Genomic DNA, 144,179 nt, shown 5'->3' on the forward strand with positions numbered 1-144,179 from the left:
TTTCCTTATTCTTACATCTTGCAAAATCTATTCCAAAGGATGTTTGTTTCCATTTCTTAGTATTTTCACAGAAATTATGACTGCCACACAATGAAACATTGTACATCCTAATAGTGTTGGAAATCTTCCCTTGCAAAACAGAGAATTTTGAGCCAGAGAGTAGTAAGATGGCATATTGCATAGTTTTGCTATATTCATGCAAATAAATGGTACACAACTTTTGACTGTGTGCAAGAGTTTCTGTCTGGTCCTCTGTGATAGGGCCCTCAATGACCCTAGAAGTAAATGCTGTCTGATACCAGGAACTTTGTATCTGTCTTGCATGTCCTTATTGGGGTGGGGTGGGGGCAATTTTCCTTCTTAGGAAGGGTAAACACTGATGGAACCACTTGGTGAGAATAATGTTCATGAACGTAAGGGCCACACCAATGGCTGCCCTGGGTTGGTTCAGATCCCCGTTAGACACAGATGGCTGTTTCCTAATTCCTATGCTGCAGAGTCTCTATCTGATGTTTCCAGGCACTGCTGCACCTGTGCAGGTAGGTACACTATGTCTGCTCAGCTTCCCAGGGGGTCTTGTCACTCTCCTTGACCTCAGCAGTTTGTCTTCTGAGGAGCTTCTTTCAATGCCAGGCGGTGCTAACCTTGCCAGGCCAGGTGTTGACACCTGGGGAAGGTCAGGCTAACAGGAAGCTTCATGTTCCAGTCCGAGGGATCAGACCACGTGGTGGACTGCCTTGTGTGTTTGCTTAGGCGTGACCAACTCTTCCCTCTGGTCCCGGGGCAGAAGGTTACAGGCCTAGAGCAGAAGCAGTTGCCACTTCTCTACTCCGGATGGTTTTGGCTTTACCACAGGAGCTTTGGGAAAAGAGGTCACAAAGTGGCTGGAGGATTAACTAAAATAATGTGTGAGCAGGTAGCACACATGCAATGTGGTCAATATACTTGTAGTTGAATTGGAATTGGAGTCAGGCCCTTAAGGTCTTCTACAACTTTATACAGCCTTGCATTTTAGAACATCTTTGTTTCTACAGAATCAAGGACCCAAACTGTACATTGACAACTGCTTGGGGGTCTGGTTTACGTTCGAAAATGTGTAGAACTTAGTGGAGCTCCGCCCTTCAACTTCACATTGTTAAGTTGACCAAATTGGTAGCCTGATTCTACTTTTTCTTACATAAATTAGGTGTATTTTTAGAGAAATCTTGAGTCTTTGTTGAAACCAGTAGTGCTTCTTTTTTAGATTGAGGTGCACATTATCCGAGGGGGATACTCATGAATTCATTTGGCAGTTAAATTTTCTGCCTAGTTAATTAACTCACTTGAAGACAAAGATCTAAGATGGGATGTAGGCCAGAGGAGTCTTCAAGATGGGAGCACTGAGTAACAAGGAGTCAGTGGACCATGTCTGCCGTGTGAGGCTCCGGGCAGCCAGCAGATTCATGTGGAACTTGGCCTATTGCAGGGACCCCAGTGAAAGAAGCCAGAGCTGGCAGGAGTAGATGGAAAATGCTGGAAACTCCAAACCACATTCCCTTCCCCCTCCTGTGCAAGACCCATACTAACGTCAAAAAAAAGTGATCTACCTTGTTTAATAAAAGATTTCTGGAGAAAGGATGGCTTTCCTGAAAAATGGCCAACACAAGAGTAAGTTATAAATTAAAACAGAAATTGAGACAGAAAATAAATAAATGGGAAAACTGGGCCAGGACCAGGAGTAGGGACTGGGGGACTGGATCACAGAATTCAGACCATAAGGAAATCGATCCATAGTTACTGTGATGGAGCTGACAGATCTGAATAGAGAAAATGGAAATCCAGGCAAATCCTATTCCTTCGACTCTAAGGAGAAAATACGTCAGTTCTTCAGAGGAAGATGAACTTTTCCTGTTCCTTAACTCTGGAGAAATACCTCACCTAGGCTACATGCCCTGGGCACAGAGAGGTACAGGGGATTGTGTTCTCCATGTGTCTGAACGTTAAAAGGCTGTGCATTTACTAAGGCTATTAGAGGGTCCCTCCTGGAGGCCACACCCTAATGTATCCCTCAGGCAGAGACATTCTGTGGGGAGCCATGGCAATGTAGTCCCAGGATGTAGGTTGCTGATGCTTTATCCAGTACTAAAGTGAGTACTAATGACACACTTCGGCAGAGCCCCTGAAAGATTAACACCACCCATAGTCTTGGAAATATTTACCTCCAAGTTCAAATCCCACCTCTACCGTTTCCTAGCTACGTATTTTTGGGCCTCTCTACCAATGTCTAGCCTCTCTGAGCCTCAGTTTCCTCACCTGAAAAATGGGATGATTACCGCATGGTTTTATTTTGAAGGTTAAGAGAATAATGGTTATAAAGGACTATGCACAGTACCTGTTAGATAATATGTAATACATCACTGTTATAGCCTCTCATCCGACAGATAGTCTGCTATAGAAAAAAATGCAAGATGGTGATTCTCAACCTTTTGGAGTACAAAGAATCTTCTTATCATTAAATATTTCACAGACTCACACATAAAAGTAGTTCTACTTTTAGTACCCACTGATGGAGAAAATATATAATGATAGAAATACTTCAAAACAAATTTGCAATTTACTAACCCTAATGGCATCTACACACACTTACAAAAGTATAATGCATTATCTGAGTGAGATGCAATGTAGGCACACATGTGATTGTCAGGTTTCTCACATCACCAGCAGCTCTGCCAGGGCTCAGTGGCCTGGGGGTGTGACTGGTCCCAGATTTGTCCTATTGGACTGTGTTGTGGGTCCACACCTCTTGCTTTGGCTCTGGCCCTACTCCTTAGCCCAGAGACTGAGGGAGAGAGAGGCCATGTAATTCTGGTAGCCAAAGCCCCACTTCTCAGGAATTAAGGCTTATTAGGGTCAATGGTGACCTGAATCTCTTCAGGGGGGATTAATCCAGTTCACTGCCTTGTATACTAGGTTGAAGAGTGTTCCCCTAAAATTCATGTCCACCCGGAATATCAGAATTTCAAATAAGGTCTTTGCAGATGGAATTAGTAAAAATTAGGGTGGATGAGGGAGTCCCTAACCCCAAAGACTCGTTTGCTCATGGGAAGGCCATGTGAAGACACAGATGAGAGGGAGAACGCCCTCCCACAGATGAGAGGGAGAACGCCCTGTGCAGACAGAGGCAGAGATTGGAGTGATGTGTCTATAGGTCAAGAAACACCACGAATCAATAGCAACCACAAGAAGCTGGGAGAACAGAACAGATTCTCCCCCAGAGGCTCCAAAAGGAGCCAACCTCCCCGACACCTTGATTTCAAACTTACGGCCTCCAGGAATGTAAGAGAATAATTTTTTTCTGGTTTAAGTCACCCAGTTTGTTGCACTTTTTTATAGCAACCTTGGCAAACCAATATATCATGTGTGCCCATTTTGTCCGAGTTTGCATTGATTGATTTTTTTCTTATGACCAAAGTAATAAATATTCATAATAGAACATCTGAGTTATACAAAACTGAGTTACACAAAAAGAAAAATAAATTATCCTTTATTCTACCACTTGAAGATAACTATTGTAAACGTTCTGATGTTTATTCACCTGGTCTTTCTCTTTGCATGTGTGTGTGTGAATTTATTTTTTAAAACAAATTTCAGATGATCAATATCTACGCTTCTGCACTTTACTTCTGCTGGGTAAAAGCAGAGAAATCAAAACCTGTGTAACCTAGGCTGTTTTAATATTCTCAGAAAACATTCCAGACAATTTTTATTCTTTCCCTCAACCAGAGAGCGGCTCAATTGGCAGGGAGGCCCTCCCGTTTGCTGCTTGTGACAGACAGATGCTGACATGTGTCTAATAAATTCAGCACTTAGCTCTAGCTTATGTTCAACTCCACAGTGCCCAGGAGATAAGACAAAATTGGTATTATGTAAAACACTTGACAGCCTCTGGGCTCCAGGACTTAGCATGTCTTTATCGTCAGGTCTGTTTACAAAGAAGTCTTTGGAAGGTTTTCCCTATGGAACAGGGTTATTTCAAAACGGCATATGGTGAAAATGTTACATGAGCTGTGTGCAGCTTGTCTGCTCCTGACAGGTTACGGAGGGGAAATTGCTCTTGGCAGCCCACAGTGGCCCTTTGAACTTGACCTGTTAGCTCCCTGGCTGGGCTGCGCTGTAAGCTCTGTCTGCAGCTGGTGGTGAGAGGGTAGGAGCAGAAGCAGAAAGCAGAGCACTGCCCATGGATGGCAAGCTTCTCCCTGGACAGGAAGGGGGTCCGTCTCGTTTCCCCACGTGGAGCCAAAGGGCCAGAGTTGGCCTGAAGGGGCTCCAAATATTCACAGCGGCGGTGGTGGTGGAGGGGTGCAGGGTCCTCATCCCTCTAGTACCCAAGGAGAATTCACCACAAGTAAAGACTAATTAAACTGCCTGTAAGAGGAAAGGCCAACCTGGAACTCTTTAACGTGGGTGCTGAGGACAAAGCCTCTATTTGCTTAACTATCAGCACAGAGGCTGATAGCGGGCAGTGCCCTGTCAGCCCTGCGTGCAGGGTTGGCAGGTTTTAGAGGCTTGCTTTCTCTCTCTTCCCTTCCTCCTCTCCTTGCTTCCTTTCTTCCTTCCATCTTCCCTCCCTCTCTTTTGTCCTTCCGTTTTGCTTTCCTTCAAGTAATTTGGATTAGTTGCCAAAATATAAAAAGCAAGAGATTTTATGCCACAGGGAAGCGGGGCATTCTCTGGCTTTTCTAGGAAAAGCAGGCTTGGCCGTGCTTGCCAGTGTTCCTGCGTGGCAACGCCTGGCTGAAGCTAAGTTTCTACCTGCTTGCAGGTGGGAGCTGTGCTGTCTACTTCTCCACATCCCCTCCACCGCCCAGACTCCCCGTTTCCATCATTGCCTGGTCCCAGGGGACATTCCAAGGTGCGCTGCTCACGTAAGCAGGATGTGCTGCACTTCAAATCATGTCCTCCTGAAACTCTGCTGCTTGCAGCCCAACAAGCGAGGCCTGGAGACCCTTGCTCTCAATCCCCTCCACCAAGGTTTCTCTTACCTGTGGAAGTCGCACGCCCACCTGACCTCAGCTTCCTCACCTGGACCATGAGGGGACTGGGCTAGATGGAGGCTCCCTGACTCTCCGTGCCCCGGGGAAATGCAAACGCAACATTATTGGAACTGGTGGCATATTCAGGGCTGAACAAGCAGTGGGAGACTTCTACCTTCGATTCAATAAGAGGATGCACTGTCTGTAGAAAATGTAAAGCTACTAGAAGTCTGCCTGTTTCTTTTTACCAGTCAGTGTTAAAATATTCCTCCACCAAAAAAATAAAATGTCTTCTTGGTCTAATTTCCAAGAAACTGCAGTTGCTGCTGAGTTTTCATAATATGTAAACTTAAATAGCATAGCGCATTAATTATCCTGTAATAAACATTGTAATTTACATGGTGGTTTATTCTAAAAGCTCACAGTTATACACTTGCCCCTCACACATGGAGACTCAGCTGACTGTCCGTCTGGAGGGTGAATTCGTCATTGTTTAACATCTTTTGAGGGCTCTGGGTGCATTTTGTGTCACCAGTCCCCATGAGACTGACTGCATTTTCCTGCCTTTAAACAGTGGTTTCAAAATAAACAGTGACAGCACAGCGAGTACAGAGAAGGAAACAGGAATCAAAATTACGTTGACTCCGTCATTCTTTGCGTCCACTTGGAGTTTTCATTTGTTTAAACATTTAAAATGTTGAGACGGTATAAACTATAAACATAAATGTGTAATAAACTATAAATGTGTAATGTGTGTGTGTCTGTATCTCTCTGTATTTATAGAAATACAAATTTAATTCATACATGAAATAGTTTACTGAAATGGAATAATATCTATAAGATTTAAATTTATTCTTTTCTAAAACAACTGTTAATTGTTTTACTAAAATTAATAGTGGTGGTATCACTGTAACTTTTTTCTTGATTAGTTCTTCAGTTAAAACCAAAGTTAAAACCTAGTTAAAACTGAAAAACAAAGCAAGGAAAAAACATTACATCAGTAGTACGATTTCGTAGTTGCCTAAATTGTGCCCTTTGCAGACACTTCAGTTTTATTACAATTTGCTTATTAGTTAATGGAGAGTCATTTACATAACATATTATTACAACACTATAACCAAAGAATTACATTTCAAAGCTGTTGGGTAAGTATAAAGCTATTGAGAAAATAGTTGTGCTTTTCCTCCCTTTTTGTACCATAATATTTATTTTCTCTCATATCTTCCGTTTACTTTTGTGTTTAATGGTGTGATTACACATGCATATGAAATTTAATGAAAGCAAATTTACACTGTTTCTTTTCTGGTCATTATTGGTGTTCTTTTCATTCATGATTATTACCGCAAATGTTGTGATACAGGAGGAGGGGGTAATCACAAATGACTTGCTCTGGGAGTCAGATCCGTCTCAGGTGGGCGGGCGGCTGCTCAGAACCGGACTTGTGAAGCAGGTAAAGCTAAGCAGTTGCGGTGGAGACCAGCAGGGGGTGCTGGAGACGCTTAACTCCCCTGCCCACCTTCCTCACCGCCCCCCGCCCCGCCGCCCCCCCCCCTCCCCGCCACCCCCGGCTCTTCCCAGATGCCCCGCGGTTACTGGAACTCAGGTGAGCACCACTGCACTGGAGCCTTAGTGCAAATTAACTTAGTGCTTCCTTCAAACTGCAACAGAGTGTCACCTCCACGGCCTCTGCCCATGTCCAAGCCACCATCACCCCTCATCCCCGAAGTCTCCTGACTGGTTTTCTGCTTCCACACTTACTTCTCTCCTGTGAATTTTCTGCACGACTAAAGTAATACTGTTAAAAATGAGTCAGACCTGCGCCAACTCCTGCTTCAGAATGCCCCTCGGCATCCTCCAGTTGCAAGAATCAACTCCAACTCCTGCTCCTAACTTCGACCTGTGAAATCACAGTGAGGCTCACTCCTCACCCCACACTCGAATCACTCCTCAGATTCCACACAAATGTTCCCTCCTCAGAGGCTCCCTGAACCATGCCTTCTTTCCCCCATCCTCTAACCATTGACCTGCTGCACTTCACTTCATAGCACTTAGCATTACCTGATGCCTCATTTATTTATGTTCTTATTTGTTAACTTACTGTTTTCAACTGAATATCTATGTCCCCCCGCCAAATTCATATGTAGAAGCCCTAACCCCCAATGTGCTGGTATTTGGAGGTGGGGGCCTATGGAAGGTAACTAGGTTTAGATGAGGTCAGGAGGGCTGGGCCCTGCTGTTGGGATTAGTGCCCTTATGACAAGAGGAATAAAAACCAAAGTGGGTGTCTTTAACCCCTCCCACAGCCTCCCCTCCTCCCCTCTCCCTCCCTCCTGACCTTACCCCTCCATCTCCTTCCCCCCACCCATTCTCACCAAGGAAATGCCATGTGAGAACAAAGCAAGCCAGGAATCAGCCTCTCACCAGGGAACCAAGTCTGAGGCACTTTGATCTTGGACTTCCAGCCTCCAGAGCTGTGAGAACTCAATGTCTGTTGTTTAAGCCACCCAGTCTGTGGTATTTTGTTATAGCAGCCTGAGCTAAGACACTTATTTATAGATTTACTCTTACCTAATAGAAATTGAGCATCAAAAGGGCAAGGATACTTTTTTTCTTGCTCACTGCTGTAACCCTAGAGCTTAGAAGAGTGACTGGCATATCATGGGCACTCAATAAATATTGTTAAATGGTTGAATGAATGGACCTCTGAGGCTTCCTCCAGTCCCGTGTTTCTAGGATCACCTATTAATCATCCATCTCTTGTGGGATACTATGTGAGGTGCTGGTAGTTTTCTCAAGAATTGAGAAAGTGATCTTTATTTCAGGGAGGCTCACAACATGAGTGGGAGAGTCTTGGGTGTATATGTAATTATAGCAGCTTCAATTGTCATGAAAATTTTAAACTACATCACAGCAAACTAAAGTAGTCTGAAGGTAGGCATGAGAGAGGGCAAAAGAAAATTATTATCAGCTAAAGGGCAAATTTAGTTGGTCCAAGGCCCAGTCCCATCCAAAGCTTATTTTAATCATCACCTAAAGCTCTGCTTCCGTTGCATCTTGAGAAGGTTGAATATTTTAAAGGTTCTTGCCCACTAATAGACAGGTTTTTCTTCTCTCTTCTCTTTCTTAGTTTCCTATATAATTTGTGTAAACAGATAGTTTCACAGTATAAATAATGAGTCCTATCTGCTAGGTATTCTGCTTTTTACAGTTTCAAAGCTCTTCCTAATCTTTTCTTAAAATCCTCATTTGGCAGTTCTTATCCTTCTTCTACAGATGAGGAGATGAGGTTCAGAGAAGTGAAACTCCTGGTCAAACAGTAGAGTTGGCAGCCTTTTGAAGGTGAGATGCCAAGGCAAGAGAAGCAACCAGAAGGCAAGCCAGGGTCGGGGATACAGAACAGGAAGAACACTGAACACGCCATGTGGACACACTTGTCAGTAACCACTCGGTGATCCCCAGCAAGGAATTCATTTTCCTGAATCTTATCACCTTAAACTCTGAAATGAAGCCTTTTCATGAGAATCACTGATTTCCAAATGTTAGTACACATCAGAATCACAGGATCCTGGCCCCGCACTGCAGGCTCTGATTCAGTAGGCCTGGGAACAGACACAGGAGCAAGTATTTTTAGAGAGATCCCAGCTGATTGGCCTGGTTCATCCAGGTTTACATCTGTGGTCCTGGTGCCATCTCTGAAGAGCTCTCCTTTCCATCTGAAATGTGCCCAAGTTCATCTTTCCCAAGGTCCCTCCCCAGTCTGACCTTCCAAGAGTCTATGACTTCTGAGAATGTCTCCAAGGCATCATGAGAAATAGGAGGTGCGTCTCTTTCCTCCCCACAGGATGTGGTGGAATCTTTAATGAGTGGAAGGCAGCCAGCAGGGCTTTTAAATAGAAATTCACCCTTTCACAGATGGGCCCCTCTGAGTGGGAGTTGTACTGTAAGGAGAACCCTAAAGGCTATGGGATCCTTCCCAAACCTTTGGGATCCTTCACTTTCACTTGAGCTCAGCAGGATAAACTACTCCTTCCCCAAGTAATAACTCTTTCAGCCACTTCCCTATATCATGAAAGCAAGATTTTCAAGTATCCTCTTATTTAATTCATTCTTTATGCTTCTTAACTTGTCCAGCAGTAATGTTATGTTTTCATGAAAAGTAGTCGCCTTTGAAGAAAACATGTGAGTAATTTTGGTAGGGCCACATGGCCATCCAGTATTGGCACAATTTAAAAAATAAAGGTCTCAAGTAAAATACACAGGTATATTCACAGCATACAGACAAACACCATTTGGCTTCATTTCTTCTCCTGCCTTTTAATATACTGTTTTTAAAAATTGAACAACAAGTACATTTTGTCTTTCAGCAATGTCCACTAAGGTCACCACCATAGTACTTTCTTCAGAGGGAAAAAAATCTCTTCACTTCGAGGGGCCCATAGTTCGTTAGGATGAGTCAGGGAAACCACATGATGAGTTTTCAATGGAAATGCTGCTTCTCTGTTTATAATTATAACCTTCTCTCAATGCAGACAGTCAGGCAGGAGGACTACAGCAAATAGCCCCAATTAGAAAATGACATGTTGGGTGAAAATTCCCCCAAACAAAGGCCTTCAGCAGCAACCTGACTTCCTAGCACCCCTCATTCTCTCAGGGAAACAACTGACAAGACAAAAATGTGGGAAGAAACAACAAAAGCTGGATTTGCTTTCCAGAGGCCCATCCAGGGACCAAAGATCTCAAGGCCCACATCGTCCAGCAATGGCTTGTATGCCCCACTCACACATGAGGACATACACACATCCTGAATGGATGCCCTCTGGCCCAGGCTGGTCTCTCTAGAGTGGAGGAATGAGATTATTTTGTGTGTGCTCCCTTGGGAAGCTGGGAGGGCAGGGGGAGGCAGGGAGGGAAGAAACCTGGAAAAATGTCCTCTTTTTTTTCTTTCCTCTCTTTCCCCACAACAATCAAAGAGATAAAAATCTGGTTCTTTTCTATTTTTATTATGAAAAACTACCCTCCTTCTCCCTGTGATAATAGGAATTGAAGTTGGATTTTTGAGATCAGTTTGAGATTGATGACATTTGTTATAAACTCAGGTTCCACATAGGTCAAGATCCCAGGTTTCATCAAGACAGCAAAACTAATCTGTGCCATTGGAAGACTGCTGTAGTGTTACCCTTGTGGTGGAAATAGGAGGGAAGTGAGGGAAGTGACTGAAAGGGAGCCTCTGGGCAGCTGGTGATTTTGTTTCTTGATCTTGGGGACTGTTACACTTGTGCGTTCTGTGAAAACTCATTGAGCTGTAGGCTTGTGATAGGCCTTTTCTATATGGATGTCATATTGCAATGAAACATTGAAAAGTGTTCAGTCCTATGCAGTAATCAAAACCTTCAATTTCACTCAAAGTTACGACTTCTTCCCCACCTCTAGACAGGTCCTATTACAGGTGAGTCTTTTGACTTTTGGAAAGGAACTGTGTGTGTGTGTGTGTGTGGTGTGTGTGGTGTATTTGTGTGTATGGTATGTGTGTGTTGTGTGTGTGTGTGGTGTGGTGTATGTGTGTGTAGTGTGTGTGTATGTGGTGTGTGTGTGTGTGGTGTGTGTGGTGTATTTGTGTATATGGTATGTGTGTGTTGTGTGTGTGTGTGGTGTGGTGTATGTGTGTGTAGTGTGTGTGTATGTGGTGTGTGTGTGGTGTGGTGTATGTGTGTGTAGTATGTGATGTGTGTATGTGGTATGTGTGTGGTGTGTGTGGTGTCTTTGTGTGTATGGTATGTGTGTGCTGTATGTGATGTATGTGTATGGTATGTGTGAGTAGTGTGTGTGTATGTGATGTGTGTGTGTGGTATGTGTGTGGTGTGTGTATGTGATATGTGTGTATGGTATGTGTGTGGTGTGTGTGTGTGGTGTGTGTGTGTGGTGTGTGGAGAAGATCAGCTCCCTTCTGTCTTCCTACCCATCTCTCACTTTCTGACCCCTGGGGTAGGAGGACATGTAAAGAGAGCCCAAAAGCTCTTATTAGGCAGGCATGAAGCTGGCAGAGTGAATCTTGCTGATGCCCCTCCCTGAGCCCCATCCGCAGGTGCTATGAGTATTGGCTGCTAATGGCCCACAGTTTCCCCCTTTGGGAGAAGTTGTCCTTGACCAGATAGAAGCCACCTCTGCTGGGTGATGACACAGTCTTGCCCCACCCTCCCCAAGTGTTCCCCTTTCCCCCACATTACAAGCAAGAGCCAATGGCCAACTGACCTGGTGTTCAAAGCCTGACCCCCTTTCCACGGGACAGAGCAGAGCTCCGCGGGGCCAGTCAGAAGCTAGCTACTCAAGAGACCGAATCCTTGTTTTGTGCTTCCCCCCTCTGTCTTATGTGATTCCCTAACTCCTTCCCCTGAGAGCACGCCCTCAGTAAACCACAAGAATCCCCACGTTAGGCTCTGCTCCAAGGCAGCCAAACCAAAGACAGCTGGCTCTGAGCTCTCCAAGCCTGGGAAAAGTTGAAGGCTGATGTTTTCCCTGGGTTATTTGTGGGTCTTCTCCACTCACTGGGGGTCTTTTGCCTGCAGATCCTCTCACCCTACTAAGGTTTTCCATTCTAGCGGCCATGTAGCCCCTCCTAGCCCTTTGGAAATCAGATGGTCCTCTAGCAACTTCTCTGTGGACCACCCCATGCCAGCTCCATCACATGGTCCACGTCTGGTCCTTGGAAACTCAGGGCACTTTGCCTTGCAAACTCCAGGAGACAGGCTGCCTAGAGCTGTCACCTCTCCTTTACCCCCAGTGCTCACATTTGAAGGGTTGGTGTCTGAGAATAAGCCACTAGTCTACATTATCCCCCTAATTATGTGACAAACTCTCTAAGGGCCTTTGAGAGTTGGGTGATATTCATAGTGCAGCCTTCTCCAGAGAGGGCCATAGAAATATGAAATTGTTTTTGAGTGGCCTTGTTGATATTTTTATATCCGATATTTATGTCTTGATACCTCAATTAAAACTTCCAATTTAACATTCCATGACACTCAAATATTTGAAGACTGCTTTAGGGTTTCCAGAAAGGGTCCTTTTCCCATACATTATTGCTATCCTGGCATTTTTCCTCTGTAGTTTTCTTCTGGGGCCCATCAGAGACTTTGAATTCTCCACGTGGTTTATGGGTGAAAGAAAATCTGGATGCCACTTCCCAGCTTCAAGAGGACCCATGCAGATACAAGGACCCAGAAAGCTGCTCTCCCCATAGGGGACAGCCTGGTTTTCCTCTCCCACATGGTTACGCATTTATATGGTTAGATGTGAAGTTTCTGAACCAGGCTCTATCTCAAGATGCCACACTTCCTGGGGAGTGTGAAAAACTAGAAAGAACCCGATAATTCTGCCTTCACGTTCTAGGTCCCTCCAACAATCTCTTTAGTTCTCTGTTTCTTCAACAGACGATGAGGGAATTGTACTGTGTAATCCCCCGAGATCCCCATCAACTCGAATATTCTGATTTTAATGATCTCAAACTCAATTGTTAGGCTAATCAACTAGTCATCTTAGAAAAAGCAGTCGGTGTGACATCCAGCTTCAGAGGGGACCTCAGTCTGTCCATCCAGTATTTGTCACAGCAACGTGATGGTATCGGGGGGGAACAAGACCTGCAAGCAAATGTCACCCTTGGTGGTGGGGCCGCGAGTCTTCTTTTAGACCCTTGGAACAGTCTTGGGAAAAACAAGTTTAGCAACAACCAAGGTCAGACAAGTAGGGCCCCCCTACAAATAGCAACCCTGTGGGTTCCTGTAAACAGATGTGAGCCAGCTCCTATTTTAACTGAATCACCCACTTGGCAACAGGACAACAACAGTAAACCGATTGTTGCTGGCTTCTGTCTCTGTCAAAGAGAAAAAAAACAAAGCTTACTCCCCAAGGCTTCTGAGCTTTCTGCTTTATTAAGAAACTGATAAATATAGTTCAGTAAGTGTGTGGTCCATCTCAGATTTATAGCCAGCTTTCTAACCTTACCAGAAGGGGTCACGGTAAAAACGTCTGCCTCATTTTTGCTTTGATTAGAGAAAACCCAAGACAATGGGAAGCCCACGGTTTCCTGACTTGGTCTCTCAGGTCTGGGGTGGCTGCCATTCCCACCTCGCCTGTGGCTCCTTCTGTCCTTCTCCGAGCCTCCCAGGCCTCTGCTCATGTGTGTAACCTTTTCAGAGGCCTGTTGACAGGTTTGAAAATAAAGCAGGCGATGTAAAGAACAACACGCAAGTCATAGCTATATGAAAGGCGACCAGGCTTGCTTGCCCTACTGGGTGGGGATTAACAAGGATCAGCTGTCCAGCCAGGCTGCTCCCAGGAGGCAGGCCTCGTCCTGGCGGAGAGGGGCCCTGGAGCAACTCAGCTGCCCGGCTGCTGTGTGGGGCGCTCTTTGTTCTTCTCACATGCTCCCGGGCCGTCCCAGGATGCCAGATGAACCAAGAAGTAGGTGTGTGATGTGGTTCTTAGGGAGAGTCTTTCCCTGAAGCCAGGTTCACTGCCCCTCACAGTGAGTGGCCAGGGGCAGAGCCCGGCGCTGGAAGCCAACGTAGGAGGGGCAGACTGGGGTCTAAGGAGACCCACCAGGGAGAGTCAACTCCCAGGAGGCATTGATGGTTTCACTTGGGCTCAGGTCTTGTGCTTCTAGATATTGGGCGATAGAGGAAAACTATGGTCTGAAAGCAACGGTCAGGGAGTCTGAGGTACACACCAGGTGACAATGCTCACAGCCTGGGAGGGGAGCCAGTATGTCTCCTCTTCCTCTCATTTTCTTCTTTCTTTCTCTTCTTTATCCACACCAGTGTGTAAAATAATTGTTCACACTGGTGTGCAAATTAATTGTTCTTCCTCCTAAAGTCAATGAGATGGGGACTCATTTCTATGTGCAAATATGTCAAGAACTCTCTGGAAGAAAAAGGGAATATCAATGGTTCCTGGTATTGGGAACAAGTGTACGCCCTGCAAAGATCCCCAATAATGATAGGAACAGAGAGTAACTTACAACGGTGGATCATATATAAAGAGTACTCACGGTGATCTCATTTTTAAAATGTGTTGGCCCTTTCAGGAACCCTGTGTCTCCATGGCTGGCCTGTGACGTGGCATCCCTCCACCCCATCCCTACCCTCATGCTATAGAACATGGCTGTTAGATCCAGTCTGAAAAAAACCCCTTCTAGGCTGTGCACTGATATTCAAGAGGTAACACAAATGAGATGAGGGCCTCTGGACTTCTCCTCAAAGAGGAATTTTACAAACATGTTTTTCCTTCTAGCCAGACTGAGTGATCTCATGACATCATGTGTGAGGTTCATCACAAGGTCAAGAATTGTCCAGTGATCTTGAAGAACTGCCCAAACCAGAAATCTGAAAACAGGAGTGGAAAATGATTCCTCTCGAGAACAGAAGGCTCTCTGCTGAGTGGTTACAACGGAACTTCCTGTCTTTAGAAGACGTATTAACTAGGTAGAGAGTTTCAATGTATACTGATGATAATCTAGAAAACGTCACAAATGAATGCAAAGACCAACTCAGTGAGGACACGTGAGAGCCTGCTTTTCTCTCCTAACATACACTATGAGTCAGTCAAACTAGGACACCAGATACTCCTTTAGTTGTCCTGCACATTCCTCTCTTTGTTCAAACCGTTCCCTCTTCCAGTAACGTACTTTTCACAGTACCTGTAATAGCCATCATTTCTTGAGTGATTCCTTTGTGACAATGTGCTAAACACATGTGTGTCACATTACCTATCTCATCTAATCCTCGCAACCACGTTATGAAGCAGGTCTTATCACATCTCCATACTACAGCTTTGGAAATTAAGGCATTAAAAACTCGATGAACTTGTGCAAGGTTACGCTGGTAGTAAGAGGTAGAAAGGGGGTTCCATGTGGGGCAGGCTAGTTCCTTAACCCTTAAGTGGACCAGTAGGGAGAGGAATCCTTCAAAGACCAGTTTGAATTCAGGAGACTTTCTTTCTTCAGGATGAAGTGCTCCCTTGCTAGTGGCCCCTGAGTCCAGACTGGTGCCTCTAGCCCAATGTGACCTTCCACGCTGCCCTGCTCCAGGCCATATGTGCCCCTGTGTGCAGGGTCTGACATCGCCATATCACATGTCCCCTGTGTGGCCTTAGGGCTCAACAAATGTCCCTACTGATTTGACTAGTATATCAGCAAGTTAAATTTTTTAAAAGTGGTAATTTATTAGGGTTCTGCTTTGCACATATTTCATTTTATTGATACAACGTCTATTATTCTCATTTTTCAGTGAGGGATCAGACTCAGGAAGATTAATAACTTGCCTGAATTCACGGAGGTAGAGGGACAGAGTAAGATCCAGCTGCCACTTTGTCAGACCCCAAAGCTCTTCTACTGCATGACCTTTCCTTCCAAACCCTGGGACTGTGGAGAGGGAAGGATGTGTCAGTGTTGGATGTGAACCTAGAGGTGAACTTCTTATGAACAGGGCTTCCTGGGACCAGTGATTCTGTGTAGTCACACCAGAGGATGTGAAACCAAAGCATCACTGGTGGCAACAACTCCAGCCCAGAAAATGCTAATGGAGCCCAACAGCCTGAAAGCCAGTCTTGTTGCTGCTCATGAAAAATGAAATTTAGCAATTCCTCCCTTGATCCTAAAGCAGATATCAAATGCATGAAACATCATATGTAATCAGAGTACAGGAGCCCTTGGGTCACTCCACACAATTAAAACTAGGTTCTGCTATTCCTGGGAAACGTATTTTTAGTTTAAGCTGGGGTGTAATGAGATCTCTAAAAATAACACTGTGAAAGGTGAGGCTAAGTGTAGGGGCCGAGTTCACCCCAGTGCCGAGGCAATAAAACATTATTCATGGTCCATTTAAAGCCATGCAGCCCTGGGCCAACTTTTTTGCTTAAACAGAAATTTGGTTCATGGAACCAAATGGAAACTAACTCAGTTTCCATCTAAATGGTGGTGGTCTGAGCGAGAGGAACTTAGAATATAGGCCATTAGAGGAATGTTACAGCTGCTGAAGCACCTCAGGCTGATTTGTCTCTGAGGGGTTCTGGTTACACTCAGGAAAGAGGCTGGAATATTGAGTGCTGAGACCACCCCATACATAGCGTGGCTGGCTCACTGCCCTGCTGCGTGCTGGCTCTTCTCAGAATCATGCACCCTGGGTTTTTTGGCTGCAGTTATAACAAAATTTTCCCAGCTTGGCTGTGGAAGGGTTTGGGCATGACTGTAACTTCACACACAGAATACGGCACCCAATAGCATTCAGAAATTGTGATACGAGGCTTGTGGCAGATGTGAGAAACGTCAAGATTTTAATAATTCAGGGCTTTGGAGGGGATATAGTTTTCCTGGACAGAAAAGCACCGTATTAATTGTACCACCCACAAGGACTTTGAACACACGCGCACAAGCGCACGCTCACACCACCCAAAACACATCCACGTGTGCCCATTGCCAAGGCTCCTGCTTCCTGACTTAAGGTAGACCTGACAGCACCAGATGGTCATTCTCAAATTTCTTATCTCACCTTGGTTATCCGAAAACATCATTTCTCCTGTCCTTGGGGCTGTGCACATGAAGCTAAAGTTACAGGCTGGATTCTGTTGACGATCCAGTTGATTTCACTCTCTTTCATGGTCAGAAATGTTGTTTGCTTGCCTGTTGACCTGTTTATTTATACTCAACCTCCACCAAATACAGATTTGGGATGAGGTCATAGAGTCTACCCTATACACTGGCGCACAAATAATCTTGCCATAGGTGTTGTACGTGTACATAAACATGGTCCAGTATAAGCCAGTCCACTGCTGGAAAAATTCCCATAGCCCAGTCCTTATTATTGATGCTAAAAGGGTTATTAAAGGGAGGTCAGCACCATGGGGACTAAATTAACCCTGATTCTATATACAAGGTCTCAGCCAAAGGCAATGCTAAGAGTGGATTCTGTAACCTTTAATGCATACAGTGCATACGACCATACTTATAAGGCATGGCCACAGGCAGGGAAGAGCCATTTATAATTTTTGTTAGAACTTGAATAAATTTAAGAAATTATTATTATTATTATTGCTGTGTTAAGAGGCTTAGATAGCGTTTCCTGGGGCTGACGTGACCAACCACATGTTTGCAAATGTGGGACCATTTGCTGGATCTCTCATTATAAGGCTGAATGGATTTTCTACCCTGAAGTCCTCCCTAGTCAGAGAAGCCCTGACTTTAAAGGCAGCGGGGCATTTTTAGATGATCAGGTCCAACTCCACTATTCTTATCATTGATATCAAATCCCAAGCTGGAGAAATGATTTAGTCAACATCACTGGGCTTTCTGTTAGAATTTACAGTTGCTTAGAGATACACCTTAACCTTTGTTGAAACCTTACTGTTCACTCCTATAACATGAGACCTGCCCTACACTGATTTTCAAGTAGCTCATCCGTTTCCCCAATCCTTTTGGAACCCCTTTCCTGCTTCGGCAGCGACACTTTCTGAGCACACGCTATTCTCATTCTTTTTCAAGTTCTTATCTAAAACTGTCATCAGGAAAAGACCAGCAAAAATGTACTCACACTCTGGCAAAAATGGCTGATAATAGCTGCTTCCTCATTCATGTATCTAGTAGAGATCAAACTGAATTCAAAAGTGTTAAAATCCAGTGATAGATTTCAGGCCAGTGGGAGACATTTTTGGGGAGGCGATGACACCACGGTAGGGAAATGAGGGGGCCGGACTTAGACCTGTCATGGAACAGTGAGCTGATAGAGCTGGCAGGGGCAATTAACTTATGTACTTTGCTAAAAGATAAAGAAACTGAAATTCAGAGGGGAGAAGTGAGTTTTCCCCAAGCTCAAGGAGCTAGTTAATGACAGCAGAGATGGACCTCTAGGGTTTAAAGAACCGTGAAATGGGCATGACTTGACAAAAAGGTTTGCCATTTATCTGTTCATTTCTTCATTCTTTTATGAATTTTTTGTTTGTTTGCCTAGTCTGTGTCCAGCAGGGTTTGGCACTGAGTGGTGAATCAAGGTGGACTGTTTCTTCCCTCTTGGGGTTTATAGTCAATGAGCAGGGGCATCGAAGAGAAAAGATGGACATACAACATATTGTTACAAATTGTGAGAAGAGCCTCAGAGCAATAGGGAAGAGGAGGGAGTAGTTCATTGAGGTTGGTGCTCTGAGGAAATAACACTGACCTGTTTGCCAATGACCTCCAGTTTGCTAAGTCCAGTGGTCAACTTTCAGTCCTGTCTTGCTTGGTTTATCACCAACATTCGACAGTTGATCAGTCCCTCCCTCTTGAATTGCTCTTTTCTCTTAGCCTCTAAGACACCACACTCTCTTTTGGTTTTCCTCCTACATAACAGGCTTTTCCTTTTCCTTCTCCTTAGCTGGTTCATTCTCACATCCATGTCTTCTGAAGATTGGAGCGTCCCTGCAATCATCTCCATCTTCCCTCCTGAACTCCCAATTCGTATATCAAGCTGTGCACTTGACTCCTCCACGTGGCTGTCTAACAGACATCTGTACCTGATCGTCTCCCAAACAAACTCATTTCCTACCTCATCCCCTAAAATTCTCCGCCCTCAGTCTGCCCGTCTTAGTAAACAGCACATGCATATGTCCTGTGGCTCAGGTCAAAACCTCGGTGTCACCTTTGCGTCCTTTTTTTCTCTTATCCTTCATTTCCAATACATCTGTAAATCCTGTAGATTTTACTTTCCACCTCTATCCAGAACCCAATCATTTGTTAACCCTTTTATAATCTCGACCATCCTGGTCCAAGCGAATATCATTTCTTACCTGGATTATTGGGAAAACCTCCTCACTAGTCTCTATCTGAAATTGTCCCTCCACAATTTAATCTCAACACACCAACCCAAGTGACCCTTTCCAAATGGAAATTGGATCATTTTGCTTGAATCATACATCTCGTGCAGGAGAAAAGCCAAAGTCTTCCCAATGACCTAAAGGTCCTGTATGACCTGGACCCCTGCTATCTCTGCCACCGTCTCCCACCCCTCTCCCTCTTACTGACCTCCTTGCTCTTCCTCAACCCTCTCAGGTCTGCCTACACTCAGGGCCTTTGCACTTACTGCTCCTTCCATGAACACACATGCAGCTTGCCTCTGTGTTCCTATCAGGTCTTGCTCATCCATTAACCTCTGTGGGGCCTTTCTGACCTCCTCATATAGAGTGACACCTGTCCCAGGACTCCCTCTTTCATCTTGCTTTATTCTTCTCCTTAGCAACTATCACCATTGGACACAGTCTGCATTTATTGATTTATTTGTTCATTGTCCCCAATTAGAATGCAGATACTAGGTGGGCAGTGATTCTTGTCTAGTGCCTAGAACAGTGCTCAAGAAATAATTTTAACTAAATGAATGCATGGGCTGAAGCTAAGATCTGAAAAGGACCCAGTAAAGGGCTGGGGGGAGCTGTGTGTAGAAAACTTCCCCGGCAGAGGGAACTAGATGTATATAAAGAAAATGAGGGGATGGGTCTTGGCCCAGAGAACCTAAAAGAAGGGTTCAGATGGCTTGCAATGAAGCTGGAGAAATTGGCAGAGGCTAACTTGTACAGAACCTTGAAGCCAGGATCAGAACTTTGGGTTTGAGTGTGAATGAGATGAGAAACTATAGACGGGCTTAAGCAGGGAGTTTTTTTCATGTGGATGTCCTCACCATGCTTGACCTTGAGAAAGTCATCGTCTATGGAAGGAGTCCACACACACAGTTAACAGTGCAAACTGCCCAGGGGACCTGGGGACACACACCTCTTCCTTGAGGGTGAGGAGAGGGACGAGGAACCTTAATGTTCTGATCTGATTGTGGAAAGGTGTTCTAGGTGGAGAAAGAGTGTGTGCAACAGCATGACAGCCTGCCATCCCAGAGGCAGGTGTGCAGCTCGAACCACTAATAAAAATGTGCTTTTCAAGGTTGGACCTAAGCCTGGCTGGCGGACTCTAGTTCACATCTTTTCACTATACCAGGCTGAGACACGGTTTGGATACCAGGTAGAGCGAGGTGGCTGGGGTAGGAAGGAGGACACTTAGGGCCCACAGGCATGTTGGCTTCTGTTTGGAAAAGAGCATCCATTCTACAGCCACATTTCACCAAACAACGCGGGGCTCAGAGAGGTGAATTCACTTGCTTAAGATCACACAGCTTGTAAGAGGCAGGCTCACAGTCCAGTTTTGCAGGGGTGGCATAAAAAAGCAAAAGGGAATGTCATTTTACACTGAACTGAATTGGGAATATACTCATGAACTTCTTAAATTTTTTTTTTTTTTTTGGCTGTGCTGTGTGACATGCGGGATCTTAGTTCCCCGACCAGGGATCAAAGCCACTCCCCCTTCAGTGGAAGCATGGAGTCTTAACCACTGGACTGCCAGGGAAGTCCCCTCATGAACTTCTTAGGGATGGAAAATGTTTTCAGCTAGTACATACTTTTCCCAGGATGTGTGTGTGTGTGTGTGTGTGTGTGTGTGTGTGTGTGTGCATGCGTATATAGTATTTTTCCAAAAAAAGTCATAAGTGCCTCAGTTCTGCTTCGCTGGTTTGATACATAAGAATTCTTTAGCAATTAACGCTTTATGTTCCTAACAACCAGTTTTTCTTTCACCCAAAGTAAAATTAAATATGATATATCCTTATTACTAATAATAGAGATCATGGCAATGATATTAATCACTGGGATAGCAGAAGTCTGTCATCCCTTCATGCCCAATCCAAATGGCAACTGAAGCAGAATTAAGTCAATGCAAATACCACTCTAAATTCCTTGGTGGGTAGAATTTATTACCACTGCCCCCTTAATCCCAACTACAGTTAAACTGTGCTTACTGGTAGTCTGCAAAGTAATTTGGGAAACCTCTGTTGGCTATGCACATTTTAAATATAATGTAGAGACACAGCCAAATCAGAGCTGAGAGAAAGCTGGGAGAAGTGGGTAGGAGAGTTCCATCAATTAGGTGGAACACATCTTTATTCCTAGAGCTGAAAGGGATATTAAAGTTTCAGTTAGACCATTCCTTGAATTTGGAGAGAAACATACTCAAGCCAACCCAGGAAAAACCCATCAAAGGTCAGCAAACATTTTCTATAAAGGGCAAGATAGCAAATCTTTTAGGATTTGTGGGCCATATGGTCTTTGTCACAACTACTCAACTCTATCCTTACAACATGAAAGCAGCCATAGACAGTACATAAATGAAGAAGTGTGGCTGTGTCTCAGTGAAACTTTATTTATGAAAACAAGTAGCTGGATTTCATCCATGGGCAGTAGTATGCTGACCTCTGTTCTAATCTCTAGCAGGAGAAAAATTTCCTAAACTTCTCTAGGAAGTTTTTAGCTGGATATTCTTTACCATGCCTAGTTCATATCCCTTGGCTCTAATACAAATCTTTCTTCTATCCTTTGGGGAGATGGAGGACATCTGTTTGGTGCCTCCTTTTGTTGGAAGGACTAATTCTGCCACTGGGTGAATGCTGACAGATTAGCTTTGCCAGGACCTCTGTAATCAGAGGACATGCATTCCTATCCTGGCTTCACTACTTACTTGCTGTATGACTATAGGCAAGTTGCTGAACTATTCTCAGACTTGGATTTCTCATCTGCAAAATGGTTATATTCCTGATACTAAACTCATGGTGCTATTGTTAGGATTAAGTGAGATGATGCATTGTAAAGCACTTTAACCCATGCTTCAATAAATGTGAGCTAGAAAGAAAAGGATGGAGATGGCAGAGAGAGAGAAAATGTTCTCCTGACATTGAGAGAAATGAAATTTATTTGAGGACAAACTTGGGGAGCTCATTTGGAGATTTGAGCAAAGGGAGCAAAGACAGTCATATGTGTTGGGTTGAATAATGAGCTATCTATCACACTACCCTTCACAATATATATCCTTCTGAAATGATCTTTCCCATTGGTTTTCTCCCTATTACCCATCTCTCTCCACTAGAACATAAGCTCCTGGAGAGAAAGGAGCACAAACTCCTGGAGCTTGTATCCTTGGTGCCTAGAAGAGTTCCTGGCACATAGTAGGAATGATAAATAATTGTTCAATGGAAGAACAAACAAATAGGAAGATTGTCTCTTCCATGGAGTGCCCAGCTTCAAGAAGAATCCACCCTAGTGAGGGAAGAAGATCCTGCATCCAGCCAGCCATCGTGATCTGCATGAATTAATGTGGGTAATCACTCTCGTGGCAGACATCATTGCCAGATCACCCTCGTGTGGTTTCTGGACTGACCAAGCTTTTCTGGTGTTATGGATTCATATATTGAAGCCTTAATCCCCAATATGAAGGCATTAGGAGGTGGGACCTTTGGGAGATAATTAGGTTTAGATGAGGTCAAGGAGGTAGGGCCCCCATGATGGAATTAGTGTCCTTATAAGAAGAGGAAGAGACTGGACCTCTCTCTCCACCATGTGAGGATAGAGTAAAAAAAAAAAAGGCAGCTGTCTGCAAGCCAAGAAGACTTGAAGAAGAATTGAATCTACTGGCATCTTCACCTTGGACTTTCAGCCTCCAGAACTAAGACAGGTGATCACTGTTATCCCGAGTTTTAACCCCAACTCCCTTACTTGTTGACTCAGTCTTTACTCTCAGATGCATATCAAGGAGGTAATAAAGTAGATTTTCTTTACAAAAACAAATGATAACTTGCCAAATATAAAAAAAATCTAGAAGGTTAACACCTTGGTGAAGTCCCTATATCTACCTAAGTGTTAGACTGAATGAAGAGACAAACAACACTCACTTCTTTCTCTGTGGTTCATGGTTTCTCTGGGTTTTTCACACTTCTGTTTGTATCACGTTATTCATCTAATCTGGCCATGACTGCTGCATCTACAGAGCAGTGCATGTTAGGTGTGGAATACTCTCTACTCTACATTTTTCTTACTTTCTTTGCTCTTTCTTTTTCCTGCTCTGTATTCCATTTTTAATGCATATTTTTTATGCAAATGATAAAATACCTAGCATACTTCCAAGCATTCATCCCTCTTTAACTGGAAAGAAATAGATATTATAAAAAAAGGCAATTTGAGAACATGTGTAAAGCAATCCATAAACAGTCTAAACACTTAGGGGCTGAAGAAATGCCAAATGTCGGGGGAGGGATCATAGAGGTTATGACTAATCTAAGAGAGCTTTCTGCAGAAATGAGTTTGAGCCAGGTCTTGGAAGGATGCCTTAGTCATCTTTCAGTGAAGGGAGGAGGTAAATGGTAGATGAAGAATGGAAGGTTAGGTGGGAGGCAGATGCCAAAGGACACCAATGCAAACTGAGTTTAGAGAGAAGAATAACATTCAAGAAATTTTTATTCATTCGTGGCACATATATACAATGGAATATTACTCAGCCATAAAAAGAAACGAAATTGAGCTATTTGTAATGAGGTGGATAGACCTAGAATCTGTCATACAGAGTGAAGTAAGTCAGAAAGAAAAAGACAAATACCATATGCTAACACATATATATGGAATTTAAGAAAAAAAAATGTCATGAAGAACCTAGGGGTAAGACAGGAATAAAGACACAGACCTACTAGAGAACGGACTTGAGGATATGGGGAGGGGGGAGGGTGAGCTGTGACAGGGCAAGAGAGAGGCATGGACATATATACACTAACAAACGTAAGGTAGATAGCTAGTGGGAAGCAGCCGCATGGCACAGGGAGATAAGCTCGGTGCTTTGTGACCGCCTGGAGGGGTGGGATAGGGAGGGTGGGAGGGAGGGAGACGCAAGAGGGAAGAGATATGGTAGCATATGTATATGTATAACTGATTCACTTTGTTATAAAGCAGAAACTAACACACCATTGTAAAGCAATTATACCCCAATAAAGATGTTAAAAAAAAAAAAGAAATTTTTATTGAGCAGCGACTCTGTATGTCAGCACCACCACAGGAATTATAAGTAAATGAGGAGACTTGGTCCTGTCCTTGAATTGCTGATAATATAGTGCAGGGAATTAGCAGACTTTGGCTAAGAAACTTGAAACCCCACATTTTCTTTATAGGAGATTTAACTAAAATGTCAGAAACTGATAACATTTCTCCAGTGAACCATCATCATCTCCAAATTACTCACTTGAGTTCCTTGAAGACCAGTTTCTGATTTTAACACCTCAGCACCAAGCTTCTGATGCAGTTTTTTTCTTCTTCTAAAAAACACATCCATCACGTCACATATTTATTTATTGATGAGAACACTTAAGTTCTACTCTCTTAGCAAATTTCAATTATACAAAGCAGTATAGTCAATTATAGTTACCATGTTATGCATTAGATCCTCAGATCTTATTCATCTTATAACTTTACCAACCTCTCTTAATTCCACCCCCAATCCCTCCAGCCCCTGGCAACCACTATTCTACTCTGCTTCTATGAGAGTTTGCCTTTTTTTTTTTGGTTTAAGATTTCACAAATAAGTGATTCCATGCAGTATTTGTCTTTCTCTGGCTTATTTTGCTTAGCATAATGCCCTCCATTTTCATCCATGTTGTTGCAAATGGCAGGATTTCCATTTTTTAAAGGCTGAATGGTATTCCATTGTATGTATATACCACATTTTCTTCTCGATTCATCCATTGATGGACACTTAGGTTGTCTTCATACCTTCACTATTGTGAATAATGCTGCAATAAATGAGCGAATACAGATAATTTTTCAAGATAATGATTTTATTTCATTTAAGTATATACTCAGAGGTAGAATTGCTGAATCATATGGTAGTTCTATTTTTAATTTTTTGAGAAACCTCCATACTGTTTTCCATAGTGGCTATAACAGTTTACATGCCCACCAACAGTGCACAAAATTTCCCTTCTTCACATCCTTGCCAACATTTTTTTATCTCTTGTCTTTTTGATAATACAGTAGACATCCTAACATGTGTGAGATGATTTGCATTTTCCTGATCATTAATGATATTAAGCACTTTTTCAAGTACCTGTTGGCCATTTGTTTGTGTTTTTTTGAAAACTGTCCACTCAGGACTTTTGTCCATTTTTAAATTGGGTTATTTGGTTTTTTGCTATTGAGTCGTATGAGTTCCTGGTATGTTTTAGATATTAACCTAGAGGGGAGGGAAACTTTTCCTTTCATTTCTTCTAGGTTTGTTGGCTGGCCTAACAATTAAATTGACATAAGACAGATTACAAGAGAAAACCAAATTTAATTTGTAGGCACAGGAGCTCATAGTAATATGAGACTCAAAGAAATGACCAAAGCAGGTGGTTTTTATACATTTTAGACAAAGAAACAATACATTTGTGAAGAATTGACAAGACAAAGAAGTTTGGGCTTGGGGTAGTAAATTAGTAACAAGATTTTTTCATATAGCCTTCTTAACCTTGAATTCCCTATCGCTGATGATAAGGATGTCTCTCTCTCCTGGTACAGGGAGAGTACCTTTCATATGGATGATTTATATCCTGCTTTCAGGGGACAAAGGAGGGTCAGAGTGCCCTACTTGCACTGGCTCTTTCTTAAGTCACTTTAATTAAAAACAATCAATATGCTAAAGCAACATATTTTGGGGTGGCCTGCCCTGAACCCCATCAAATGCCTTATCAGATATGTGGTTTGCAAATATTTTCTCTCATTTCATAAGTTGCCTCTTCATTTTGTTAATGGTTTTCTTTGCTGTGTAGAAGCTTTTCAGTTTGGTGTAGGTCCACTTGTTTAGTTTTGCTTTTGTTGCCTTTGTTTTTGGTATTAACCCCCCAAAATCATTGCCAAGATGGATGCCAAGGAGTTTACCCACTATGTTTTCTTGTAGGAGTTTTATGGTTTCATGTCTTATGTTTAAGTCTTTAATGCATTTTGGGTTGATTTTTAGTTTTCGTGTAAGATGGGTGTCCAGTTTTTTTCTTTTGCATGTGGATATCCTGTTTTCCCAACACCATTTGCTGAAGATACTATCCTTTCCCCATTATATGTTCTTGGTTCCTTTGTTATAAATTAATTGATCATATATGTGTGAGTTTATTTCTGGGTTCTCTATTATGTTCCATTGATCTATGTGTCTGTTTTTATGCCAATACCATACTGTTTTGATCACTATAGCTTTGTAATATAGTTTAAAGTTGAAACTGAGCAGGACCCTGTAGGGGGTCTTGGGTATGGGTAGCCTTTCTGTTCAGCATCCATGACCATCTCTGAGTTCCAAAGGGCAGATTCAAACATCGTTAATCCAGGAAGGGAAGGGATGCAGAGTCAAGGGAGGAATAGCCAAGAAACAATAGTACAGCCTTGGGGCAGGGTCCTGGTTCCACCTCAAGGGACACACATAGCAATATATTTAAACCCTTTTATAGAATTAAAACCAAACAAATGGAAGATGTCACTATTCTCCATGCCAGAGAAGATCACCTGAGATTAGACTAAAGGAATCATAGAAGCTCATCAAGAAGATTACCTGAGATGAGATTAAAGGAGTGCAGGCCCTGCACACACCCTAATCTTATCAGCAACCTACCCTTGAGCTATTGCTATAAAACTCTTCATCAAATCCTCCCGAGTTGGAACAGAGTTTTAGAGGGCAGGAGACCACTGTGTCCCCCTTTGCCTGGCAAAACGATAAAGCTATTCTTTTCTACTTCACCCAAAACTCTGTCTCTGAGATTTGATTTGGCACTGGTGTACAGAAGCTGAGATTTTGGCATCAAAATCAGGACATATGATACCTCCAGTTAGGTTCTTCCTTGTCAAGATGCTTCCAGCTAAGTTCTTCTTTCTCAGGATGCTTTTACTATCAGGGTCTTTTGTGGTTCCATACAATTTTAGGATTGCTTTTTCTATTTTTGTGAAAAATGCTATTGGATAAAATCTAACATCTAGAAAAGTCCACACCAGGTCACTGCTACCAGGGAGCAATAATAAGACTCCTGTTTCTCTTCCTGCGTCCACATGAATCTCAGTGCATCTTATTGGTAAATTTTCTAGCACATTTTAAAGAAAGGTGAGCATAAAAGGGATCAGGTGATATTGCTGAGTTGCTAACTGAAAATTTGTTACAAATGCCTCAAGGAAAATATACAAAAATAAAGAAAGTTAAACACACTAGTAGTAGGTAGTCCAAAGTGAATTTTTTTAAAAACATGCTTTACAGTAGGAAACTGTGAGACACCTAGGAATAAGTCAATTAAAATTTGTGCACAATTCATATGTAAAATGGAATAAATTTTATTTAAAGACCTTAAAGTATACTTGTATAGATGGAGAACTATGCTATATTAATAGACAAGATGTCTTAACACTGTATGTATGTCAATTTTTCCAAAACCAATTCATTGATTTGATGCAATTTTTTATAAAAGGAAAAAAAAAAACACTTTAAAAAGTGCCACCTGACAAACTGATTCTAAAATGTATATTGAAGAGTAAGGAAAAATAGTAAACAAGATATTAACAAAGAAGGAATAATGTTGGAGGGAACTTGCCCTACTCAATAGCAATATTTATTATTATTCCTAGTTTTATTGAGATATAATTGGCATATATCAGTGTAGAAGTTTAAGGTATACAGCATGATGATTTGATTTACATATATCATGACATGAGTACCAGGTTCAGCTAACATCCATCTTCTCATATAGAGAAAGAAAGGAAAAAGGAGAAAAATTTTCTCCTTATGATGAGAACTCTTAGGATTTACTCTTTTAACAGCTTTCCTGTATATCATACAGCAGTGTTAGCTATAGTCATGTTGTACATTACATCTATAGTACTTACTTATCTTATAACTAGAAGTTTGTACCTTTTGACCATCTGCCTCCGATTCCTTCTCCCTTCACCCTCTGCCTCTGGTTAGCAGGAATCTGATCTCTTTTTCTATGAGTTTGTTTTTTTGTTTTCTTTTCTTCTAGATTCCACATACAGATGACATCACACAGTATTTGTCTTCTCTGTGTGATTTATTTTACTTAACATGATGCCCTCAAGGTCCATCCATGTGGTTGCAGTTTTTTTCTTCTTCGATGTGGATGGCTAATAGCAGAGAGAGGCTACAAGAGTTAGCTTCTATCTAACAGCCCCATTAAGCGAACTTGAAAGTTGACCGTGGAAGGTATTTTAGTATTTTAGTTTTGGACATAGTTTCCTTAATTGCCACCTGAACACCACTTCTGGGGCGTGGCCCAAGTGATAGGTTATCTTCATTCAGGTTTCAGACCCCGAGGTGTGTCTAATCTTGGATGAGATAAACTTATGTAAGCAGCTGAGATCTGGCTCAGAGATAGAGCAAAGACCTAACACGTAGAATTCAAGTATGAATCCAGCGAGGTCAACTTTTCTCACCCATACATTCTTAGAACTCCATAGACATGTGTCTTCCTTCCTTCCAACAGGCTAATATTTTTCAAAAGTGGATCACCTTGAAACCAATGATATAGAACAAGTAAAAAATAAATATAAGTTTATTTTTCTTTAACCAAATTCATAGTGGTGGTAGTCGGGGGGAGGGGGGCAAAATAACATTTATTAAATGCTTACTGTCTGCCAGAACTTTATGTATACTACATTTCCTTTTCAAAGCATATATTTTTCACTAAAAAAAAAGGAAAAGGACAAGGGAAAAACCCCTCCATTTTTATATAGGAAAACTGAGGATCAGAAAGGGTACCTTGATCAAGATCACATGTCTAAAAAGAAACATTAAGTATTTGAAACCCCCATTTCTTTTTATAAGTTTCAGTCTCTTCCCACTGCACCATCCTGCTTTTCATCCATATTATTGGAATATCTTAGAAAAAACATTTATTTTATATTGTGCATCACAGTTTTAAACATGTGTACAAACATTATCTCCTTTAGTCTTTATATTACACTGCAAAGGAGGTGAGAATCCTTAATGTTATTCAACTGTGAGGGAGATGATTTCATCCTCATTTTACAAGGGAGGAGGCTCATAATAGTTATGTGAGTCTAGTCACAGTCCCATGACTGGAAACTAGCAGAGTTGGAGTTACATCTGGTAGGTCTCCTAACTAGAAATTCCAAACTCCTCCTCCTCTAGCACTGCTGTCCGGTAAACCCAAGACCACAAGGAATATGCCCTCAGCGATGTGAGTCACCAGTAAACATGTGGGCACCGTGTCTGAACTTGCATCATCTGTCTGGCTGTTTGAAGTACACTATATACTGGAAGCAACAATTAGTAAAGAAAAGCTAAGGTGGACATCATGCCAGTGGTTATGTTTAGTGAGGCATTGATGGGGTGTGCGACCCCTTTGGAATGTGAACTATAAACCCTAAGATGGAATGAAAGGAGACTTGGTTCACTCATGCATTCATGTGCATTTAGTAATTTTCCATAGTTTTATTCCACAATGCAGTGTGTGTATTATCACCTTACATCTTAACCCTGACACCATGAAGTAGACAGGTTACCAGGATTATTAGCCTCAATTTCCAATTAAAAAATTTGAGTGCTGAGTTGAAGACTCATAAGGAGCCACTGACCAAGGCAGGCCTTAGACCTCACCATGCCCTCTTCAGGATTCATTGGCATGGCCCTTGAGAAACCCATGAGTTAGCATGTCTTGGAAAGTGACATCAGGTGACTGATCATTTTGTGTGTCTGATTCATCCCATTTTATTTTAGCATGTTTATTCAGTTGGTGTTGGCTCTTGATGCAGGAGATACAAAGATAGATGTATCTTCAGCCCAGATCTCTCCCCTGATAGACAAATTCCTATAAAATATAAATTACCAAAATTACTACAGGAAGACACAGAATCCTGAGTAGTCCTATACCCTTTAAACTTATTGAATGTATTACTATTAAAAATCTTCCCCCCAATAAAATACAAGGCCTTAATGATTTTTCAGGGTGGTTTTAGTAACACTCAAAGTAATGTCAGTATTATTCAAATGTCGATATTATTCAAATTCAAGTTATTCAATTATTCAAATTATCTTCCAGATAATAGCAAGACAGGAAACTCCCCAACTCACTTTATAATTCCCAAACCAGACAATGACTGTACAAAAAGAAAAATATTATCAGTCAATCTAAATAATAAATATAGATGTGGAGATCCTTGGCAAATTATTTCAGCAAACAATGTGTAGAAACTATAATTCTACAAGTATCATAATGTCATAGTCATACTGAATTATCCAAGGAATGTAAATTTGCTGTAACGTTAAAACTATATGATGATCTTATTAGATGAAGAAAAGCCATACAATAAACTTCATCAACATTCATAGAAAGAAATTCTTGGCAAACTAAGAAGACAAAGAAAATTCCTTAACCTCATAAGAGGTAGTCCAGAAAACTTCAGCAAACATCATATTTAATGGTTAAAGATTAAAAGAATTCCTCTTAAAATCGGAAAGAAGATAAGGATACTTAGGGAACATAATCGTCATTAGTTAAAGACAACATTTTTGTTCTGTTTGAAAAAAACCCTCAGATGATCTAAAGACAAACTATTAGAATTAATAAAAGAGTTTAGCAGGGTTGCTGGACTTAACCTCACTATTTAAAACTTGAATTCTATATCCCAGCAATAAGCATTTAGAAAATGTAATTAAAAAAAAAGGATACCATTCACAATCAAGAGTAGATGACTAAGAATAGTCCAAACATTCTTGAAGAAGAACAGGGTGGGGAAACATGCCTTACATGATGTTTTTGAAGGTATATTAATGAAGACAGTGTACCAGCAGCACAGCACTAGAAAAATAGACCACTAGAACAGTCTCAAGAGCTGGGAAACCTATCTTTGCACATATGAAAAGTTGGTGTCAGATCAAGTTTGCATATTGGGGGCGAAATGGAATATGGTGCTGACAAAATTTATTTTTCATATAAAAAAACAAAATTACATACCTACATTATACCATACCTAAAAATAACTTCAAGGAAGATTAAAGATTTAAGTGTGAGAAACCAAGTCTTAAATATCTTGAGGGAAATTTTGTCCTATATATTTATAGATTCAGGGTAAGGAGACCATTAAACTAAACAAAACTTATAAAACATAAATAAAAAATGTGATAAATATAGCTATACTAACATGAAAAATTTCCAGTAAAACACACTATTCATAAAGTAAAAGAAAAAAAAAAACCTGCAAATGCATAGTGTATTTTATACATAAAGAATTCTTGCAAGTCAATATAAAGAAGAAAAGTATCCCAATAGAATATATGTGAATAAGAATTTCACAAAGAAGCAGAATTTAGAATTAACATAGGGGAAAAAAAATGCTCAACCTTACTCGTAATCAAAGAAATACAAATTCAAAGTTCAATGTAGTATTGCTTTATACCCCCAGAGAGGTACACACTAAAATGTCTAATAATACTAAGTGCTGACCAGCACTACAGCAGTAGGTGTTTACAGACACTGCCGCTGGGATGTAAACTGCTTTGCAAAGCAATTTAGCCATACTTGAAATATTTGAAGATGAGCATGCTCTAAAGATATTTCCTTTTTAGGCATATGTTCTAAAGAAACCGCTGCACTCATGCACATGTAGAAGAATGTTCATAATAATATTGTTTGTTATAGCCCCAAAATACAGAAAAAAAATCTCAGTCTCCATCTATATGACCTGACTATATATGTTGTAATATATCATACCTTAGACTGCTTGAGACAGTAAGAAAAAGGAATGAATAGTGTGTATAGGCTTCAAAAATGGATGGATTTCACAATTATAACCTTAAACAAAGAAATCAAGTCACAGATACATATGGAATATTTCCATTTATGTAAATTCTGAAATTTGCAAAACTAAACATGTTGTTTCAAGACGCACATAGATGAGATGTGGAAAAAATAATGGAAGGACAATTACAAAATCTGAGACCTTGTTACTTCTGAAGGGTTCAGGGAGAGACAGACAGGAAAAATGGGTTATTCATAATGTTCTGTTTCTATGCTGTGTGGTGGGTGTGTGCATGTTTTATTATATCATTCTTTATATCTTACATGTAGTAGATATTTTTTATAGGCAAAAAATATTTTGCAAGATTTTAAAATAAGAAATTTTTATTGTTATTGTAAATCAGCGGTTTGACGTGCTGGTAGTATTTTTTCCTAATGTACATTGAAATAGAAACAAGCTTATTAAAATAAAAATTCATTTTTATATCTTTAAAACTCTCTCTCATACCTTTTGTGATATGCGTGCCTCACTTATAAAATCTCTGCCCTAGAGAATGGTGTAAGGAATTATAAATGACCCTAGAAACTGATGTGACCACTTTAGCTGGTTCAGCCATCGTTCCAAAAGCTGGCTTTGGTGACAGTGAAAGACATGGACAAGGTTTTAAGGTTTTATCCATGTTCCTGTGAGTGTGAACGGCAGTCTGAAATCCCCGAGGGGGCAGACAAGGAACATTACTGAGAGAAATGAAGGGTCGTGGACAGGGAGATCTGACTGGTAGGTCCCCTCTCTGCCTGAGGGGGCGCTGGCACCTCAAGCTGGGTGTGGTCCTAGGGCAATTCCAGCCACGTGCTGACAAGATTAGTTTTTCCAGTAAAGTTGAAAACTCAGATTTTATGTGAAAACCTCCGACGTTTAAATCTTAACAATTAATTCAAATATTTAAGAATAAACGCTGCAGACCCGTCAACCATGTCTGGCAGCTGCCCTAGTGTGTGACCCACTAGTTTGCAGTGTTATCCCAGAAGCCAGAATGGCATCCTGCCCTCAATAGTGGGCACCCAGTTAAGTATTTGCTCAGGTGAAGAAGGACATGATGCCTTGTTTTCTCTGCCAATATCTGAGGAGATGCTCTGGGAGGGACATTGAAAACTGGCTGCAGACTCTTTTCTGTTCTTTCCATTGAGAGGTCAGGTCTACATCCTCTCCTTGTACTGAGGCTGCTTGACCAATTGACAATGGTAGAAGTGACCCTGTGTTGCTTTTAGTGACAGTAAACTTCCACTGCCTGTCTTTCTGAGCACTTGCTCTGAGGGAAGCCAGCCATAGAAGACATCTGACTTCCCTGAGACGGCCATCCTGGAAAGACCATGTGTAGATTCTCTAGTTAGCCATCCCAGCTGAACTTAGCAGACATCCCTGACATGATGTCAGCCATGTGAATGAAGCTGCCTTCCACGCTCCAGACCAGCCCATCTGACAAAGAAGGACCCCCAAGTGTACTTACTTCATGCCATAAAGAACACAGTGATTACGTAACTGAGCCTGTGTGAATTCCTGACCCACAAAATTGTGAGATATAATAAGATGATTGTTGTATTAAGCTACTAAGTGTTGAGGTAGTGTGTTAGGCATTAATAAACAGCTAAAACCTCTAAACTTCTTAATTTAGTTTCTAATTAATCCAAAAACATAAATCCCTACCTGTGGTGAACTTCATTGTGGTTTGCTTTGAAGGTGGAGACAGAAGATTTCTTTTCTTTTTTAAAAAATTTTATTGGATTATAGTTGATTTACAATGTTGTGTTAGTTTCAGGTGCACAGCAAAGTGATTCAGCTATACATATGCATATATTCATTCTTTTTCAGATTCTTTTCTTATATATGTTATCACAGAATATTGAGTAGAGTTCCTGCTATACAGTAGGTCCTTGTTGGTTAGAAGATTTCTTATAAATATCATATGTATTATCTCCAGGGAAAAGAGGACTGGACAAATGTGTAAGAAGGAAACAGTTACCAAAGAATAAAATCTTTGAGACTGAGTTGGGAAACCAAAGCCCAAATCTTATATAAGATTGCTACATTAATCATTTCACCATGAATTATATATTTAAGGGTTTGTGGGTTATTTAGTGAATTTTAAAGCTCTGCTCTCTAGAGCAATCAGGGAGCTTGTTTGAACAGCTATGCTTTGCTGTGAAATATAAGGTATTCAGACACATGCATGGTCAGTGAGTGAGGAAAATCCAGATTTTGTTCAATAGGTCTAAAGTCATTCTATAACCCCACAGTCATCGATCAAGAATATTGATGCCCTCTGTCAGCAGAGCTGGCAATAATGCTTTAGGAGCTTCACAGTTCAGGAGAGGTTCTGATCCCCGCTGAGAGGGGCAACTGCTTTATTCAAGTAGCAGAGGTCATTTCCAAGAAAAAATGTGAGAGGTTAGGAAATGCAGCAAATACCCTCGAAAGAAGAATGGGATGCCCAAGAGAGGAGTCCAGAGGAATCTTATTTGCAAGAAAATTAGTGGAGCTCTGAGAGAAAAACCAGGGTTGGCATTGTAAGTGTCCTGGTATCGAGGGACCCAGAACAGTGATGTGTAAACTTTATACATGATGTATGAGTGTTGCCAGAAGTTAAGATGACAAAACTGAGCTCTATCATCTTAATACTCTTCCTGATGGGCAGGATGGGCACCCACCTAGAAAGTGAGGGAGTGACTGCTGGACTCCATGAAGGACAAGGTTGATCAGTGGTGAGCAGGGCTGTCTGTAGGCAATGGAGGATGTCATTTACATTGTTCTTCAAGTTACTCCTCAGGGAGCACTCCCCAGTTTGTACTGTAGGGAGCTGGGATGATGAGTTTGACAAAAAAAAAATTGATTATATGATGAATAGGGACTATGAGAAACAGAACTGTAAAGCCTCTGCGTTTGGGAGCATTGGACAATGGAATACCATGGAGGAATGGAGCCTTCATCTATCTAGCAGAAGCACCCACTACAGCATCACCAGTAGCTGGCATTGCCATGATCTATGATTATCTACATCAGCAGGGACAGCAGCCTCTACGGAATAGGGCTGCCTGGAGGCGAGCAGAGATCCACGTGGAGAATGGAGGAGAGGAACTCAAGGACTTTCAAGAGCATGTTCCAGTTTCCTTGGGTGGATCCACTGACATACAACTTCTCCTGTGTAAAAGGGGCCATCCCTTAGTACGTAAGGCAGACAGAATGAGCAATAACACCCTTACCCTCAAGAGGCTGGGAGTCTAGTTCAAGGAAAGTTCACACGGTTGATTTTGAGCTTATGCAGTAAGTGTTGTAAGAAGGAGAGATCCTGGATGTCATGGGGACATAAAAAGGAAGCACTTAACCCAGCTTGAGGTTTATGTCAAGAGGGGATAGAGCTGAGAATGACTGAACTGACTTTTGAAAGACATTCGCAGAAGCTGGAGAAGCAATAGAGTTGCTAAGAGTGTTTCTGGCAGAGGACACAATATTAGCAAAGCTAGTGGGGTGTGAAATAGTGCTGCATGGGAAATGAAATACAAACTGTTTCTGGAGAGTGTAAAGTTCAAGGTCGGTTGAAGAAGACTAGAGAGATGAGGCTCATGAGTTTGGGAGTGTCTGGCTGTCCCGGGGTCAGTGGAGAGCTGCAGGCAGGGCAGTGACATAGGTAGATTTGTATTTTAGGTAGAATATTCTGATGACAGTGTGGGCAATCGATCTGTGGGGTCAGAGGACACAAGATTGAAAGCGGGAGATAAATAGAAAGCTATTTCCATAGTCCCAGCAGATTTACAAAGACCCAATCAGGGACAGGTTAGTTGATGGAAAGAAGGAGAAGATTAATAATGTAATCAGAAGACAAAATTGGCCAGACTCATGACTTATTCATTTTAAGGGAGAAGAGGAAGTCAAGTGGGACCCTCAGGTTTCTGGCTTGGACAACTGTGTGTGATGGTGGTGCCGTTGAGCGAACTGGGGGTGGTTACAAGAGGAGGAGAGGCCTGGGGGGAGCTTGGCAAGGTGCAGTTTTAAGGGGTCAGCAATTACACTGGTGGAAGCTCAGAAATTTTTAGAAAATTATGGTTTTAATTGGTACCTTTAACTCTGGTCATCTTTTCCCACTCCAGAAGAGCTTGGGAAATTAAGGATTACAAAATGTTATAAGATTTTAGAAAATAGAGTAATAGACCACTCCTATTAGGAATTTAGCTATCTCTCATATATAAAATAGATAACCAACAAGGTCCTACTGTACAGCACAGAAAACTATACTCAATATTTTGTAATAACCTATAAGGGAAAAGAATCTGAAAAAGAATATATATATATATATATATACACAAATATATATGTATATATATTTATAACTGAATCACTTTGCTGTATACCTGAAAATAATACAACATTGTAAATCAACTATACTTCAATTAAAAAAAATTTCAAAAGGAATTTAAGCATCTCTCAATGTCATGTGTCTGAAGCACACTGGTAAGTTATGTGTCACATATAGCAGAGAATCTGGAACACTACTCAGTGACAGTAAATAAATGCATTTTCTCCTTTCTCTAAATACAACAATAGTTCTGAACAGCCAATGCCATAAAATCCAAGTATTAGAACTCACAAGTTTTTTTTGTTTGTTTTTTTGTGGTACGCGGGCCTCTAACTGCTGTGGCCTCTCCCGTTGCAGAGCACAGGCTCCGGACGCTCAGGCTCAGCGGCCTTGAGCTCAGGGGCCCAGCCGCTCCGCGGTATGTGGGATCCTCCCGCACCAGGGCATGAACCCGTGTCCCCTGCATCGGCAGGCGGACTCTCAACCACTACACCACCCGGGAAGCCCTAGAACTCACAAGTTTTGAAATTGTGAAGTGCTATATTAACGTGCAGTCTCATAAAATTCATTAATGCCCTTCCTCAGAGGCTCTATTTACTTTTGTTCTAGCTGATGGTTGGTACCAGAATAACTTTATACACTTGAAAGCAAGAGGCAAGCATATGACCAGCAGCAAGATGTGACAACTGACAGAGAGGAGATAGCTTAAATCTGGAAAAAGCAGCCAAGAAATGAAAATTCCAGTGCAGGGGCTAAGAGTTGTGTGTAACAATAAGCTTTGAACGCAGAACCAAAATTGACAGGGTCAATTAATTGTGCTTCATGTCTTTTGTCTGTTAAAACAGTGATCACACGTGTATTTCAGACAGATTTCCAGTAAAGGCTGGGGCTGGGCACATCTCTGAGGTTACCTGGTCATCTCATCTTTGTGAAGCTGCTTCACTCAGGCTGCTTGAGTGGGGAGCATTGTTGCCAGATAAAATATAGGATACCTGGTTACATGTGTATTTCAGATAAACAATAAGTGATGTGTAGTGTAAGTCTCAAATATTGCATCCTGTATTTTTATTTGCTAAATCTTGCGACCTTAGAAGGGATCAGTGTAATGTAGAGAAGTTCTGAAGCACAGGATCTTGCTTCTTCTCCCACCATCAGGAAACAAGACAAAACAAACAAACAAGTTGACTGCACTAGGGTGACTTGGTATGAAAAAAATTCTGCTTTAGCAGTGACAATGGTGGTTTGCTAGGTCAATTGTTTTCTCTCCCTTGGGCTCTGGAATTCAACTTGGGAAATTAAATGGAGGTAGGACGTAGCAAGAACTGAAGCAAAACACACACACACACACACACACACACACACACGTCACAAAGCAGCAGTGGTAAGATGGGCTCTGAGTAAGTTGAAGCTATGAATAAGGTAATATTTTAAAGGAATAGAAAGAATGAACATTTTATTTATTTATCTATTTATTTATTTACTCACTCAAAAACATTTATTGAGGTAGAGAAAGGATGCACAGGGTAACAGGGTAAAGCCTGAGATGGGTGATGAATAGAGGCAGGAATGGGAGGAATAGCTGTGAAGGGCTAAATGCTCTTAATGAAAGATCAGTAGAAGTTACAGTCAAGGGAGGGAGTGGGGTCCATTCTCCTTTTTCAGTCAGTTTCTTGTCTTCATTAATGCCCTTCATGCCTTATGGTCAACTCCATTACCTGGAGTGGCCTGTGCAGCTCTCTGTTTCTGGCAATGAAAGAGAATCATGAATGCTTACAGATAAAACCATTTTTAGTGCTCCAGGGAGTATACACTCCACAGTAGGAAAAAAATTCCCGGGAAACAAAAACAAGTCCTTGCTGCAGATAGCTAGGCCTTCAATATGTTAGCTTTCATTATGTTTGCTTTTCTTTACATTTAAAAGGTCACCTTTCTCCAGAGGCTAGACAAGGAATTGAAGTGCCACCTTCCAAATCAGTTTCCTTGAATCTGCTCTGAGCACAGTTCTCCAGATGGACAGGGTTTCGGGGTCCAGGATGTGCTGGAGCCTAACACGTGGCCCCAAGAAATTCAGTGTACTTAGGCTTTCTTTTTATCTTCAGCCACCCCCTGATTCTTTGAAGACATTTTATGATTAGAAAATTGGGGCTATATTTACATGAAGTGATGATTTCTATTTCCTGTCTTAGTCTGCTTGGTCTGCCATAACAAAATGCCACAGACTGGGTAGTTTCAACAATGGAAATTTATTTCTCACAGTTCTGGAGACTAGAAGTCTAAGATCAAGGTACCAGCATGGTAGGTTTCTGGTGAGGTCTCTCTTCCTGGCATGTAGGCAGCCACTTTCTCACTTTGTTCTCATATAACAGAGAGAGAGAGAGAGCTCTGGCATCTCTTCCTTTTCTTATGAGGGCACTAATCCCATCATGGAGGCCCCACCCTTATGATCTCATCTAAACCTAGTTATCTCCCAAAGACCCCCACCTCCAAATATGAATGCATTGGGGGTTAGGGCTTGGACATATGAATTTTGAGGGGACACAATTTAGTCCATAGAAGCTTCCATCAGAAACATTTTTAGACTCAATTTTTCTTTTGGTAAAAGCACAACTATGAGGAAGGAGGTTGAACTTTACTGTTTGGGACCTAAAACTATCTGAGTGGCTCCCCTCATCTCCTATATCCCCCGTCCCTACTCCATGAACTTGGCCGTTCCAACCCAGATAAGGGACATAATAGTGAAAAAAGACCAAGAGGTCTTGGTGAAGGGAAAAGCCCATCACCTATGTGCTGAGCAGATGTAAAGTATGCTCCCAGCAAAACCAAGAGTAGAGACTGATACCATATACTGGTTTCTAAACATATCCTCCAATTGCTCTGCATGTGAAAAGTAACCTCTTGAAAGTATGCAGAGTACAAGGTCACTCAGAAAAAAAACCAAATCAGAAAGAAAATTTGGATTCACTTCACTTATGAAAATAATGTACATCCTCAGCAGGAGCCTTACCCTCCTCACTGCTGTTATAGTGTTTATCTGTCTTATTTGTTTCAATGCATGCTATCAGGGGCCCCCCAAAATTTGCTCATGAGGCCTTGTGAACCAGCTATCTCTTGTATCTGCAGCGGTGATGGGGGCTGTACCAGGAGCAAGGCTGGCAGGTTTGAGTCGAGGGAGTGTTGAGGTGGGAGGAGGGCACACTCTGGCTGCATCATTTCTGATCCCCTTAGAAAGGTGGAGAGAAAGGCAGCAACTCTTGGAAAAGAACACAATGGGAATTGCACCTGGGGACATTCGTAAGAAACTCTTGTCCTAGGAAAGGAAAGCAAGAGAGCCTATTGTTTACATGCTTACTTTGGATCAGAAGAGCTAGTTTGCTAAAGAAGGGATACAGTGTTCAGTAGACTAGGGGAAAGCAGGGGACATCTGGAGACCTTGGTTCTGTCATGGTCCCCTCACTTGGGAACCCGTAAGGCATCATGAGATCCTTCATGGGCATGTGGGTGTTTATCATGGTAGATTTTGAAGTGGGGATCCATCAGTCAAAAGAGTTCCTTATCATTGGGTTATCTTGCTAATGAAAAAGCCTGCCAGGAATCATAGATGAGGTGGATTTGGTTTAAACATTATTAGGTTACTTTCTTTTTATTTGGTAAAGTGACATTTTCCCATACAAAGTGTTGGAAATTTGAGTGCCAAGAGTCAAGATCCCACAATTACTCAATGCCGCCTCTTCCCAGGCATTCTAATCCCTGTCAGTGGTCCTGGAACCTACTGCTGCAGTGACAACCACCCAGCTTCCAAAAGTGATGGGGCCAACATCATGATTTTGGGAGGTGGATGAACCAACTCTGTCCAATCAACTTTTAATGACCGAATGCTGCGAATCCAAAATCCAAAGTAACCCCAAATCTGATTAAAAGATAGAGAAACTCTGAAATAGAAATCAGACTAAGAAATTTGTTTGCATAGTCTTGAAATACAAATGAGAAATAAAACCTCACAGACCTTAATTAATAAAATCAAACCTCTCAATCCTGGCTATAGGAGGCTAAAGGAGGTCCCAAATGATCGCACAAGTTTGGCTGTAGAGCTTGGAGGCATCTTCTTTGCCCAAGGAAGAAATGATGTCTCCTGAATCCTAGACATAGAGTTCGGTGTTACTAAGCCTCTAGAGAGGCAAAGAAATTGAAATATGAGTGTCCAATTCCCCTAGATAACTAAAGTGAAGCTTCTCAGAAAACAAAAAAACAAACAAATGCCCTAATCCAAACTATAAGATAGCTCCACTAGCAATCAAGGCTAATCTCTAACTCCCCTCAAAAATGACTCCATGAGTTTGAGGTAAAATGTTGCGAGAATCCCAGGACTCAGCTAGTCAGAATAGCTGGGTGTGAATCCTGTCTCCTTCATTAACAAAACTGTGCCCTTGGGCAAACCACTTAACCCCTTTGATATCTCTCCTCTAACCTGTAAAATGAGGATAGTAATGAAAGGATTCACTTTATATGTTGTCAGAATTACATGGTCACTAGATGTTCTAGTGGATAAGAAAAACAAAAGTGAAAAACATACTGTATGTAAAACAATATGCTAAAATCTTCATTGTTATTCCTATTGGCTAAGAATGAAATTGAAGCCCAGAGAAGGTAAGTAATAGCCCCAAGGTCCCACAGCTAGAGAAGCATATCAGGGATCAAAGTCTAGGTCTGTGTGATGTCAAATTCATGTTCTAACAAACCTTGCTCAGAACCAAGTACATAATAGGTGCTCACATCAGACTAGTTCACTCATCCTATTATTCATTTATTCATTCAACAAATGTTTTATTCTAGTTTGTGCTAGATTCTCGTATGAGCTAATGATACAATAATAAATAAAGCATAGTTTATACCTTAAAATAATAGTCTGAGTGGGCTTCAGGCAACATGCTATAGTGCAGAGAACATTGGATTGGGGGTTTGAGTCAAGGTTATTGATGTTAGTCCATGAGAGATGAAAATGTCTCCATGAAATCTGAAGACATAGGTGGCTCATGGAGATATCAGGGAATGACTGATCAAATCCTTTGTGCCAGTGGAAGACTTGGCCAGTTCTTTGGCGGGGTAGTTGTCTCTGTTCTTGCTGTCCCTGTGGCATGGTGTGACAACAGCTGGCCAGACCTGGATAGTGATGGCGGTTTGGTTGCTTCTGTTCATTAGTGAATATACCCTACCTGAGCCCTTGGTTTTACAAAGTGAGTCTGGCTCTAGAGCCCCACCATTTGTAATGTGTGTTTAAGTTTACTTTAGTGGTTCTCATGTGGGGGTAATTTTGGCTAGGTCTGGAGACATTTTTGGTTATGACAACTGGTAGGGGCTAGAGAGAGAGGATGCTACTTGCATCTAGTGGGTAGAGAGCAGGGATGCTGCTAAACATCTTCTGATATACAGGGCACCCCCGACTGAGAATTATCCAGCCCCATATGTCCATAGTGCTGAGGTTGAGAAACCCCGTTTTACACTGGAAGTGATGAACTCCCAGCTGCCTCTTCCTGTCTCTGGGCCTGGAGATCTGTAAGTGGCTCCCACTTCTACTTATCTCTGGGTTTTCTCTTCTACTTTTGGTCCATGGATATGGTCATCTTGCTTTTTTCGAGCATGACTATGTCTTTCAGAAAGATATTTCAGTATTCTAACAATCGTACTGTGTGGTTGGCAGAGGAGGGATAGGGTATTCCTTGGTATAAATGAATCCACACTCTGATTTATGGTACTCCAATCTGTGAGTTTGGTTAATTAGATTCCACCTCTTAGAGGTAGATCCCCTAATCTATGTTAAAAATAAATACAAGCTTCAGAGTTTGAGAAGCTGGGGGCCATGCCCTGGATGATGGTGAATTCAGCAAGATGAGTGCCATTCTGAGTGTGAACCTTGCGGGGGATCAAGCCAACCTTCTCCAAGGGAAAGCCATACGGCTGTGTACTGTGTGCTTTAATGTGTAAACTGTAACTGGTTCTAAACCAGTTTACCAGTGACCCTGGTGTGACCTTGAACTAGTCACTTTTTTCCTCCTAAGCTTTAATCTCATTACATGCAAAATGAAGGAATTGGACCCGATGATCTCTAAACTCTAAGATTCTAGGATTCATGCCTCAACTGTGATTTATATAATGTAGGGTTAATTATTGATATTTGCAGTTTATTTCAGAATAGCATTGTTAATATGTAAGTATTTATGGTAGAAGAACTTTTCATGGATGACTTTGTCCTTTCATGATCTGTTCTTTAAGGGACTGAGACCAAGCATAGGTGGCAGGATGACATGGTTAATTTTTTAACCTCCTTCTCATATATCTGATCTGCAAAATAGAGCTAATAGCTCTACTTCTTATGATTGTTTTAAGAATTAAATGAGCAAATACACATAGTAAACAGTCAATTGATGTCAGTGTATAAGACTTCCAAAGTAATCTGATGAATGTACGAAAATATACTTGGACTGTTAACCATCACAGAGATCAAAGAACACATTGCTTTGAATACCTCTTTGACTTTTCACCCAGTTGTTATTCACCATCCCCCTCCACCCAGCCCCAAAGTACACAGGTTTAGTGCTAATAAGGCTCTAGGAAGGCAGAGAAATTGCAAATATGAGTCACCAATTCCCCTTCAGCTAAGAGATATCAACCCAGATCCTTTATCTAGACTTGAAAGAGTTTGTCATTTTTGCTATGTGTATGTTCCTACACGTAAGAGACAGTGTACCATTTTGGCTGGGTTTAAGAAAAAGAACATTAAGTTAATGTGCAAAGGAAAGCTTTAGTTCAATCTAAATCCAAATCCAAATCCAAACACACAAACCCCATTCACAAATTGGAACCCAAGTGAAATCCCTTTGAGGCTGGCCTATCTCTAATTAGCAATATTTAGCCCCTGTGCCTAGCTAGGAACAGCCAGAGCGGCTTGTGCCATTGAGAAGATGAGGATTTGTCCAGAAAAAAAATGCATTTCCTCTTGCAAGAAATGTATGCCCCCCTGCCTTGCTGTTCAATTACTTTGGAGTATATGGGAGGAAAAGAAGATATTTTAGGTGATGGAATATGAATCCAAAAGAGGGGATATGCCTTTAATTAAGAGGACAATAAAAATGGGAAATAAGCTTAGTCAACTGTAGCTTCTCCTAAAAATTCTTGATGCGAAATTAAGTAAGTTCCCAGTAAAGGAGGCTAAGGGAGTTAGGGAAGGAAAAGGCAGTGTCTGATAAAAGAGGAAGTCTGTGGTACATGTACAGGTTTAAAGGCAAAGATATAGGACTTTCATGTTCAGTGGTGGGACAAATTCTGGAGAAAGCCTTTATATCCACAAAGAAACACACTGCTCATACAGTTAGCCTTTACAGTGTTACAAAACATCCCCAAATATAATGACTTAAAACAGTGATTTATACAAACTACTGGATGTAAGATAGGCTCAAGGATGTATGGTACAACATGAGGAATATAGCCAATATTTTGTGATAACTGTAAATGGAAAATAACCTTTAAAATTGTATAATAATAATAAATTTAAAAATTAAAAAATAAAATCAGTAAAGAAAATGATAGATTATTTCTCATGATTCTTTGGGTTGTTGAACTCAGCTCAGTGGTTATTCTACTGGTCTTATCTAGGGTTACCCGTGTGGCTGTAATCACCTAGCAGCTTAACTGAGTCTGAAGGGCTTAAGATGACCTCACTCATGGGCCTGGACCCTTGATACTGGTTGTCAGCTTCACTCTCTTTCTAGATGATTCTCATCATGCAATAGTCTATCTTGGGCTTCCTTATATAGTGATGGGAAATCCAAGAGGCTAAAATAGAAGGTGCAAGTCCCCTTAAGTCTTATTGGCTACTGTCATGCAATATCACTTCTGGAGCATTCTACTGGTCAAAGCAAGTCACAACGTTAGATGCAAAGGGTGAGGAAATGACTCCATCTCTAGGAGGAAGGAGTGACAGATTCATAATGCAAAGAGGCATGGACACAGGGAGACATGATTTATTTGGGGTGGTTATTAAGACAATCTACACACTTTTACCCCCATGTATGAAGCTGGGGGAAGTTGTATGCCTACTATGGCATTCCCACAGTAGAAAATGTCAGCTCAGTGTCTCCAGCCAAGAGGGTTGGACTCAGCCTTGGGCAGTAGCTGACCTTCAAGGTGTTTTATCTCTATTCCTTCTGCTAAGCAGTGCAGCTCTGGATTGAGTGATGGAGTTTTCCTTTAAGATTTGTGGTTCTTTCAGATTTACGGCTAGTCCCACTCATGGTTCTCTGGAGTAAACAGTTTCATGCTGCTTTTTGGTGGGAAAGTACATGACACTAAAATGCATAAAGGAGCTCTTTCTTATTCCCCCAGTGACTTTTATTTCTGTATCGCATATAATCTAATATACAACTTATTTCCTTGTTTCATTTTCCTGAGGGATATAGTCTAGTGTAAGGATCAAAGAGTCCTATTGATTGGCAGTCAGCCTAGGTGGGGCAGGCTTCACCAAGAAAAAACTTGCACAGAGAAAAACATATGGAATAGGCATGCTGAGAACTCCTCCTCCCAAAGGGAAAATGGGAAGAAATGAGCTATGTATGTCGTCTAATTTACTCTTTGCAAATTTGACAATCACATAATTTAGTCCTACTTTCCTGGGGCAGAAGAAATAAAACTGACTAGAAGTTTCACATGAGTGGGTTTCCCTCCACTTGGAAGGAAACATTAAAAATGGAGAAGTTTTCCTCCAAACTTTGGCCTATTTAAGCCATCTTGGAATATTATTGAAATAAGTCAGTTTGAGAGATAGATTAGCTCAAAACAAGGATACCTGAAGAATATGCTCTGGATCAAGGTCAGATGGAAAACACCTTGTGTACCATTTTAGATGGACTGGGAGTGATTGGGGAAACTCTACTGATAAGGGTTCTGAGATCATGTCTTGGTTGAAGAGGAAGGAGAGCTATAGTAAATTCTGCACTGACCAAAGGAATGGGAATGGTGTCAGGTTTTTCCATGTTTGTCAGTCCTGGTATAGATCTTAGAATATTCTCCCCACACCTGGGCCTGGTGCCCTTTTACTAACTTTTCGGCTATGATGGCTTTTCAAATATTTGTTATTATGAGTGTTTGCTAGTTTCTGATGTGAGCATATAATGTGACTCTGCTTCTGATTAAGTCCAAATGGAGCCTTTTGGTTTGGGGATGCAGTATCTATGCCTTTTTGCCTTTTAGTAGGGCAACACTGGCCCTTTGTACATACATTTATAAGTTGTCATCCTGTTTGTGTACAAATCAATGGAGAGACAAGAAGTTGAGTGAGCTCAGAAAAGCTGACAGAACTAAAAATGTTTGAATTGTTTCTCCTTTTCCATAACCTGGATGAATGCTATGGCCTTGTGCCTTTCCTTTCAGCCAGGATTAGTCTGTCTGAAGGTTTTTATTTGTAAACTTCTGCTAGGAGCTCTTAGCTGAAACACGGGTCTGGCTAGTCTTGATGGCCTGGTCAGGTAGCCCAAGTCCCTGCCACACGTGGAGGTAAGTCACAAGGATGTGAACATTTGACATCCAGCAATTTTTTTTCTACAATCTGAGTCTAGGTTGAGATTCCCCGCATAACCTGATAAGGGGGAAACAACTGATGGCTTAGCCCCTGTGAAAGCTTTCTCGTTTATCCAGAATGTAAATGTTTTTGGTTTGAGTTCTACAGCTCTCCAAACTTAAATACACATAGGAGTCACCTGGGGATCTTCTTAACAATCCTTGATTCTGATTCCTAGGTCTGTAGTGATGCCTGAGATTTCTGCATTACTAACAATCTTTAGTTCTTGGATCTCACTTGGAAAAGCAAGGCTACATAGACAACAGGAGAGAACTGGCTTTTTGAAAGAGCCTCTTCCATTCACAAAATTCTCTACAATCTACAATCACACAACTTTAGACACTGCAGACTTTCTCTTGGATGGTGGGTGCTGTCCAAAGCAAAAGATACATTTATGTCTGAAAGACATTTGAATAGGAAGCAAATAGATACAGATGGGAGAAGTGTCACTCACTGAGGAAATACAGGGTTCTTAGCTAGACAGCTCCAGAGGGGGTAAATGAATGGTCCCCATCAAGAGATAAATGCCAGGAAGCATGGAGACTCCTTACCTTTTCTTGTTTATTATTTAATCCATCACAGCCAGCTAAGAAGTAGCAATATTTATTTGAGAAGTTTGTAGATAAATCTCTCTTTCTCTATCAGTGGAACTTAAAAATAGTTTGTTTCAAGAGTATAAATGTCTTTGGCTCTGCCAAAAAAAGGGATTTATTTATTTATTTATTACTGGGGGATGCAGAGGAGGTTTTATATTTGTGTGTTGCTGAAACAACACTTGGAAAATGAAAAAAAATATATATATAAACAAGTTGATTGTTTGCCTCTACGTCAGAAAACCTAATCTGACTGCTTTTTATTTACTAACTTTTTGCAACAATTAACTTTTGGTTCTGGTATGCTAATATTAAGCTTTGCTTTCTCCCTCCCACCCCTGACACACGCAATAAAAATGGCACAATATTTGTCACTTCTTTTCTTCTACGGGCTATTATGAAATTTGGGAAAATCATGAAAATAATTTCAAAGAAGAAATGACTGCAGTCACTTAAGCATTCATTTCAATTTCTTCTTCTTCTTCATTACCAGTTATGTTAGAAGCATTAACATTTTCATTAGCATCTTGAGTTATCACTAACACCTTTGTTTTGACTTCCCTGCATTGTCATAGCAGAGAAGTGTTAAGGTGTATTTCTTGTAGATTTCAGGTGTGTTCATGAAAAGCTCCATGAATTAAATAATTTCCCCATTCTTTTACAGCATCATTACAGAGATATCTGAAATTCCTTCTACTTCCTAACATTTATGTTAAAGATCCCCTGTTTCCCAATCTCAATCTCGTTGTCAAGTAATTAATGATCTATATACCAATACTTAATGTGTAGTATGTCACTGTGGGCTAACAAAATCCTGCAAGGAATTCTTTTGTCATTTGAATTGCTACTCTTGCAGTAATTTGTTTTCAGAGTTTCCTTTTTCATATTCTAGGTTAGCCTAAAGAGAGGTTGGAGGTTTCAAAATACATCCACACATACCTTGATATCCTGACTTAAACAGATGGAGTCTGATCCCTCCCCTTCACCCCCTTGAGCATGGGTTCAGCTTTAGTGACTCATTTCTAATGAATAGAATATTCTAGAAGTGATGGAGTGTGTCTTCTGGGACCAGATTATAAAAGGCATTGTGGCCTCCTTCTTGCTGTCTGTCTTTTGGTCACTCACTCCAGGGGAAAACAGCTGCCATGTTGTAAAGACACTCAAGAAGCCCTATTGAAAGATTGATATGGTGAGGAGCTAGGACCTCCTGTCAACAGCAATGAGGAATGTAGGCAACCTGCCAACAGCTCTGTGAGTGAGCCATTTCATAAGTGGATCCTCCAGCCCCAGACGTGCCTTCAGATGACTGTAACCTTGGCCAACATCTTGACTGCAACCTTATGAGAGACCTCAAGCCAAAATTACCCAGCTCCTAAATTCCTGACCCACAGAAACTCTGTGGAACAATATGTATTTATTGTTTAAGCCACTAAGTTTTGGAGTGATTTGTTGTGCAACAGTAGACAACTAATACAGGGAAAATACCTACTATACAAAAGACGTATCCACTGAGGATTGACAGTATCCCTGAGTATTTGTGGAAACTGGGCATGTCAAGGATAAATATGCAAACAGTTACATGTCAAGCTAAAGAAAACAAAGGAATGGAACCAGGATTGTTGAAGATAAGACTTCAATAAAAATTCCAAACCTGGGCTTCCCTGGTGGCGCAGTGGTTGAGAGTCCGCCTGCCGATGCAGGGGACACGGGTTCGTGCCCTGGGAGGATCCCACATGCCGCGGAGCGGCTGGGCCCGTGAGCTATGGCCGCTGAGCCTGTGCGTCCGGAGCCTGTGCTCCGCAACGGGAGAGGCCACAACGGTGAGAGGCCCGCATACCGCAAAAATAAAAAAGTCCAAACCCCTTAATAATCATAAGCCATTAACTGTTGACATCATACAATTTCCGGCATCACCCCAGGACTGGATGTGTGATGAGAAGGATAAGAAGTTGGGAGGCTGAGTTTAGGGAAGTAAGTGGAGAGGAGGGCTCTGGACACTCATCATGTGAATTACAGTGCTCTGATGATCTGCTGATTTCATGAAATAGGAACAAAGCTGCGTACTTACTCCCCATTTCTTCCTCAATTATACTATCAAGTCTAGTGTGGTTTGAGTGCATTGCTCTATTCAATTTACATTAGTTCACAAAGCAATAAACAAGACAAACCTGCTGTGAGGACAAAGGGTTCATACTAGAGCATTTTTTCTCTCCAGTGTCAGAAATATCTCATAGCACAAGTTGATTCTGCCCAGGTCAAGTGGAAGAACATTTGTATTAGCAAGTCCTCCTGTGTATTTCATCTCTTTTCAATACTAGAAGGGGCTTGGTGCCCTGTACGTACAATTCTTCAGAGGGGAGGCTGGAGCTCTGGCAAAAATCCAAAAATACTAATCACCTGTTTGACTCTGAGTTAGAGCAAACCAGTTTTTTCTTTTTTTTCTTTTCTTTTTCTCGTCTTTGGAATGACAAAACTTGGACCAGTTTTCACAGTGCTGAACCTCATGGATGTATTATATAGATGGAGACATGGAGCACTGGGTTTGGTTGTTTTTAACATGTTTCATTTAGAGTCACAGAATGTTAGTGCTGGAAGATGTCTAAGAAATCATTTGGTCTAGTGGTTTGCAAACTGAGTCCCACAGAGCCCTAGGGTTCCTCAGGAATGCTATAGAGTCTCTCCAGTTTTATTTATTTCCATATACTTGTGTTCTGGTCACATTTATTTAAACATGTGGTTCTGAGCCTCTGATGCAATCTGTTGCCCTCACATTTAAGATGCTTAAACTGAGGTTCAGAGAGATAAATGGATTTGTGCAAAGTCATGTAGTTCTAGATGGTGGGTTTGAGGTGAGACTCCAATCCTGCACCATCTTCTGAAGACCAGGGTAAATTTTACACACAGGGGTCTTACAGGTAGAGCCGATTCTGAATGTGAACCACAAGGATGTGGCCCATTTTAGATATCCTTCATCTCCTCCTTCTCTCCAGCTGCTGACTTACATCATCATTGGAAACATACTTTTCTTTATCTTGGCTAGATTTTTCACTACTAGTTCCCTCTGGCATTTTACACATCTAGTCAAATACTTTTCTTTGAGAATTGTTGCACTTCAGATAGAAAGTCACGGATAGATTTTATATTCTATAAACGAAAGTCGTGGATTTTAAAGTCACGGATAGGTTTTATATTCAATAAATGAAAAAAAGCCACTAAAACAATTTTGAATTATTGAAAATGTAATTCCACCCCCAAATGTCTTATTTTGCCTAGGTTGCACATGGACAGTGTAAAAGCAACACAGTAGGTGGCTCCCTTGAGCAGAAGTGAAACAACTTTGATCTGCTGGGCTTTCTATAGCTCCTGAGTTTGGGATGACACCTGTGGTTTTAGGATGGGGACCTCAGGCTGTCCCTAGAGGCTGCTTAACCAAAGGGAAACAGTATAAGGCATTCCATCCCCTCTACTCCTGTCCATCAGTGATTCAGAACCCAGTGACTATGGAAAACCCTTGAATGTGTTTTTTTAATATAAAACCTTCCCATGAAGTTTTAACAGAATCAATTTAATTATATAGCAGGCAGTTATTAAAATTACTGGATTCCTTGTTTTTCTACGTGAAGAAGCATATTCAACTTTGGTTGTATTTTGGATCAAGGTTATGTTTGAGGGCTAGCTGGACAAAAAGAGGTGGTGCTTTCTGAACTTCTTAGCCCCTCAAGTTCTCCATTTTCCTCCCTCCCAGTCCATTTTGATATCTGTAGCCAACTGAAAACATTCCTTCTGTGAACTTAAGTGAAAGCATTTTCACCTGATAAAAATGAAATCAAATGATGGATCATATTTTAGTCTTTCTCAGTCTGTGAAAAGACTTACTCATGAAACTCTTGATATTCTTATTATCAGTGCAGAATACTGAGTCAAAATTGAACTGTAGTCTGGTTGAGTACATCCTACAGTTCTTGGAATGGTTTGTATTCTTGTTAACTTGATCAGTGGGCCTGAAATCATGTATTTTTATGTGAATAAAGCTAATTAAATTATTTTTTCAAGTGTCATTGTGTTTATTTAAGAATTTGATTACTAGGCACTCCAAATAAATTAGTACAGATGGCTTAATAAACAGAAAAAAAGGGAAAATAACAGATCTTCCAAAATACTGTGCAACTAACAAAATATAGTTGCTACTATATACTGAATGCATGTCATGTATTAATTTCTGTATTAACAATGCCCAACCTACTTTAATAATATGATGCATATACCAAAAGTACACTGTTTAATTCTCCCAATAGCCCTGTGAGATAGAATTTAGCACCATTTTACATATGAGAAAACTCTCAGATGTGGGTCTCCTGAGGTCACAGTGTAAGGAGTTATAAGAGGCAGAAACTCAAGTTGCCTCCAAACTTGTACTTTTAACTACTCTTCTATATCACTTGCTTATTGCATATTAAGTATCGTGTACTGGTAGTCAAACTTACTAGCTTATTTTTAAATCACTTTCAAGTGAAAATAAATATTTTATGGTCTGTCATTCATAGTCCATGAAACATGGGGTTTCGTTTTTAGTAAATGGCAGGATTTCTGGTAAGGTGGCAGATACCTGATTCACCTCATTCCACTTTTCCATTGAAGCAGTTATGATCATTCAGATGTCAAGTTTCAACACCCAGAAACTAAGGCTATCAGTTAAATATTTGCTTATCTCTGGAAAGAATAACCCATTAAGAAATACTCAGTGACAGAATAAATCCTCAACTTCCAGTATTCAAGGATGAATGAACAGAAAGATATTGTGAAACCAATGAGAACTAGTCTGGTAGTTCAAAGGCTATACTGTCTGAGAAAACTGCCATGTGAGAAAAAGCATATGCAGGAAAAAAAGAAGAAAATAAACTAGATGATGTTCTCTTTGTGTTCTCAATAAATATGAGGAATCATGGGCTTGTGAAACAAGGGTTGAGAGTTGAGATAAAAGTGGCCCTCTGGAGTGCCAGAAGACATGAAAAAGGATCTGACAGAGGTGAGAAGAGAATTTTGGGAACTGAAAAATGCAATACAGAATTAAAATATGCTCTGAACATAAGAAATGGAATTGATACTGCAGAAAATCAACTAAATGATGCAGAGGACAAACTGTATCTCTCTATAAACGCTGATAAAACAGACTTAAAAAAATGAGGGAAAGGAAGTTGATATGGAGAACAGAAACCAATTTTAGGCAAACAACACTCAGAAGAAAGAGACCAAAACAAAAGAAGGAATAAAGGAATATACAGAGAAAAAAACCTTCCTGAGCTAAAATCATCACAACCAGCATCATCATCATATGAGTTGTGAATCAAGGAGCTTAACATTTTTCAGGGTAAATTATTGATAGACTATCACATTCTTACACCTTTTTCTTAAGAATTAAAAAATCTAATCCAGCAAGGAAAAAATAATTGTGCCCTTAGACTATACTTAATGTACTTTATAAAACTTCATAAGACTGTTTTAAAAATGTGGAGTTTTGATGAAAATTTTTAACCCAAGAATTACACAGTTAGACAAGAGGTTGTTGTTTAATACGTTGTTTGTGCTTAAAGGCAAAAAGAAAGTCATTTTTAATTATGGAAGGATTTAAAAGAAAAATAACACTCTTGTAACCACTAGAAAACTGTGCCTGAAGACATATGACAGCTGACCAAAAGATGAGTCAAACACTTTTACCCAAGAACAGACAAATTCAATCATTAAAGAACCACAGTGTAAACTGATCATACAGAGCACAGATGTTAATTCTCAATAATTGTTATAACCACGATTACAAAATTAAACACAAAAGTAACATGATATAAAATTCAATAAAAATAAAAATTTGATTTCACAAATCATACTTACAAGGAATGGAAAATGAAGAGAATTAGAACTATTCTAATTTCTTGTATTACATAAAAAGTCATTGCAGGGTACTCACTTTTATAATTAAAAATTATAGTTTAAAATACATTTTTGAAAAATTTGAAGTAGATGGAGCAGTATATTAATTAGAAATGTATTCAGTTGCAAGTACACAATAGCCAACTAACAGTAGCTTAAACGACTGTTATTTTTTATTTTTCTCCTGTAACAAGACTTCTGGAGGTATATAGTTGTTGGTGTTGTTTTAGTAAGTAAATAATGTTGGGAGATATATCTACAAGTCTTGGGCCTTCCCTCATGCTCACAAGGTGACTGCTGTGGCTCCAGCCTGCTGACTGCATCCAAGCAGGATGAAGGGAAAGGGGAAAGTCAGTCAACTCTAGTAGGCTTCTGCTTACATCTCACTGGCCAGAACTCTATCAAATGTCTTCATCAACTTTTGCTGAAGCACAGTGAGTGTTAAATAAATGTTTGCTAAATGACTACATGAATAAAACATAGTAGCTGAAGTTAGGTCAAGCATATATTTTAATAAATTAAAGACTGTAAAATTGAGCTGAAAAACAAAAGATATATCTAAAATAAAAGGACACAGAGAAGGCACAGAGATAAATAGAAGTAAAATTTGTGGAGGAAAATTTAACATGCCCCACTCATACTTTGAAAGATTAGGGAACCAAATATCAAGGGTAAAAATAGATAGACAATATAATTTAACAGGATTAAATAATAAATATTATTTAAAAAGTATGAATTAACACATATCTATTGAAAAGAGAATATACATTTAAAATGTTCACAAAGCATATACGATTCAAGAATACAATGAAACCACAATAGATTTCAAAATACAAATATAGCATAATTAGATTTTCTAACTACTTTGTCTTTTCATCAGATATAAATAATTAAAACTTAAACAAAGAGAAAGGGAAATCTCTCCCAGCAGCCTCAGAAGCAGCGGATTAAAGCTCCACAATCAACTTGATATACCCTGCATCTGTGGAATACCTGAATAGACAACGAATCATCCCAAATTAAGGAGCCCTGTGGATGAAAGGCGCTTGGTGCTGCAGCCAGGAGTCAGTGCTGTGCCTCTGAGGTGGGAGAGCCAACTTCAGGACACTGATCCACAAGAGACCTCCCAGCTGCACATAATATCAAACAGCAAAAATCTCCGAGAGATCTCCATCTCAAGGCCAGCACCCAGCTTCACTCAACGACCAGCAAGCTACAGTGCTGGACATCCTATGCCAAACAACTAGCAAGACAGGAACACAACCCCACCCATTAGCAGAGAGGCGGCCCAAAATCATAATAAGTCTACAGACACCCCAAAACACACCACCAGACGTGGACCTGCCCACCAGAAAGACAAGATCTAGCCTCATCCACCAGAACACAGGCACTAGTACCCTCCACCAGGAAGCCTACACAACCCACTGAACCAACCTTAGCCACTGGGGACAGACGCAAAAAACAACAGGAACTACGAACCTTCAGCCTGCAAAAAAGGAGACCCCAAACACAGTAAGATAAGCAAAATGAAAAGACAGAAAAACACACCACAGATGAAGGAGCAAGATAAAAACCCATCAGACCTAACAGATGAAGAGGAAATAGGCAGTCTACCTGAAAAAGAATTCAGAATAATGATAGTAAGGTTGATCCGAAATCTTGGAGATAGAATGGACAATAGAATGGACAAAATGCAAGAATCAGTTAACAAGGACCTAGAAGAACTAAAGATGAAACAAGCAACGATGAACAACACAATAAATGAAATTAAAAGTACTCTAGATGGGATCAATAGCAGAATAACTGAGGCAGAAGAACGGATAAGTGACCTGGAAGATAAAATAGTGGAAATAACTACTGCAGAGCAGAATAAAGAAAAAAGAATGAAAAGAACTGAGGACAGTCTCAGAGACCTCTGGGACAACATTAAACGCACCAACATTCGAATTATAGGGGTTCCAGAAGAAGAAGAGAAAAAGAAAGGGACTGAGAAAATATTTGAAGAGATTATAGTTGAAAACTTCCCTAATATGGGAAAGGAAATAGTTAATCAAGTCCAGGAAGCACAGAGAGTCCCATACAGGATAAATCCAAGGAGAAATACGCCAAGACACATATTAATCAAACTGTCAAAAATTAAATACAAAGAAAACATATTAAAAGCAGCAAGGGAAAAACAACAAATAACACACAAGGGAATCCCCATAAGGTTAACAGCTGATCTTTCAGCAGAAACTCTGCAAGCCAGAAGGGAGTGGCAGGACATATTGAAAGTGTTGAAGGAGAAAAACCTGCAACCAAGATTACTCTACCCAGCAAGGATCTCATTCAGATTTGATGGAGAAATTAAAACCTTTACAGACAAGCAAAAGCTGAGAGAGTTCAGCACCACAAAACCAGCTCTACAACAACTGCTAAAGGAACTTCTCTAGGCAAGAAACACAAAAGAAGGAAAAGACCTACAATAACAAACCCAAAACAATTAAGAAAATGGGAATGGGAACACACATATCGATAATTACCTTAAATGTAAATGGACTAAATGCTCCCACCAAAAGACACAGATTGGCTGAATGGATACAAAAACAAGACCCATATATTTGCTGTCTACAAGAGACCCACTTCAGACCTAGAGACACATACAGACTGAAAGTAAGGGGATGGAAAAAGATATTTCATGCAAATGGAAACCAAAAGAAAGCTGGAGTAGCAATTCTCATATCAGACAAAATAGACTTTAAAACAAAGACTATTAGAAGAGACAAAGAAGGACACTACATAATGATCAAGGGATCGATCCAAGAGGAAGATATAACAATTGTAAATATTTATGCACCCAACATAGGTGCACCTCAATACATAAGGCAAATACTGACAACCATAAAAGGGGAAATCGACAGTAACACATTCATAGTAGGGGACTTTAACACCCCACTTTCACCAATGGACAGATCATCCAAAATGAAAATAAATAAGGAAACACAAGCTTTAAATGATACATTAAATGAGATGGAGTTAATTGATATTTATAGGACATTCCATCCAAAAACAACAGAATACACATTTTTCTCAAGTGCTCATGGAACATTCTCCAGGATAGATCATATCTTGGGTCACAAATCAAGCCTTGGTAAATTTAAGAAAATTGAAATTGTATCAAGTATCTTTTCTGACCACAACGCTATGAGACTCGATATCAATCACAGGAGAAGATCTGTAAAAAATACAAACACATGGAGGCTAAACAATACACTACTTAATAATGAAGTGATCACTGAAGAAATCAAAGGGGAAATCAAAAAATACCTAGAAACAAATGACAATGGAGACACGACAACTCAAAATCTATGGGATGCAGCAAAAGCAGTTCTAAGAGGGAAGTTTATAGCAATACAATCTTACCTTAAGAAACAGGAAACATCTCGAATAAACAACCTAACCTTGCACCTAAAGCAATTAGAGAAAGAAGAACAAAAAAACCCCAAAGTTAGCAGGAGGAAAGAAATCATAAAAATCAGATCAGAAATAAATGAAAAAGAAATGAAGGAAACGATAGCAAAGATCAATAAAAAAAAAAAAAAAACTTAAACAAAAACATTCAACAACATGATAATTTCTTAACTACTGAACTAAAGAAAAAACATTCAACTGCATGATAATTTAGCTACTGAAGAAAAAATAAAGTTATTTCTACAGAACATGAAATAATACTGAGAAAGTATTAAACTGTGATATAAGGCTAGGATTATACTTACAGTCAAATTCAGTACTTTTTGTGTTTTCATGATTAAGCAGAGAAGGATGAGAGTGACTTTTATATTTCAAGAATAATTAAAATTTTTTAAGTAAAATAGGGGAAATAATAAAGATAAAAGCAAATACTAAAGAATTAGAGAACAGAAACATAATAATTATTATTGGTTAAAAAGTTCAAGGGTCAACCTATTTAAAAATACTTATAAAATAGATGAAGAATAATAAAGGAAAAATGAGAGAGTACTCATAAATAAAACCGAGAAATAAGAAAGGGGCTATAAAATTGACATGGTAAAGAAGAAAATTATTAGCGTTTTATTTGCACAACTCTATGGCAATAAGTTTGAATATCTGGATAATTTGGACTGAAAATATAATTGACTCAATGTGATTCAAAAAAAAATAGAAGACTAGATGGAAAAATAGCTTTGAAAGAAAGTAAATAAGGTATCAAAGAATTATTTCCACAAAGACTCTTGCTTTATTGGTAAATTTTTTAAAATTGTCAAGACATTGATAATTCTGATGCTGCATAGAAAATCATACAAATCATGGATCATACATTGCTTTCAGAAATAGAAAATCATAGCATGCAAATCATTTATTCTACTAGCTTAACCTTGGTGTAATATCTGAATGAGGTAAAACAAAATAGCATAGGTACAGAACTGAGATTTTCAATGTGTTTCTCAGCTACCTTTACTAAATTTATTGGGACTATTTGTAACATTTTCAAATTCCTGGGTCCCGCTCCTCACAGATCAGAGTCATTAGGGAAGGGGCCCAGGAATATAGATTTATATCCTTACTATCAATTTAATAAAGAAAAGTATAGTATACAGAAGAAAACAAACTTTGAAACTCTTAGAAAAATTTGCTGCTATTACATTTTAATAGAAGTAACAAGGAAGATTCAAACAGTGCAGAGATTACACAATGAAAAGTGCCCTTGTTACTATCCCTCTCTACCATTTTATTTAAGTTCTATCCCTAAAGGTAATGTTCTGGTATGAAAAACAAAAATGACATACATAACAGTGTCTATCTTTATCTATCCATCTTTCAATAGGTCTACAAAAGGGTCCAGACTATGCTCAATCTGTTGCAATTTGCTTTCTTTCATTTAATAACTTATATTGGAAATTTTCCATATCAGTATGCACAGATCAATCTATTTTTTTAATGGCAATATACTATTCCATCAAAAGGACATATACACACTACTATATATAAAGTAGATAGCCAACAAGGACCTACTGTATAGCACAGGGAACTATACTTAATATTCTGTAGTAACCTATAAGGGAAAAGAATCTTAAAAATAATGTGTATATATATATATATATATATATATATATCTGAATCACTTTTCTGTACATCTGAAACTAACACAACATTGTAAGTCAACTGTACTTCAATTAAGAAAAAAAGACATGTCTTAATTTGTTCAGCTAGTCTCCTGTTGGTTAATACATTGATTGTTTTGATTTAGTTTTACACTTTCTACATATATTTTGTGAATATAGCCATATGGTAAATTCTTAGCAGCAGAATTACGGGATCTAATACATATTAGATCTAATACATCTAATATGGATTTTTAATTTGATAACTATTGCCAAGCCCTTCTCTAGAAACAATAAGGAATATTAAGTGCCTATTTTCCCATATCCTTGCCAGGACTGGGTGTCATTATCCAATGTTTGGAATTTTGCTATTTTAACAGACTTAAAATAATATCTATTATAGCTTTGAATTGTATTTTTTTAATTATCAAAGAGGTTGGGTATGATTTCAAATTATATTGTCCATTTATAGTTTTTTTCCCCTGTAAACTACTTGTTTGTAACCATTGTTTACTATTTGGATTTCTTCTCTTTTTGTAATTGATTGCTTGAGCACTTTGTAAAATATAGAATTGATTTGTCTATTTGCTATTTTTAAACAAATTTCCATTTGTTTTTTGGCTATGAAGATTTTTTTTCTATTAGAGAATTAAAATTATTTGATAATCAAATTTATCTTTCTCTTCTGCTATGGCTTCTGCATTGTGTAATCTTTGTTTTTCAAATTGTTCCCCAGCTGATACGTCTGCTCTATCACATATGAGAACCTTTGCTATAGACTGATTCCAATTATAAACATGTATGTGAAAATCCATATTTCTGTAAACAACCAGTGCAACTCACTCACTATATTGGAATGGAGTCTTTCCTAAGATTTGAGAATGGTTTACTATTAGGAAATCTATTAATATATTACAAAACAGCAGTATTCCAAAAGACACAAAATATGGTAATTTCAACAGATGTAAAAAAATATAGGATACAAAACAACATATTTCTTACAGATGAAAAGGAAACTCTTAGAAAACTAAGACCATAATATTTGTGTAGATGATTAAGGATAAGTGTAATAAAATATTAGCCAGCATAATGCTTAATTGTGAAGCGCTAGGGACAATTCCAATTAAAATTGGGAGGCTGGCAGGATTCCTGTCACTGCCATCATTATTTCATATTGTTATGAACATACTGTCTGGCACAATGTGGTAGAAAATGGAAAGAGAAAATGCATGAATACTTTATGAGAGAACAAAATTATCATTATTTGCAGATGACATAAGTAAATACAAGTGAAATTCAAGGAAATCCAACTGAAAAGCTGTTAAAATTAGTGTAATTTCAGAAAAGGACTATCTCAGTCTATTGCGGCTGCTATAACAAAATATCATAGACTGGGTGGCTTGAACAACAAACATTTACTTCTCACAGTTCTGGAGGCTGGGAAGTCTAAGATCAAGGTGTTGGCAGATTCAGTGTCTGTTGAGTCCCACTTCCTGGACATAGATGGCTGTCTTCTCCCTGTGACCTCACATGGTGAAAAGGGGCAAGAGAGCTCTCTGGGGTCCATTTTATAAGGGCACTAATTCTATTCATGAGGACTCCACCCTCATGACCTAATCACTTCCCAAAGGCCTTACCTTCAAATACCATCACACTAGGGGTTAGGTTTCAACATATGAATCTGGGGGTGGGGGGCATTCAGTCTATAGCAGACAGTCAGTTAAAAGCACAGCTATGAAAAGATTATTTTTTCTACAAACAAATAAAAATCAGGAGAATTAGTGGAAAAAAATTTCTTAGCTTCTTTCAGAATAACAACCCAAAGCAAAGTCATTGCAAAATGTTTGGAGCTTATCTGAAGAAATTTCAAAACCCAGTTAATATATAAAAGTAAATATGAGCAAAAGGATAGGCTTGTCATGTTCTTAGATGGGATGGTTAAATACTTTAAAGATATTAACTCTTCTCAGGTTAATTTTTATCCTTAATATTATTTCAGTGAAAATCTCAATTCAGGGGATAATTTGGTAAAATGGTTCTGAAGTTTATTTCAAAGAGTAAATGGGTAAGAATAGCAAAAGTTTTTTTGTAAAGGGATAGCAGTGCTGAGGGAGAGAGAATCTATTAGATTTCAATATGCTTCATGATGATACTGCCCTTAAAACAACACATACCTGAAGGTAAGTTTCAAAATGAGCTCAAGTGTAAGTCCACAGTGCCTCATCTGAGACTCTTGGGGCTAGATGTGTTTTGGAATTTAAAATTTGGATTCTCAAACTTTAAAAATTGTGAATCACTATGTTATATACCTGTAACTGATATACTATTGTACATCAAATATACTTCAATTAAAAAAATAAATAAAAATTGGATTTGAGTAAGGTAATTTGGTTATATCCTAAAAAATACTTAATTCTTCCAGTTGGGTCTGGACCAGAGCCCCATAATCAAATACACTGATATTTCTGCAATGAAACTGAATAAGATACATCAAAGTGGTCATAGCCTCTTATTGATTCAGGTCATGGTTTGCTCCCATGAATGTTCGCACCAAACTCATGATAAAAACACTTTCGGTTTCCAGAACTTTTGGAATCGTGGGTTACAGATTGTGGGACTGTAAGTATGTCAAAGGCCGTGTTCCCCGGAGCTGACTCTGAAATGGAGATTAGGTTGCAGGCCATTCGTTAGGGAGTGCTGTTCGGATCAGCCAGCGTGGAAGAAGAAGATGGAAGTGAAATTGGGCAAAGGGAGCAGCTTAGGTGTGATTCGGTCCCAACAAGGGCTTCAGCCTTAAAGGGAACTGCGGGGCTGGGACAGCCCTCAGAGTTATCCTGAACTGGGGGGAGGGGACTGGACCTTTACTCTCCCATATCAACCCGTCGCTGGACGAGGGCTGTCTCTGGAAGAAGATGTGACCTAGGACAAGACTTTTTTTTTTCTGCTGAGGTGACCCCCAGAAGACATCTGGCAGCTGAGGGCTTTCTTCCTGAAGCTGAAGAACGAGTCCGTTATTCCTAAAGGGTCGCCTGAGTGATGAATCAGCATTACAGCCATGTATGGGAATTTAACATATGATAATGGAAACATCACAAACAAATGGATTAGTCAACAAATAGTTTGGAGGACGATCTCCAGTAAAATACTCACCTCATATGCAAAATAAGCACAAGATGAATTATAAAGTTAAATATAGAAAATAAACAACTAGAAAATTCAGATAAATATTCTCCAGTCTTTATAGTGGAGAAGGAATTGTAAAATGTGGAAGAAATAACAAAGTAAAAGCACAGATTTGAATAATTAAATTAAAATTTATAATGTTAAAATCATGAATAAAATTAAAAGACCAAAACTAAATGGGGAAACATATTTGCAGCATAGGTAGTAAAAAGTTAATATACATATATATGTACTTATATATAAGTATGTAGCTCATATAAAGTTCATATGAATAGCTCATATGAATAAATAAGACTACCCCAATAGAAAATGAGCAAAGATTATAAATTGAGAGTTCTGTAAACACACGAAAAATATTCACCAAATAAATTTAAGGAAATCCTAATTAAAACATTGAATTGTCACTTTTTTGCCTATATGAAGTTCTAATCGTTATAAAGCATAACTTTTCATATCAGCAAGGTTATGCTATTTATACTGTCAATAGAAGTATAAATTATTGCCACTTGTCTAGAAAACTTTTTGTTAATTTATTCAAGAGCCTTAAAAATCTTTCTGCCCCTTTGCCCTGAAATTCATTTTTAAAGGAATATCTGCTGAGGAAAAACTCAGCAATTCAAAGAAATATTCATGCAAGAAAATTTTCATTGCCAGATTATAAAAAAATAAGTGGAGAATTGGAAACAAAATCTCAATAATGTAGAAATGCCTAATAAATTTTTATACTTGCATGAAATTAAATATCAGAGACATTAGAAAAAATAAATGATATGAAAATGCTTATAAGATTGTTACAAAGAGAAGGTAAATTATAAAGCTATGTGCAAAACATACATCATTTACCTATTTCTTTGTCTATCTGTATCTCTATCATACTTATCTATCCACTTAGAAAAGAGAGTAAAAATAATAAACCAAAATGTTAATGGTGCTTATAACTGGGTATTAGGGTATAAGGGTATAGTTAACTTACATTTTCTTCTTTATACATTTACTTCAATTTCCAAATGTATAGTGAATATATTACCTTGGTAATAAAAGAGAAGTAAAAATTTATTGTAAAGTAAAACAACATGCAGAACTTTGTGCCCTGCGATCTTATGTAAAAATTTTCAACGTTTAATGAGTAGAGGAAATTTCATACAATATCTTGACTCAGCCAGATCAAAATTACCTTTAAGCTCACTTGAGCTGCCTTCACTGATCTGGGGTGATTGAGGATGAGGAACCTGTCTGAGACCAGATCACTAGAGGAGCAGGGAAGGAGCAGAGCAGAACCTGAGTCCTAAGACAGTGGTTACAAATAGTCTTGAAACATCGTCTCCTTCCCTTTTTCATTCCAGAAAAGATGGCAGGGCTGCAGAATCAGGAAAACACAAGGGCACTGTGTTCCTATGGGACTTTCCTTTTTATGGGGTCCAGCCTCGTCTTGTAAATGTCCAAGAGGTTTTTCTTAGTGCAGTGCCACCCCAGGGTGAAGCAAAGGGACAGCAGGACCTGGAGAGGAGGCTTTGCCTAGCCCCTGTGGGCTAAGCCACTCTGGAACTGAGATACTGACCCTATGTGGTCCTAAGGCTCTCAGTTTCCTAAACCTCTGGTCAGTGATGACCTTTTCTAAGTACAGCCTCCACCCTGTCCCCAGGCATGCTGTACACACTGACCACTACAGTGTTAATAGCACCATCCAAAAAAGTCTAAGTACAAAGAGGCCGTTGCTGGCGGAGGAGACTTGGCCAATGTGTGTACCCACTCTCGGGTCCTACTCCTACCCAAGGCTTCCCAGTTAAGCTCTCTGTGCCCATCCTGCTAACCAGCTAAGGATAATCCACGAGTGCAGCCCAAACCAAATATTAGACTATTAGTCACACTGGAACATTCCTCAGTCGCGTACATGAATAGTGTTTGTAGTTTGGGGTTATCCACATGACCCCTCGCTCATTATCACAGATGACAAAGAACCAACTGTATTCATAACCATATGAATATTACTCACACAAGCTAGATTTTATAAGCAAGAAAAAACAGAGAAAGACCAAAAACAAGATTAAAATACATGGAACGAGCAGTGGGAGGCTGAGACAAGGGAGAGATTGTTGGGACTGGAAGAGACCATAAAGGGCAGCCTGCACTTCCAATCCCATCATTTCATGGTTTCCAGGTCTTCGTAATAAAGAGACAAAGCAGATGGTACTTGGGGCAGGGAGCTCAAAGTGGCAGAGCCAGGACAAGAACTCACTCAGGTCCTCCAGCTCTCTGTGGGCTATGCATGCTCCCTGCTGCACTTCTAAGCAGTGGGAGGAAAAGAAGGTGTTGGGTGAGAGTTGAAGGAAAGAAGTGAATTCTTCTTTTTTTCCTTTTTAAAATTAATTTTTTTGGGGTACAGTTGATTTACAATGATGTGTTAGTTTCTGCTCTACAGCAAAATGAATCAGTTATACATATACACATAGCCACTCTTTTTTAAGATGCTATTCCCATATAGGTCAATACAGAATATTGAGTAGAGTTCCCTGTGCTGTACGGTAGGTCCTTATTAGTTATCTATTTTATATATAGTAGTGTGTATATGTCAATTCCAGTGTGTATATGTCAATTCCAATCTCCCAATTTCTCCCTCCCTCCCCCTTCCCCCTTAGTAACCATAAGTTTGCTTTCTACATCTGTGACTCTATTTCTGTTTTGTAAATAGATTAATTTGTACCATTTTTTTAGATTCCACATATAAGTGATATCATTTGATATTTCTCTTTCTCTGAATTACTTCACTCAGTATGACAATCTCTAGGTCCGTCTATGTTGCTGCAAATGGCATTGTTTCGTTGTATCTTATGGCTGAGTAATAGTCCATTGAATATATGTACCACATCTTCTTTGTCCATTCCTTGGTCGATGGACATTTAGGTTGCTTCCACGTCCTGGCTATTGTAAATAGTGCTGCAATGAACATTGGGGTACATGTATCTTTTCGAATTTTGCTTTTCTCCAGATATATGCGCAGGAGTGGGATTGCTGGTGGGATCATATGGTAGCTCTATTTTCAGTTTTTTAAGGAAACTCTATACTGTTCTCCATAGTGGCTGTACCAATTTACATTCCCACCAACAGTGTGGGAGGGTTTCCTTTAATTCTTTGATGGAGGTGGATGAAGAATGTAGCCTGCCATATCAGTAAACAAAGTATGTTGCCGCTACCAAGCCCTCAGCCACTGCAGCTCCCCTAAGTGTGCACGCTGATGGGATGCAGGATGGGAAAGCACAGGATGCTGGCCCTAGATAGTCAAGGTGCATATCAAAGGAATGATTTCAAAGATTCCTGGCTCTTGCATCATCTCATACATAGAAAAGTGCTAAATTCAGTAACTTGAGATATCTGGTTTTCTGTAATTAAGAGTAGTCTTTTGATGTTTCGATTACCTGGGTTTTTGTTGCAAAAACTCCCATATATCCTGGCTCCTCCCTTACCTCCTCGGAGAAGTCCCTCAGAGCTATCTGAGAGGCTGCCTACAAGGCTTAAGTCCCTAGAAAGTCCACCAAATAAAACATAATTCCCAACTTTTAGGTTGTGCTTTTTTTTTTCCAGTTGACAGAGGTAAAGATGAAGCCAGTCACTGGTTTTCAAAATAAACAGGAAATGTCATCATTTCTATTTTCTGATCACTTTTGGAGTCAGTGCAGCTGCTTACATTACAAGTGGATGCACACATATTTAACTTTTTCTACATCCTCTTGCCTCTGTCTTGTTTCCTTGGGGTCTCAGGATGGCCCCGTATTTATCTGTGCTGTGATGGCTCAGTGATCCCACTTCTCTGTTAGCATCCTCTCAGTCACCCCTCCTGCTTTCCTCTGGCTCCACTGGGCAACCTGGGCTTAGGCCCTTTCTTCTTGAAGGACTGTTGTGGCCTAAACTCTCTTGAGCCCCTTGTCTCAGACCATACAGTCTAAAAGGACTGGCATCTGAGGTACCTGGTTTTCTTTCCATGTCAGGCGAGTGCAGTTGGTGTCTGAGAACGCTGCTCTTTTTCCTGACATTACCAGGAAGAGCTCTTCCTTCTATTCAGAAGTTGTAGATTTGGAAGAATCCAGAGAAATTTGCATCGGGTTTCCCCTAGGTCCTTCCCAAAGGAGATCAGAATCCCCAATGGGCCTTGAAACTTTAAGGACAAGTTCTGTTTCTGAAACATCCTCCTAAGAATTTGCAAACCTTCAGGGCTTGATCTCGTTTAAATTCATACCTGTTATGTGGTTCCAAGGATCTTGGCCAAGTGGTCAGGGCAGGTCTCCTGACAACGCTTAGAATTCTAAGAACATGTGGGCTTTCCTGGGGTCCTCTAGTCCCTGAAATGTTACAGACAGCAGAGCAAGGGCTTGGCCCAAGTTTTCACCATCTCTCTTCTGTGCTACCGTCATCTCCTTACTGCTCCCCTCCCTAATATTATTTCATCAGTGCCTGAAAAATCGCTTTTCCAACCCTCCCTTCGTGACACTGTCAAAGCAGAAGCTTTACAGAGCAAAAATGGGATGGAGTTGTTCTCATTTCCATGACTCCTCATGGCCTGGAGGGACACACATGATCTTTGCTTGTGGCCCCTCCCCCAACACCATCTCACCTCATCTTCTGACACTGCCTGCATCTGTCCTTAAATCCTGGCCGCTAATCCAAGCTGACCTCTGTGACTTTGTTGATTTAGCTCCCTCTATAGACCTGGGAACCCACCCATTCTCTGCTGGAGGAAATTTTAATGATTGCTTATTTTTTATTTTATTAGAAAATTTTTTGTTATTTAAACACATTTTTTAATTTTTAAAATATATTAAAAAACATTTATTTATTGGCCACACCACACGACTTGTGAGATCTTCATTCCCTGACCAGGGATTGAACCTGTGCCCTTGGAGTGAAAACATGGAGTTCTAACCAGTGGACTGCCAGGGAATTCCCTGTTTTTTAAAATTTTTAAAAATTAATTAATTAATCAGTATTTTTCATTGAAGTATAGTTGATTTACAATGTTCTGTTAATTTCTGCTGTACAGCAAAGTGATTCAGTTATGAGGCCAGATCAGATGTCTTGTCTTTGGGAGAGGGTCCTTTAGAGTCCAGACCACATCGACTTGAACCCTGGTCCTCCCATGGACTAGCTCTGGGAACATAAGGAAATTTGTTATGCTGAACTTTGCTTAACTTTAACTTGTGAAAAAAAATCTACCTCATAAATTTGATAAAGGATAAACAGATGTATGTGAAGCAACCCACTTGGTACCTGTCGAGATGAATCAATAAACCTCCCCACCCCAGCCCCCTGCTGCCATTTTTCTTTTCTGTTGCCTTATTAGTCATAGTTTCCTTTTTTTTCCCTTCCGTTCTTCAAAGTTCTTTCCAAACTCTCAGAAGGGTACACTGTGCTCTTGTGTGGCCATTTGTCAGGACCAGATGCTCTTGCTAAAGGTAAGAGCTTTGAAGGCAGAACCTTGTCTTACCCCAATTTCTAGGTCTAACTCAATCTCTAGATCAAGGCAAGTAAGGACTCAAAAAAACTGGATGAACTAGTGAAAGGACAATGCAGGGAACCTCTCCAGGGGAAGGCAGAAAGGATTGAGTGCAGGCCATGTGCCTCTTAGTGGGAACCAAGTTATTCTCTATTTATTTCCCGAATTTTTGGCCACATTGGAAAGGACTTCATGGCTCAGAGTTATAGAACCTTGGGATGTCAAAGAGCTGAAGAGGGTGTCGGAGATCTTTAGAGTTTTAAGCTTGCAGTTGGGCAGGCTCCGGCCCCAAGTCCAAGAGGGAGACAGACCGAGCCAGGCCCAGTCACCTTACATTCAGTCACCTGGGCCAGGGCTCTCCTGCTCTCCCATTCTGCCTCTCCCAAACCTCAGGGAGGAGGGTGAATGCTGACACAGCAGGAGGGCTTGCAAAATTCTCATCATCTCCACTGTTTTCCAAAGGCAGAGCTTCTGTTGGACTGAGATGGAGTCTTGACATTCCTGACTGACTGGATGTAGGCGTTTTGTAATGCTTAGGAGAAGGTGGAGAAAGAATGTCCCTCTCCAGATTCCATATTTGCTGTGACCACATAACTCCCCACCTCCAAGTGCTTCTCACACTAACTTCTCTGTCTGCAGACATACCCTGCTGAGGGGCTAGCTCTCCAGCCTTTAATGAGAGCAAACCCAAGGCCTAGAGAAATGAAGCCATTTCCTTAGGATGCCTCAGTGAGTTAGTGTGGAGGCTTTAAATAGAACCCAGCTCCCTGCCACTCCCACTTCTTACCCATTAGACCACACTCTCTTCTGAGCACAGGAATGCAAGCCCTGTACATTCCTTCTAAGGACAAACTGTGCCTCTTGGAATTAGCCACTGAATTCCAGATTGAGTGGCATCAGTAAGGGAGGGAGGGGAATGAGAACCAGGAAGGTGAAAGTGACTTTCTTTCCTTCTCTATTTAGGCTGCACATTGTAGAGAGCCTAAGTGTCAGGGGGAAGTGAGCTAATCCTGCCACTTTGTGCATTTAGATGGTTACCAACGCGAGTCAGGCCCACTCATCCATGATTGCCATATGACAATGGCACTGGTGGCCAGTATTCCCTGCACGGATAGTAATGACTGGCAAGGAGAGTTCAGTCTTCTGATCCCGTTTAACAGATTCTGTTTCTCAACCTAAATGTCCATTGACAGATGAAGGGATAAAGAAGATACGGTACGTATACACAACGGATACTATTTAGCCATAAAAAGAATGAGATAGTGCCATTTGTAGCAACATGAATGGACCTAGAGTTTATCATACAAAGTGAAGTAAGTCAGAAAGAGAAAGACAAATACCATATGGTATCGCTTATATGTGGAATCTAAAATATGACACAAATGAAGTTATTTACAAAACAGAAAGAGACTCACAGAAATGATAATTATGTGAAGTGATGGGGGTGTTAACTAACCCCATACTGGTAATCATTTCACAATATACAAGTGTATCAAATCAATACACTGTAATCTTAAACTTACACAATGCTATATGTCGATTATATCTCAATAAAGCTGGGAGAAAAACTACGTATTTCATCAAATAAGATGCAGCTATCCTAACAAATAAAGTTCCCAACTTCTCCCCACAAGGAGGAGATGCATAATTCTAATTGTCATTGTATCTGTCACTGGCTACATTAAAAATTTCTCAAATTCTGTCATAGTCTCTACCTAAAGTTAAAATTATAAAATTAACTTCTAACAACTTGTATATAAAACAAAAATGAAAAGAAAATGATTAGCTTATATAAATATATGTACAACAAGAGAAATATGTAAAGTTACCACAGTCCTCATTTCTATAATTGGTCACAATACCACCCATAATTGACTGATATCTATGACTTTCTTCTTCCACAATCCTTTCCGTATTTCCCCTTCCTTCAGCCAGCCAGAACTTCAGCTGTTTAGGATGATTTACCTGCAAGAGGGACCCAAATCTTCATTCTCAAAAGTCTTAGTCTTCAATTGTCCTGTCCCTCCACCCTGCTTTTTTTTTCTTTTAAAGATTCTGTAGCTTTCCATTAAACTTTACTATTGAAAATAGTACTAAGATGTGCCCAAGGGAAGCCCCTGGGTTCCAGACCTAAACCTTCTTGTCCCCACTGTGAGCAGTAACCCAGTTTCCCTCTTGGAATCAGGATCATTCACTCCAGCCCATAAAGTAACCCCTCTCTCTGTCTGTTGGTTCAGTGGCATAAAGAGATCCAAACAGCCAGGTGACAGCCTCATCTTCAGTTCAGTGGAGCTCCTGTTTTAGCCCCTGGTGGAAGCATTTCTTCTCTGAGCGCTGAGACCTCCAAGCCAGCAGAACGCAAGGTTGTCAGGACGAGAAGCAAAAAGTCTACAAGTGGGTTCTTTGTTATAATAGTGGACACAAAATGTACTAACCAAAATAAATAAGTAGGAAAGTAAATAATTAAGTAAATAAGTAAATAAACATAACTTCATCAAAATTCAGAACTTTTTCTCTGTTAAGAACCTGTTGAAAGAATGAAGAGACAACCCACCTACTGTGGGAAATATTTGAATTTCCGTGATTGTTGAAGATGTAGCTTAGTGCCCATGTACTTATGAATCATTTATATTTTTCCTTTTGTGAGTGTCTGTTCAAGTGTTTTAATTGGATTCTTTGTCTTTTTGTTACTGAGCTGTAAGAATTCTTTATATATTTTGAATTCACATCCTTTGTCAGATACATGTGTTATGAATATATTTTCTAAATCTGTAGCTTGCCTATTTTTTAAGTGTTTTGATGAGCAGAAGTTTTTAATTTTGATAAAATACTATTTATAATTATTTTCTCTTTGTTAGTTTGTGCCTTTGGTGTTTTCTCTAAATAATTTTTGCCTGTACCAACGTCATAAAGATATTTTCCTATATTTTATTCTAGAGGCAATGTAGTTTTAGTTTTAATATTCAGTGTTCAGGTCTATCTATTGGAGACTTTTAAGTAAAAAAAGTGACATGAACTGATTTGCATTTTAAAAGAAACACTCAACAAGTTGCTTGCATGCTGTAAGGGACAATGATAGCAACAGAATGATCAGTTACAAGATTCCTGCAATAATCTAGATGAGAAATTTATTGGCTTTGACCAACAAATTTATTGTTAGTGGGAGATTTGGTGAAAAGTGGTTGAATCTGGGCTATAGTTTGAAAGATAAGATTCCTGATGACATAGAGGATGGGGGTGTGAGAGAAAGAGAAGAATCAAGATGATGACAATTTTCTGACCTGTGCGGCAACCGGAAAGACAAATTGCTATTTAATTGTGCTGAGAAAGATTGGTGGGTGGAGGTGGAAAGGAATCAAGAGTTAGATTCTGGATGTATTAGGTTAGAGGTGTTTATTAGACACCCAACTGGCAATGTGGAATAAGCAGTTGTGTATTAACAGCCTGGAGTTCAGTACTGAGATCCAGGCTAGAGCTATGCTTGAGGGTTTCTCAGAATGTGGATGATGATTAAAGCCATGAGATTATTTTTTTTAATTTATTTTATTTAAGTATAGTTGTTTTACAACATTGTATTAATTTCTGGTGTACAGCAAAGTGACTCAGTTATACACATATATACATCCTTTTTCATATTCTTTTCCATTATGGTTTATCACAAGATATTGAATATAGTTCCCTGTGCTATACAGTAGAACCTTATTGTTTATCCAGTCTATACATAATAGTTTGCATCTAAAGCCATCAGATTAGATGCCGTTACCTAGGGAGTGGGTATAGATAATATCAAGTAGGACCAGCTCTGAGCTCTAGAACACTCCAATATTAAGAGGTCAGGAGAAGAAAATCCAGCAAAGGAGACTGAAGACTGAGAATAAGTGATATTAGGGCTCAAATCAAGAAAGTGTGGTGTCTTAAAAGTGAGATACAGAAAATATTTCCAAAAAGAGTGGTCATGGTGACAAATGGTAAAAGTTTCAGTAAGGTCATGACTGAGAACTGACTTGGTTACATGGGGGTCATAGATGCCTTGACAAGAGCAGTTTTTGTGGAATAATAGGGCATAGCATCTAACATGGAGGGAGAAACCAGAAAAGGGCTGGTAGACTGTGAGAAGAGGGACATCTCAATACAATCAAAAAATAATTGTAGGAAATAAGGGAATACAAGAGCTGTATGGACAGAATATCATCAGAGACTTTAAGCCTTCAGAAGGGAAGCCATTCTGTATCATGACAACTGTTAGAGTGTAGCCATGGGTTTGCTCATCTGGCTTAAGCAGAGAGGAAGAACTTTGGAGCTAAGGAGTTAAATCACTGTGAAGGCCAGTCTTGGATGGGTTACATGCACGGACATTGATGTTGCCCAGGGAAAGACAGGCACTGAGGAGGAACAAGCACTGAACCCAACAAAGCAAGTCAAGTTCTCAGCATGGGCTGAGGGCTAATAGGAACACCCTTTATCATGAAGGAAACTCCATTGTACTATTCAACCACAGCCAAAATACACACCAGCCACCCTTTCTTCCCCCATTATCAAGATGGAACATGTAAGGAACAAACAGCTGCTCGGAATTTTAGGGATTTACCAAAAAGAACAAATGTGTTCTGCCATGTGGGCTGCGTCATGCCATTCCTCAAAGAGCTAAGTGATTCATGGCTATGAATCACCCGTGACATCTGTCACACTGGGTCTCAGAAGCTGCTGTGGATTTGCATTGAGGCTGACCTTGCTTTTTAGGTCCCTGTGTGTAGGGTGTGTGTGTGTGTGTGTGTGTGTGTGCATGTACATGCTCATTGTCATATCATTATAAATTGAGGAATTTGACACTTTTTAATTTAAAATCGTTGGAGATGAAAAAAACATCAAATGAGGCTGAATGCTCAGATTTGGCTTTCCTTCCTATCTTTATAGAAAAGAGCTATTAATAAAATCTGACTCCTAAGCCATCCTCTGGTCCTCTAGGTAGTATTTCAGGTGGATATATGGCTGATTCCTTACAGTTTAAAACAAGAATAAAATATACTACTTCATTCACTTTGACTAGGGCATGTATTTCAGTTCCCCTGGGCTTGGAATTAATGTCATATAGAATCCCATAGAAGCAGCTGGGATCCTCTGAGACCACAGGAGATGTCACATCAAAGCCATAAACAACCAACGTCAGGTTCTTACATAAAAATCACAAAACTGAACTGCTGTGGGGTATTGGCATGAAACAGATCAGGGTTTCAGTGTCAACTCAGGCCCAGGTATGTCCTGAAAACAGCCTAAGTCTGCCTCCCCTGAGATTCTATATCATCTTTTGTAAAAATAGAGATAATACTACCCAAGTTAGAGGATCATTGCATTAATTAAATAACTAGACATAAGTGAAAGCCTCTGACACCAGGCTAAGTAAGTACTGGCTTCTTTTCCTTCTTCCCATCATCTTGCTTTCATCAATAGGAGTAAAACCTATTCTTTCTGCTACAAAACCCAAAAAGACATGCATTAGAAAATCCTCTGAAAATTATGAACTCTGTCATTGTATCATCCTAGTCCAAAGCAGCTGTGCTCTCTTTAGGTCCAAGCTGGGTTCAAATTTCAGTTTTACAACTTGGCTTTGGGCAACCAATGTACATAGCTTCAGTTTTCTCCTCTGTACAATGGGATAATAATAGCCTCTAACTCAGGTGGTTGTCAAAGAAAAGTTTTAATGAAAGAAGGCACACAAAGTGCTTGGCATAGTTCCTATCACATAGTCGTGTACACTCAGGAGCTGCCTTTTAATAATTTTCTGTATCATCCTGATTCTACCCATTAGCACAGAAGTGAGAGAGAGAGAGAGAGAGAGAGAGAGAGAGAGAGAGAGAGAGAGAGAAGGAGAAACCAGAACTGTTTTGGAGGCCTTGCTCTTGTCTTGGTAATGGAAGAGCTGGTCCTTAATACCATTCTAAACACCCGTGGCCTCTTTGGTTCCTACACCTGACCCCCTACCTCACCTGGAGGTTTTTTATGGGGTTGTATGTAACACAACCCCAGAGAGCACAAATGTCACCATCACTGTGACAGTGAATGGTTGGAGAGGAGAGGAGCTCTCTGAGAGATGTACTTCACACACACACACACACACACACACACACACACACACACACACACACACACAGTCCAGCTTGGAAACCCAGAGCAGAGGGCTTAGAAGCCCTACAAAAATGAATTTTTTTTTTCTAAGTTTGACCCAGCCAATTCTAATTAAGAAAAACAAAAAACAGAAAACCTCTGAGTTCCAGAACAATGGTATGAAGGAGCCAGGGTGGCCACAAAACACCAGGCAGCACCTCCTGACCCAGGCGGGAAGATAGAGCCCTGCGCCTGCCACAGAGAGCCAGTTCTGGAGGCGCTCAGCACCGGGTGGTGGCGGGAGCCCACATTTCTGAGATTCTGCAGAAGTATCATTTGAAGGGTGACAGGTTTACTTGTGTTGTGTTTTGTTTAGTTTTTAAAATCAAATAGTAGTTACTCATGTGTCTGTGTTGATATGTGTTTTTGTGGGGAGTAGTGAAAGATGTATCAGAGTTACTCAGAAAGCTCTGATAAGGTAAACAGCTAACCTTTCCCCTACCGGTCCCTAAAATGCCAGGATTCTGATTCAGTCATTCTGAGGTGACATCTGGACGTAAGTCTTTTGATAAAGGAGCCAGGCTAATTCTGACACCACCCCCTCCAGTTGAGAGAATCAGTGATAAAATATCCATGGGGCCATATCTATCTATTCACAAGCAGTTTGTTTAAAGTAGAAAGTTAAAGAACACAGAACTCTTCCAGGCACGGCAGGGGCATTCAATCTACAAGAGGCATCCATGTCACCTGTTAATATTTTTCTACCAAAGCCTACACAACACCTTCTTGAATCTACCTTTTCTTTCCCTGCATTGCTTTAATCCTCTTTCTGTTTTTATTCATTGCCTTTCTCCCCTTCTTTTCCTCCTATTAGCCCCTGTGGGGCTCATCGGGGGAGCATTAAGGAAGCCTGCATTTGCTGCTGCCTTATTTTAATGCCCCACCATCACATGCCTCCCTGGAACATTTAGCCCCTTCACTGTGATGCTCTCTGGCTGTTTCCCACAGCCCTGCAGGGAAGAGGCTCAGCTGAGCCCGCCCTCTCCTTATTGGCGACACACTGACCTGCCTGGGCTGTTCCCTGCTCTTCCCTGCTGCCCTCACCCACTGCTCTGAGGAGAGCAATGGTTTTCAAACTTAAATTTCATCAGAATTCCCTGGACGAATTGTTAGACCCCTAGGTCCCTTCTCCAGACTTTCTGATTTGTAAGTCTGGGGTGGAGCCCGAGAATTTACTTTCCTAACCATTTCCCAGATGATACAAATGCCACTGGTCCAGGGACCACACTTTGAGAACCACTGATGAAGAGGCAAGGACAGACTTGGGGAGCAAACTCACTTGGCTTCCATTACAAGTATAGCCACTGGCCAGCTGAGTGACCGGGACAACCTATGAGCCCTCTGAGAGACTCAGTTTTCTCAGCTGTAAAAATATGATGATAATAACCTCGCAGAACTGTTTTAGGGATTAAATAAGATATTGTCTTCCTGGCCTCTGTGAGAAGCAGAATTTTTAGTTTAATTTTATTTTTTTACATATATATTCTTTTTCATATTCTTTTCCATTCTAGTTTATCCCAGGGTATTGAATCTAGTTCCCTGTGCTCTACAGTAGGACCTTGTTGTTTATCCATTCTCTGTATAATAGTTTGCATCTGCTAATCCCAAACCCCAGTCCTTCCCTCCCCCACCCACTCCCCTAGCAACCCCAAGTCTGTTCTCTGTCTGTGAGTCTCAGAAATGATAATTGTCTGTGAGTCTCTTCTTCTGTGGGGAGAACATTGAAGATCTACTCTCTCAGCAAATTTCAAGTAAATAATACAGTCATGTTAACTATAATCACATTAGACCCCCAACGTACTTATCTTATATCAAAGTTTGTATTCTTTGACCAACATTTCCCCATGTACCCCACCCTTCAGCCCCTGGAAACCACCGTTCTACTCTCTGTTCTATGAGTTTGGCTCTTTTAGATTCCATGTAAAAGTGAGATGATACAGTATTTATCTTTTTCTGACTTATTTCACTTAGCATAGTGCCCTAAATGTTCATCCACATTGTCACAAATGGCAGGATTTCCTTCTTTCTCATGGCCAAATAGTATTTTGTTATGAGGAAGAAGGTTATTCTGCATATATAATCTCATATATATTACATATGTATATATATTATATAGTACATAGATAATACACACACACACACACATACACACACATATATACATCAAATCTTCTTTATTCATTCATCTGTGGACAGCCACTTAGATAGTTAGATTGTTTCTATATCTTAGCTAATAAAGAATAATGCTGCATTAAGCATGGGAGTGCAGATATCTCCTCTATATCTTGTTCTCATTTCCTTTGGATATATACCCGGAAGTGACATTACTGGATCGTGTGGTTGTTCCATATGGTAGTTCTATTTTTAATTTTTTGAAGAACCTCCATACTGTTTTCCAAAGTGGCTGCACCAATTTACATTCCCACCAACAGGGCACAAGTGTTCCCTTTTCTCCACATCCTTTCTAGCACTTGATATCCCTTGTCCTTTGACAATAGCCATTCTAACAGGTGTGAGATTATAGCTAGCGTGGTTCTGTTTTGCATTTCCCTGATGATTAGTGCTACTGAGCACTTTTTCATGTACTAGTTGGTCATTTGTATGTCTTCTTTAGAAAAATGTTTATTTAGTTTCTCTGCTCACTTTTAATTGAATTATCTGGGTTTTGTTATTATTGAGTTGTATGGGCTCCTTATATTTTTTGATATTAATCTCTTATCAGGTATATAATTTGCAAATATTTTCTCCCAGTTAGTAGGTTGTCTTTTCATTGTGTTGTTTCTTTGCCTGTGCAGAAGCTTGTTAGTTTTGCTTGTGTTGCTTATGCTTTTGGTGTTATATGCAAAAAAGTAGTATTGCCAAGACCAGTATCAAGGAAGTTTTCCCCTATGTTTTCTTCTAGGAATTTTATGGTTTCAGGTATTAGGTCTAAGTCTTTAGTCAATTTTAAGTTAATTGTTGTGGGTAGTGTAAGATAGGGGTCTGATTTCATTCTTTTGCATGTGATTATCCAGTTTTCTCAGCATCATTTATTGAAGATGCTATCCTTTCCCTACTGTGTGTCCTTGACTCCTTTGTCATAAGTTAATTTACCATATATGTGTGGGTTTTTTTCTGGGCCCATGATTCTGTTCTATTGGTCTATATGTCTGTTTATATGCTAGTAGCATTCTGTTTTGATTACTATAGCCTTGTAATAAAGTTTGAAATCAGAAGGTGTGATGTCTCTGGCTTTGTTTTTCTTTCTCATTATTTCTTTGGCTATGTAGAGTCTTTTGTGGTCCATACAAATTTTAGGACTGCTTTTTCTACTTTTGTGAAAAACTGTCATTGGAATTTTGATAGAGATTATATCAAATCTATAGATGATTCTCTGTAGTATAGACATTTTAACAATATTAATTCTGATTCATGAACACAGAATCTTTTCCAATTTGTATCTTCTTTAATTTCTTTCATCAATGTCTTACAGTTTTTAATACACAGTTTTTCACTTTCTTGATTAAATTTAATCCTATGTGCTGCTGTTGCATGGAATGTTGTGTATATGTCTGTTAGGTTCAAGTCAAATATTTCATTATTGATTTTCTGTCTGAATTATCCATCCATTGTTGAAAGTGGAGTATGAATCCCACACTATTATTATACTGTTGTCTATTTCTCTCTTCAAATCTGCTAGTACTTCTTTAATAAATTTAGGTGTTCTGATGTTGGATGCATATATATTTATGATTGTTAGATTCTCTTGATTATTTGACCCCTTTATCATTATATAATGACATTTTTTGTCTCCTGTTACAGTTTTTGGCTTTAAGTATATTTTTTCTGATATAAGTGTAGTTACCTCTGCTCTATTTTCATTTCCACTTGCATGAAGTATCTTTTTCCATCCCTTCACTTTGAGCTTCTATGTGTCATTAAAGCTGAAATGAGTCTTTTGTAGACAACTTATTATTGGGTCTTTTTTAAAATACATTCAGCCACTCTGGGTCTTTTGTTTGGAGAATTAAATCCATTTATTGTTATGTTAATTACTGATGGGTAAGGACTTACTCATGCCATCTTATTAATGTTTTATGGCTGTTTTGTAGTTCCCTTGATCCTTTCTCTCTTTTTTGCTACTTTCCTTTGTGAATTGATGATTTTCCATAGTGGTAGGCTTTGATTCCTTCGCTTTATCTTCCGTGAATCTACTGTAGGTTTTCGCCTTGTGGTTGCCATGAAGCTTACATAAAATATCTTATAGATATAACAGTCTATTTTACACTGATAACAGCTCAACTCTGATCTCATACAGAAACTCTACCCTTTTATTCCTCCTTTTATATATATATATATATATATATATATATATATATTTTTTTTTTTTTTTTTTTTGCGGTACGTGGGCCTCTCACTGTTGCGCCCTCTCCCGTTTCGGAGTAGAGGCTCTGGATGCGCAGGCTCAGCGGCCATGGCTCAAGGGCCCAGCCGCTCCGCGGCATGTGGGATCCTCCTGGACCGGGGCACGAACCCGCGTCCCCTGCATCGGCAGGTGGACTCTCAACCACTGTGCCACCAGGGAAGCCCCTCCTTTTATATTTTTGATGTCACAGTTTACCTCTTTCTATATTGTGTATTTATTAAACAATTATTGTGGCTATAGTTATTTTTAATATTCATGTGTCCTTTAACATTTTATACCGGAGTTAAGTGGTTACCACACCACCATATTACAGAGTTAGAATATTCTGAATTTGACTATATACTCACTTTTACCACGGCGTTTAATGTTTCAACATGCTTTTGTTACTAATTGTTGTCCTTTCATTTCAGCTTGAAGAACTTCTTTGAACATTTCTTGTAAGCCAGCTCTAACGGTAATGAACTCCCTCAGCTTTTGTTTGTTTAGGAAAGTCTTTATTTTTCCTTTATTTCTGAAGGATGGCTTTGCTGGATAGAGTATTCTTGGCTGGTATTTTTTCTCCAGAACTTTGAATATATCAATCCACTCTCTCCTGGTCCATAAGATCTCTGCTGAGAAACCCTATCCTGATAGCCTTATTGGGGTTCCCTTGTGACTTACAAGCTTTGTTTCTCTTGCTGCTTCTAAGATTCTCTTTTTGCCTTTGCTTTTTATTTTTTTTTGAAATTCCTTTATTACCAACATGAACAACACCACAAATCCTACACGCCAGCATTATTTTTCAGCAAGTATACCACACCGCTAAAATCGGCTGACCACTACCCACGGGAAAAAAGCACAGTAAAAATTAAGATCATCAGACCTTGATTTTTAACAGTTTTATTTATTTATTTATTTAGCGGTACATGGACCTCTCACTGTTGTGGTCTCTCCCGTTGCGGAGCACAGGCTCCGGACGTGCAGGCTCAGCAGCCATGGCTCACGGGCCCAGCCGCTCCGCGGCATGTGGGATCCTCCCGGGCCGGAGCACGAACCCGTGTCCCCTGCATCGGCAGGCGGACTCTCAACCACTGCGCCACCAGGGAAGCCCCCTAACAGTTTTATCTTTATGTGTCTTAGAGAGAATCTCTTTGAGTTTGTTGGCTGACCTACAAACTTTGTGAACTTGAAAATCTAAATCTCTCCCAGATTTGGGAAGTTCTCCACCATCATTTCTTCAATAAGCTTTCTGCCTTCTGGAAATCTTTTGATAGTATCCCATAGATCATGTAGTCTTTCTTCACTCCTTATCATTCTTTTTGCTTTGTTGTCCTCTGACTGGATAATTTCAAAGTTTCTGTCCTCTAACTCACTGATTCTTTCTTCTGCATTATCCATGTTACTGTTGATGTTCTATATTGTGCTTTCCATTTCATGTTTTATTCATAGTATTCTTCAGCCCAGAATTTTTGTTTGCTTCCTTTTTATGATTTATGATTTCTCTTTGTTAAAATTTTCATTTTGTTCATGTATCATTTTCCCTATTTTATTTTTCCTGTTTTTCCACCACCGAGTCATGCAGCTCATGATTCTGTGTTTTCTTGTAGGTCATTGAACTTCCTTAAAACAGTCATTTTGAATTCTTTATCAGGAAAAAAACACAGACCTCCATGTCTTTGGTATTGGTTACTGGAGGATTATTGTGATACTTTGGTGGTGTCATGTTTTCTTGGATTTTCATATTCCTTGGAATTTTGCATTGCTGTCTTTGCATTTGAAGTCACCTTCACCAGTCTTCACTAACTACCTTCAGGAGAGAAACACCTTCCATCAGCCCAGCTAGGAATTCTGAGACCTTCTATGAATACACCTGCTCCGTGCTTTTGCTCCCTCTTGTGGTAGAATTCTTAAGCTTACATGTTTTCTCTCAATTCTGCAATGCACCTGGTTGGTTGCTGACAGCCTCCCTGTTACTTTACCAAGAGTGGTACTAAAATTCAAGTTTGTTGTCCTTCCCTGGCCCACAGATTTGGCTGGCTTTCTGTGTGTGCTTACTAGCTGTCTGTCAAAGTTCACTCTCACTGCTGCTTTCAGGAACATACACAGGGGGCTAGGTGGGGGTGTGTTGGGGTGACATGGGTCATTTGTCAGGATACATGGGCAATGCAACCCCAGTGGCTTGTGGTTGAGCTTCTTGACAGAGTTTGTGATACAGTTAGTAGGGTCTGCATCCCTTTAATGCCCTCTGAGAGTTCTATCTACCACTCTCTCAGGTTTTTTCCATCATCCAGTCATGTAGCTCATGATTCAGTAATCTGGGTAGAGTGGGAGAAATATGCTTCTTTTGCAGTGCCTCACACAGCTGGAGAAGCTGGGTGCTCACTCACCTGCTCTCCATTTCTCCTATGAGAAAAATGACGGGCTGAGAAGACCTTTCTTATCCCTGAGCTGTGCCTCCTTGGTAGGGGGTGTGGTGTGGGTAAAGTCAAACTGTTCCTCTTACCCTCTCCATTTTATGCAAACATATTTTTTGCTCCAGTGTTGTGCTGGTACATCTCCACTGGAAACTTGATTTCCACAAAGGCTTTCTCTTCCATAGGTGGTGTTTTTCAGGGACCCCTAGACTATAGCCATGAAGGGCTGGGACTGGTTCACAAACCCTTGCAGGGTTCATAGGCACGACTATGGTCTTTCTGGGTCCCTTTGTGTATGGTGCTAGATCCCACAGCTCCCACAAAGGCAGTTTTGTCTGTGGATGGATGCCAAGTTTTTGTTGGGGGGGAGGGGAATGATGAGGGTTGTCTTATTCATGAGGGTGTGTCTTATTCAGCCATGTTGCTGACTTCTCTCTCTTCCTGTTTCTCTGCCTAGCTATCTTGTTGTTTTCTTGCTGTACGGAAGTTCAAATGTGTATAGAAAGGTGCATGTAGAGACTGTGCAGCCAAAGGAGTTAACTATGCCAATTCTCAACTTACTGCCTCTCAGCACCAAGTCTGTCCTTCATTCCCTGCTCTGCAATAATGGAGATGAGCCCTGTAAATATTTTTTCTCCTGTGTCAACTGACATGATGTTAAGCTTTGTCAGTAGAAGGAATTGGAAAAATACTTCAGGAAGAAGGGGTTTCTCCTTCTGGTTCCAGTGTGTTTGTTTCATCAGCCACCTTCAACACACATGTTTTCTCTAGTGCCCAGCTCCTGCAGCCCAGGCAGGTTTCCTAGCAGCTAGCTTCCATTGCACATGGTGACCCTCAGTAATTAGCAGGCAGCAGTTTTTCCTGGTACCTCCTGAGGCCGCTTTGCAGTAGAGTACCACCAGTGAGATACCTCTCTATAAACAGTTTCCCGTGTTTAGAATTCCCTATTCTTTACTTCCAGAAATAATTTTTTTTTTTTTTTTTTTTGCGGTACGCGGGCCTCTCACTGTTGTGGCTTCTCCCGTTGCAGAGTACAAGCTCCGGACGCGCAGGCTCAGCGGCCATGGCTCATGGGCCCAGCCGCTCTGCGGCATGTGGGATCTTCCCGGACCGGGGCACGAACCCGTGTCCCCTGCATCGGCAGGCGGACTCTCAACCACTGAGCCACCAGGGAAGCCCCAGAAATACAAATTCTTGAAGTCCCAATGCAAAAGCTGCCTCCACGAAGTCTTCCCTGATCCTTCTAGTCAAAATGGATTATCTTTTTTTTTTTCCCAAATGGCCACTTTATGGCACTTTTTTGTATGTTCTCTTTCTATTTTATGTTGTACTTATTTGTGTATTTATCTACCAGAGTACAATATAAACCGAGAGCTTAAGAGAATGATTTGAAAATGGCAGGCACCCAGGAAATATGAATGAGTCAATTAATATGGCATAATGCTGTATTATACAATAGGGAAATAGTCCTAGGTACAGTAGGATTTTGTGGAATACTGAGATGTTTGTAGACTGGAATAATCCAAGAAGTTTTCATGGGGAAGAAATAGCTGTTTCTTGAACGATGTATGGGACTAAGAGAGGCAGAAGGGTGGGAGGTAGGGCTAGGAGAGACTCCATGTTGTAGAAAGCAGCATGATCAAGTGCTCTGTGTTATCATTTGTCTGAAGAACAAGGAGAAGACTGACCTACCTGGAGTGGAGGACCTTTGCTGGGAACAGTGAAAGCTTGCATATGGAGGCACGTATGGGCCTTGGAAGGTGTTACAAAATGTTCTATGAGCTGAATCATACAAACCTTTCTTACACACTCACATATTTTAACTGAATTGTGCATTTTTTACATCATTCACAAATAAGGGGAAAGGAAAAATAAGGGGCTACCACTACTTTACCCACCATTCTCTCACTGTTGCAGAGTAGGAAAATCTCATTAAATAGATAATCCAGATTTTTCCAGATATATGTGGTTGAAGGTGGATGCTGTGTTTATGGCTGCCCCTGGACCATGATGTAAATGCTTTGGACCCTTTCACAAAGATCTTTATTCAGGGAGAAAGTTGAAGTAGATTGATTGAGGTCTTCATGTAAACAATGTGACTGGAAGGCCATCCGAAGCAGTGACCAAGGTTACTCCATCCTTAGTGGGCATCACATCTTCTCCTGTGCACCCATCCAGAGCTGAATTGAGACTAGCCCACCTCCTTTCAGGCTGTGACATCGGGAGAATGGGGTCAGCAGTTACCTAATTTACCCCGTGATCAGCAGATGAATGAGACGTGGGATGTGATAACTATTGTCTAAACTGCTTTATCTTATTTGCAATACAAATTCACTAAATCAGTACAGACTTCTCCCAGGATCTTGCTAGCCAGTGCAAAATCTCTTCTAATTCTTTGTACATCTTTTAGAAAATCATATTCAGTATATAACCCTGAACATAAAATCTGCGACTTTGTGGGGGTGGGGGTCTAAGTTAAGTTTCTGTACCAAGAAGATAGAAAGTTACAATAATTTTAATACAACAGAATTTTGTTCCTCTCCCACTTAATAGTCCAAAGGGGAGTTGTCCTGAGCTGGTAGGATATTTCTTTGCCACAAAGTTATTGAAAGACTCAGTATGAAATGTGGTTCTGGGTCCAAATTGGCTGCTACATGTGTTATCATTTCTATACCAGCAAGAAAGGCGAAAAAGGAAAGGATAAGAAATTATCCTTTTAAACACAGTCTAGAAGTTGTAAACATCATTTCCAGTTATATTCAACAGACTGGAATGTTATCATGTGACCACTCCTAGTTGCAAGGGAAGCTAGGAAACATAGTATCTATTTGGACAGACTTGTACCCTGCTAAAATTCAGGTGGTTCTATTAAGGGGAAGAAACTTTGAACAGATCCTGGGAGATAATTAGCAATTTTTTGTACCTAATGCCTTTTATTTTTATTTTTTATTTGTATTTATTTATTTATTTATTTATTTGCGGTACACGGGCCTCTCACTGTTGTGGCCTTTCCTGTTGCGGAGCACAGGCTCCGGGCACGCAGGCTCAGCGGCCATGGCTCAGGGGCCCAGCTGCTCCGCGGCATGTGGGATCTTCCCGGACCGGGACACGAACCCGTGTCCCCTGCATCGGCAGGCAGACTCTCAACCACTGCGCCACCAGGGAAGCCCTGTATTTATTTTTATTGAGGTATAATTGACACACAACATATTCGTTTCAGATATATAATACAATGATTTGTATATATTGCAGAATGATCACCACGATAAGTCTAGTTAACATCTGTTACCATGCATAGTTACAGAATTTTTTTTCCTGTAATGAAGACTTTTAAGATTAATCTCTTAGCAACTTTCAAATATGCAGTAAAGTATTATTAACTTTAGTTGCCATGCTATACATTGTATCTCCATGACATTTATTTTGTAACTGTAAGTTTGTTCCTTTTGGCTACCTTCACCCATTTTGCCCACCCCAGCCCCGCCTCTGGCAACCACCAATCTGTTCTTCTCTGTATGTGTGAGTTTGCTTTTCTTTTCTTTCAAGATTTAACGTAAAAGCGAGATCATATGATATTTGTCTTTCTCTGTCTGACTTATTTAACACAATACCCTCAAGGTCCATCCATGTTGCTGCAAATGGCAAGATTTCATTCTTTTTTATGGCTGAATAATATTCCATTATATATGTATTCCACATCTACTTTATCTATTCATTCATCCATAGACATGTATTGTTTCCATATCTTGGCTCTTATAAATAATGTTGTAATGAACATGAGGGTGCATATATCTTTTCCAGTTAATGTTTTTGTTTTTCTTCAAATAAATACCCAGAAGTGGAATTGCTGGATCATATGGTAGTTCTATTTTTAATTTTTTGATGAACATAAATTCTGTTTTCCATAGTGGCTGCACCGGTTTACATTCTTGCCAACAGTGCACAAAAGTTTCCTTTTCTCCACATTCTTGCCAACACTTAGTATTTCTTGTCTTTTTGATACTAGTCATTCTAACAGGTGTGAAATGATATCTCATTATGGTTTTGATCTGCATTTCTCTGATGATGAGTAATATTGAGCATCTTTTCATGTACCTGTTGGCCATCTGTATACCTTTGTTGGAAAAATGTCTATTCAGGCTCTCTGCCCATTTTTTAAGTAGAAGTGTTTGGTTTTTTTGCTATTGAGTTGAATGAGTTCTTATGTATTTTGGATATTAATCCCTTATCAGATATATTTTTAAATGTATTTTTCTATTTAGTAAGTCTTTTAATTTTGTTGATGGTTTCTTTTGCTGTACAGTAGCTTTCTAGTTTGATGTAATGCCACTTGCTTATTTTTGCTTTTGTTGCCTCTGCTTTTGGTGTCAAATCCAAAAAATCATCACCAAGACTGATGTAAAGGAGCTTACCACCTATGTGTTATGTTAGGAGTTTTATGGCTCAGGTCTTACGTTCAAGTTTTTAATCCATCTTGAGATAATTTTTGTGTGTGGTGTAAGATAGTGTTCCAATTTCTGTCCAGTTTTCCCAACATCATCTATTAAAGAGACCATCTATTAAATATCCCCATTGTATATTTTTTTGCTGCCTTTTCATAAATTAATTGGCCATATATGCATGGGTTTATTTCTGGGCTGTCTATTCTGTTCTATTGATCTATGTGTTTGTTTTTTTGCCAATACCATACTGTTTTGATTCTACTATTTCCTATTTCCCAAAGGGAGATCCTTAAAGGAAAATTCTGTGGAAAATTCTCTCCCAATAGGAGCTAACACCTGCTTCCCCTTTCCCTCAACCTCCCACAGTGAGATGATAATTATAAAAGTCTTTAGGCATCTCTTTAAAGAGGCTCTTTTTACAAGTTGAGGTGTCCAGAATTAATTATTGGGTCATTGATTTTCAAATTTGTCAGATGAAAGTGTTGGGGCTCAGGGAAAGCCACCCCAAATATGCCACAATGGAATATTGATTATTTTGCAGTGAAGTTACTTGAGAAACAGCCCGTGCAAGAAGGGTACTCTGAGTTTCCCCTCTGTCTCCCTAAAAACAGGAAATAACTCTATGTGAAAGCTACCCTCCTAGTACGAGGAGGAAGGGGGACATCCTTAAACCACCAGAGATAGGAAACTCAGAGCCCAAAAGGCTGTATGAACAACTCTTTACCCTTTTTACTTCTTTACTAAATTACTACCCCAATCCCAAACTCTGTTCAGAGTCTTCACTAATTAAGCACCCAAGCCTAAGTTTCTTTGTCTTGTCAGTTCTTCACAGGTTTATTATTTCTTTGTCTAAAAAGCATAAAAGCTTCCTGCCTTGGCCACCTCTTAGGTCCTACTTCTATGAGACCTCGGTACATACAAATTAATTTTTTTCTCCTGTTAATATGTCTTGAGTCAATTTAATTATTAGACCAGCCAAACAAACTCAAGAGGGTAGGAGGGAAATTTCCTCCCCACCAGCAACAGAGAAATGGAAAGTCATGTAAGTGATGGAAATTAAAAATGTAGATGCATTTAACTCCCCTATAAAGTGTAAGACTTTTATCAGTCCCCAAAATGGTTATACTATGACTATACCATATTTTTCTAGTAGGAAACTACACACGTATACTTATTAATAAAACAAGTAGCTACAATGAAAATGATGAAAAACCTGAGCTGCCCAAATAAGTATGGTTCATGATTTCTGAGCTTTTCTATTAATTTTAATTGTGTATAATTTTTTCATTATTCGGTCATCTGTCAGGACCTGCCACGAGTCAAACAGTGGCAAGTGTAGAAGACTATATAATACAAACAGGAGAAAAGTCTAAAATTGCAAAGAAAGTCTTAGTTATCAACTTAACATTTCTGTGATTTGAAAAAAGACTGGCATTATTTAATTTTATCAACAGAGTACTTCTGCCAAATGAGGAAAAAAACACATTCCATGGGAGACAAATTCCAAGAACCTCTGGAGTGAGCGGTAGACAGTAATTACTAATACTTGATCAAAGTAATTATAAAATAAATGTGATGTTTTAAAGGTGGATTAATTTGGCAACAATGTTGAAGATGGATAGGAATAGATGAAGAAAAATAAGGCATGGTGTGCAGACACTGCTGCATTGCCTCAGTGTGGCAGGTTCTTGATGAGGGGAGTGATGGAAGAAGTGGAGGGAAAAGTGTGAGAGTGAGAGTCATCACAAGGAAAGGAACGTGAGGACTTGAAGAGTCATTCACGATAGTAAATGATGAAGATGACACTTCTAGTTTGGGTAAATGAGAAATTCACTAAAAATAGGAAGTTTGGAAAAGAAAGTTTGAGGAGTAAAAGTGAATGTGTTTTTATACATTTTATTGGAAATGATGGTATAAAACTTAATAAAAATGAGAATATAAAAAAAGATGGTAATGGCCGACAACCATATGAAATGATGCTCAACATCGCTAATCATTAGGGAAACGCAGATCAAAACCACAGTGAGATATCACCTTACACCAATTAGGATGGCTACTCCCCCCCAAAAAGAAAATAACAAGAGCTGGTGAGGAAGTGGACAAATCGGAACCCTGGTACACAATTGGTGAGAATGGAAAGGGTGCAGCCACTATGGAAAACAGTATGGCAGTTCCTCGAAAAATTAAAAATAAAATTACCATAGAATTTAGCAATACCACTTCTGGGTATATACTCCTCAAAATTGAAAGCAGGGTCTCACAGATATATTTGTGCACACATGTACATAGCAGCATTATTCTCAACAGCTGGGAGACGTAAGCAGCCCAAATACCCATCAAGGAATGAATGGATAAACAAAATGTGGTATATACTACAATGGATTATCATTCAGCCTTTACAAGAAAGGACATTCTGACACATACTCCAACCTGGACAAACCTAAGGGACATTGTGCTAAGCGAAATAAGCTAGTCACAAAAAGACAAAATACTGTATCATTTGACTTATGAGGTATATAGGGTAGTCAAATTCATAGAGAAAGGAAATAGAATGGTGGTTACTGGGGGCTAAGGGCACTGTGAAATGAGGATTTGTTTAATAAGTATACAGTTTCAGTTTTACAAGATGGAAAGAGTTCTGGAGATTAGTTGCCCAACAATGTGAGTATATTTAACACTACCAAAATGTGCACTTAAAAATGATTAAGATGGTAAGTTTCATTTTACGTGCATTTTGCCACAATAAAAATAAAAATATGGTACTGTAGTGTGGTGAGAAGTGGAGAACATAAAAAAATATATTTGAAGTTAGCAGAGTTTTTGATGAAGTAATAGAATGTTCTATTTTGTGATGTACCCACACAGTGGTGGGAATTTTAGAAGCCATCTTTCTATGTAATCATTATTAATGTTTTATAAAGTTGGCATTATTTTTAAAGATGAGACTAGTAAGATTTAGAGAGATTAAGTAACCTGGAAAGGACCCCCAGCTGGCCTGTGGTAATGCCAGGCTTTGGGCTCTCCAAGGTAGGCTGTTTCAAGATGCCATGTCATCTCTGTTGCAGAAAGGAGTTGAAGCCAGAGCTCAGGGAGAACAACAGATAGGTCCAGGAGGGAAGAGGGAAGTCAAGGAAGATTCAGCAGAATTGCAGTTAGAGAGGGAAAGATGCCTAGAATCAGAAAATTGCAGTGTTGGAGTCCAAGAGAGAATTCCAAGGAGACAATGAAAGGTCCAGAAGTGTTTCTGCCTATTTTTATGTAATTGCTTATCACACTACCTTTGTACTTAATTACCTCAATTTTGTGCAGAAAAGAAAGCTAGATGGGCCTCATTTGCTTTAATTCTGCTTCTATTATGTTTACTATTGTAAAGTTCCATTTTAAAAAGTCACTCTGGGGACTTCCCTGGTGGCGCGGTGGTTGAGAATCTGCCTGCCAATGCAGGGGCCACGGGTTCGATCCGTGGTCTGGGAAGATCCCACCTGCCGCGGAGCAACTAGCCCCGTGCGCCACAACTACTGAGCCTGTGCTCTAGAGCCCGCGTGCCTAGAGCCCGTGCTCCTCAACAAGAGAAGCCACTGCAATGAGAAGCCTGCGCACCGCAGGGAAGAGTAGCCCCCCGCTCGCCGCGACAAAGCCTTCATGTAGCAACGAAGACCCAATGCAGCCAAAAATAAATAAATAAATAAATTAATTTTAAAAAAAAGTCAGTATGTGCTGCTATTTAATTCTTTATTGTATTGTTTGATCCTACTGAAAATACTCACTATTGGTGTCACTTAAAATATGTTTTCACTTAACTACCTGATGCATTACCCTGGGAAAACAGATTTACCCAAGTTGGATTCCCATACCACCCTTCCCTATTACTGCCCCTTCCATCACTCCCTATGCATGCGCGCGCGCACACACACACACACACACACACACACACACACCATGATGTACTAGCTGTCTCCAGGCGGTCTTATTACTCAATGTTTTTGAAGGGTAGCAGAATATGCTACCCAAAATACATCCTTTAGCATAAGGATTCTTTTAAGAAAATGTAGATCCAGGAATGCTCTGAAAACAGAGTAAAAGTTGCCCTTTTGTAAGAGAAATGTACATCTATAAAGGAAATCCCCATTTGTAAGGGCTTCTCCCTCCCTGTACCAGGAAGAGAAGGACTCTAAATCACAAGAAACTCACATTAATAGAGAAGCCGCAGAATTAAATCTGCATAACAAACCTTGTCTTTTTTTTTTTTTTTTTTTTTTTTTACTGCTCTTCTCCTGGTTCCCTCCTCTAACATCTTTGTTTTGTCCTTAGATGAAGGTGTATATAAGGTGGTAGCTTGGGCCATCTCAGGGAGTTACTGAGGTATACTTATTAATAAACATCTCTTGGTTTCCTCTCATTAATCTATCTTTTATTATAGGAGGTCTCAGCCAGGCACTCAGAACGGTAGAGGGGAAATTACTTTTCCTCTCCTACATTTTCAAACCCTTGTCCTATCTAATTGTCTAAAATAGGAAAAAACTCTGCTCTGTGTTCATGGATTATGAGACTTTTAAAATAAAGTGGCTATGGCAGAAGCAGTGTGCCTGTACTACAGTGCTCTCTTACAGAGGATGAGCTCCTTGTTAGGAAACCCCACGCATCTTTTGAGTTTCTAGAATAACTCCCTATATCCACATGGTCTTGCTTATTTTGAGCCACTGCAATTCAGCTCATTTCCCACTTATTTTTAGTGCTTCCTCCACCTACTCTGGCTCCTGCCAACTTCCCCCCTCCCTCCAAATCAGGCTGCAAAACAGTCACTTGCACCCCGTTCCCATCAGTGTCCAGGGCCAAGCCCTCAGACCATTATTATGCTAAAAGCTGTTCTGCAAATCACCTTAGGAAGCAAATCCAGGAGCACAGAACATGGCCTTCTTGGATTCTTATCCTGTACTTTTGTTCCTGGGACTGATGATTTCACTCCAGGACAGATTAAATATGTCAACTCCAGTCAAATCACCCCACACTATTCCCACCATATGACAGAGTGGAACACGGGAAGGCAAGAGCACTGGGGCAGGGGTCAGGATGCTAGGTTTAGGTTCTTATGAGGTCACTAAGTAGCTGTGTGGTCCAAGCTCGTACTTTTCTCCTGGCTGAGTGAGTCTCAGGTTTCTCATCTTAAAAAATGAGTTAAGGGTTTCCCTGGTGGCGCAGTGGTTGAGAGTCCGCCTGCCGATGCAGGGGACATGGGTTCGTGCCCCAGTCCGGGAGGATCCCACATGCCGCAGAGCGGCTGGACCCGTGAGCCATGGCCGCTGAGCCTGCGCATCCGGAGCCTGTGCTCCACTACGGGAGAAGCCACAACAGTGAGAGGCCTGCATACTGCAAAAAAAAAAAAAAAAAAAAAAAAGTTAATTCAGCAAATACTCTCCTGTATGCAAAATATAAGGGTATTGAGTGAAATAGAATATATTTAATTCAATGAAAACTTATTGAGTGGTTACTGTGTGCAAGGCACATTTCAAATAATATTAATTGAGTACCTATTATGGGCCAAGTACTGTTCTAAATGATATGGGAAGCAAGGGATACAAAGATAGAAAAGGTTAAATAACAAATCAGAGCAAAAGCTAAAGAACTGACACATGGAAAGGAATAATTAATAACAAATTAATGGTTAAATAATAAAGAGATGCAGGACATAGGGAGAGAAGGAGATACACTAATGACCAATGGAGCTATCACCTAAAAAGACAAAATGAATAGAAGAGTGCTGTGGAAGGTATAAAATGCTATAAAATCTCAAGAATAGGATTATTACTTTAGACGCTCGAAGTCTGCAATTCTTAATGCTGAAATAAAACCACACTAAATGTTCATCCCAATAAAATGCTTTCTAAGATGATCACACTGATGGAATGCAGTGCATACATTGGTTGTGTGTGGATTTTGACATTGGGCAGATCTGGGTTCAAATTCCTTCCTAATAGTTCTGCCATTTGGGGGCCATCACTTATATTCTCTACCTCAGTTTCCTCATCTCTAAAATCAGTTTAGCGATATTATCAACCTCATCAGCTTGTTGAGGATCAAATGAGATAATGCTTACCAGGTGCTGAGCTAGGTGGCTGAAAGCATGTTGGCTATTTTTCATAGCATATATCTTTGTCACATTCTTAATGCCACTTTCAATATTGCTGGCTTTTACACAAGATACTCTGTTAGGTAACATGGGGGCTGAATAAAGAAAATAGAGCCCCTGTCATTGACATGCACCTGAAGAGGGATTCAGAACATGAGGAAGCCTTTGATAACTAATAGCACAAAGTGTTGGGGTAAAAGACAGTTTCCTCTACCCTTCTAGGCTCTTCTCACTGATCTAAGAATTAAATTGACATGAGACAGATTCACAGGAGAAAATAAAACAAAATTTAATAACATGTATATATGGCAGAGACCCAGGAAAACCGAGTAACTCACCAATGGGCCAAACCCTCACTTTCAAATACCATCTTTAGCTGAAGACAAGAAGAGGCTGTTGAAGGTAGTGGTTTGGAGCTTCCAAGGGGAGGAAGGCAATTCAGGTGCAGATGGAAAAGCAAACGTTTGGTAAACAAATGTGCAGAGGTAGTGGGACACAGAGAGGAATTTTAACAAACAGATTTTTTAGGTTCCTCCCTGTCTACACACCTAGTTCAGACTAGTGGTCTAGCGGGATAGCTCCTTCCTGGAACAGGTTCTCTACCTACATTGTTTTAGGCAGTTAGTGGGAGATCAGCGTTTCTTCCCGTATCTTTCAGGCCTTGATTGTTCTCAGCTCGAAATAATCCACATGCCAAAGAGACATTTTGGGGTGGCAAATTTTATTCCCCTACAAAAGCAACTAAGTGACTACAGAATGTCACCCTGTCCCTGCCTGCACAGTAAAGCCAATCTACTGACACCGGGCTGTGGTGAAGGAAAGTGCAGCATGTATTGTAAGGAGCCATACAAGGAATCCAGAACGGTTGGTGCTGAAAAAGCCTTCATGGACCGATGGGTTTCAGCACAGCATTTTTAAGGGCCAGGTAAGGGACGGGGGCGGGTCGCAGGGTATGTGATCAGATCATGCACAGTTCTCTGATTGGATGATGGCGAGGTAACAGGGCAGGGTCACAGGGGTTAACATTATCATTCCTTAGGCTCTAGTAGGCATGGGGGCTACGTGTTCAAGGTCATCAAGTAGTTAACATCTTCCATTTGGTGGGGGGTTTAGAATCTGTAAAACAACTCCGGAAATGTGCATCAGATACTATTATCTAGGTACTTCAGAGAAGAGCTAAAGCAGAGGATATGGGGGAGGGGTCTGCCCCAGAAGGCCTCATAGGGTCTTGCTTGGTGACCGTAGTAAATATCTGGGAAAAGAAATCATCGCAGGGGACTGGTCAGCAGACGCTGGGTGGAGAGGGCTGGGAGCTGGGCAGGAGCTCAGGGTCAGGCCTGGCCAACAGCAGAGGTGAAGAGTCTGATGCGACAAACTAGCTCTCTGGGTAGTTTATGTCAATAGTGACCGGCAGCCAGTGCTGCCAGGTGGCACAGAACCAGGAACCCCAGCAGGTGAATTGAGCTAATGATGAGACGCAGGTAGGAGACGCTGGGAAGTTCAGACCGATGGGTTGGCAACATCTGGACCTGCCCTTGGGTAGCAAGGCCTGGCCACCGGGCTGAGGTGCAGAACAAGTTTCGAAGAAAGAATGAATCTCTAAAACTGGAGCACGTGGGAGCATGTTGGTTTAAGAAGTGCTATTTGTGAAGAAGTTAACCCACAGCTAGAAGCCCAGCATGGGAGCCCCGAGGCCCTTGGTCTGAGGTCCGCGGTCACTTGCTTAGAGGTGAACTGCCGTTGTTTCAGCCTTGGTCCTTCAGAGAATCATTCTTGCTTACTAGGGAGGGCTTTGCTGTTGGAAGGCTGAGGAAGGCAGCTGTGGGGGAAGAGAGGTGGGGCTGGCAGAGAGCATGGTGGACATCTCTCTTCACCACTAAATGGAGACTGGGATTCGTGAATTAAAGAAGAGTTATGCAGTAACTGCCACACCAGGTCTGCGTGGTCGTTGCGTTCAGGTAGTTTTGGAACTAATTTGAGGCACCAAGACTTAGAAAAAGATTAAAGGAAGTGTCAAGAGCGGAGCATGGTAGACTGGCTTCTATTATCAGCACCACTGATTCTCTCCAAGAGGCAGTTTCATCACCTATAAAAGTTTATCTTCCTTGCTGTCCTCAATTCCACAAACGTTCATTGTGGCTCTCCTGTGCCACATGTGGTGCTAGGGAAACTCACAGAAGAGGGAGGTGCGGCCCTGTCTGGTGGTGGGTGTGGGGAGTACGGGGCACAGTCTATCAGGAAAGAGCAGGAGAGAAGGAAGAGGATGAGATGCGTAGGTTCAGTGGGTACCAACTTGGTACTTCCTACATGTGATCTCATTTAAAGAGCTCAGCAAAGTGATGGGGTAGGTGTTACTATTTGCCCTCTCAAAGATGGAGTGATGAAAGCCTGGAGGGGAGTTAGACAACCTGTCCAAGGCCATAGCACTGGTAAATGGTGAAGCTATGGTTTGAACCCAGCTCTGTCTTATCCCAAACCTATGATCTTCCCAACATCTCATCGGGGGAGAGAGCTGGGCAAGCAACTCATCTTCAGTGCATGTTTGAAGCCCAGAGTCATCAGAGCACAGGGAGGAATAAGGGAGAGTTTCATCTGGGTTTTAAAAAAGGTGACATATGGAGAAGCACAAAAAGGGCGTTTAGGGAAATCAGGCAGTATGATTTGTGTAAAAGTGCATTTTTTTTAGGCTGTGGACAGAATCTGAGGGTGTGAAATTGCAAAGATAACCTTCTTTCTCTACAGCCTTTTCCACTAAGGAGTCTGGGGATGAACAAAATATGAGCATGGGCATCATCTATCCCTCAGATGTGGCCTTAATGGGACAGGATGAAAATCAATATTGTTATCACTTTGGAGCACGAAGGTGGTTGACGGAGCCCAAAATGTCAGCAGCCTGACAAGGCAAAGGCAGCCTTGGTCCAGGGCAACTGATATTGATTATAATGATTTCAAAGCAATTAGCACATGGATCTGCCTCCCATTCATTTTACCTTCCTTCTCAAAATCTGTACATTCAGGGCCAGGAGGAACCATTGCTATTTGGGGTGCTGGCTCTGCTATTTGGAAGGACATCAAGAGCCACAGGGTTCTGCCATCAGCTTCTCATCACACAGGGCTCAGCAGGGGTAAGAGGGAGTTTTAGAATGTTTGGGGCACCCAGGACCACAGGCAGGATTATACAACAGGCAAACCATATCACATTGGTGCTGCATTGAAGCTCTGGGGTCCTGAGTGCTGGTCTTAAGACAGTTGTTCATTTGCTGTGACTTTGGACAAGTCACTATCTCTCTGGGCCTCAGTTTCCTTGTCTTTAAAGGGAAGAAATGTTCTTTCTCTGCTTTGGTTTGGTGGATGCATATATGTGTGTGTGTATGTATTTGTGTGTGTGTGTGCATGTGTGCATATGTGTCTCCATATATGTTTACGTGTATATGTGTGTATGTTTGTGTATGCATGTGTGTGTGTGTGTGTGTGTGTGTGTGTGTGTGTGTTCTCTCTGAAGAACTAATAACCCTTGACTCTTGGTCCCTCATTGATTTGTAGTTTATCTTCAGGTACTTAGCTCTTCCTCATCTTCCTCTCTGCTTCCTTCCTTTGAAACATGCATACAATTTGAGAGCTGAGAACACTTGATTTTTTTCCAATGGCCTTTATTCAACAAGAATGGACCTGGCATGAATTATATGCCAAGGAATGTGCTCAAAGCATGGGGTACAATATAAATGCGACAGTTAATTTTATGTGTCAAATTGACTAAGCCACTGGGTGCCCAGACATTTGACCAAACATTATTTTGAGTGTGTCTATGAGGGTGTTTACAGGTGAGATAACTTTTGAATCTGTAAATTAAGTAAAGCAGATTGCTCTTCCTAATATTGGTGGGCCTCATCCAATCAGTTGAAGGCCTGAACAGAACAAAAAGGCTGACCCTCAATGAGTAAGAGGGAACTCCTCCTGCTGACTGCCTTCAAGCTGGGACATTGTCTTTATCTGGCCTTCGGGCTAGAACTATAGCATCTGCTCTCCTGGGTCTCTAGCTTGTTGACTGCAGATCTTGGGACTTAGCCTCTGTAATCACCAAGTCCTTAAAATAAATCAATCTCTATCTGTCTATCTATCTATCCATCTATCTATCTATCATCTATCTATCTATTATCTATCTATTATCTATCTATCTGTCTATCTATCTATATCTATCTATCTGTCTACCTACCTATCTATCTATCATCTCTGTCTCCATTGGTCCAGTTTCTCTGGAGAGCTCTAATGCAATGAATAAGGCACCCATGTTGAGAAGTGCTTTCCATGTCTGATTCTTGCTCGGCTGCTCTAATAAACTTCTGTGGGACAGGAGGTAGTGTTTTGCCATAAAATAGTGTCCCAAACTTTGCTACACATGAGCATCACCTAACCTGGAGAGTTTTGAACAATCTCAGTACCCAGATTGCACCTCAGACCAACTCAACCAGAATGTCTGTCATGGGACCCAGGCATCAGTATAATTTAAAGATCCCCAGGTGATTCCACTATGGAGCAAAGCTTGGGAATTACTGCCTTAAAAATAAGATTTGGAGGTCTTTGGTAACTTTTGATGATTTCAGGTGTATAATTAAACTTTGACTAAAATAGCATAGAATAACTTTATCCTTCATCATAGGGAAGTAACTTTGGATAATGATAACTACCATGGACTGAGCACCTGTTATGTGTCAGGCACTGATGTGGGACTTTGCACACATTAGCTCTTCAGTCATCCATTTCATGGATGATGTAAGTAGGACTCAGAGAGATTAAATGACTTTGCTGAATCTGCAAACATATGCAGAATTAAGATTCGAACCAGGTCTGTCAGGCACAAAAGTTGTGCCCACATCCATGCACTCCACCACTGTATGCTGCCCCTCCAGGTGGCACCTGGGTGTGGTGCCCACCCAGGCTCCAGCTCACAGTTTTAGGAGTAAGAACGAGGTATTAGGGACCCACTCAGTCCCATTCCTCCATGAAGCATTCCGTGCCTTCTCTAATACTTCCAGATGTCCTCCTTCTCTTTCTGAATATACAACTTAGATCTGATTCACATGTTTTACAATATTGGCTAATTGTGTGATGTTTTTCAGCAAGCTTAGGCATTCCTTGGGATCAGAGATTCTCTCCTTTTTTTTTTTTTTTTTGTTCTTGATACCTGGAACAGTGAGGGGGAGTACATAGTAGGTGCTTACTAAGTATTTCTGAATTAATTTATGTCTAGGCACAGAGCAGAGTCTTCCCAAATGCTTGGCGGTAGAGTGCTGTAAAGCAGACTCCTAGAATCGGAAGAGGCAGTGTGTAATGCAGTTGGGAAGAACAGTAACACTTGTGGACATGTGAGACGCCATCACTGGGTTCCATTTTGCCCTGGCCCTCCCACTTGGGCTTTTGCTATCCTAATAAGGTCTCCATCCTCATGTTCTCCTGCAACTGATGTATCTGGGTCCAGTTGATCCTTTTTAATACTTAGGGCAAATGATGTTTATGTTTGGTACCAGAAGGGTTTTCATACTTGAAGAACTGGTAAGATCTAGGAATGAGTCATTGGGATGACAGGTAGTCCATCAATTTTTCTCACACGAATACATCTGAGTGTGTGGTGTGAATATTTATGTGTGTGACTGACAGTGTGAGTATGTCTGTTTAGGGGAGTCTGTGTGTGTGTTGGTGACCTTGTACCAAAGCATATGCTTCTTTCCCTTTTTCTCACTTGCTTCATGCAGGATGAGTTATTTAACGTGTTTGCTTCTTTTACTTTGTTGCTTATGAGTTTATTGGATTACACATCAGCTCCCAGGGGTTCGGACTCCATGCGATCTAGTCATTAGCACCATTCCTGCATTTTAACTCTCTTAACTGGAATCAGCATAGTCATGGCAGTCAACTTTAACTGAAGATTCCTTTCACTCTGCTCTTTGAGAGGAAAAGAGAGGTAAAGACCCATGAGAGAGAGGGTAGGATTCAATAATCCTGCCCTGCCTGTGCACTGTAGAATATCCATTATGGTAGTAATAGTACCTGCTGTTGTATTTGTCTCAATGCTGATGGACCCTAAGGAAACAGGAACTCAGTGCCATTGACTGGGTCAGGCTTAGCTGGCACATGATACTCAGTAAATGTTTGCTGAATGAATGAGGTGGGGTGAAACAGAAGGCCTCCTTCAAAAAGAAGTTTTATAAGTCACATAAAAAATTGGCTTCCGGAACCAGTGTTTCATTTAATAAAAATGAAGATGTTAAAACTAAAGTATGGTCTTTGTTTTTTTTTCTGAAACTCAATTTTCTTTATATAGTCCAAACTTCTATAATGATAAGATAGCTTTGCAATAATATCATCATCTCATAAATTAAACATGAGTTAGCAAAATGGCAGTTTTTTTTTACACTTTGAGCAAAACAAATGTCTGGACTTTCATGTGTGGGTAGCTGAGTGGGGTCCACACTCTGGGGTAATGCTTACTTTGTGGGTTCTGGAAACTTTGGAAGAGATGTGCTGTGTGCATCTTTGGCTGCAGAGACTGGGTTTTCTAAGCCTTACATTCTCTGAAGTCTCAGCACTAAAGAAAGGGCTCAATAAATGCTTGGGATGAGATTAGAAATAAAAAGCATGCTTGAGTGAAGCAGACCTATTTGCCTAAAATCAATTCATTGGATGATTAATTTATAGGATTATTGATAATTGATTTACCAATTAATTGTTGTTTCTGTTAATTACTTAGAGTTTATAGTAAGTTTTTTTTTTTTTTTACATCATATGGTATAATTTATGTATTCCTGTTCTTTGGGTTTATGCTTGCTGGGAATAACAGTTTCAATCCCACAGCTAACATCATACTTGATAGTGAAAAGCTGAAAGCATTTCCTCTAAGATCAGGAATAAGACAAGGATGCCCATTCTTGCCACTTTTATTCAACATAATTTTAGAAGTCCTAGTCACAGCAATCAGAGAAGAAAAAAAAATAAAAGTAATCCAAATGAGAAAGGAAGAAATAAAACTGTCACTGTTTGCAGATGACGTGATACTATACACAGAAAATCCTAAAGATGCCGCCAGAAAACTACTAGAGCTCAAAAATGAATTTTGTAAAGTTGCAGGATACAAAATTAATATACAGAAATCTGTTACATTTCTATAAACTAACAATGAAAGATCAGAAAGAGAAATTAAGGAAACAATCCCATTTACCATCCATAAAAACAAAACAAAACAAAACAACTAGAAATAAACCTACCAAAGGAGGCAAAAGACCTGTACTCTGAAAACTATAAGACACTGATGAAAGAAATTGAAGATGACACAAACAGATGGAAAGATATATTGTGTTCTTGGATTGGAAAAAATAGTATTGTTAAAATGACCATATTACCCAAGGCAATCTACAGATTCGATGCAATCCGTATCAAATTACCAAAGGCATTTTTCACAGAGCTGGAACAAAAAATTTAAAAATTTTTATGGGCACACAAAAGACCCTGAATAGCCAAAACAATCTTGAAAAAGAACAGAGCTGGAGGAATCACGCTCCCTGACTTCAGATTATATTACAAAGCTATAGTAATCAAAACAGCATGTCCCTTTTGTATTTTGAATTGAATTCTGTCATGGTACAACTAAGGGTTTTGCAGGTGGTAGAATAGGTTGATTTCTTCCATTGCACTTTCAACTCAACTGCGCTTTTCATTTCTCTTAATTCACAGAACTGCTTTCTTGAGTGGGAGAGAATGGGAGGGAGTCACAGCAGGTTTACAGGGAACTGTATTTGAGTTTGAGCTACATGTAGGTGCCTGTCACCAAGGCATCTGTTGTGGGTCTCTACACACCTTCACACCTCACCACACTCATGTGTGCACACAGACACAGATACTTATGTCTATTTCTACATCTGTCTTCTCCCTAGTCATATGTAAGCCCTTTCTGAGAGGCACATGCTTTTTCTTGGTTAGTCCAGGAAATAAAAAGCCCAGTTTCTGGTTAATTTTCACATGTCCATGAAAACTTAAATTTCTTTAAAAATAAAACTTGTGTATCTGCTTATAAAACATTGAGATTTCAAAAAGAGCTCAGATTCTGAAATAGAAAGTATATATAAAATTGGCCTTCAACTGGGCTAGGCTGGCAAAGTATAAATTTAAAAAGAAGTAGAATAATGAGTTAACTGGGCTGAGAATGGTAAACACACATCAGATTCTGTGTAAGAGCCCTGTGATTCTTTATATATAATACCTTCTGGATACCACCATTCCCATTCTTCTGTTTTGAGTGGATTTGCCTTATGTTGCCCCATTCTCTGCTGTGCTGCTCCTTGTCCTTCAGCCCTTAGGTTAACTATCACCTCTTCAACTTGACCTTCCCTGACCCCTTGCTCCTCACCAGCCCCTGTGCCCCAGGCAGCATTCTGCTTTCTTTAAATCATAGTACTCATCTCTGCAGAATATTAAACAGTTTTTTGTTTTTCTGTCTCCCACTCACTCATCACTGGGTCCCAAGTTCAGTGAGAGCAAGAAGCCAGTCTCCCTGCTTAGCTGTGTCCTTGGCACCCGTAAGATCTGACCCAGAGGGTCCTCAGGAAGGTTTCTTGCATGAGTTCTTGAAACCCCACTTTATTCCATAGAAGCATGAACATTTTATTTTTCTCAACATCTTGGGGTGTCATGTGTTCAATTAATTTTTTTTCTCTTTTAATGTTGGGGACAGTGGGTTTTACCATATACATGTCTTGAATTCTTATGGGTTCAAATGTATCCTTTATGGTTTCTCACTTTGATGGCATAATTAGAAAATCCTTCATATAAGGATGATAAAAATATCCACCTGAATTTTCACCTGGTGTTTTTAAGTGTTTGCTTTACATTTAAATATTTAATCCGTCCTGAATTTATTTTGGAATAAGACACATGGTAAGAATCTAAATTAAATTTTATTCAAACTGCTAGCCAGTTGTCCCAACACTATTTGTTAGAAATATTTTCATTTCTCTGCTGATTTGAAGTAACAGCTTAATAATCTGCTAAATTCCTCTACATGCTTATGTCTTTCTCAGGACTGTATTCTGATCCATTGATCTGTCAGTCAAGCTCTGCCCCAGAACCACAACACTTTAATTATGGTAGCTTTATTATAGCATAACTTCTTACCTAGAAGGACAAGTGTCTCTTTCTCTAAACCCCACTATTCTTTTCTTTTCTTTTCTTTTTTTTTTTTTTTGCTGTACGCGGGCCTCTCACTGTTGTGGCCTCTCCCATTGTGGAGCACAGGCTCCGGATGCGCAGGCTCAGCGGCCATGGCTCACGGGCCCAGCCACTCCACGGCATGTGGGATCTTCCCGGACCGGGGCACGAACCCGTGTCCCCTGCATCGGCAGGCGGACTCTCAACCAGTGCGCCACCAGGGAAGCCCCACTATTATTTTCTTTTAAAATACTTTCATTTTTTTCTTAAATCAGAAGTATGTTTTCAATTTTCAAAAAAAAGTGCTAGTGGATTTATTGGGGTTGCCTTAATGGGATACATTATTGTTTTTAGGCTTGCCCATCTAAGCATTTGGTACGTTTCTTGACTTATTTTAATTTTTTATGTCCTCCAAGACTTTATTTTCACATTTTCTTTTTATACTTGATGAAGTCTGGAGAATAAAACATCCTTAAAGTCTTCCACTCCATTTGTCCTTTTCCATATGTTTCCTGTGGCTTAGAGCCCCTCTCTATATTGAACCAATTTCATCTGGGTTGAGTCAGGGGGTAGTGAGAGTCACAGACAATGTTTGGAAGGACTTGAGAGACTTCCTCTCTGAAAGAATGGCTAGAGTCTTCCATGATTGTCAAGGTTTCAGAAAGCAGAGAGGAGCTTGCCAGGTCCCAGCCCTTCAGGCCAAACAATGATCCACAGCAGGCCATGTGTTAATCTTCTCCAAGCAGCTGATTTGTTTGTCACCCGGACTTTGCTAAAGTAAGACAAACATCTGTTTGAACTCACCTTCTGGTGATACACCAGAGGCTTGACTCTAAGAGTCATAGATGTTGACAAGTAACCACCTAAAACCTGAAAAGAGACATTATTTCAGTGTAAATGTTGCATGGGGATAAACAAAAGTGATTCACTTCTGTTGGTAAGAGTTCGGGCCCTGGACTTGAACTGTCTTGTTTCAATTCCTGGCTCCATCATTTACCAGGCTGTCTCTTGGGCTAAGTACTTCACCTTTCTGTCCCTCGGTGGCATCATCTGTCACAGGGGGAATAATAATCATCCTTCCTGCATGGTTTGCTAGGTCAATTAAATGTGATATTCCCTCTAAGTGCTTAGAACAGTGTCTCACTCAATACATGATAATGATCATTTTAATTATTCTTGTTCAGTTACTCTACTGGACTGAGAGATTCTTAAGATCAAGGAGTATCCTCCTGCATCTAGCAGAGTGCCCACCATGGAATAAGGCACTCAGGGAGTGTTTGACAAATTTAATCTTCTTCTTATTATCTCAGAGTAGAATTTGCACCACAATAGACTACATTTACCCATGCATGGGCTTGTAAGTTTCTTCTGAAAATTTTTATCCTCTCTCCTGGTTCTGCAGTTTCTCTCTTGACTCTTTCTCTCCCACCCCTCAAATATTCTCAATAACCACTCCGTACAGTCTTGTTTTGTTACGGCCCCACTTCCCATACATTCCTGCACTCATTTCTGTCTGCTTTTACCCCTCTATGCCATTGCACTTGCTTTTGCTGAAATCTCTAATGACCACCTGATGGCCAAACCCAGCGGACGATCTTCATTCTTTCTTAGTCTTACTTGATATGTATGAATTTGCACTAGATCACAAACTTCACATGAGGAAGGACTTATTCTGTCTTACTCACTGTTAAATTCCTGGCGCTTAGAACAGTCTCTTCACCTAGTAGATACTCAATAAATATTTGTTGGATGAATAAATTTGTAAATAGCACTCACACTGTTGTCCATTTACTCCTTTTTCAAACATTCTTTCCATCTTCCTTCATAGAAACATTACCCTCTTATTTTCTTCTGGCACTTCCTTGGTGTCTTTCTTTTCTCTGTCCATTTCTCAGATGCCTTTGTTCTACAGTGTTTAGCTCTTGGCTTCCTCTCTTAAAAGCTTCCTGCATGACCTCTTATACAACTATGTTTCAAACACCATCTACGCATACACTGGTTACTTCTACATCTTCATCTCTATCCAAATTCATTTTAATATCTTTAGGCAACTTAGTCAATTGCCTATAGGATGCCTCAAGATCTCCCTGAAATTAAAAAAATATCTCCCAAATGGAACTTATTATTTTTGTCAGATTTTATGTTGAAAATGTAAAATACAAAGTAAGTAATTAGTTGGAAGCCAAAACATTACCATAATTGCATACAGACCTTAACTTGGAGAGCACTATTTTGTGTGACAAATGGTCTTACTAACTGAGCCCCAGAATTGTATAGACCTACTTACTCAGTTCTGAACTGAGCCATGTGAGTGTGGGATGTATCTATTTACAGAGCAACCGCATTCCCTTATTTGCAGGTGTTATACAGAGCTAAGACGATATAACTGTGCAGTTGCTGAATGAAGGGTAAGAAACTGTCTCCATCATACATCCTCAAGTAATCATGAACCAACATGGACCATTTGGTGGTGGCTCACTCTTGAGTTTGGGAGCAAACCTCCTAAATCCAAGATTAGTTACTCCATCACTCTCTTCTTAAGGATACAGAATGGGGGAGCTGGTATACTTGCTAGGCCTGGCATTAATACTTTAAACCTAGAGCCTCCCTGGTTCTCTGAAGTACATGACGAACGCAACTCTTTTGAAGTTTAAAAACAGCAAGTATTGTAAACTCCCTGAAATCTATAACAATAGCATAAGGACAGGCTCTCTTTTTCCTAATGTTGAGTCATTGCCAAAGCTGTGCTTGCTTACTAAGGACTCTATCGCCTGCCAGCATCTTCTGAGGCCCTACATGGGCCACACATGTGTACTTGGGCCCGTTGCTATCTAATTCAAGGTCAAGCTATCACTACCTGCACCCCAAAATCCCCTCCTGAGAGGTCAATCCCTTTGCTGAGAACCTCTCCACTCACACCACTGGAACCAGCCTCTGCTGATATAGGCAGAGCTGGAGGCTGAATATTACCTTTATTAATGATAAAGACTAATTTGATGGATATGACATTGTGAGTGTCAAAGGAACTTATAACACAACCTCAGAACTAGGAGGGTTTACCCTCTGGATCAGGGCAGTGAAGGGCCATGGCAGGCCTCCTTACATGGAGGGGGTCCTTGAGAAGAGAAGTAAAGCTCTGTGCTCTCTCTGGTCAGTCTGGTTCCTAAAGGAGAAGAACGGAGTTGCTGAGCTGGACATGCCCAGTTTGCTTCCCCAAAGTTACCCACAGGAAACTCTTCCACTTCTCCAGGGGAGGGGTAAGAGGTGGGGCAAGAGGCTATGCACATTTAGGAGAAATCTCTCTGCAATAGAATTAGGGGTATTTCCCCCTAACAGTATTCCTCCTCTAAGATACAGTTAACACATGACTATCTACTCAATCACTTAAAGCAGCAACTGATGGACATTCTACATCTGGGTTTTTCAGTACAGTAGTCACTGGGCCTTCAGGCTACTGAGTGCTTGGAATGTAGCTAATCTAGATTCAGATATGTAATAATTATAAAATACACACCAGATTTTGAAAAAAAAGAATGTAAAAATGTCATTGACGTTTTTATGTTGATTACATATACAGTAAGTCCCCTACATATGAACATTCAAGTTGCGAACTTTCAAAGATGCAGACGTGTGTTCCATCAACGTCAGGCGTGAGTGAAATTGCAGCTTGCTCTCCGTCTCCTACTGCTGACGATCCTTCAGCTCTACCATCTCCCACCTCCTCTCCCTCCTCCAGTCAGTAATTCTTCTTGCCTGTTCACTCGATGCCAGCCCCTGCATGCCAGCTGTTGTAATGTACTACTGTACTTTTCAAGGTACTGTACTATAAGATTAAAAATGTTTTCTTTATTTTTTGTGTTTGTTTGTTTTGTATGTATTATTTGTGTGAAAAGTATTATAATCCTAATACAGTACAGTACCATATAGCTGATTGTGTTAGTTGGGTACCTAGGCTAACTTTGTTGGACTTACGAACAAATTGGACTTACGAACAAATTGGACTTACGAATGTGCTCTCTGAATAGAATTCGTACGTATGTTGGGGACTTACTGTATTGAGTTAAATAAAATATGTTATTAACATGAATTCCACTTACATACATCGCTTCATTATATTTCCATTGGACAGCATTGTCACAGACCAACAGTTCCCAAACCATCTAAAAATGCAGACTCTGTTGCAGTTTACTACTTTTATAAAATTCAATAAAAATATCTTGCTGTGAAACTTCTTAAACTCTTACTCTTGATTCTATACTTATTTCATTGCCAACTGGTAACAAACAGTTTGGGTCTGGCCCTGGTCTGAAGACCATATTCACAAGCACTTTCTAGGCTTCTATTCCACTGAAGCCATGAATAATTAAGTTCTACCAACTAATCTTGCTCCTACACATGCTATGGCCATCCCCTCCTGTCTATCTCCATTGCTTCTTCCTGAGTCCAGACCTTTATTTCCTGCCTGGATTATTGCAGGTGACCACTTCCTGGTCTCCCTGCCAGCCCTCTTAGAACCCCAAACCCATCCATGTTCGTAATTACTTTCACAGTGACCCACATGAAAGGGAAACATGATCCTATCACTTCCCTTCCTAAAACTCTGCATCTCCTTCTTATGCTTCCTTGTCAAAGTACAAAATTTGTCTGTCACCTGAAGCAACCCATGAGTTGACCCTGGCTTACCATTTCAGGTCACCTTTAGCCCATTCCCTACACCATAATGGCAGATGGCAATTCCTGGAATCGACCATGTACCAGATCCTCTACAGAAAGCACCATCTCATGGAATCCTTGTAAGAATCTGAAATATAGGCAGTATTTCCCCTACATTATAGATGTTTACAACCAAAGCTCAGATGAGTTGAGTGATTTCTCCAAGAATATTCTGGTGATAAGAAGCCGAGTCAGGGTTTGAACTTGGATCTATGCTTTTTCTAGGTGACATGGAGCTTTTGGGGGTTCCTCCCACCCTCTCCTGCTTCTGGGTATTATCATAGGCTGTTCCCTTAGTTCCCCGTCTTCTAGTCCTGATTCATTTCTACTTTTTTTTTTTTTTTACAATACCCAAATTAATTGTTGACTCCTACCTGATGCATTTCTTGAAACCTCCTAACTCCCCAAAGCCCAGTTTCCTCTGGAATCCTTTCATGGTTCTAGTTTAACACAAAACACATTGTGTGGTAATTTACGGCTTACTTCGAGCTCCTGAAACAGGAACCATCCTCTGTGTTTAGCATTATGTCTGTCACGTGAGAGATACTTCATAATTCGTTCATTAATCTTTTCATATATTTAATATCTATCTATTAAATGAGAGAGAAAATACCCTGTTTTCATGGAGCTTACCTTACTAGTTGGGGAAAATTGAAAAGATGAGCTAAAAATTACAGAATGCTTGTGAATCTATTTTGCTTACCTGTTCCTCCTTTTTAGGACTGAGCACCCACTGACTGTGATGATCTTCGCCAGGGACGCGCTAGCTTTGCTTGGCTACAACAGCTGCCACATTTCAGGGTAGCCATCTGTTTCATCGCACTGCCATCCCCAGGTGTGCAGCCTGTTTGACAGGTGCTGTTCACCCTCATCTGTTCTGCTTCTCGGAGCTAAGTGCTCCCCTTTCCATTCAGGGAATGTCCCAGGAGTGCCCAGGAAATTCCCTTCTAGTTCCTCTCCACCACTCTGTTACGTGTCATATGTTTACAGCAAAAGTGTTTATGTTCACTGAGGGCAGGCTGGTCAGCGGTCCACTGAGCCTCAATCTGATCTTCTGGGTTAGCAAGATTTGCAGCAAACCATGACCTCTCTGAGCCTTAGTCTCCTCATCTGTGAAATGAGATTAGATTATTCTAAAGTTGATGGCTGGCATCCTTTTCTGTCTCCAGGAGCCTAGTGTTAAAACTATTCAACAGCTACAGCAGATTTACTCATTCATTCAGCAATTATTTATTGAGTGCCTACTATGTTCCAGGTATTGTCTTAGGTGCTGGGGATAAGGCAGTCAATGAAGCAGTCTTATTGATACTTTTCATGGGGCTTATGCTCTGGCTGGAGGATCCAGGTAAGCAAGTGAATGCATGGTTATATCAGATGGTGATGAGAAGACAGAACACAACAACTGAGTGGGTGGGGAGCAGAGACCTGAAGGAAGTGAGGCACTATGCAGAAACTTATCCTGCTCGTCGCACCTGGCAATCCATTCCATGCATTTCTCCCATGGCAGTCTGTTATTGCAAGCTCATATCTGTGGACTTTTTCTTTTCTTAGAAAAGTTCTTAGAATGATAGAAAAGACAATCAGATACACTCTCCACTTGCCTGCATCCTTAACTTCACCCTAAACCTGTATAATTTCTGTGTTCCAGGCCCTAAGCAGAAGAGCAGAGAAGGAGGATGGTTAGTGGCTAGCGGTTAGCAACACCTTAACCCCAAGGCACAGCTGCTGTTCCTCACAATGGAACAGCCTCGTGTATGAGCACTCTCCCTGCCCCAACACACAGCATATCTAGACAGCTACTTATAGGAGATGCTTGTTGATGCAGAAGACTATAGAAAGATTTTGCCAGCGTGCTTCATGGGGTAAATGGCTACTGCTGGGCCATCTTCACCTCAGCCCTTCTCGTACCACCCCACCTGCTCCGGTTGGTGTCCACGCTGGGAAAAATCACTAAGTGATTTGTGTGTCCTTATACTGACTTTTCATTCCATGTCCCATTCCTAAGGCTGTTTTTGGAGAAGGATGGTAAAGCAAAATGGAACTTCCCCTCATGGGATTTATTTTCAGTATTCCTTCTTTTTACCCTATACAGAGCTTCACTGCCATTCATAATGTTGATGGTGATTTTAACATAGCCTCTAATTTGGTGAGACTAAAGGACATATTTACCTTTCAATTCCTCTTTAGTTCAATGAAAAAGGAGTAAGCTTTGAGGAGTCCCACTTCTGCTTCCTCTTTGTGTCCCATACCAGGAATCCCAAATAAAAGTAAGACAGAGTTGTGATAGGTAGAAAGAAAAGCCCAGAGTCTTTTATTCATTGAATTAACTCTTCGGGTCAACTATCAGTAGATCAATTTATTAGCTGCTAGTGGGCTGAGGGTTACACATATGCACACATGGCTTATCTGCATTGACTAGAAGCCAGCTTCAGGAATCTTGGTCCTCCACAGGTAAAATAAAACACCTATATACTGAATGAGATCCCTTTTTCCCTTCATTGTTAGGAGCAAATGTTATAGGTGCATTTTTTTTTTTCTTGAGCAGAGCAAACCGATGAGAGAATGGCCTTTCCACTCATGGGAAAGCCCTCATTTGGCTTTCTCCTCTAGAATTCTCTTCGGCCCCCAAATGAACCAGCAGCCTATAGGGAGTGGACATTTTATTTTCTAGTGACAACGGAGGAGAGTAGGGGGCAGTGAGGTGTAATTTAAAGGATTAGGACTAAGTCAAGACCCTTGAAAACTTTGGGAGCTAGCAATCAATTATAGGACAAAGTAAGGAATGATATGAACCAACATTTATTGTTAGCTCGTTGATTGAGCTATCACAGTAACAAACTATGCTCACTGTGTGCATGTAATGTTGTGAGTCTCTTACATCTACTATTCGTTTTGCTCTCATAACAGTTCTCTGAGGTGGGGACAGTACTATCCCCGGTTGAAAGATGAGAAGACTGAGACAGAAGGATATTAAATAGCTTGCTCTGGGTCATGTGCCTAGTAAATGACGTAGCTGAGAAGGAAGCTGATTGGTTCCCGAGCGCATGCCCTTAACCTCTGCTGCTGACTGCAGCTCCTCACTGAATGGTTCTCTGCGTTGTTGGGATGACTGCTGTGAAGGAACAGCTCTCGACAACTCGATTTTTATTGCAGCCCCCCAAAAGCTGTGCAAACCACAGTGTGGGAAAAAAGCAGCAAGAGACATTGTCAGTCCACAGGTAATGCCATCTAACTGGAGTTTTTTCAAAAGTTGCAGAATATTTAGTTCTATATTTCAGTGGTTTCTAGCGTCCAGGACCCTAATTTGCACAAGATAAAATTCCCACAGGCTCGGTCTCAGTGTGAGACGTGTGACGATGGTAGATGCACAAGGCTTGTATGGATCACTCCTGTCAGAATGACCTCAGAGTATGTTTCAGAGGGAACTTGGAGTCCGGGAGGCTATTGGATGGAATAAGAGATGAATTTGTCTCCTTAGGTTTTATGTCTACAGTGAGACAATACGTGTAGTTGAGGAAATAAAACAAGAAAACTTCCAGGTTTATAGATTCAAGATATGGATTTTCAAAAATTCACCATAAGTTCTGACATGAGGTTGATAATATCCTGTCCCTTGTTGCTGACAGCTTTTGCTCTAAAAATTCAGGTTTAGAAGAGGTATTACTAAGTATTGAAGAGAGATATGAAAGAAATATCTTTAATAAAGATATAATACCTTTAATAAAGAAACTGATACGGAGCTGATACTTTCTACAAGAACTGAATGGATATTTAAAAGGGTAGAGTTTTGACAAGAAAGTGAGCATCTATCCTTAACTAGGTATATGTATGGGTAATGAGTGTCCTGGTTAAAAATCAAACCCAAAGATTTTTGCAAGCATTGTGGGTAAGAACTTTAAAAACCTACCATTTAAACTTGCAATCTATTTTATACCTAGTTACAATGGAAAACTTTAATATTTACTTAGGGAAGATTGTCCCTTTGTTCTTAGAAGGATCAGTTGAAATATACCATTTGGTTATCAATTTTTAAGTAAGTTTTGAGGCAAAGTTCAAAAGTGTCATTAACCTGAATAAAAAAGTGTAAGAAATAGTGTCTTGCTTGGTCATGTAAATTGTGGTATGTGGCTGGTCCAGAGCTATATTCATTTTTTTTGTTTCATGTTCTAGAATTTTGCAGAGGAAAGGAAATGGGGAACGTAGATATTTGGGGCTCTGTATGGGCTTAGAGTACTCTGTGCTAAAATTTGTGGCGTGATCTTCTGGAGTCATAGGTATTTTGGCTTGACCAGTTACTGATAGGAGATAAGGGCTGACATGGAAGATTGTACAAACGTCTCACCAACACACCATTCCCCTCTCAATAGTGTATGGAAGGTCATCACAGCATCCCGGTGGAAAGTTTTGTCCTAACTGTAGGGTTATTTCAGGCAGAATGACTAAGATTTGGGAAAATGTACTGATGCTGTGATACCATAGTCTGATAAGATCTGGGTCCAGAGAATGAGACCACATTCCTGGGGGATTCCATGGAAAGGCGGGGGAGGGGGTATGTTTATCATCCTGCATCCTGGGTGGAGGTGGATCTAGGGGCAGGAAATGGGAGCTTAAGTGATGGATACTACACCGCGATGTGGACATTTTTCCTGCCTGGGGTTGAGGGGTCTCATTAAGGGGTGTGAACTTTGAGACACAGGTACATTTGGTGCCTCTGCAAAAGTGGGATCATCTGGCTCTACCATTTACTCATTTGTCTTATTTTCAAAAATATATATGGAGTGATTACCATGTGCAAGTTATAGGAATATAACAGTGAAAATGCAGATACAGTCCGTGTCCTTAGAGAGTACGTAGTCTAGAGGAGAAGATAAGTACTGAAGAACAGTTTTTCAAATTAATTAATTAATAGTGTGTCAAAAATACATAACAAAATTTACCATCTTAACCAGTTCTAAGTGTATACTGCAGTAGCATTAAGCACATTCACACTGTTGTGCAATCACCACCGTCATCCATCTCAGAAGCTTATTGCCTTCCCAAACTGACACTCTGTACCCATTAAACAATAACTCCCCATTTCTCCCTCCCCCAGGCTCTGGAAACCACCATTCTACTTTCTGTCTCTATAAATTCGACAACTATATGTACTTGCTTATGTATAAGAACAATCACAGTATTTGTCTTTTTGTGACTGGCTTATTAAACTTCTGATATGTCCTCAAGGTTCAACTGTATCGAAGCATGTGTCAGAATTTTCTTCCTGTTGAAGGCTGCATAATATTCCACTGTATGTGTATACCACATTTGGTTTATTTGTTCATCTGTCAATGGACACTTAGCTTACTTCTTCCTTTTGGTTATTGTGAATAGGGCTGCTGAGAACATGGGTGTACAAGTATCTCTTTTAGATACTGCTTTTAATTCTTTGGGGGTAATAAATAGCTTTTAAGTATGAAAAATAAAACTATACTTATGAAATATGAAGTAAAATGACACTGAGCGGTGAACGTAAAAAGGGCACAGTGGTCTTGCAGTGAGAGGCTCATCGTGGCAGTTTCCTGGAAAAGATGACACTTAAGGCAAAGATTGGCTTAGAGTTTACCAGGGGAAGGAAGGAGGGGAAGAACATTCTAGGTGGCTGGGTGAGTAAGCCAGAGGTTTAAGAGAGCCTAGGTTCGAGCCCTTGAGGAATGCCATGAGTAGACTGATCAGAGGTCAGCAAGGAGGTTAAGACTTTACATGATCTGAGCCTGTTGGCTCTCGGGAACGTAAGATATGCTGATAATTGTAAACATTAGTGTGCCAGGCTATTTTCATTTCTTTATCCCTGGACATTTAGTAAAACCTTTTTAAAAAAGTGGACTTTGTCTCAGCTTTGCTGTGGAGACCATTAAGGGAAACACTTGTTTAACGACTGAAATGGAGTGACAGGAGAGAGGCCAGCTTCTGTGGGGTCAGAGATGATGATCAGAGGAGTGGCAGTTCCACAAGGGGCTTCGGTAATGGAGGTACAATAAGGCGGCTTGATGAGGAGGCTGACTCAGAAGCACCCTGGGGACCCTGAAGGACTCAGAATTACCTGCGTAGCCAGGGAAACGTGTGCTGATTTGATGTCACAGATGGAGGAGGCTGGGTAAGTTAGTACACAGGCACATGGCACCCCTTTCTAGGTTTATTCATTTATTTTATGTTGAAGCCAGTTATTTGTGTGGTCAACTGACTATGGAATGGTACAGCCTCAGGAATCTATAGAACTGATACCCAATGAAAAAAAACAGGTAATAATTTGCTTATCTTATTACAAATTTCAAGACTACTGGCATATCCATAATGAAGTCCAAGTATTCTAAATAGAGGAGATATTCTCTTGGTCTTTGGTCCCAACCAATAGTCTTTTGGACAAATGAATTTTGAGAATCATTGGTCTGCAGCCTTAAAACACACTGTCTGGGTAACAAAACATCTGGCCTTGGCCACCAGGAAACAAAGTGTCAAATTCAGGGATTCCTTGCAGGAATCAGCTCCTCTCAGGAACTGCTTCCTCTGTTTCCTTTGGGTTTCAGGTCTGACTCATTATTAACAATCCTGATTTACATACACCGCAAACATTCCAAGTATTGTGCAAACAGGATCAAATAGAAAATGAATTCTTATCATCTGTACTAGTAGAAAATTGCAGCTCCTGGCATTCACCGGACAGCACTAATATTTCCTTTAAAGAGTTCAAATTCTTTCCTTTGATTAGAAGCAAGAAATCTTAGTTGAGCCCAGGATGACTGCGGTGCGTAAGTATGGCTCTTTGAGAATTGATATGTGACAGATTATAAACAAAGAAGGAGAGAGAATGTTTCCTAAGTATCAAGAATCACGAAGGCCAAGTAAATAGCACATCACAATATTGGTGGGAAAGTCTGTATCATATTTAAGTTTGAGACAGTTAGAGGAATCAAATATAGTGGTGAATTTATGGCTATCGCAGTTGGGCAGATATGTACATTCATGGGGCTGATAAGCTCAAATCTTTGCCATTTGGTGTGTGGATGCTTGTGTTATGAACGTGCAACGCCTCCCACACACACAGTGTGTCTTCTTAATCAATTAACTGCTGGGGTAAGATAGTCACATTGAAAGCATGGTAAGCTGAAAGCAGCAGTGGCAGTTTGGATCTGTGTCCTTCCTCGGGGAAAGGAACTTACAGCCCCTATTGGCACATTAAAATAATCAGACACCATTTGCTTGAATAGAGAACTTTGTGGTAGAGTTATAAAGGAAAGAGGACCAGCACTAAAAAGGTTTTAAAAGTATCTATTTGCAGGTCTTCCCTCTTTTTTAAACCCCTACCTGGTAAAACTCCCATCTTTGCTGACACTGTTTATCAGACCATGTACCTTATAAAAATAAAACCCTCCCCTTGGCTGGTGAAAATATATTCTGTTAGTAATTCTGATACATTTATGTAAGTGGGTGCCTGAAATGTGTTCTGCGTACTACAAATGATTTGAATGCATACAGGATGGGGTAAAGAGAGGTTCTGTATTCCTGGTTAACATGCTGTTGGGGATCCTGGGGTGGAGAGAAATGAGGTAAATTATTACAATGATGAATCATAGACAGGTCATGTCATACCAAAAGAGTGAAACATCTCATTTATTCAGCAGTATTGAGTTATGAACTGTTTCCATATAGCAATCTTCCATGTAACTATAGGTTGCCTCTATTAATGCTAAAATGTTCACGTTTCTTACCCTTTCTGGTATAATTTCTAAAGTGCACTGCACATCTCCTTGTCTTCTTAAATGTTGGTAGATGTTTGTGACATTTAAAACACATATTATACTTATTTGAAGTAAATGTCCGCTGATATCACTTTTCTCCTGGGAGCCCCTGTACCCTAGCAGCAGTGGAAGGGGTGTGAAGCTGGGCTGCCATATTTGTCCGAGGGATGCTATCCCCTCCAGTCACAAATGATGGAACTAGGAATGTGCTCTCCACTCAGTCTAGCTCATTGTGAGAGCTTCATTGTGAGAATTTAGATTTGGGACACAAAGACCCTGAAACAGATAGGTGAGGAGAGACAAGCTAAGTGGTGCATTTACTCTGTCAGGGCTGCAATCCTACCTACCAGGGCCAGACATGCCACCTGCAAGCTGAAGAGATGTGTGAACAGAGGGTGGAGGAGCAGGTATGAAGGCAGGAGCCTGGGTCCAAACAATAAGGACACCTCCAGGCAGGGTCCCAGGGTCGCAGGACACAGAGTAGAATAACTTCTGCATACAGGCTGCCCACAGATCTTTTTTTCTTTTTTACACCATCAAAGAGAATTGATGAAATGATCTGAAACTTCCTGATACCCAGTTCATCTACTACTTTTCTTCCCCTCAACTCTGTATGCTGTTCCCGACATAGCCCACATGCTCCCTAACTTCGTCTTTACATATGTTATTCCTTCTGCCTGAATTTTATTTTGTTCTCTTAACTTTCTCCATGTGTGTAATTCCACTAATGCTTCAAGACTCAGATCAAAGAATATTTTCTTCAAGGAGACTTCCTTAGATCATCAAGCCAAGGGGACCTCATAGCATCCCCTGTTTTGCCGATGGCTGCCTGGTTTCAGAGCCACCTACACACATCCCTTATCTCTGGTAATTGACTACAAGTCTCTTAGGGGCAGATTTCTTTCTGATTCTCCATTGGATCTCTAAGGTACCTGGCACAGAACACAGTACAAAGTAGCTGTTCATTAAATCTATTTAAATGAATGAAAGAATGAAGGTCTAATCAGCCACAAGATCTCAGCATCAATATTTTTGGTTTATACTAAATCTCACCAGAATTGTATAAAATCACGTGCTCAGACAAGCTTCTCTTCTCCACAGCCACCCATCTTTACAATAAACTGTATGTGGTTGTCCAACCACAATGGGTAAACATTTTCCTTTTAATCTTACAATTAAAAAAAAATTTAAAAGTCCTAACATTGTCTGATTTTTGAGTTGGAGCTATATTCCTGTTTCCAGAGTAATCAAGCAGGTCCCAGAGGAGACTAGCTCATATGCTTAAGAAATTCTGGTGCTGGGACCGGGGCTGGAGGGAGGAATACGGTAATGATGCAAATACGTGTGTGATGACTCAGCTGTTATTTCCCATTGATTACTCAGGGCTCTGTTGATAGAAGCAACCAGATCAAGCACTTTCAAAGTGGCAGCATTGCAGAGAGGGTGTGAGGACAGAAGAACTTTGATCCACTTCCCCTCTTACTTGATTTTAAAAGCAGGAAAGAGAAAGCAGGAAAAAGAAAAAATAACAAAAGCTCCCAAGCTGCTGCGCTACTGACGTCCTTGCTCTCCCAGTGCATTAAGCACAGGCCAAGCGTTCAGTGAATGAGTAAGAAGGAATATTTAATATGCGTGATACAATTATGTGGTGTTGGTTCACTGATTTCCTAGTGTTATTCTGCACAGCTCCCTCAAAGGAGCCATCCCGGTGAAATGAGATTTTAATAAAAGGAATCCGTATGGTATATTGTTGAACATTCAGGACACCGTCTACCTTCCCCTGTGATGCTGGGCTGAGAACAGAATCCTATTTGAAGACACGATGTTTAGATATAAATGTAATTTGCCGGAGCAAAATCATTTCTCCCCAGGATCAACTGAACACATGCATTTTATTAAGCAGTCCTTTTGCCAGACTTTTTTATTTTTATGGGAGCCCTGTTCATCTGATTGTTTTTTTTTTCTTCCAGATGTTGCCAATGAGCTTTGTGTAATTACCTTGTGCTCCAAAGGTAAATTTATTTTTGAAAATTCAGCAGTCGATAATTTGGCTGGGCTCAGGACGGCTCGCTGCCACTTCCTCTCTGAGGCTCGCGAATCCCCTGGGATGCAGTAACGTTCACAGATTTGACACATCGGCTGCTGTTGAAACCATTCTTATTCATTTGACATCAGAATGGACTCCCAGAGTGAGGTGGACATTAGAGGCATTTCTGATTTCTGCTCTCCTTCTTTTCTGACTACAGGCCAAGATGAGAAATTCTTTGGCCCTAAAGGTGTAAGCTGTTGCTAATCTCCTTGTTAGAGTAATGCAGTGCAGTGTAATGCTGACCTTTGACTAGCTCGGCAGTCCTTGTAGACATTAGTTAAAGGAATGCTCACACCCGGGTTTTGGAGAAGAGTACAAAAAGTCGAATATCTCCCTATACAGCAAAAGTGCGTCTATATCTACACTTCCAGAAGCCTCATCAAGAGATGGAGATGTCTGAGGCATCCTCTCCCACACCCCAGCCCTCCCCACCTCCCCTTCCCCAACCGAGTTAAGGGATTCTGTGTGTGTGTGTGTGTGTGTGTGTGTGTGTGTGTGTGTGTGTGTGAGAGAGAGAGAGAGAGAGAGAGAGACCCAGGTACAGAGGATAAAGTGGGAAAGATCGAAGAAAGAAGGGACTGATGTTTTTGTGTAAGAACTCCAAAATAAGGAGGTTACATCATAGTAAGTTCCTAGAAGTCTTAGGAAATGTGGACTAGTACAAAGAGGAAAGAGCAGAAGAGCTCAGGCCTGGAGACCTGAACTTTAGTCTTTCTGTCTCCAATCCATTCTATAATCATCAGGATGCTCATTCACCTCTTCCTGTCTTTTTTCTTTCTGGAGCACACGTCTTTCATCATTTATGAACATGCTGGGTAGAGGCAGGAAGACCTGGTTGTGGGAGAAAGAATAACTTCAGAGGGATCTGAGCTGAGAGGCTGGAAGCTTGGAAAGTCAGAGAGGGAAAACGAGTGATGCAGAAAGTGGTGTTAGAGACACAGGAGAAGAAAGAAGCCAAAGGAACTCTGACGTGAAAGCAAACAGAAGTTCAAGGTGATGCCAAGTGATGAAGAACATGGCCCACCTTGCCTAGTAGATTCCAGAATAGAATCATAGGTCCTTCCTGGTTTATTGATTCCTTCTGAACAATCTTATACTGGAAAGGCTCCCATCACAAAGACGTAAGGCCTGACAAGATCTAGGGCCTGACCGAAGATGGAGAGGAGTGGCCAGCTTGACATTCTGGGCACAGTGGAGTTGTACCAACTCACAATCAAGGACAGGGCTGATGGGGGAGAGCGATGGGGCATCTGAGCACAAGTCGCAAGATGTCTAACTGAGCGCACCTGAGGGGGATTCCACATAATGGATTCAGGGGTAGGTGTTGGCTCTCAGGAGTGGGCAAGAGTGATGGTGACCAAGACGAGGCAGGTGGTGTTTGGAGGGCTGTGGGATTCGAGGTGATTTACTAGAGGTGAGTGTTAGAAACCAAGATGGAGGCAGAGATGCAGTCCTAGAGATGGAGCCCCAGAGGGGTTAGAAGGTATGATGTGGGGAGTGACAGCAGGCTAGTCTATTTAAATAATTTAGTTTTAAATTTTGTTTATTGTGTAAACCTCCCCTTTAGAATGTAAGCACCAAGAAGACAAGGGTTTTTGCATTGTCAGTTGCTGTATTTCACTCCCTAGCATAATGCCTGGTACCTACAAAGTCCTCTGCAAAATATTTGTTGAGTGACTGACTCTAGAAGACCTGGAGAGTGTGCAGGTGCGTGTGCGTGTGCGTGTGTGTGTGTGTGTGTGTGTGTGTGTGTGGTTGGCGGGGGAGGTGGGAGAGTGGTCTGCTTCTTTTTGTAAAGAAACATTGCTCCCTCTGAGGAGCGGGTCCTTCCATAGCTGGTAAACCAAGTTGGGGCAGACACCCACTCTTTTCTGCTGCAGGGTTTGCCCTTCTGTAAGTTGATTTTATCTGTCAGTTTGCGAGTGGATGCATGGTCACTATGGCTTTTGAATCAGCAACTGTTGAATAAAAGCAGCCAACGTTCAGATGAGCCTACAAAGGGGAAATTTGGGACAGCAAAATGATTTTCACTTTCGTTTGCCTCCAGTTTTCTATCAGTGAATAACATGATAGCTTAATGTCAATAACCAGGAGAGAGAAGGGAGAGAGAGACTACAGCCCAGTGAATTTCCAAACTGGGTCATCTTCAGCCACTTAAATAGACCAAGAGAAGAATGTCACATACTCAGTCCAGGTGTGTGTCTGTCTCTCCTTAAGAGAATTCTTGTTGGTGCAGGGTGAGGAGTGCTCCAGGGTCATGGGACTGTCACACTGTGATGACAGCTCTGAGCCTAATAAACCTTCTAGGTTCCAAAACCTTCAGAACTAAAAAGACCTCGGAGGACACTTGAGTAGAGGGTGGTGGCAAGACCCCTAGACCTAGGCACTGTCCTGACTCTGTCTAATTTGCTACCTGTCCTAGGGGACATCACCTAACCTCTCCAGGTCTCCATTTTTTTAATCTTTAGGATGGAGATATCTTTCTTATCTTCAGCTAGTTTCCCTCACAGCATCACTGTGAGGCTCAGAGGGGGAAACTCTGGAAGCCTTATGAGATTGTAAAGGATCACCAAGACAGGGAAGCAACCTAAATGTCCATCAACAGAGGAATGGATAAAGAAGTTGTGGTATATATATATATATATATATATATATATACACACACACACACACACACACACACACACACACACAATGGAATATTACTCAGCCATAAAAACGAATGGAATAATGCAATGACATGCATGGACCTAGAGTTTATCATACTCAGTGAAGTAAGCCAGACAGAGAAAGACAAATATATGATGTCGTTTATATAGGGAAATCTAAAAAAATGATACAAATGAACTTATATACAAAATAGAAATAGACTCACAGACATAGAAAAAAACTTATGGTTACCAAAGGGGAAAGTGGGGGAGAGGGATAAATTAGGAGTTTGGGATTAACATATATACACTACTATATATAAAATAGATAACCAACAAGGACCTATTGTATAGCACAGGAACCTCTACTCAATATTTTGTAATAACCTATAAGGGAAAAGAATGTGAAAAAAGAATATATATGTATAACTGAATCACTTTGCTGTATACCTGAAACTAGCACAACACTGTAAGTCAACTCTACTTCAATAAATATATCAATACTTATGTATCCCAAGTCTAATGACTGGCAAATATATTTAAGTGAATATTTTTCTGGGTTTAGTGTTGGGACTATGTATGCAAGTGATACAGCTGAAGGAAACCTCCAACACTGTCACCTGAAACATGAAGGTGATGGAAGTCAACTTGCATTATTAGCATTATTACTTGCTGGAGGAGGGAGAGGGGAAGGTGGTTTCCTGGATGGTAGCCCCAGCCTGAGTATTCTGGGGGAGTCTCATGGATCCCGAGGGTATCATTCCTGGTGGTAACCACCATTCAGCTCATTGTGAACTTGACAGAGCTGGAGGCGTTGGGTAAATCTGAGATCTCCTCACTCCCAGGCAACCCTGCCATAGACTTTGGTCATGAGCAGTATGTTGCAGTATTAAAGGCACTTTGTTTTTGAAAGCTAAACTTCAGCCTGAAGTTACTCTGCTAGACTCCCCAAGGAGGGCTTTTCTCCCTACGTTGTGGCACCTCCCTCCAAAAGAGCCACAGAGCTCCCACTCAATAGAAATCCACTTAACAGAAGCCCGAGGTGATCAATTTCTTCATGACCAACTCACTCCCAGAAATGGCCCTCTGCACATCCACAGTTTGGGCAGCTCCCTGTTCCCAGCTGTTCTGCTATCCCTCTGAGCTGGAGTTCCTCTTCATGTGTCACTCTATTTTTAAAGTTGTTACTATTTTGGCTGTGACTGTTGATATTTTCTTAGAAAGTTACCATTTTTACTTGGCAGTAGCCATCATTTCTTTCCTTAAATGTTATCTCCTTACAGCCAGGGTCCAGAACTTTTCCCAGTCTAACTTCTCCCTGAGACTTACAAAGGAAATCAGTGGGAAAACCAGATTTGCTTCTCAACTGTTTTGTTTTGTTTTTTTCTCTCCCTCCAGAAGGTGGGTTCTTGCATCTTTTTAAATCTGTGTCCTGCAGCAAATATTTAAATGCTGGGTTTTTCCACCTGCTTTCCTATCACACACAAACACAGAGGAGCTCATGGTAAGTTTTAGAGACAGGACCTTTTTACAAATGAGGGAATCAAATCTGTATATACTGAGTGAATATTCAATACATATGGTAAGCAGAGTGAGGTATTGAACCTCAGGTGTTTTGATGGGGTGATGGGGTCTGTGTGTGTTTAACTGCACCACAAGACATCATGTTATAAATCAGGAGGTGACATAGCCAAGCAGTTAAAACTGCAGGTCTCTGGAGACTGCACGGCTGTGACTTTGAGTGTGTCATACATCTCTCTCTGCCTCAGGTTCCTCATCGATAAAAGAGGATAATAATAGCATTTCTAAAATAGGATAATAATAGTACCCATCTCATACTTACATGTAAAATGCCTAAAACAGGGCATAGCACGTATTAAGCACTTAGTAATTCATTGTTAACATTTTAATGTTTTATTAATCAAACTTCCCCCATTTGAATTTCTTTATGTTTCAAATTTGACTTTATTATATCTTATTTCATCTATTTATCTCTATTAAAACTTTGATTTTGAATTGTAATGATCTCATATAGATCAAAAATTCATATTATCAAAATGTATATTCTTAAAATTTTTCCTTTCACTCCTGTTTCCTATCCTTCCCAGTGTCAATTCCTATCCTCAAAATAGCAGCAACTGTTACTGATTTATTTTTGTGTATCTGCCCAGGGATTTTCTTGACATAATACAGGGCAATATGAATATTTATTCCTCTGACCCATAAACTTTTTTACGTGGACAGTAACTTACTCTGTATGTTGCTCTTTCTTTGTTAAAGTTATTTCTGTATCTATGTACAGAGAATTTTCTTATATTTTTTCTTTTCTTTATATTGAATTTTACAACTGCATTGTATTCCATTGCATGAATGTACCCTCCTGATGAACTATTTCCAATCTTTTGCTACTACAATTGTGATGGTATGAATGACTTTGCACTTATGTTATTTTGCATGAGTATATATGTAAGATGAATTAAATAGCTGTCATTATTCATGGAGTGTGTTTACTTTCAATTTTGATAGATACCATTAACCAAATTGCCTTCTATAAGGTTATACTAATTTAAATTCCTGCCAGCAATGTGTAAGGGTGTAAGAGTGCCTGCTTCCCAATAACTTTAGCAGCACAGGGAAAATTACATTAAAGTTTTAAATTGACTTAGGGAAATTGATATATTTTTGATGATGAGTTTTCTTAAAAACATAGATTGGATAGCCACTTGTTTTAGTCTTCATTTCTGTCATTAGAGAACATTTTAAAGTGCTTTCTATATAGCCCTTGCACATTTCTCAAAGATATTTGTTTCTAAATGATATTTATTTCTAGAAATTTATCACTTTTTTATAGTATAAATGGGATCTTCCATTTTCTCCTCTAATTTGTTGGTGTTTCCATATATGAAAGTCATTCATTTCCACGTATTAATTTTGTCCTCCATAATCTCTCTGACTCCTCTCATGTATAAAATGCTTTTTCAGTTGATTCTCTTGGAAGTTTTAGATATACAATCATAGCTACAAATACTGATAATTTTACTTTTCTCTATCCATTTTTTACACTTATCTTGTCACTTCCATTGTCTAGTAATTTATTAAGATGTTAAACAATAGTGGTGAAATGGTACCCCTTTTATTCTTGGCATTAGAGGAAATACTTGTAGTGTTTTCCCATTAGGTATGGTGTTGGCTATTGGGCTTATTTTACAGATCTGTATTAGTTAGGGTTCTCCATAGTTTTATTATGAGGAATTGGCTTATGCAATTATGGAAGCTAAGTCTCACAACCTGCCATCTGAAAGGTGGAGACTTAGGAAAACCACTGGTGAAATTCAGTCTACATCTGAGGGCTTGAAAACCAGGGGAGACAATGATGTAAATCTTAGTCCATATATATATGCATTTTTTTCCTGACAAATGCACTCATGTATATATAGTATCTATCTTTTTCTCTTCCTATTTTGAGGGTCTTTTATCAATTCAATAATTTGAATAATGTTAAATATCTTTTCAACATCTGAGATGATCATTGACTTTTCTCTTTAAATCTGTGATTAAGATACGTTTCCTTAATAAATTTCTTAATATTAAAATATGATGGAATAGTTTAACTTTCTGGAATAAATCCCACTTGGTTATGGTTTATGATAGTGTGCCACTAATTTTTTTGTTGTTGCTAATATTTTATTTAGGATATTTGCATCTAAATTAAAAGTATCACTCATATATGGTTATCTTTTTTTGGTGTACTATTGGTTTTTGTTATCAATGTTATGTTCAATTCTTATAATGAACTAGAAGGTTTCAAACTTATATTTATTTACATGGAACTAGCCAAAAATGTCTTTTGTGACTTTTTTATTTTCTTCAGTTCCTGTAATTATTTTTGACACACTAGTTTTATTTATTTTTTTATGAACTCTCCATTTTTTTTCTTGATTAGGCAATCTGGTAATTGATCTAGTTTTTGCTCTTGCTTTTTGTTTTTTTCATTTTTTTCTAAGATCCAGCTTTTGGATCTGTTTGTTGGTCCTACAGTTTTTCTGTTTTTTGTTTTTTCCTAACTCATTAACTTCTGCCTTTATCTTTACCAATTCCTTTCTTCTGTTTCCCTTCAGGGTATTTGATTTGTCCTTCTTCTAACTTCTTGAGTTGGATACTTAACTCATTTATTTTAATTCTTTCTTGCTTTCTGATATATGTACTCAAAGTGATCAATTTATAAGAATTTATAAAATACACACTTTGAAGGCATAATATGTACGGACCAACACATGTCTGTCCCCTGCCCTTTCTCCTTCATGTCTTCTGCAGTGCCTTTCACAGTAGTAGGCATGTACTGTGTTCTCAACAATTATTTGACCCAACAAATACAAAGTAAACAGATATATGGCAGGGGAAAATGCCCCCTTTCCTTGTCCTTCTGCTCTGCAATACAAGTTTCGTTTCATCATATTTATTAGTATGCCCATGGGCTTTTGCTTCAGAAGAAGCACTACCCTGCTTTAGCCAAAATGATTCCCTTGCCAGCCAAGGGTCCTCAAGATTGGCTGCTTGATTTCTCAACAGAAAAATATTTTGGCAAACTATTTGTGTTGGCACCAGTGCTTCCATAGTTCTTGCCCAAGAGCACAAGATTCAGGTCCATTTGCAGATCTGCACAATAATGACAGCTTATATTTATACAGGACCTATTTTAGAAGAGTCTGGTGTTCCTTAAACTATGTCTTTCACAATTTTACCATCCCAGAGGCAGCAGGAAGAACAATATGAACACAGGGAGAAACTTGAATCCAGTGCCTCTTGCCAAAGTTTTTTATGTCCTGTCAGTGAAGGAGAGGACCAAGCTGTGTGTGGTCTATAATCCCTTCCACATGAATATGGTCATTTCAAATAATATACATTATTTATTATTACATATTTTATATATTACTTATTATTTTATATATTGCATGTATATTTTACATGCATATATATTAAACATGTATACTATCTAAAATCAGCTTTGAGGCATAATCTACATACAATTCACCAATATTCAATAAGATTTAACAAATTTACACAATTCTGCAAGCACCATGAGAATCCATTTCCATCATCCTCAAGATATTCCCAATATCTTAAAGAGATCTGTTGTGCCCCTTTGCAGTCAATACAATTCCCCATATTCCTGGCAACTACTGAAATACCTCCTTCCTCTCACTACAGTTTTACTCTTTTTAGAATTTCATATAAATGGAATCATATAGTATATAAGCTTTTGCATCTGCCTTCTTTCACTTAGCATCATTCTTTAAAGATTCATCCATGTTATTGTATCATTGGTAGTTTTTTACACTCTAATGCTAAGAAGTATTCCACTGTATGGATATACCAGTTTGAATAAACCTTGATGGATGTATCCCTATCCAGTTGATGATATTTGGATTCTTCACAGTTCTGGGTATTTAAAATAAAGCTACCATGTACATTCATATAAGAATCTCTTTGTGAACATGTGTGTTCATTATTCTTGGATAAATGCCTAGGAATAGAATTGTGAGTCATATGGTATGTGCATACTGAACTTTATAAGAAACAAATTATTTCCCAATGTGACTATACCATTTTTGCATTCCGGCCAGAAAAGAGAGTTCAAGTTCTTCCACATTCTTGGCAACACTTAATTTTAGCTTTTCTAATGGGAATGTAGTGGTTTCTCATTGTGGATTTAATTTACATTTCCTTCATATATTATAATGATGTGAATTATTTTTACATGCTTTGCCATTTGTATATCTTTGGTGAAGTGTCTGTTCAAATATTTTGCCAATTTTTAAATTGAGTTTTTTGTCATTTTATTACTGAATTGTAAGTGTCCGTTATATATTTTGGATACCATATTTTAATTAGATGCATATTTTGCAAATATTTTTCTCAGTATGTGGCTTGCCTTTTCATTTTATTAACAATATTTTTCAAATGCAAAAGTGTTTGACTTTGATACAGTTCAATGTTTTATAGTGTATACTTTATATATCTTATTTAATAAATTTTTGACTAAATAAAGTACACAAAGATTTTTGCCTCTAACTTCTTCTAGAAGTTTTATAACTTCAGTTGATGTTTAAGTCTGTGATCCATTTTGAGTTAATTTTTTTTTTTTTTAAAGAAGATGTTGGGGGTAGGAGTTTATTAATTAATTAATTTATTTTTGCTGTGTTGGGTCTTCGTTTCTGTGTGAAGGCTTTCTCTAATTGTGGCAAGCAGGGTCCACTCTTCATCGTGGTGCATGGGCCCCTCACTATCGTGGCCTCTCTTGTGGTGGAGCACAGGTTCCAGACGCGCAGGCTCAGTAGTTGTGGCTCAGGGGCCTAGTTGCTCCACAGCACGTGGGATCCTTCCAGACCAGGGCTCGAACCCATGTCCCCTGCATTAATAGGCAGATTCTCAACCACTGCACCACCAGGGAAGCCCTTGAGTTAATTTTTATATATTACTGAGGTAAAGGCCAAGGTTCATTTTTTGAAAATATGTGGATATTCAATTGTTCCAGCATCATTTGTTATAAAAATTACCCATTTCCACCTATTTTAAAAATCAAAGATGATATATGTTTGATTCTTTGTGATTATCTATATAGATGATTGTGTTGTCTACAATACAAGCAAATTTTCTTCTTTTTCATTTTCAACTGTATGCTCTTATTTATTTGTCTTCCCTTATTAAACTGGCTAGGACCTCCAGTACAAAGTTGAATAGAAATGACAAGAGTAAACATTTTTCTCTTGTCCCCAAATTTAAGGAGAAACATTCAGTTCCTCATCACCAAGAGAGGGATCTGTTGCCACAGAAGGACTTGAAGGATGTTTAGGGCAAGATGTTTCTGAGGAAGTCCAAACTTACCTATACTGAGAAAAAACACAGGACAAAAATCTATTTGCCATTTATGAGAAGAAACTCTCTGACACTTTCATGTCCCTCTTTCTACCAGATTTATGACAATCTTGTCCTTACTCCTTTCCTAAGCTAAGATTCATTCAGAAGCTATTTTATTATCCCAAGGTCACATGTAATACAGTGGTGGAATGAGGAACAGATCCCAGACTTAGAATTTCAGGCTCTTAAACTTTGGGGCTGGGTTGGGTCATCATGACAGCCTGTGAGTCCATGTGGGAGAGCCTCCTCTCTAGGCAGGTCCAGCCCTGCAACCTGGAAGAATGTTAGGTATGTTTATCTTCCATCACCCCTGCTCTTCCTCCAAAGCCCTTATCTTGATACTGGTACCTCTCCCTGCCATTGGTAGAGGTGGTTTCAAGGCTAAAACAGCTTTTTCCCAACCATGCCCCAGCCTTGGATTTCCATTTAGAAAACTGAGAAATAGGTCCTGAGGCTGAAATCTTTGTCCTAGAGGGTTTTTTGTTTGTTTGTTGTTTGTTCGTCACACCTGAAATATATGTTGCTTCCTCACACCTGAAATATATGTTGCCCCAAATGACTACCTTCTGAGGCCATTCAGATAATAAAGAAATAATTCCACAGAGGGTGCTAACAAGGAGGTCTTCATACTGAAACAGAAAAAGGTCACACGGCCTAAATTATGTAGCCCATTCCCAGAGGCTTGGATGTTATTTGGGACAATCTCTAAGCTTAACTACTAGGCCATTAGCATGTGCAGAAGAAATACCTTCTAGCTCAATAGGAGGAAGGGGATCTCGTTGGATTTCAGAGGCATTTGGTTCTTTGTTACTAGGAGCTTTCCCAATCAGGCAGAGGAATGGTTCACTAGGAAGCCAGAGGCCAGGAGCTGGTTTACTGGAGCAGCAGCTGCTAAATGACAGATTTATTGTTCATCAGGAATCCTGAAGTGGTATCTTGGTATTTAGCTTCTCCTTATATACATGAACTGAGACTGAGATTTGGGGATCTTGCACCATCTTTTTGGGGATCTTTTTCAATGCATAATGGTGGTGTAGTGGTTTAAGGTGGGAGGAGTTCTGTTCCCTGGGCCTCATACTCTTGAAGCCCTATGACTATCCAACTTTCTCTCTGCTGGCAAGGCCAAGAGGGATAAGAGAAAGCTGATGAAAATATCACAGTTCTGTTTCAATTAGTAAGTCAGCCTGGTCAACAAGAAAGATGCCTACAGATTTTAATTGGTCTCAGGGGAGGAGAACTGAATGTTCTAAGATGTCCTAGCTCACCCTGATATTGCATTATCTGGGCCACAGGGCAGCTGCAATCTTTCCCCAGGGCTCAGGATGTCTGCCTGGAAATAAAATTCAAATTCAGTGTTAACCTTTTTACCACCATGTTGCTTCAAAACAGATAATCTTCAATGGAGTTAACTTTAGAGATGCAAAGTCTGCCCCATTTCTAAATAGGTCGGTCTTATTCCTAGAATACTAACCTCAGAGGACACAAATGTTAGGGGAGGGGAAATTCCATCCAGGAAGAGTGATAAGAAATAGCTGAGATGAAATTTAGGTCTGTGTTCTGATGCTACTCTACTCATAATTCTAGAAGCCAATCCCTTCATTTCTCTATGCCTTGGATTCTCCATCCAAATAATGGGGATGGTTTTGTCCCCATTTTGATTTGAAATCCTCAAGTCCGTGGCACAAATCCTGACTTGTCCTAGGATAAGAAAAGGTTTCACTATCAAATGGTGCTATCATGTTTCATGAGCTTTTCTCCTACCTACATTTTCAACTTGTGAAACTCACATCTGTTAGTCAGGGTAGGCTAAGTTTTGCTGTGGCACCAAACCTCCAAATCCCCAAAGCTTATTTCTCACTTTCATAACAGTCTGATACAGGTCATCCTGCTTTCCTTGGTGGCCACCTTTCAACAGTGCTGAGAATTTCAGTTGCTTCCATCTTGCAACTTTGCTATCTCAGTGTTCTTTGCTTCCAGCCATTCCAGCAGGAGAGAGAGCATGCGTAGAGCTTCCATCCCCCTTTGACTGCCTCAGACAGCAAATACCATGCCTTACTTCACTCCCACTTATGCTCATGAGCCAGAATTAGTCTCATGACCCCATCATAAATGCAAGGGAGACTGGGAAATATGCAAGAGCTTGTGGAATATTTGGGGAGCACTAGTGTTTATGTCACATACCCCATGAATGTTATTGGTTCTGTTATGGCCCACCTAGGCAGAGATTCAAAATGAGAAAAAAATCCATTCAACAAACTTGCCAGGTGCTACCAGCTAGAGATGCAAAGATACATAAGACCCAGGTGTAGCCTGAGGAATTCATAATTGGGAGATGGGGGTGGGGAAGGATGCAAACAAGTAAATTATTGGGGTATACATAATTTCTTGGAGGGATGAATGAAGTGTGTGGAAGACAGAGGCAGGAGTGATCAACTCTGTAACAGGTAAGGCTCTGTTGGACATGAAAGGGATCCTTTGGTTCTTGAAGGAGGATCAGACCTTCACCAGGTGGTGCTGAGCTGAGTGGATCCCATAGTAGAGAAAAAGGAGCTTAGAGTAGGACTTCCTTTCTTTTAGGGCCAAAGTCAACAGGGGACACTCTTACAGTCCACCTGTTTAGGCTTGCACTTCTTAAAAAAATGAGTTAGTAAATGCTGAGTCCTCCATTTCACAACACCCTGAATGAATGATAAAAATGAAAAGTCTTGAAGGAGAGAAAGTAGATGGCATAAAGGCTTTGAATATAGAACAGAGACAAGGCCCTCCCAAATTACTCCCTGCCAGGCTCACTCAATAACATTTCTGGTGGCACCCGTGGGCACGTGTGCTGTGGTATTCAATTGTTTTGCAGAAAAGCCCTGAGGGTCATGATAGCTGCCTCTGTCAGAGGGTCCCTCCCACGCACTCATTATTTACAACCCTGTCACCCTAGAAGACTGATATCGTGGCCTAAGAAATTAGCATCCAAGTCCCAAAGCATTATTTCCAGAAAACAACAGGACATATAGCAGAACCCTCTGGATGGCACTATGTCTTCAGAGGCTTGGGCAGCTGCTTTTGATATGGGTCCTTTCAGAAAAGTCACCGGTCAGAATACCTTGCATTTGTATAGCATGTAATTATTTGCAAAGCACTTTTACATATCCATTAAGTGAGCCAGGTAGAAAAAGACCAAAGTCCAGGAGGGCGTGTGAAATGGTCTCTTTGCATTATTACAAAAAAAAAAAGTAAATTGCTGCAGCCTTTTTGAGGGCAGTTTGACAGGGTCTGCTTTTCAACCTAGTAATCACAATGCTAGGTACCTATCCTTTAAGAGTGTTTGCTCAAAAGCTAAAGATAAACACAAAAGTGAGTTTATCATACAGTTGTTTGAAATAGAAAAAAGTTAGGGAAAACCTTACTATCAATTACGGAATATCAAAATAATCCATATGTACAGGAACAATGAAACTATGCATCTATTAAAAATGAGATAAACCTCATGTCCTGATATGGAAGCATAGCCACGATAAAGTTATTAGTGAAAGTCCCAAGTGCATGTGTGTGTGTGTGCATGTGCGTATGGTACGTGTGTGCATGTGTTATATGTGCGTGTGTGCAGGGGGGTGTGTGTGTGCCTGTGTGTAGTGTGTATAAGCATCTACATTACGTCTATAATATCAGGGGTCACCTCTTGGGAGTGGGTTTGAGGTTGAAAGGGACATTAAATAGGTACTTCACCTATTTCCTTACAAAAAAAGCAAAACTGCCCTCTTGCCTTGCTTTATAAGTGTGTATATCACCCCATACAGGCAGAAGTAAATCAAACAACAATGAGCACACTCAGGGTCACCCTGTCCCCATCTAGTCCCCAACTAAATGAGATCTTAAGCCGGTTGCTGTAAGTTCCTAATTCCTTACAAAACAGCTTTATCTGGACCTTAACAATGGTTGGTATAGGTCTATAACTTTGCACATATTCTATTCATTTGTGAAAACTGCTCTTTTCCCGGCATGAATGAATAGCTTGTCATCTGTGTCTTTTCTTTACATACCTGTGGTATATGTAATTTCTTTTTTCAATTTGGTGAGCTATCCTTCCAGAATTCTAGCTCCCAATCATGCTTGTACATTGAAATCATGTGAGGAGTTTCAAAAACTATTCGTTTGTGGGTTCTACCCCTCTGAAATCTTGGTTTAATTGGTCTAGGTAGGCAGGGCAACAAGATTTTTAAAAAATTCCCAAGAAATTCTAATATACAACCAAGGTTGAGGGCCACTGTTGTAAAATTTAGAGTCACTTGTAAAATTTTTTGCAAGAAATGACTTTTATTTGTAAATGCTTTTGTCTCTAAATCTTTTCATTACTTTTTTGGGCAAATTATTTATAGCAATCATGTATTATTTTATAATTACAGGAAAGAATTTAAAAAATGTTCTCTATGTAAGATATAATCATATCGTTAACTTGATTTTAAAAAGTTTAGATTTTTTCAACACCGTGAAATAGATGACAATGAATGCATCATCTCCATTTATCAATGAGAAACTTGGGACCCAGAGAATATGATTGATTTCCACAAGCTCTACAGCTCCTAAATGTCAGTGCTAGATTCAAACCCATGTCACCTCACCTTAGATCCTAGTATCTTTGCACTTTATGTCACTGCCGGCACCACAGGGCTAGGATCTGGCCCTGAATAAGATTCCTTGCTAACCAGCTGCAGGAAGTTGGGAAAAGTGGAAAATCCAGTGGAAATAGCTCCTGGTTAAGAATGACAAAATTCAGGCTTTAAGCCTTGCTCAGCTCTCAGCCACTAGCCACCTGTGTCTAGCATGACTGAAGAACTGAATTTTTAATTTGATTTAAATTTAAATTACTTTAGATTAAAACTTACATAGCCACATATGGCTAGTGGACCTACATTGGCAATGCAGGCCGGAGTGATTCTTACAGGACATCACACCCACCCTGAGAATTGTTCCGTAACGGAAAAGATGTATTTGATGACACTGTGCTTATAAACAGTGTAAAAAGTAAGTCAGACGGAGAAAAACAAATATCATATGATATCACTTAGATGTGGAACCTGAAAAAATGATACAAATGAACTTATTTACAAAACAGAAATAGACTCAAAGACATAGAAAACAAACCTATGGTTATCAAAGGGGAAATGGGGGGAGGGATAAATTAGGAGTTTGGGATTAACAGATACACACTACTGTATATAAAATAGATAAACAACAAGGACCTTACTGTAAAGCACAGGGAACTATATTCAATATCTTTTAATAACCTATAATGGAAAAGATCTGAAAATGAATACATATATACATATATATGTATAACTGAATCACTTTGCTGTACACCTGAAACAATAGTACATTGTAAATCAACTATACTTCAATTAAAAAAAATTGCTTGAGAACTATTACATACAGCATAAAGTAAAAACCATTCAGCAAGGCACTTCCAATCTAGCTGCTGTATCTCTGCACTTACACATCAGTAGTACCAACATAGTCATCAGGCTCCAAAAGACCATCATTTTTCTCATTCTGTTCCCTCTGCATTGAACGTTGGCCATCGTTTTCTTTACCTCGATTCTACCCATCCTTCAAGGCAGAGCTGAATGTACCTCGACTGAGAGGCCCTCTGACTCTTCCACCAATCACGCCTAAGCTCCCCAGCGAAATGAATCACTTCCTTCAGCGCTTCCAACATCCGTCTTATTACATGATGGTTAGTGATCCTGGTCTAATAGGGAGACAGTCAGTGACAGCTCAGTGCAGTTTGGTCAGTGCTCTGATGGAGAGAGAGAGATCCAGGGTGCTTTAGGCACCCAGAGAAGGGAGCACTGTAGCCAGGCTGGAGAGACTGGGTCCTCTGAGAAGCAGATGTGAAAGCAGGGTAAGTGAACAAAAACATTTATTAGGGGCAATGCCTGTGAGAGAAAACAGGATGAGGAGCTGAAAGGACCATCAGACCACACCACAGACATGCATGGATTTCGGTGCAGCATCTGGCCCTGAGCCAAGTATGCTCCCGTAGTTGAAGGCAGCAGGGTGCATTTACACTGACCATAGAGTGTGATGCACTAGGTCAAAATACCTGTGAGGTCACTTTATAAGTGATTAAGCGCTGTACAAATAACAGTTGTTTTTATTGTAAATCTCCAGGAGCCATTATCATGGTAACATCGGGAGAACATCTCAGAGTTAACAAGGAGGCCAGCAGATGAAAATTAACCAATTACACTACAGATGTTGTTTTTGAAATTGAATAAGAGATGGCATGCAAAATGAAGGCTTTAGTTTTGCTATATCCAAAGCTCTAAGTGAATTTAGATCTTGGATTTGGTAACTGGCGAGGCTGTGAAATTCCTTTCCCCTTGGGTCTTTAAGACTGTAAACAGCCACGCAACAAGAGTTGAGTAAGTATCCACCAAGTGCTTATCAGCGTGCTGGATGCCGTGGGGAATAAGGACCATAAGAGGAGGCTCGTGCTGCCGAGGAGCACATTGACGAGGTTGAAACCATATTCAAAAATGACAGAAAGATCAGTGAACAGGACTAGATAGGTACAAACCTATAATGTGGAGTGACAAAATATCACCTCAGACAAGGGAAATTCCTTGACCAGGAAATCAGGCAGAACCCACCCTAAGACTGTGCTATGTCACTCCTCTAGTTAAGGCTAAGTAATTGACAGACCTTAGAAATGACAAAAACAAAATAAAGATGGGATTGAAATCAGTGAGGTGGAATGCATGCAAGTCTGAAATGAAAATGTTATCATTAGGTGGCTGAGTAGGATCTCCCTTGGGGTTCTGGACACCAAGCCCCACCAGTCAGCCAAGCTTCTGGAATAAAGTCATGTTTCATTCTGAGTTTCTGAGACACTGACCTGAGCTTTACTCACCTTTCATGCTTCCCAGGTGAGGGGCAGTTTCTGTGCTCTCGCAGCCATAGATGGGTCTAATCGACACTCCCACCCCCAGCCCTGCCTTCAGATTACCTTTTTAGGGAGAGAGAGGCTCCAGCTGTGTCAGCCCAGTGATTAAATGCTGTGGTCACTCCACTCTAGGGAGGTGTCCCCAGCTGCCCCTGCTGGAGGGCAGCTAAGTGAGTAGCCCTGCCCGTGTCACGTGGTCCTGGAATGGAGCTGGTTTCTGCCCTGCCAGGTCCGTGCAATGAGCAAGTCTGCTTATGACACACACACAGACCCTGATGGCTCCCTTCAGGGCACTAGAGTTTTATTTGGGGGTCTTGTGGACTTAACAATTGAACTTGCAGATAGAAGGTTCATGAGCCAGTGGACAGGCAACTGAAGCATAAGCAAGTTCCTAGAGAAGACAGTTTGTGGAGAAATGTTGCCCGGAAATCTCTGGGTGGAGCTCTCTGGGAATAATCTGCCCCTTTCTTACACATTTCCTCACCCTCCTCAACACAGCCCTTGTGGCTGACACAAAAACACCAGCAGCTTGCTTGCCCAGGGAAGAGAGGGATAGAAATAATCTCCAAAGTTCAGGATGACGGAAAGGCTAAAAGCCACTAAGAGAATCTGAGTCTGGAACTCACGTGATCCAAACTCCTCCCCTTGGAGTTGGTCACAGTGACTGGAGTTTTGGGGAGCTTCACAGCAGATCCAGCACAATGCTTTGTGCAGTCTCACCCCAAGGGGATTTTATTCCTGGCTCTTTGTATTACTAAGGGTGAGGTTTGAATATTTGCTCTGGGCTTTAGAATGGCCTTCAACTTGATCTTCCATGTCATTCATTTGGGTCTCAACTCTGAACTCGAATTCCCTAAATTCTTTTTTTTTTTTTTTTTTTGCAGTACGCGGGCCTCTCACTGTTGTGACCTCTCCCGTTGCGGAGCACAAGCTCCGGACCACAGGCTCAGCGGCCATGGCTCACGGGCCCAGCTGCTCCGCGGCATGTGGGATCCTCCTGGACCGGGGCACGAACCCGTGTCCCCTGCATTGGCAGGCGGACTCTCAACCACTGCGCCATCAGGGAAGCCCGCCTAAATTCTTATACTCTCTTTTTTCCTACCCCCTTCTGTTCTCCTCTTCCTCCACCTCCGCCTTCACGTCTTTCTGCTTCTTTCTGTCTCTCCCTCCCCGTCTCCTTCTCTCTCTCCTTCTCCCAGATTGACATCTGTCCTCTTTAAGTACTTTGTTTCATTAGGGTCATTATTTTCAGTAGTCAGCTTGTCCTTTCTTTCTCTGTCTGCATCCCCTCCATTGTGTATTCAGAGCTCAGATCCAGGGCCTGGGGTACCAGTGGTGGCAGCCCATCAGTAGGTTGTAGAAGATGCAGCGGCTCCCTGCCCCGGGGGCTTGTCATGCAACAGCCTGTAGGTTGTCATTTCTAATAGGAAACCATTCTGTATTCTGGTGTCAGCTGTAAAGACCAGTGCTCCCCGGACTCAGAGCACGGAGAACAGCATCAGTGGCTTCTGAATCTGAGAATGGTGATAAATTGGAATAACGTGTGTGTGTGTGTGTGTGTGTGTGTGTGTGTGTGTGTGTGTGTGTGTGTGACTTTCTAAACTTCCCTTCTTCAGCCAATACTTGTTTTAAACAGTTTTGTGGGCAAGACATTCTGATCTACTTTGAATCATAGCCAGGAACATCAGACAATGTGGAGAAGACTCTGCTCAGCTCACTGATGGGCCGACTGAACTTGAGACGATTAATTGAGGGTCTCCCAGATTCTTGGTGGTAAAATATGGTCTGAGATTAGTTCTGATCCCCCACCACCAGGGCAACTTCTTCTAGAACAGGTAAGATGTAGCGAGGTTTACACATATAAGGATTAAATTGGTACAGATAGAGGGCTCTGGGTTAGGAGCTAGGAAACCTTGATTCCAGATGCAGCTCAGCCCTTGCCGGCTCTGTGATCTAACAAATTAACTCCCTTCTCTGAGCTGCAGCTTCAAAAATCATAAAGTCCTGAGCTTAGATGATTTCCAAAGTGTCTCCAAACACTGCTCTTCCAAAAGTCTGGATCCCTAGAACTAAGGGAATGGTTTCAGAATGAAGAAGATTCTGGCTCTTTCCATCTGGCCCAGCTACAGGGTGGTCTTGCAGCACTCAGCTCCCTCATTCAGTGCCACTGGTGAAGCAGCAGGGATATTTTCCAGGTTGATCTCTCTGTGCAGATACAACAGAAAGCAGCCTAATGTGTCCTGCTTGAGTATGGCCAGGGACCCGCAAATAGTACCTTTTCACCGGACTATGTAAGGAGATCTCCCAGAGTAAAGATGGCTTTGGCACTGACCTTGATTTTTTTAACTATCTGGGATGTTCATTTACTAGACTTCCTCTACCTGATGTTCACCTATCTGGGCAGGTCACCTATTAGCACTGATTAGAACATTGGCACAGATGAATTAAACAAATTAGCTCTTTGCCACCTACTTAAGTGAATAATTACTCAGAGAAAATGGCACTCAGTGGGGTAGAGAGGCAAAAGGCTAAAATAAAGGCAGTGTCTAGGGAGATTCAGACAAGCTCACAATGGCAGTGGGGTTGGCCAATGGGGCTTGTGGACCAGTACAGAGTAAAGGAGGCACTGCTGATAATAAACATTATCACTATGCCCAAGATGCTGCAAAGTTTGGGTTGTTTCAAAGAGAAAGAGGAGTAGCATCAGCAGTGGCTAAAATCTTGGACCTGGATGAGATTCCTGGAGATTACTTAGCCCAGTGCCCTGGTCCCAGACAATAAATTACCTGTGTCATCTAGAAGAGAAAATGATATTCTTTACCATTTATTTAGTTCCCACTATGTATCAGGTATTATTTCTAAACTTTACAACGTCCCTGAAAAATAGGCATAATGGTTTCTATTTTATGTGGGAACCTGGGGCTTAGAGAGGTAATTTGCCCAAAGCCAGCTAATGGGGCTCAGGTTTCTTTAACCACATGATTGGCATCTTCTACCATAAGGTGTATCTATGCCGATTTTACAGACTTCTAAGGAAGAGTTCTTAAGAACGTTTTCCATGGACTCTGCTGATAGCCAAGTGTCCTGATACCAAGGAAGATCCTTTTATTGGATAGAAAGCTCCCCCACATCCAGAGCAAGTCTCCTTTCTTTCACTGTGTCTTCATTGATGATACAACTTTCTTTCTATGCTTCCCCTTTGTAAAGATAACATTCCTCGTCTTGGCTTTAGGGAAATAAACTTTTGGCTTTAATGGATGGTAATTATGTTCCTGGTGCTGTGATTCGAACTGTGGGTTCTCGGGTGGATCTGGACAAGGACGGTGAGCAGCCTGTCTTGGTCGAAGCCCAGCCTACTCAGGGAGGCCCATAACCGCAGCACCTCGGCAATGTCCCCCAATCCCTCCTGCCTCTCATACAGCTTTTAACATGTGTGTACCTTTATGACGACACTTGCATTACTTTACGTTATACTGTAGTAATTTATCTACTAGACTAATTGCCTCTATTAAGTAGAGACTGAGTATTCTTAATGTAGCAAGAGAATTTGCAGTAAGATAAATTTCTTTTTTTAATTAATTATTTTACTTTGTTAAGAAATAGTTTTATAGTAGATGACGTCCTTTTTTCTAAAGGATAGATGGTAGATGGTGTGTGTATATATAATGTTTAAAATATTGATACATAGGACAGCAAGTGGTGGAAGGTAATATTTAAAGATTTTTATAAACCTTGAGTTTTTTTTTTTTTTTTACATTTTTTCAGGTCTTTTATTAATGAAGCCAAAGTCCTATTCTTTTTCAGTCAGCACTTGCATTAATGACACAATAACAGCAACATCATCAGTGGCTCTACTGCTATTCGTTTTTTTTTTTAATTTTTATTTTATATTGGAGTATAGTTGATTAACAATGTTGTGATAGTTTCAGGTGTACAGCAAAGTGAATCAGTTATACATATACATGTATCTATATAGTAAGATAAATTTCTGTGTTGCTTTTGCTGATGTAAATTTTTCCCCCTTTAACTCCTAGGAAGGTACCCAAAGCTTCCCATTATCTTGATTGAAATAGTTGTTAGTGACTTTTATGTTACAGGGCCCAAGGCAGGTGTTACCACACCTCCAGGAGGTTATCTGCAAAGAGGGTTATGTAACTGATAAGCCTCAGGTCTGTAAGTTAGGGGTATGTTTTACAGGGTAGAGGAGATCTGAGGATTGGTGAATAGAATCTGCTAGACTGGGCCAGGGGAGGGGTCTTCTTGAGAGAAGGGAGGGTTCTGCAAGTTCTTCGAGGCCAACCTCCTGGCTCCCATGGGAGACCCTGAGGCGAGGGCAGGCTTTCAATGGGAGTGATTTTGTGGTTACTTCAAGAGGTTAGACACTAGTTGAGCAGATATTCCTGTGTCCAGGTTTGGCAGAGGACAGCAGCGCTGTCTACCTTCAAAGGACGATGAGCAGGCCTTCAATCACCCATGTGGACTGAAGGTCAAAGGCCCTTTCCAGAGCACTGGACTGGGTTAAACCCCCAAGATTCTTATATGATGCTAAGATGAAAAAACAGCCTCCCCAAAGCATGGCACGATAGAGATTAGATTTTGCATTTATCTTGACCAGAGACGGTTTTGAGCAGATTGAATTTGAGTTAAAACAAATAAACAGATTTTACATTTATCCGAGGAGAGGATAATACAGTAAAACGCCATACCTAATATCCTCATCTTTGCTCACCCTACCTTAATTGTCACACTGCTTCTCTGGTTTATGATGCCACTCAGTATACCTTTTGGGTTACTGTTTCAGCATCCCATGACCAACTCAAGTTTGGTGATTCGCTATATGGCCTCACTTACACTTATAGCTAGGGTTTATTACGGCAAAGATTCATTGCAAAACAGCAAGAAAAGTACATACATTGGGTAGGGTACAGAGAGGTCAATTTTAGGCTTCTGAGCCCTTCCCCGATCTGGGACCACACAGCATAAATTTCTTCTCTAAAAATAAACTACAGAGACATGTTAGAATGTCTCTGCCCAGGGAAGCCCATTCCAGTCTCAGGGTCTGAAGCATTACTGCAGGGCTGGTAACATAAGCCATACTTCTATGTGACTAGCCATAGTAACCAAAACCTAGGACCCCAGGAAAACCAGATACATCAAGACTCTTCCTGAATAATCCTGAGAAGTCTTTTTATTTATTTTGAATTTTATTTTATTTATTTTTTATACAGCAGGTTCTTATTAGTTATCTATTTCATTTTTAAAATTTTTTAAATTAATTAATTTATTTTTTAACATCTTTATTGGAGTATAATTGCTTTACAATGGTGTGTTTGTTTCTGCTTTATAACAAAGTGAATCAGCTATACATAGTTATCTATTTTATACATATTAGTGTATATATGTTAATCCCAATCTCCCAGTTCATCCCACCCTCACCCCCCTGTTTCCCCCCTTGGTGTCCATATGTTTGTTCTCTACATCTGTGTCTCTATTTCTGCCTTGCAAACCGGTTCATCTGTACCATTTTTCTAGATTCCACATATATGCGTTATATACGATATTTGTTTTCTGTTGGTGGGCATGTAAATTGATAGAGCCACTATGGAGAACAGTATAGAGGTTCCTTAAAAAACTAAAAACAGAATTACCATATGACCCAGCAATTCCACTACTGAGCATATACCCAGAGAAAACCATATTTCAAAAAGACACAAGCACCCCAATGTTCATTGTAGCTCTATTTACAATAGCCAGGTCATGGAAACAACCTAAATGCCCATCGACAGATGAATAGATAAAGAAGATGTGGTACATATATACAATGGAATATTACTCAGCCATAAAAAGGAACAAAATTGGGTCATTTGTAGAGACATAGATGGACCTAGAGACTGTCCTACAGAGTGAAGTAAGTCAGAAAGAGAAAAACAAGTCTTGAGAAGTAGCTGCTATGCCCCCTTTGTCCAGGCATACACAACATCATCAGTCAGTGACATAAAGAAGACCAGATGTTGCCCAAGTGTCAATCATGGTTCCAGGCTTCCCTAGAGATACACAGTGACTGAGCAACCAGACCCGCTGTGCTAATTCTTTCTTCATAGTTGCTAATGAGAGTAAACACTTGACATTCAAAAAGATAATAAAAAGAGAACTACTAGAACCACCACATATTTAAATACCACCACATCACAAGCTGTTGTTTTGTTCTGGATCATTTCTTACATACATAAACACACACAGATTTTTTGAATTATTTCAATGCATACGTGTTAATCATAGAGAACAATGAAGCTTCATTGAGGTGGATGTCTGGCATCAAACATGCCACCTCACTCTCAAGGGAACTCTCATGGCTGGGTCGGTGCCCCTCTGAAGTGTGGGCCCAGAAATTTATACCATTCCCATCTCCCATCTCATCAGTTTGCATGATCAGTGCTCACTTATGGATGGTTCTCCCCCTCTTGAAGGTGAGCACCTTGAGTACCTAGACTACGTCTCCTTCATAGACGTAATTTCAGTGCCTGACATAGACCTGAGACCTAGTTGATGGTCAATTAATACTTTTCAAATGAATGAATCAATGAGTGAATGGATGAATTTTTCTTATCTGCCAGCTTCAAACCCTCAATTAAGAGTCTTTCCTCAATAAAGAAGATGTGGTACATATATACAATAGAATACTATTTTGCCATAAAAAAGAATGAAATAATGCCATTTGCAGTAACATGGATGGATATAGAAATTATCATACTAAGTGAAAGAAGTCAGAAAAAGAAAGACAAACACCATATGACATCACTTATATGTAGAATCTAAAATAGGACATAAATGAACTTATCTATGAAGCAGAAATAGACTCACAGACATAGAGAACAGACATGGTTGCTAAGGGGGAAGGTGGATGGGGGAGGGATGGAGTGGGAGTTTGGGATTAGCAGATGCAAACTATTATATACAAAATGGATAAACAAAAAGGTCCTACTGTATAGCACAGGGAACTATATTCAATAACCTGTGATAAGCCATAAAGGAAAAGAATATAAAAAGAATGTATATATAATACATGTATAACTGAGTCACTTTGCTGTACAGCAGAAATTAACACAACATTGCAAATCAACTATACCCCAATAAAAAAAGTACAAAAAAAAGATTTTTTAACCTATCTTTCCAAAATAATACAGGTTTAAATAAATAAAAATTAAAAAAGAGTCTTTCCTCAGCAAAATATCTTCTACATATTATATATATTTTTTCTTTTGGGACAGTGGTCTTAACTGTGAACGTTACATATAAAATCTCCAGGCTCTACTGTACTGTGATGTTGAGCCCTTCTTCTCAGGCATGTTTTATGGTTCATAGGAAAAATGCTAGAACTTCCTTTAGCTTTAACACTGGAAGGTTTAATCTCAACCACCTTTTCACATGTCCAGAACATGACAAATCCATGCGACATTCAGAAATCCCCCAATTCAAGCTAAGATTCCCAGGCGCCCTATTCTTCCCACTTCAGAGTACAGGTGACGTCAGTAGCTTTTGTTACCTTCTTTTCATGCCCTTTCCATTTCCTTTGATTTGAACTTTTAAAACTTTGATGTTTTCTAAAAATTCTAGTTTTTTGCAATTTAACAGATATTTATTGAACAAAATTTACACACAGCATATAGTACTGTCTATAAAAGTTGAGAATTTTCCATTACTATATTTCTTGTTTAAAGTAGTCTTCCACCTCTATAGTAGAAGATAGGATTAATTTATGGTCACTCCTGTTAAATACTGCAGTTACTTGCAGGTTAGCACTTTAGAAGGCAAATGTGAGAAGGTAGGTAGGTAGATTTTTTTGTTTTGTTTAGTTTTGTGACAAACTGATGAATTCTTATTTCCAGTTTTTAATAAAATGTGGGAATATAAATATGCCTTCATCCATGCTGAAGTTAAAGATGGTCTGTCATAAGCTCCACTATTAACTTCAAATGTGACTTAAACCCAACAATATCATATTGAATGTAAATGACAAACACTACAATTATAAGGCAGGGATTGTCAGACTACATAAAAAGGCATATCCCAACTTTATGCTGCTTAAATGAAATGTACTTTATTTTTTTATTTTTAAAAATTTATCCCTCCCTTGCCCCTTTTCCCCTTTGGTAACCATAAGTTTGTTTTCTATGTATGTGAGCCTATTTCTGTTTTATAAATACATTCATTTGTAATATTTGTTTTAGATTCCACATGTAAGTGATATCATATGATATTTGTCCTTCTCTGTCTGACCTACTTCACTTAGTATGATAATCTGTAGGTACATCCATGTTGCTGCAAATGACATTATTTCATTCTTTTTTTATGGCTGAGTAATAGTCCATTGTATATATGTACCACATATTCTTTATCCATTCATCTGTTGACGAACATTTAGGTTACTTCTGTGTCTTGGCTAAGAAAACTTCTTTCTCCTGTTTCTTCCCATAATTATCTTTTGTAAATGAGGAACCCATAAATTGCCCCTCACTCTAGGGATTTACAACATTGTGCTAGACATGGCTACTACCCACAGAGAGGCTATCATGTAGGAGATGCCCATGATCCTTGAAAGTGGGCCAGATGCCAGCACCAGAAACTTTGAAAACCTAAAGCCAAAAACAATGCTTTGAAATTTTCTTTCCTCCCCTCTCCCCAAAATTCTTTTTAAGTGGTAAGAGCTCTCTAAAAAGGACTTCAAAAATAATTTTAAAATCACTGCTTGCAAGATTTGAAATCTAGTCAACTAAATGAATCCAAAATATAAAGCTAAAAGAAAAGTTTCTTTTCTGTTCAGTCAGCATGAGGGGGAGATAAGGCAATGTACTTAGAGAATCAGTGCATGAACTTGGCCCTATTTCATAGGTCCCATCTAAAGTGTATTCAAAATATGCTTGCAATTTGTCCCTAAAGTTCAAGGCAGAATAGAAAAATCTTCCATCCTATTTTGGTTTCTTTTTCTGGAAAAAAAAAAAAAGAAGACAGAGAACAGATAATAGAATCCATATTAACTTAGAGGATATTCTGCAAATATATCTCCCTACTATTATCACTCACCCCGCTGCATTCTAAGACATATTCCAACATATTGCACATGAGTCTCTACCTTTTTAAACCAACACTGCATGGAGCTCTTTTATTTGCATAAACATATTTTTTAGTTTATTCAACTTATAATTTTTCCTAAGTGAGGAAAGTTTATACATAGTGATAATTTTTTTTTTCTATCTAAATCCTGGACTTCCAAGAAATAAAATTACAAAAGTTCCTTTTGCCCATTGTAACCTGGTCAAATAATCAGTATTCAGTGGAACAGGCCACAGTAAGCTTTCTTGCAATAAAACTGCCTACATAATCATCATTCAATTACTTATAGAAAACTTACTTTGCAACCAGAGAACATAACAAAATAGATGGATGAGCTTTGGATCCCACAGATCTGGGTTTGGGCTCCAACTGTGCAATTTACTAGCAGTCTTACATTGGCCAAGGTTACTTAGCTTCTATGAGCTTAAGTTTCTTCCTTTGTAAAATAGATATATTAATAACTATTTCATCACTCATGGTAAAGATTCAGTTAAATAAGTGAATATATGGAAAGCTCTTAGCCCAGGGCCTGGCACATAAAAAGTGGTCAGTAACTGTCAGCTATTATTGTGATAAGGATGGAATGGGGTTCAAGGAATGAGAAGATACCTTCCTACCTTTAAGGTACCTCTCGTATATTCAAGAGTCAAAACCAGCATCATAAAGCATGATGAACACTGAAGGGTAATACTGAAACAAATGCTAAATTATTTGATTCAGTCTGTATGGGTTATGGAATTTGTCAATGACATTTGTGTATCTATGCCTACAAATGCAAGTTACAATATGGCATCATTTGTGGATATTAAACACAAAATTAAATGAATTACATTTATTACAAATTAAATTTTAAAATACTCCATGTATTTTTCATTTTGATTCAAGTATTTCCAAATACTTGGACATCTAACAAAAGGAAAGAGGGCTCTTCTTTCCTGCGTAATTTGAGGATACATATTGGTTTCATGTTCGAGGGCATTTCCAAGTTGATGAACTAAAAGTATCTCCTTTGCACAGTTTTCGTGTGGGCCTGAAGTTATTGTTATGCTCTTGGTCACAGCTCCCAAAAATGGGTCACAGATAAGAGGCAAAACTGTAAGCCAGGCCACAACCCATAATTGAGCACACATTCCTAAATTTAGACTTTCTTTCCTAAGTGAGTTTTTGTTGGGTGAGGGTTCAGGGAACATATCCATCAAATGTTGTTCCAAGCACAATGTCACCCTCCCCATAATTTCAGAGTAAACAAACCTCAATGAATGGCAGGCATAAAATATTGTAGACAGGGTCAAGACTGTTAAAAGTCTCTTGCAGAACCCTCATGTATTCACCAGGGAAAGAGAAGTCGTGGCAGGGCCCTACTTGACAAGGAGGTCACTGCTTTGAGGCATGGGACCAAAGTGCAGGACAAAACGTAGTGGCTGCTGCATGGTCAGGCATTTAAGTCCCGCCCCCTGTCAGGCTTTGACATTGGATTTTTCCACAAGGGCTGCCGCTGCCCTCCATCTCCCCACCCTATCATCTGGCTCTGGATCAGGACATAGGAGTATTCAACATTGTCTCCAGGAAGAAATTTAGAATCAGAGACTCTTGGAGTTAGAGTGAACCTTAAAGATTATCCAATTCAAGGACCTTTCTGAAACTTGAGTCGCTTCTGCTCCATCTTCCCAAGTGACTGATCAGCTGTTGTATAATAACAGCTGTTAATGGGGAATTGTCCCTTTATACATGCAGATTTCTCTCTAAGGACTATTCTTGCAAATATTGATCCACTTCTAGATGGGGAAGTCCTTAAGTAGTGACTGTGCCCGATTTACCTTTGTAACCACAACACCTGGTACAGAATCTAGCACATAGCAAGTGCATGTTGAATAATAATAATAATAATAATAACTAACTGCTATTGAGCGCTTAGTATAAGCCAGATCTTATATAAATCAGTTCCCCTGCTTTGCCTCATTTAATCCTTAAAACAGCCTTTTATGATAGGTATTCTTTTTATCTCTACTTTTGCAGAATAAAAAAATGAAACTCAGAGAGTCTAAGTAAATTGCCTAAGGTCTCATAGCTAGTTGATGACAAAGTGAGGATTTAATACAAGTGTGTAGTTCTTAATTGTGATTTTGGATCAAAGAAAAAATAAACAAATGAGAATAAAATCAGTATACCTGTAACTTCTGCCATTGATCTTAAATCTCCATTTGTGGCTGGTCGAATTCATCTTCCACGTGGTATGAGCCATGTGTAAAGACAGCTTCGTGTTGTCATTATCTCTTCTTCTTCCTCTGTCTTTGTCTTTTTCAGGCTGTATATCATTATTTATATGTTCCTCATATGAATGGTTTCAAGTCCCTTCATCCTCTAAATATCTTCCATGGACTCACCTAATGAATTTCTTTTATTTTTTAAAAATTATTTATTTATTTTTGGCTGCATTGGGGCTTCATTGCTGCGTGCAGGCTTTCTCTAGTTGAGGCAAGCAGGGGCTGCTCTTCCTTGGAGTGAGAGGGCTTCTTACTGTGGTGGCTTCTCTTGTTGTGGAGCACGGGCTCTAGGTGCGCAGGCTTCAGTAGTTGCAGCACTCAGGCTCAGTAGTTGTGGCACATGGGCTCTAGGGGACACAAGCTTCAGTAGTTGTGGCTCGCAGGCTCTAGAGAGCAGGCTCAGTAGTTGTGGCGCACGGGCTTAGTTGTTCCGTGGCATGTGGGATCGTCCCAGACCAGGGATCAAACCTGTGTCCCCTGCATTGGCAGGTGGATTTTTTTTTAATGTCTTTATTAGAGTATAATTGCTTTACAATGGTGTGTTAGTTTCTGCTTTATAACAAAGTGAATCAGCTATACATATACCTATATCCCCATATCTCCTCCTTCTTGCATCTCTCTCCCATCGGAAGGTGGATTCTTAACCACTGTGCCACCAGGGAAGTCCCTGAATTTCTTTTAAATTATTGGATTGGCCAAAAGGTTTGTTTGTTTTTTCCCATAAGATGGCTCTAGTAGCATTTAGTTGTCTTCACCTTCATTCCAAACAATTTTGTTAGATTGTATGTGACAGCTGTTGTATCAGTGTGCAATTAAAAAACAGACTTATCAAAATTGGTGAATTTTTTTGTAGCCATTTTAATATTGAAGATGGAAGAAAAAAGCATCATTTTCAGCATATTATGCTTTATTATTTCAAGAAAGGTAAAAACGCAACTGAAACACACACACAAAAAGATTTGTGCAGTGTATGGAGAAGGTTCTGTGACTGATTGAACATGTCAAAAGTGGTTTGCAAAGTTTCGTGCTAGAGATTTCTCACTGGACTATGCTCCATGGTTGGGTAGACCAGTTGAAGTTGATAGTGATCAAATCGAGACATTAATTGAGAACAATCAACGTTGTACCATGTGGCAGATAGCTGACATACTCAAAATATCCAAATCAAGCGCTGAAAATCATTTGCACCAGCTTGGCTGTGTTCATCACTTTGATGTTAGGGTTCCACATAAGTTAAGTGAAAAAAACATTCTTGACCGTATTTCCACATGTGATTCTGTACTTATACGTAATGAAAAGTTCCGTTTTTAAAACACATTGTGATGCGTGATGAACAGTGGATACTGTACAATAATGTGGAACAGAAGAGATCGTGGGGCAAGCGAAATGAACACCACCAACCACACCAAAGGCCAGTCTTCATCCAAAGGAAGTGATATTGTGCATACAGTAGGATTGGAAGGGAGTCCTCCATTATGAGCTCCTTTCGGAAAACCAAACAATTAATTCCAACAAGTACTGCTCCCAACTAGACCAACTGAAAGCAACACTTGATGAAAAGCCTCCAGAATTAGTCAACAGAAAATGTATAATCTTCCATCAGGATAACTCAAGACAGCATATTTCTTTAATGACCAGGCAAAAACTGTTACAGTTTGGCTGGGAAATTCTGATTCATCCACCGTATTCACCTTCAGATTTCCATTTATTCTGGCCTTTAAAAAATTCTCTTAATGGAAAAAAAAAAATTCAGTTCCCTAGAAGACTGTAAAAGGCACCTGGAACAGTTCTTTGCTCAAAAAGATAAAAAGTTTTGAGAAGATGGAATTATGAAGTTGTGTGAAAAATGGCAGAAGGTAGTGGAACAAGAGGGTGAATATGTAGTTCAATTAAGTTCTTGGTGAAAATGAAAAATGTTTCTTTTATTTTTACTTAAAAACTGAAGGCAGTTTTTGCCCAACCCAATATTTCTTGGCTGTTAATATCTCACCTTTTAACTGGTCAAATTCTGGAACTGTTGTCCTTCCTCCCATTTGGTGGGCGTCTTACTGATGGGCCCTTTTAGCTTCTTCCAAGGCACATCCTGAGTGGGGTTGGGTAGTGTTTGTATTGCAAAGCCATCTTCCAACTCCTCACTGACTACTTACTAACCCACATGTATCATTGTACTACCTGGAAACACTGGGTAATAAAATTCTGCCCCATTACCCTTCAGCACATAGACCTGGCTTCTCTGTAGTTGCTGCTGTGATGAATCCTGATGCATTCTCCCTTACCTCAAGGCCCTGGACCATCAGCATGGATCCTCATAGATTACATGTCTAATAACAGTGACACATCTGAATTTTCTTTCATACTATCTAGGTTATATCTATACATGTATCTGTATCTATATCTATAGCAGCCATCTCACTGGATGCTCAGAACAGGCCCTTCTAAGATTTGATGGAAACAGCCTAACTCGGGTACAGGGCTTACAAAAGAGGTGCAACCAATCAGTAACAAATCAAGAGCCAGAACAAGGACTGCAGATTTCTGGCCCCCAGTCCAGGGCTCTTTCAGTGGCAGGATGCAGCTTTCTAATCCAGATGTCTTGAAAGCCACTTCCCACTTCCAGCCCTGCAGGCTTCTCAGTTGCTGATTTAACATGTAGGAGCTCTGAGAGCTGAATTATAAATAAGACTCACGTTAGCTCCAGGGAGGAAGGGAAATAAGGTGGTCTGCCAAACTGCCATCCTTCATAAGACCCCAACCAACCCATCATTTTTCAGCAGCTCCTAGTTTCTCAGCTTGGTACTCTTATTCAACTCTCCCCTTTCTCTTCTTTTGAATAGGTGCTGGAGTAGAGGCGATTAGGGTGGTAGCAACATCTATGTTGCTGTATCTGTATTAGTACATTGTCATCATGCCATCTCTCTGCCTCCTAAATCTCTTATGAAGCAAAAGGGAAAGGTTTTGTGTTTGGAGAAAACACACTTCTGTGTCATTACAAAAGAAGCAAATAGTCTAGTGAAAATTAAATGGTGTGGGAAACCTCTTGATTGTTTACTCTAACATCCCCCTATAAAAACTTCATCCATACAGCAGGCACTGAAAACT

Source organism: Orcinus orca, chromosome 1 (assembly GCF_937001465.1).
Source record: "Orcinus orca chromosome 1, mOrcOrc1.1, whole genome shotgun sequence".
Classification (NCBI taxonomy): Eukaryota; Metazoa; Chordata; class Mammalia; order Artiodactyla; family Delphinidae; genus Orcinus; species Orcinus orca.